This window comes from Anas acuta, chromosome 10 (assembly GCF_963932015.1).
Source record: "Anas acuta chromosome 10, bAnaAcu1.1, whole genome shotgun sequence".
NCBI classification, from domain to species: domain Eukaryota; kingdom Metazoa; phylum Chordata; class Aves; order Anseriformes; family Anatidae; genus Anas; species Anas acuta.
In genome coordinates, this window is record NC_088988.1 from 1,077,020 (window position 1) to 1,178,417 (window position 101,398).

General features: G+C 52.8%; 4 protein-coding genes across 11 annotated transcripts; 2 read left to right on the top strand and 2 right to left on the bottom strand.

The window, feature by feature from the left end:
* Positions 1-375: 375 nt before the first annotated feature.
* On the bottom strand, positions 376-31,846 carry WWP2 (WW domain containing E3 ubiquitin protein ligase 2). 4 transcript variants are annotated; one of them, XM_068693441.1, is made up of 24 exons: positions 31,729-31,846; positions 30,291-30,375; positions 29,596-29,743; positions 29,260-29,378; positions 25,296-25,433; positions 24,249-24,345; positions 20,656-20,807; positions 18,319-18,526; positions 14,002-14,091; positions 12,407-12,581; positions 10,017-10,071; positions 8,171-8,252; positions 7,593-7,721; positions 7,190-7,268; positions 7,005-7,076; positions 6,836-6,924; positions 5,559-5,718; positions 4,536-4,669; positions 4,280-4,420; positions 3,649-3,769; positions 3,213-3,317; positions 2,957-3,053; positions 2,028-2,100; positions 376-1,824 (listed from the first exon to the last, which is right to left on the bottom strand). In XM_068693441.1, exons 2-24 carry the CDS (start codon positions 30,358-30,360, stop codon positions 1,725-1,727), a joined length of 2,634 nt encoding a protein of 877 aa, XP_068549542.1. In that variant the 5' UTR covers positions 30,361-30,375; positions 31,729-31,846; the 3' UTR covers positions 376-1,724. The 4 variants fall into 4 exon arrangements, with proteins under 4 accessions (XP_068549542.1, XP_068549543.1, XP_068549544.1 ...); XM_068693442.1 differs by lacking the exon at positions 31,729-31,846 and having other exon boundaries at positions 30,291-30,394; XM_068693443.1 differs by lacking the exons at positions 14,002-14,091; positions 31,729-31,846.
* A 50-nt stretch (positions 31,847-31,896) lies between these two features.
* On the top strand, positions 31,897-34,680 carry NOB1 (NIN1 (RPN12) binding protein 1 homolog). Its single transcript, XM_068693446.1, has 9 exons — positions 31,897-32,047; positions 32,137-32,269; positions 32,369-32,502; positions 32,606-32,677; positions 32,793-32,930; positions 33,042-33,266; positions 33,487-33,584; positions 33,734-33,878; positions 34,107-34,680. Exons 1-9 carry the CDS (start codon positions 31,970-31,972, stop codon positions 34,374-34,376), a joined length of 1,293 nt encoding a protein of 430 aa, XP_068549547.1. The 5' UTR covers positions 31,897-31,969; the 3' UTR covers positions 34,377-34,680.
* Positions 34,681-35,422: 742 nt separating this feature from the next.
* On the top strand, positions 35,423-37,600 carry NQO1 (NAD(P)H quinone dehydrogenase 1). The gene is made up of 6 exons (XM_068693448.1): positions 35,423-35,584; positions 36,051-36,215; positions 36,290-36,420; positions 36,566-36,679; positions 36,779-36,880; positions 36,978-37,600. The coding sequence occupies exons 1-6, from the start codon at positions 35,578-35,580 to the stop codon at positions 37,278-37,280; spliced, it is 822 nt and encodes a 273-aa protein (XP_068549549.1). The 5' UTR covers positions 35,423-35,577; the 3' UTR covers positions 37,281-37,600.
* Positions 37,601-39,120: 1,520 nt separating this feature from the next.
* Positions 39,121-94,833, bottom strand: NFAT5 (nuclear factor of activated T cells 5). 5 transcript variants are annotated; one of them, XM_068693438.1, is made up of 14 exons: positions 94,429-94,833; positions 79,077-79,202; positions 66,556-67,114; positions 61,859-62,051; positions 60,095-60,285; positions 58,716-58,888; positions 57,286-57,420; positions 57,063-57,115; positions 54,926-55,058; positions 54,237-54,314; positions 51,204-51,352; positions 48,265-50,689; positions 47,021-47,263; positions 39,121-46,170 (listed from the first exon to the last, which is right to left on the bottom strand). In XM_068693438.1, exons 1-13 carry the CDS (start codon positions 94,499-94,501, stop codon positions 47,025-47,027), a joined length of 4,527 nt encoding a protein of 1,508 aa, XP_068549539.1. In that variant the 5' UTR covers positions 94,502-94,833; the 3' UTR covers positions 39,121-46,170; positions 47,021-47,024. The 5 variants fall into 5 exon arrangements, with proteins under 5 accessions (XP_068549539.1, XP_068549538.1, XP_068549537.1 ...); XM_068693437.1 differs by having other exon boundaries at positions 47,026-47,263; positions 54,237-54,317; XM_068693436.1 differs by having other exon boundaries at positions 54,237-54,317.
* Between the last annotated feature and the right edge of the window lie 6,565 nt (positions 94,834-101,398).

A 101,398-nucleotide genomic window follows, 5' to 3' on the forward strand; every position in this document is an offset into this window, starting at 1 on the left:
CTCCCTGGTGGATGCCAGCGCTGCCGTGCCTGGGGCCAGGAGACAGCAAAGTGGCTGGGGCCAGCCCACAGCGAGCAAAGTTCCCTCTGGGGCTGGGCTGTGCCGCACAGAAACGAGCTCCCACTGCGCAACACCAGCACAGACCACTGACAAAACAATAATACCAGCTGCAACAGCTGCTGAAAAGCAGGCACAGCATCATCCCTGGCTGCTGGCTGTCCCCCGGCAGTATGAGTGGCGGGTTTATTTACTGCTGCTGTGGTGGATTTTTTTTGTTTGTTTGTTTCTTTTAACCAAATGCTGCAGTCCCGGGGCTGCTGGCCTCACCTGCCTGATCCCCAGCACTCCCCGCGACGCCAGGCAGGGACACACACCTGGGCAGCTGCTTGTCGTTTATTGCACAAGAAGTCGGCATCACTGAGGCAGGATGGTGCAGTACAAAACTATCCGCTTACCAGTCAAAAGCTATGGCAGAGCTTTGTATCCACAGACTTCAGATATGTACAGATTTACACACCAACGCTCGCAGGGGCCGTGCCCGCGGTGCCAGAGCCGGGACCCTGCTGCCAGGAGCCCCGGGGGCACGGCAGGACGAGGGGCAGGGGCCTGGTGGCAGGGGCCTGGTCCTGCCCTCACCGCAGCTCCTGCCACCGGCCCGGCCGCGGCACAGGGGGGGCAGCAGGGCTGGGTGACCCTCGAGCCAAGCGAGTGCTGTGGTGGCCGTGCCGTCCCCACCGAGCACCAGCTCGGAGCAGCACGCCCCTTCAGGATTCAGTACAAGAGCTCGGAGGCCTCACGCTTGTGAATAAAGCCAAGCAGCAGCCGGGGCCAGGCTGGGGGCAGCCCCGGCCCCAGCAGCACCCGCTGCAGGCTCCCTGTTACCCTTGCTGGGTGCAGGACCGGGCCCCAAACTCGTACATCTTCACAACCCCCTGAGAGTCAGCTCGAGAGCCGTTGCCCATCCTCAGCTGCATCTACTAAAATGCCACAGAAAGGCAGAAAAAACTGGGGGGTGGGAACAGCCCATACCTAAACCAGGTCTCACTTTAACCGCATCTAGGAAAAGCCTCAGGCAGGCTCCAGGACTCAGAGCCTCTGGACAAAGCTGCTGCTCCAGCAGAAGTGCCTTTCCCCATGGGGGGGTCTGGGGGGGTCCATCGGTGTCCCCTCACAGGGACCTGCGGCCACAAGCTGAGTTCAGTGAAGCTACAGGGAGCAGAGAGAAAGAAACTGCAGAGAAACGAGGGGGTTTGGCTCCAGCTCAGTTAAAGATGTTGGTGCCTGTTTCCAGGCGCGCACAGCGCTTCAGTGCGAGGTTTCTCACCCCTCTCCAGGCACAGAGGAGCCCCTTTAACACTGACCAGCCGTGGGACAGGGGAGCACAGCCCCCAGCAGGCAGGAGCTCAGACCCTGGGGTCATTCCCGAGCCACCCCAGTGCCCCCCGGGACTCCCAGCGGGGTGAGGGGGGACGGGGAGCCCAGGCGCACGCTGCGCACCCAGGCTGAGCGGAGACTGGCTTTGGCACCCACCTCCCCATCACACCTCTGATTAATTTTAGGGAGGCATACATGGACCCGTTTCCCCCAGGGCTGTGTTAGTGCAGGTCTCGCACAGGAACAAGAGCAGAGTCCGCAGCCGCCCGCACACCATCCCATGAGGCAGCACCCGGCAGCAGGCAGCACTCGGGCACCTCCGGAGTCGCTGGGAGAGCACCGAGGCTCCATCACTCCTGGCCAAATCCTTCCGTCTCCTCGATGGCGTAAAGCAGCTTCTCCTTCAGCTGTTCGTAGCTCTTGTACGGAGGCAAATCCAGGCGGTTAAAGCTGGTGAGACAACAGAGGCTGTGAACAGTGACCCCAAATCCCCTGCTGCCCTCCTCCCCCTGCAGGGACCCCTCCGGCCTCAGCAGCTCCATCCCATGGGACTGCCAGTGACGGGGACAGGACAGGGGGCACCGGGGCCCCACACAGCCGGGCAGGGACCGCGAGCAGTTGTCCCCATGCAGCGCCGAGGAGAACTGACTTACCATGTATGGCTCCGAGGCAGCCACGTCTCTTTGCCAACTTTATCGATGCAGAATTTCTGGGGCCCGTTGCTGCCTGTTAATTATGAGCAGAGCAAATCTCATTACACGATCGGGAGCTGAAAAAGAAAACCCTGCCGTGCCACTACAGCCAGCAGATCCCATCGGCACACGCCCTGACAGTCCTACAGGCACCCGAGGGCACAAATCCCCTGCAGCACTCCGACAGCCTGCTCTGACCCCTTTGCAGAGAGAATGCACAAAAACACGAAATGAAGAAGCTGAAAACTACATCCACAGCACACGGTGATGGCAGCGCGTCTTGTAAGTGGGGTGGTCAAAGAGCAAGTGTGAAGCACACGATCTGAGCCCGCTGGACGGAGCGGGGCCATCCGAGCATCATCAAGGACCTGGCTCAGGAGGCCTGAGTCACCAAGGTGGCTTTTTGACAAATTGTGACTGCTGGCTGGGCTCCGGGGGCCTGGAAAAAAGCTAACGCGCCAGGCAGAACAAACAAATGGGCTAGGTTAGCTGCTTCGCTTGCATCAGCTCTGGGAGAACAACAGAACACCGGTACGGGCCCCAGCAAAGGACAAGGGCAGAATAATGCCACACGCTGTGGGTCTCTAGAAAAGGGGCTTCATCACACCCAAAAAAATAAAAATTAAGTCAAAAAAAAAATCAAATCTCATTCAGAATGACATTACGACTGCACTGACGAAGCTAACTGTGGTGGCACAGTTCAGCCTAAGGAATTTGTCTGGGCACAGCACGCACCAGACCGAACCGCCGTGCCCAGACATCACCACAGCTACATCACTGCTGCCAAGTGCCCTCAAGTCTGGGGTGGAAGTGTGGAAAACCAGGTCCCAGCCGCCAGCCCTGGGCACTGCCACCACCCCCCCACACGACCCAAGCAGCAGGACACGCACCGATGAGCTCGGCGAAGCCCCCGACCGGCAGGCGGCAGGTCCCCGTCACGAACTGCAGCAGCCGAATCCTCTTCTCATTGTCCATCTCCTTCACCACCTGCGAGGACAGCACACCAGGAGTGGGACCCCCATCACCCCACACCCAGATGGGCCAGGGCACCGTCCTGCAGTGCCGCTCCTGCTGCGTTCACCCCACGCTCCGGGCCATCCCTGCCTGCCCCAGCCCCACGCAGGGGATGGAGGCGCTGGGGCTCACCTGCCAGAACCACTGGATCTGCTTGCTGTTCTTGGTGTAGTGCCGGTAGATGGTGTTCTTCTGCCAGTCGTTCATGTCGATCTCCTGCATGCCGCACAGCATCAGCTAGGGACAGGGCACAGTCAGCAGGGGCACAGAAACAAGCCCCATACCCACACATCACAGCACCGACCACTTCGGTGCAGGGCTGCGCCAGGCACAGGCTCCAGCACAGGGCACGGGAGGAATCCCTCGCCTCTGATGAGAGGTTTCCCACTAATGGGCCCTACAAGCAACCCTGCAAACCCTGCCACCGGGTGGGTGTACAGAGCTGATGGGCAGAGCCCGAGGTTGGAGGGAGCAGAGCCCGTGCACGCCAGCAGCACCGGGCAGCCTGCAGCAGGGTGGGAGCCCCGCTGCCCCTGCGCTCCCCATCCCAGCGCGGGCACCAGCTCACCTCCAGCTCCTTCTCGTCGAAGTACCGCAGCCACTCGAGCGGCACCACCTCGTTGAAGCCGTCCAGGAAGGCCTTGGTCTGCTCCTCCACGCCCCGCGTGAAGCGCCAGTCTGTCAGCAGCCTGGGGAGGCAGGGGGTGGTCAGCCAGTGGCACCGGGGCCGCTGCCATCCCTTCCCCCCAGCGGGGAGGCAGCTGGCATCGGGGGGCCCAGGGAGCCGCAGGGGTGCATGGCGGGGCCCCCCTCAAGCCCTCCCTCTGTCCCCACACCCAGCAGCAGCCCCGAGCACAGAGCAGCAGCCACCGGGGAGCGAGGGGTGCAGACCACGTCCCCTGGCTGCAGCCTGCTGCCCGCAGGACAGAGGCAGCCCCAGCCAGCGCTGGGTGAGCGGCCATGGGACAGGGAGAGCAGTCTCACCCTCTCTCCCCTCTCCTCTTTCCTGAAAGTACTGGCAGCTGCCCAGCAGCAGGCAGCCAGACCGCAGCGCAGCTCAGTGACCGCGCCAGCCCATACTTGTCACAGGCCACGTAGCCAGGGGAAGCAGCCACGTCCCAAGCCCCACGTTCCCACCCCAGAACCGCCCTAAAGCCGTGGGGCCGGGCACCCAGCGGGGGCATCGGGACCAGACTCACATGATGTACTCCTCCTTGTTCTCCTCCGTCACCCGGATGCTCTCGCCGCCCTCCTTCAGCTCATGGGTGGTCACCTTGCCCAGGATCTCCATGTCCTGGATGAAGTACAGCTCCAGGCCGCACTCCTCCAGGCTGTTCTCCCTGCAGGAGGACACCGGGATGTGATTTCTGGCAAGGCACCGCGAGGGGCGGCGGGAGGAACGCTGCCTCCCCCCAGCACAGGCCCGGCCCCGGGCCAGGAGCGTGAGGCACTCACTTGGTCCAGACGATGGAGTTGTAAAACTCGGGGTCGATGGACTCCAGGTCCTTCAGCGTGGGCCGCTTGTTCAGCATGCGCTTGTAGAAGGGCAGCGTGAAGCCGGTATCGATGAACTTCCCGTGATACAGAGCCTGCCGGGGGGGGGGGACACTGGGTTACGGGGGCCCAGGACAGACCCGCAGGGACACACAAATTTCCACCGCAGCCACGGGGGACAGGGAACAGCTCCCCATGGCCAGGAGCCCCCCCACCAAGCCCCCCCGGCTGGGGAAGGCAGCGGGAGGCTCGCCCGGCGCAGCCCCTCTCCCCTCCCCAGCGCGAATTCCACCGCGTCTCCTTCTCCCCTCGCAGCTCTATTAAGAGCACTTGTTTAAACAGAGCTCTGCTGTGGCTTCCCTGAATCCCTGGCTTCCAGGAGCCCCAAGGCAAAGGCAGCCAAAAATAATGCAGACGCTTGTCTAGAACAGCCCAGCGGTGAGTAATAGTCTGGGGTTTTATTGGTATCCTGCGAGGCGCGGGGCAGGGCAGGACAGGCGGGGGACCCGGGCAGGGCGCAGCCACCTCCTGCACACACCTCACAGCCCCGGGACAGACCCTGCCCCGAGCCCGGACCCCCGGCAGCCCCGCGCCCACCCGGGCCGGGCGATCGAAGGCACAAATGGCCCCGAGGAGGGCGAGACGAACGGGAGGAGCCACGGCGGGGCCCGGGCAGCTGGAAAATCTCACACTGCTGGGGCTAAAAATAGTGCGGAGCTGCAGACCCGACAGCACCTGGGGTGGCAGCCAAGGACCTGGAGCCATCCCCGCAGCACAGCCCCCGGCAGCGGGGTCCCCTCGGCCCCACAGCCGTCCCCAGCCCTACAGCACGTCGCCCTGCGCTGGTGCAACCCCTCCACGGCCACTCTGGGGACCAGCACCCGAGCGGGAAGGGGTGTAATGGGGTGCAATGGGGTGTAGTGGGGTGCAGTGGGGTGGCTGCTGGGCACAGCTCGGCTGCGGGACGCCGCGTCGGGCTCTTACCATGGCAATGAAGCGGCCGATGAAGCGGAAATAGGTGAGGTGGTCGGGGTTGATGGAGGAGGCAGGGTTGATCTGCAGGCAGTAGTTGTTTTTGCCAGCGTACTCGAAGAGGCAGTACATGGGGTTGAGCACCTCGTGGGACAGGAGGAAGAACCATTCCCTGGGAGAGAGCGAGAGCGGTGAGCAGCGGCTCCTGCGGCCACCGCAGGCTGGGTCTGCTGGACGAGGCTGCGCCCCTGCACGGGGGACAGGGACAGGACAGCCCCTGGGCCTCTGCAGCTCGCCTGCACGAAGCAAGTACCCAGCTCCTGGGCCCTGCCGGGAGCTGGTGAGGGCATCGGGCACCACAGGCTCCAGCTGCCTTTGCAGAAGTGCTGAAAACGGTTTGTGAAGTGCTTTTGGAGGCATCAGAAAGAAAATCCCTGCTGGGCACGGAGCTCGGCTGGGAGCAGGAGGCATCCCGACGGGCACCGAGCAGCCCAGCCCCTCGCACACACACACAAGTGCACACTCACGTGGCTGTGCACTCACACCCAGTGCCCGTGGGCACCCGCTCTCCTCCCACACCCCCCCCAAAACCCGACCGAAGCAGCGCAGGACGGGCCCCGCTGTCCTTGCTCCGCTCCCCGGCCGCGGTCCTCAGGCGCAGAGGCAGCCCCGGCATCCCGTCCGTGGTTCTACCCTGTGGTAGAACAGCATGACGTAACCTACCATAGGGTAAAACCACTGGCAGGACACGGAGAGACGAGGGAGCAGCAGCCCTGCCCCACAGCCAGCAGCAGCAGCACGAGCGGCAGGGTGGCGGAGGGAAGCCCAGCACCACGCCGGACACCCCAGGGGACACGGGGACAGACACGGGGCTCTGCCCCCTCCACCTGGAGGCGCAGCCCAGCGCCACGCAGCACGCTCCTCGGGGCGGTGGCAGCTACGGGCTGGCAGCAACCACGTCCCACCACGTCCGCCCTGGCACGCGGCGACTGTCCCGAGAAACACCAGCACCTGTGAGCCCCGCACCAGGCTGCGGGGGGAAGAGGCAGCACAACCCATCGCCCCGTGGCGCTGACGTTGGCACTCGGGGGCTATGGAGAGCCCCAGGTGGGCCCCCAGCCCTCCCTGTGCAATGAACAGGCTGGCGCAATGCCGTGGAGGAGTTTCACCCTTCCCAAAGCTCACAGTTTCCAGCACAAAGCCCTCTGGCTCCCCGCAGAGGGGCTGGGGACCCCGAGCCCAGCCGCCTGACGGGCCACCCCGGCAGCCCCTCACACCCCAGCACTCACCTGGCGATGCCGCCGTAGTCCAGGCCCTCCTCTCCCCGCATGATGATGTAGAGGCGGCGCCGCAGGTCGTAGGGCTTCATGTTCATGATCTGCACGGGGACACGGGGAAGCGTCACCGCGGGCTGTGCGCGAGGGCCAGCTCCGCACCCCCGGACCCCGCGCCCCTCACCTGCTGGAAGGAGTCCTCAAAGAGCGTCTGTCGGGAAACGCTGATCTTCACGTGGCTGGGCAGGGCGTTCGACTGCGGGCAGGGCACAGACAGGAGGCTGTGAGCAGGTTGGCACAGCCATTGCCCCATCCCCAGGCTGCCCCCGCGTGCCAGCGGGCCCAGCGGCCTCACGCGGCTCTACTCACGTGGCAGAGGAAGCGGAACTGGTGGTACTTCCAGCGAAAGCTGCGGTCGTACGCCCCCGGCGATCCCCCCTGCTTGCTCCTGAGAAAGCAGCAGGGGCTGGGTCAGGGCTCAGCCCCACAGCCCGACACCTCCAGCACCCGCTGCCCTGCCCCTGCAGCCTCACCACCCACCGGGGGGAGGACAGCCCCTGTGCTGCAGCTCCCCTCTGCACGTTGGAGCCAAACACGGGGCCCTAACCCCACTCTCAACGTGCAGGCAACAAAGCCAACCCTCCTCACCCACTCCACGTTGGGAGCACACCAACGAGCTGTGAGCAAGCTCCTCGAGCACAAGCCCCGAGCGCCGCAGCCCCGCTGCTGTCCTACCAGGCGCAGAGCCGGGGCTTGGCCCAGCACCACTTACCCGGACTCGAATCCAGGGCGCGGGTCCTTGAAGGTGGTGGTGCGAGTGTTGTGGTCCACGAAGTAGCGCACGCCCTCGTTGGTGTACTTCATCTCCCAGCCGGGCGGCAGGGGCGGCTCCTGGATCATCCTGTGGGCAAGGAAGGGGTCACCCAGCTGCCGCCTGGGGGTCTCACCCTGCCCCACATCGCTGCCCTCGGGGACTGCCTTCAATTCACAGCTCCGTGCCAGGCAAAAGGATTTGGGGGCGGAACGAGCAAGCAGCTGCCTGCGCCCCGAGGCAGGAGCCCTGCTGCCCTGAGCTCTCAGGAGCCCAGCAGGGTGAGAGGAGAGCACCTCCTCCTGCCTTACAGCCCCGTTGCCTCTCCTCACCTCGTTCCCAGCTCCCCCCAGCACCTGGGGTCGCAGTTCCCAACCCTCCCCGGCTCCCCCAGTGCCCGGTCACTGCCTGCATCACTCGGAGCCCTTGTGCAGGCTCAGCCCCCCCTCAGCCACCGCTCAGCACCTGGGAGCCCAGCGGTGTTTGAGAAACCCCCAGCAGCCTCCCCAAATCCCCCTGCCCACCCCTCGGGCTCCTACCCCTGCGTGCGAGGGTCTTCCCACTGCGTGGTGCGCGTGTTGTGGTTCACGTAATACACTCGCCCGTTGTCCTGTCTCTTCTCTAGGAGAAAACAGAGGGGAATTGTTAGCTGGTGCCCCGGGAACACACCTTGCAGCTCACAGGAGTCTGTCAGCTCCCTCCTCCCCTCCTGCACTGCCCCAAGTTGCTTGGAGAAGACAAAATAAATAATTTTACGTTTTCCCTGTGCACAGAAGCCGCAGTACCCGGGGGAAGGCCCGCTCTCCCCAGGCCCGTGTGTGGGGGCAGCAGGGCAGAGGCTGGCGCCCAGCCGCGCACCCTCCTACACAGCCGTGCTCCCTGCGGCTTTGGGGGCGCCTCCTCCCCCCGCATAGCCCTGCTGCTGGGCACACACGGGCATAAAATCAAGGCACCACTCACACCGGCATCGCTGCGGGACAGGCTCTGCCTCCCAGCCTCACCGCAGGCTCCCCAGCACCCCCTGTGCCCCCCCCCCCAGGCACTGAACACCAGGGCCCCCCAGCCACAGCCGGGCACCCCGTCCCATCCCGGTGGCAATCCCTGCACCCGCTGCACACCCCCTGAGCCCTCAGGGATGGGGCCCTCCCCATGCACACCCCTCCCTGCACGCAGCCCTGCTCCATGCCGGGAGGGACGCCCTGCACGCGCTCCCCGTCCCCTCCCGGTGTCCCCTCCCACAGCCCCATCCCGCTCCTGCAGGGCTGTGGGAAGCGGCTGCGGTTCCCAGCCCGGGACTGGGAGCCCAGTGGGGGTTGTGCTGCGTCCACGTCCTTCACCCCAGCCCCCCCTCAGAGTGCTGTGCCCCCAAGGGACCGGACTGGGGCTCCGGGGAGCCCAGGGACAGGGCACTCCTGCCACCAGCCCCGCAGAAGCACCAGGCATGGCTATGGGGGACGGGGGCTTTAGCATTTCTGCTCCTGGCTCCTGCTGAGGCACATCCGATGACCAACCCCACATCCACCCCAGAACCCCATCTGCCCGGGGTGCTCGCTCCGAGCGGGCTCCCCCAGCTGACGCAGGAGCTGGTTCACCCAGTCCAGCACCAAAGGCTCCGGCACTGCCCTCGCCGAGCCCCTGCCCTGCCCCTGGAGACCCCCCCTCAGCCGCCCAGCCCCTCGCTGCCCTGCCCCAAGCTCCCTGCAGTTTGTTCCCTCTCCGGGTCCCTGCAGGGGGCCGCTCTCTGCCAGCCCTGGCAGAGCACAGCACTGCCAGCCAGGAGAGGGGCCCTCTCCTCCCTGGGGGTGGCACAGGGGCTTTGCAGAATGTCCCAGCACCCGGTGTCCCCACTGACCCCTTTCCCAGCGCCCAGCAGCTCCCATTAACGTCCCCTCCGCCCCACCAGGCACTCGCCACCCTCACCACCAGCCCTCCCCAGCCCGGACACGGCACAGCAGAGCCCCGGGGGTGGCAGCAGCATTTGGGACACGGGGACAGGGCTGAAGCCCGGGGCAGAGCATCCCGGGAGGCACATGCGTGGCAGCAGGACAGGCCGCCGCTCGGCACAGGGCTCCGGGGACGAGCGAGGAGTTGGATCCCCAGCCTCTCCCCCAGTCCAAAGAACAACCACAAACACTTCTGCATTCAGTAGCTGAGAGAGAGAGAGCTGGGAACTCCTCCAGGAAAAGAGAAAAAAGGAAAGGGAAAAAAAAAAAAAGGGAAAAAAGCTGGATTTCAAATCAGAGACTGAGCTAGTCATGGGCAGCCTCAGCCCCACACGCAGCGCAGCACCGGGAGCGCTGCGACCCCACCGAGGGCACCCCTGGCCCGGGGCAGAGCAGGACGGCTGGCAGGAGGCGCAGGCAGGTGAGGAGGCTCTGTACTTACCCCAGCCGGGAGGAAGGGGGCCGAGAGGATCATTGTCGGACGGGGCGCCGGACGACTAGAGACAAGAGAGGGCAAAAATACAAAATAAAAACCAGGGCACGGGCGAGCGGGAGCAGCAGTGAAGGCGAGAGCCGCACAGCCTCTGCTCTGCGCTCGCCTCCCCTGGGCCCGCAGCTCCCAAAGAACTGAAAAAAACAAAAACAAAACAAAAAACAAACAAAAAAAGCCTTGCACACTCAGGGGGTGTTAAAAAAAAAAAAAAAAAAAAAAAAGGCACAAACCAAACAGAGGCTGGGGCGGCCAAGGGGGCGGCCGGGCAGGGGCCAGGCGCGGCGCAGGGCGAGGAGCGGGACCGTGCCGCAGCCCCCAGATGTGCGCGGCCGCTCGGCTCCCGCTGGCCCGGGCGACCATCCCCATCAGATACACCTCCAGCCTCCTCCAAGAACCACACACAAGAGGGAAAAAATATCGCAGGCCTTTCCAATGAAATCATTCCCACAAGCCCTGTCCACGCCCAGCGCTTCCTGGCGGGGCCCGCGGCCCCCCTCCTCCCCGGGCAGCGAGCGGGCTGCGGGATGCGCCGCACTGAGGGCACATTCATGCCTGCGCAGACGGGCGGCTCCCCGCGCCCCCAGCCCCCCCGGCAGGTTGGGGGCCCCGGCACAAAGCACCTTTCTTCTGCCCCGGGCGGGCAGAGCCGGCGGCCGTCACCCAGGCTGAAGCAGGGGGGGTGCCGGCACAGCCCCCCGACCCCGCTGGAGGTCCCCGGGGATGGAGGCACGGCCCCGACACCTGGGGCTCCAGGGGAGAGGGAGGTGAAATTGTAATGGTTAAATAAGACACGCGTTGTTATGAGAGGCCTTTTCATTGCACCTCCTAAAAACCAGCCACCGGAGAGGGGCCGGGGGTCCCGGCGGGGCCAGCAGTGGAGCCAGGCCTGCAGCCCCCATGGGGACAGGACAGCCCCAGGCCTGGGCACTCGGGGTGCTGGGGACCCCCCAACCCCCCCGGGATGGAAACCAGCCCCTGGGGCCAGCCCTGCACGCTGGGGGATGCCCTGGGGTGTGCTGGGGACGGGGCAGCCCACGCCTCCTGGCTTCTTCTCTCGCCCCCTGCCCCACGCACAAGGAGAGGGGCGCAGGAGGCACTGCCCTGGCACGGCACAGCACACAGCACGGCGTGTCTTGGGCAGCCTCCGCTCCCTCCCTACCCAGCCAGGCTGGCCAGAGACACAGCTGAGGCACGTCCAGAGGTATCACCTCACTGTGACCTAAAAATAACTAATTAAAACAAACAGGGCACAGAGACAAGAGCCCGGGGCAGAGCTCCAGGAGCCAGCCCTCCCGCAGCTCTCCGCAGCCCCCAGGAACGACCCTGGGCCAGAGAGACCCCCGGGCACGAGGGATGCTGCTCCCAGCCTGCTGCCTGCATGCTGCCACAGGGACCCTGCCTGCAGCCAGCCCCAGAGCTGGGCTCCCTGCAGGGGCTGTGCCACGAGGGCTCTGCATCACCCAGGGGTGCGGCACCGCTCAGCGCCTCCTGTCCCTGCACGGAGCGCGGGTGGGTGCTGGAGATGGGAGGGCAACGAGAGGCAGAGAGCCCCTGGGGGAAGGAGGCGCAGCAGAAGCCATCGCTGCTGGCAGGAGAAAGTTTGAACCGAGGAGTACAATCGTTTCATCAGGCTAAATTTGGAGCGCGAGTCCCTCCCTCGGTGCTCTGCAGAACCCAGCCAGGGCGAGTCGCGCGGCGCTGGAGCAGCTCCAGAGGCGGTGCTGGCAGTGAATTGAGCAGCGACAGGCTCAGAGCACGACTCGGCCTCGGTGGAAGCCCCCTCCTGCTGCCCCCACGCACAGCTCCCTCTGAGGGGCAGGAATCCATGAGGGCAGCCTCCCACAGCCCCTGCGGGGGCACAGCCCCAGGCCCAGCTCATGGGACTGACCACAACCTCTGCCTGCTTCCCCCTTGCAGAGACATCCGAGCTCCTCGCTGGGACACTGGCACTGGCAGTGCTTCTGTAGGGTGCTGGGAGACCCCAGAGAGGAGCTCAGCATCAGCAGGGAGCTGGATGCCCAGCGCTGCACACCCAGAGCTCCCCGGCCCTGCCAGGAGCTGGGTTCCACACCGCGGTAAAACCCCACAAGGCACGGGGCTGGCTGACACCAGAGCACGGGGACATCGCCACCCAGGAGGCAGAAAGGCTCCAGAGGGGCTCAGCCTGCAATGCCAGCCATCGGCACAGCCCTGCCTATCAGGGGGTGCTCACCCAAACCACAAACAGGGGGAAAAAAACAAGGGAAGCAGCAGCAGGGAGCTTGCAGAGCCCGGCAGCGCTCGTTCCCTGGGCCCTGGCAGCCCTGGGTGCAGCTCCTGCCGCAGCCCCCAGCCCTCACCTGGTACAGGAATCTTTGGCTGAACTGCTGCATGGCTCCTTGCAGCTGGTTTCGCTGGGACTGCCACTGCTCGTAGTTCCTGACGTACTCGGCCGTGGGGCGCTGCCACGTGGTGGTCCGGGTGTTGTGGTCCACGTAGTAGTACCGGCCCCTGGGGTCCACGCGCTTCTCCCACCTGGAAGCACGATGGGGAGATGTCACAGGCTGTCCTCCCCTGGGACAGGGGCTCGCTGGGACCTTCCAGCCCTGCTTTAGGGCCTGACCCCTTCCACCTCCCAGGGACTCCTCACCGAAGCGGTGTGTACACCTCCCCGCTTCCCCCAGCGCTCCTTCCCCTGCTGCTCGGAGCCCAAACACGGCACCAGGCTGCTCAAAAGCCCCTCAGGAGATCAGTGGCTGCCCCAGAGAGCCCCTCCTGACCACCACAGCACCAAAGGACATGGTGACAGCCAGCCCAAAGAGGTTCCACCCCGCGCTCAGCTCAGGCACCGTCCCAGTACTAACGCGGGTGTGAAGGCACGGGGCCAGCAGAGCCCCAGGAAGGCTGGGAGGAACGGCAGAGGGCACCCAACAGGATCCAGCACTGAATTTCCCAGTGCTCTGGACACGCAGCCATGGCTTGAGCACACCAAGCTGCTGCCCCAGCACGTGCTGAAAGCACAAGCTCGCACCATCCTTCTGCACGAGGGCTCCGCTCCCAACCCCAGGACAACCAATTTCATGGCTGAAGGGTTCCCTGGACAAGGTGAGCTCCACCACCAGGGAACACAAAAACCTGTGAGGACCTGAAGCAGCTCCCCACATGGCTGGGAGGTGCTGAGAGGTAACACCAGGACACCTCAACACAGCCAGCCCCCGACAGCGGCGCTGGAGCTGCACAGCAGGAGAGGAGCACGCCCGGGGTGCTCCCAGAGCCACCTCCCAGGTAGCAGCCTCCCTCCCCCTTAATGCCAGAAGGATTTTAAGCTGCCAGGGGGTCAGAAAGCAGGAGGGGAGGCTGCGGAGATCACAGCCTGGCTGAAGGCATGGGGTGACCACAGGAACTCGGAGGCTCCTGCACAGGAAAACAGGCTGGGCTTGCACTTCACACTCACACGTTACACCAGCTGCTGGAGCACACTGCGCTCACCCCAGCCTTGAGCAAACTCAGCCCAGAGAACACCCACCAGCAGTGTGCCTGCACTGCCTGCTCCTCCTGGAGCACAAAGAGGTGAGAACTCAACAGCCTCCTGCAAAGCACACGGCCCCCCAGGGGCACACGCAGCCTCTGTGAGCTGTTCCTGCTCACCAGGAGTTCAGCCCCCCCCGTGTCATCCCAACTCAAGAGCCATCCGTTCCTCCAGGTGACTCGAGGCCTGTCCCCTCCCTGCTCCTGGTCCTCACGGGGACTTTGCAGGCGCCCATCTCAAAGGCTTCTTTCACCATTCCTGAAAGAAGGGCCTCCAGAGGACACAGGGCGTGCTTTCAGGCCGGTGAACACTCCTGCATCTCAGCTCGTTTCCTTTCAGGACTGAGACCTCCCTCCCACCTCCCCTGCCTCACACAGACTCCCGAGCACGGGCTCCACGAGGCACCGCCTGCCTGCAGCCCCTTACCCTGGCGGGAGTGGTCGTTCCCACGTGGTGGTCTTGTTGTTGTGGTCTACGTAGTACACCCTGCCGTTCGGCAGCTCCCGCTGCTCCCACCTGGAAAAGACAACGATGGGACAGTCGGTAAGGGCTGGCACCGGCACCCAACCCCCGGAGGTGCAGCCCCCAAAGCTGGCTGGCCCCCGGTGTCAGCCCACACCGTGCGTGGCTCCAGCTGGAGGGACGTGGAGCACCTTCTGCTTCTACAACCCAGCCCCAGCAGCACCCCTGGGTGCTGCCCTGCGCCCAGCAGCCTGCCCCACGGAGCAGTGAGCAATTCCCAGACACCTTCTGAGCAAGAACACCCAGAGAGCTGCGGCTGGGGGGTCAGTAACCCCCCGAGCATTGCTCAGCCACAGCATTTAGGCTTTCGTTTAGGCTTTATTTAAAACCAAGCCCGACAGCAGGTAAGGGCAGCAGTTACTGGGCCTGCTGCACAAAGCCTGCGTGCTGAGAACCGGCCGAACTCGGGGCGTAAATTCCCAATCCCTCAGAAAGGAGGGGGGTCGGTGTAAGGTTTCACTCAGGGTCAGCTTCATGCCCCGCGAGTTTCTGATGTAGTTTTTGTTTAGCTTCCCTTAATACCTCTGTAAAGGGGAGCCTTTGAGTTGGGGCTGGGAGTTTTCCTGGCAGCCGTGCTGCTGGCTGCTGACAGACCCCTCTCAGGAGCACCGCATCCACCCGGCGCTGGGCTGGGCAGCAGCCCCTCGGGGGGAGCGGGCGCGATGGGGAGGCCTGGGGGCACACAGCGACACCAAACCCACTCTTTGCCTCCATTCATTCATCCAAGTTTGTGCCCTGGCAAACGCGAAGCCTCCACAGAGCGCCGCGCTTCATCCTCCCCTCCGCGGCACAGGGCGAGCGCGCGGCTGCTGACAGATCAAGGGCTCTGCTGCCACGCTCCCGCTGCCCCGGCTCTCCCTCCCAGGCAGCCTTCAGTCTCAATTAATCATCACAAAAGCCCCAGGAAATTAACGTAGCAGCTTACTAGCTTCTGTTGCAACTCCCTGACGGCAGCTGAAGGAACGCGGCTGGCGCCCGGCGCTCGTGCTGGCGATGCTGCAAGCACCAACACCCAGCACCAGGCCCCACACCGCCCCCGCCCACCCTCGAGCCCCCCAGGGTCGGATTCACACCAAGGGAGCTGTCACCGTGCGCTGCTGCGGCCACCCGGGGTCTCAGCAGCATTTCCAACCCCAGCTGAGGACCTGAAGAGCCCCCAGGTCACCGGGCAGGGACTGCCCCACGTACCCGGACCACTGGCTGCCTCCCTGCGGGCTTCCCCAAAAGAGTGGGCTCTAAGGACTTGGAAGTCCCTCATGACAAGAGGCTCAAGCCCCCAGGTGCTAATTCTGGGCTATGGAGATGAGAAATGGCACCGTGAGGGCTCCTCCAAGGCAGGGGGAGTCTGGAGCCCTCGCAGACCCCCCTCTGGGCACCCCCATGACTGCAGAGCCGTGCAGAATTGCTGCTGGTGGTGGCAGCGACTGGTGGCCACTGTCCCCGTGTCACACTGCTGTGAACAGCCCACAAGCTCACGCACTCCTTGGAGCTCTGGAAGGTAAATCTGCCACGTGCTGCTCTGCCCTGCAACCCGGCGTTTCGCTGCCACCAGCAGTACCGCAGGCAGCACGCTGCGCCCGCTGCCACCACCGCTGACAGAACAGCCCGGGCACGGGGCACTAAGGACAGCCCACGGCTGCCCAGGGCATCTCGCCAGCTCCCCACGAGCTTCAGCCTCTCCGAGCTCCCCACACACCCCCTACCAGGCGGGTTAGCAGAGCCCAGCGGGGCGAGCTCTCACCCCAGCACACGGCCACCACCAGCAGGACGCGCGTGGCGTGCCCGCGGCGCTGCGGGAGAGGCGAGCGGCGCACGCGGGGAGCCACGGCTGGTGCGAAGCAGCAGGGCCGAGGCAACCCTGCAGTCCAAACAAAACGCCCTCCTTATGTAAGAAACCACAGCCCCGTGCCTTCTGCCAGGCAGCATAATGCGCCCCTTTGTGCGCGCGAGACGGGGCTGTGTACACAGCGCGGCAGCGGCCGCCTGTCCCCGCGCAGCATCGTCGCTGATAGGAACCAGATGCAGGAGCCAGCGGCTCTCCCGGCCCCTGTCACTATCGGCCAGCTCGGGCACCCCATGGGACAGCCAGGACCTCGTGCTGGAGGCTTCAGGACACTCTGGCATCACAAATGCTCCCCAGGCCTGCAGGGAAACGCGCGCCGCACCAGCCGGGAGGGGGTGAGGAGGGCTCTGGGCAGCGCTGGGGCTGGAATTATTCAGGACACCATCCAGCATCCTCCGGCCCCCAAAACAGACTCCCAGTTGTATGTGAGATGCCTCTGTGCCCACCACACCTGGTGCAGATGCTCAGAGGCAGCTCTGAGCACAACAAATAGCTCCGAATCCCCGCGTGAACCCAGCCGTGCCGGGCTGCTGGGCACACGGCGACCCCAAAAGCAGGGCTGGGAGCTGCTCCTGCCCCTCCAGCAGCAGAGCATGTGTGCTCCCCCTGCTCCCACAGACAGAAGGAGACGCTCAGAGAACGAGTCTGCAGAAAGCACAGGTTCCTGGAGGCTTCTCAGAGGGGAGAACAACACGACAGCTCCCCCGCAGCGGAGCAGGAGGCGGCTCTGCAGGGGACCCGAGCGGCTGCTCCCAGGGCGCAGGAGCTGGGCCAGCGAGGGGCTGTCCCGCACGGCACTGAAGCAGCCTGGCCGTGTCTGCATCCCTCCTGCCTGAGGCACCGCCGCCTGCCCTCAGCCAGCCCCATCCCCACCTCCCAACACCGGGCCCCAAAGCGCTGCTCACAGCAACACCCTGGTGCTGAGCCAGCCCCAGAGCGGCGTCTCCAGACCCGGCCCCGGGGGATGCCCAGCAGCTCAGCCACACGTCCCCAGCCACTGCCCTGCTCTGTTCAGCTCTGTTCAGCCAGGGCAGACCCCGGCTGCTCTCAGGGGAAGGCTCAGGGCAGGGGAACGCAGCCGGAGCCAGCTCTCAGCCTCCACCCGACGGAGCGGGTCAGCAGCCACCAGGCAGCCCGGTACAAGCACGGAACTGGGACAGCGCATGAGATGCTGCTGCTGCCTTCCCCGATACAGATCCTACGGGCAGGATGGGCAGGGAGGGAAACTCAAGGTGCCACAGGCAGCCTCCATCCACCTCGGGCAGGCAGAGGCAGGGAGAAGGAGCCCTCCCGCCTGTCTGGTAGGCGCAGAGAGGGGCACGAGCTGGAATAAAGACCTTTTCAGAGCACTGGACTTTTCCAGCTGCCTGGAAACAGGAAGCGCCCAGGCCCGAGAACAGTAACCCTCACACACCCCGCATAAAGGCACACTGAGCCGTTAACCCTAATTACCTGTGACTGACACACCAGCGAGGCCCTGACCTTCCAGGCATTGGCTTAGCCAAAGGAAAATAAACAGCTCCCTTCATACGAAACACAAGCCGTCCTCAGCCCCCCTCCACGGCTCTCCCCTTGCAGTGGAAGGTGTCTGAAACGCGGGGCGGGGGGCTCAGCCTCGCCCCCGGCTGCCCGCAGCCCTGCTCAGCCAGCCCAGTTCCTCTCCCGGCTCCTTCCCCGTGCCCAGGAGGACGCAGAGCAGGGGGGAAACTCATCCCAGGCGTCCCCGCAGCACTTGGCTGCACCTTCCACCACGCAGAGGGCTTTGAGGCTCCCGTTTCTCACTGTCACCACCTGGGAACAACTTGGGGCCACACCTAGTGACAATTCTCTCCCTGCTTCCTGGTGACACCAGGAGAGCCCACGACTTTCCTGACGTATTTGGGGCTGTTTGGCCATGCCACCTTGAAACCAGGAGACAGACAGGCTGGGGGGGGATCCTGCCCACCTCCCTGAAACTGCAGCCATTGCCTGCAAGGTGTTCCCGCAGTGCTTCCATCTCTGATGTTCACACCTTTCCCGTGGAGCTCCCTGGAAATCCACGCTCATTCTCACGCATTTTCTCCTCGCTGCCTGGCAGCCAGCAGCTCCTCCTGCACGTGCACTGGATGCTTCTTGCTTCTGCCTCCCCTGGCAGCACGCCCTGCTCCTGCTCTGTGTGGAGATGCCTTCCCCTGCCTGTCCTCCCCCAAGCCCCGTGGTGCAGCACAGCCCCATCCCACACCCTCCTCCTCCAGCAGAGCAGTGCCCCCACTTGCTCGTGCCCCCCAGCCACCCACCCACCATCCTCCAGGGCTGTGCCTCCCTCCTGAGCCCCCCCGAGGCTCTCGGCCAGGAGGAAGGACACCCTCAGGAGCACAGCAGGACGCAGAGCTGCTTACCCCGGGGGCAGAGCATCCAGGGCCAGCACCGCAGCCCGGGCCTGGGGGGTGCTGGAGCCGGGCGCTGCCTCCTCGGGCTCCCCGGAGCTGCTCAGCGCAGGAGCCGCGGGGCCATCCGCCGTGCTCGGTGCCACCGGAGTCGTCGTGGTCGCTCCCGCAGCCGGCCTCTCCTCCTCCACGTCCGCAGCACCCGTCACGTCCCCGTTCACTGGAAGGGCAGAGAGCAGAGAGCTCAGCACCACCAGCAGCTGCCCCACGCAGCCACCACCACAGGGCTCTGATTGCTCAGATCCCCCTGAACCCTTCCCCACCTTTTGTCTCAAGACAAAAGCAGATGCTGCTTCGTGTTTGTGCTCAGCGCCTGCCCTGCTGCGACCTGAGCGCAGGTAGCAAGGAGCTCAGGGGCTGCTGGCAGCGCGCCCCCAGGCACTGCGAGGAGCTGAACGTTGCTGGATTCCACTCAGCGTTTGAGAAGGGAAGGGGAAGAGACAGAACGACAATGAAAACTGATCAGGAGGAAAATGCAGACCCGAAAAACGACAGGTTTTGTTTGATGGTATGTTTAAGCTAGCCAAAAACACAAGACCTGGAAACCATCTGGAAACCAGGCCAGCAGGCTCGCAGCAGCTTCCATCAGTCCCCATGACTTGCTGGTGGGGTCTCTGACCGGTGCTCACTTCCAGCCAGCCTTAGAAGGGGGAATTTTAGAAGCTCCAGACACCTCCTGCCAATTTTATGTTAATCGACCTGCGGGATGACCCCGGTGAAGTTGGACTGATCTCAGGCCTGGTCACAACAGGGGAAAAGCTGCTCCAAAGTCCACCTGATAAGGAAGGACTGCAGGGAGAACGCGGCAGGGGCTGAACAGGGCACAGAAAATGCCACAAAATGATTTCCTTTTACTCTCAGATGGAATTCCAGCCGGGAGCAGCAGATGTGACGGGGAAGCTCTCGCAGTCACTCCCCAGCCGTGCACGGTAACGCCGGCAGAAGGCACGGAGCTGGGAGCAGAGCGAGGCTGCTGGAGCCCCAAGCACCAAATCCTCACTGGCAGCACTCGGGGCAGAGCCAGAGATGGGACACAGCAGCGAGGACAGCACAGCCGTAAGGCCACGGGGCAGGGAGATGCAGCTCGAGGACAGCAAAGCCCAGGAGCAGAGCTGTGCCTGCAGGACAAAACGCTGCCCGCAGCCCCAGGGCAGCAGGGCTGGGACAAGCCACAGCTCGGGGGGGGCAGCACGGGCTGCAAGCGGCGGCTGAGACGTCACACTTCGCTCCAGCCCTCCACTCCTCCACCTCCCTCCCAAAATGGATTTTGGCAAAATTCAAATTACAGTGCTCCAGGTTTTTCCAATGAAGTGGAAAAAAAAAAAAAAATCCTCCTCCCGGGCTGAACAAAACATTTCCTTCTACCCGACACAAAGCACGCTGCTTTTCCTTCCAGGTCTCTGACAAAAGCAAAAGAAAGGACAGTGCTCTTTGGAAAAAAAAACAAAAATAAAAACACCGTGTAGGGGCGTAGGAAAAGCCTGTGTCACTTCTGCTGCCCACCTCCAGCCCTACGGCACCGTCACTGCTGTGCTCGCCCAGCACGTGGGACACCCGGACCTCCTCTGAGCCCACCCCAAGCACGTGCCAGGACAGAGCCCCAGGGCTTCCAGGGGGGCTTCTTCCACCCCCAGCCAGCACTGCTCGAGCAGCTCCAGCAGAACCAGGGAAGAAAAGGCCACGAACTGCTCAGGGCTCATAGCCACACGCTCAGCAGGCCCAGTCCCTGCTTCATGGGGTATTTATAGCTTTGTGGACAAGCCCAAGAAAAGCCAAGAGAAACTCTTCCTGAAATACTCCCTGGTACAACCAGCACGATTTTGAGTGGTGGGTTTCTGCCGCTTGATAGACCCCTGCTCTTCCCCACTTTGCTGGGTAAAGAGCTCAAAATTATTTTCTCTGCAGGCCGATAGGTGAATTCAGCTGAAAGCTCACAACCCAGAGAAAAGCCCAGCCAGCTGTGGGGGCTGCTCTCACCATGACATTAGTGCCACGGCTCTTCCAGGCCCCTCTAAAACTGCTGGATGCGGTCATTTCACATCAGGGAGACTCCAGAGAGGAGCCACGGGAATTATTCCAGGCAGACCAGGTCCCACCAGGGAGCTTGGTGAAGCTGCTCGGTTTCCCAAAATGAAATCGAGAGCTCCTTTGCGGGGAGGAAGCTCCCGGGCACTACGAGACCCTTTATCTCAGCAGAAACCCATTTTCTCCCACTAAGGCAGCCCCCAGCTCTGTGCACCCCCTGCCTGTAACCGCAGGGCTGGAGCAGTGCCCCAAAAACCCACTCACCCGTGCCGTTGGCGGTGCCGTTGGCCGTGCCGTTCATGGTGCTGGCGGGAGCCTGGCTCTTGGCCGGCTGCCGGTGCCGGTTCCTGGTGCTGGGACTTTGCTCCCCGCTCCCTGCGCCTTGCCGGGCTGCTGCAGCCGCGTGCCGGTGTGTCCTGCAGAGAAAAACACAGGGGGTGAGACACCTCCTGAGCCTGCACGCAGCTTCTGCCGTCCCACCCAGCCGTGTCAGGGTCCCCCGGAGGAGAAATTTTGGAGCAGCCCTTGCTGCTGCTCGCCGCAGGTGCCCCACGTGTTAAGGATGAGCCCCAGGCACTGCTGGCAGCACCGTGCAGCCCCCCCAGGCTGCTCCTTCCACACCCACACGGCAGCACCTTCTGCAGCAGGCACCAGGGCAGTGAAACCTGCTCGAGGGCAGCCACAAGGCTCGCAGGTGCTGCGGGTGCTGCCAGGACGGCCGCGGGCTCTGGCCCAGCAGGGAGCAAAGAGCTGAGGAGGGCAGCGGGGGGGAAACATCGCAGCAGGAGCCCGACCCCGACCCCTCTCACAGGGATGCTCAGCAAGGGGAAGGGGAAAATCAACAGCAGGGCATCCCACTGAGCACAGGCACCAGGAAAGGGGTGCCCTGAGGCCAAGCTCCAAGGTGGGTTTCTCAGCACTTGCTCCCCAATTCAGGGTGGCAAAGGGGCGAGCTTCCTTCCCTCCCCCGTGCCGAGGGCAGGGGACAGGAGGCAGCACTGGGGCCACGGCTCCACACAGCCCTTAGAGCTGCAGCACGGAGGGTGAGGACCACAGGGCTCAGGACTCGCTTTGCCCCAGCCAACTTCTTGCCTTAAAAGGGCAAAACCTGCAAAGTGTCCCCAGCCCGGGGCCGCGCCGAGCTGGGAGGGGACGGCAGCTTGGCAGGGGCAGGGCACAGCATCGCTCACGCCACCCGCGCCAGCCCCAGCCAGCCCTCGGTTCCTCCCAGCTGCTCCTCGGGGAGCGGCTCACAATGACAGCGGGCAGAGGAAGGGCTGGGAGCGGGAGGAGACTTGGGAAAGGAGAAGACGACTGTTAAAATAGATCAGATAAGGGCCAGGGACGGAGCGGGCAGCCCAGCAGCCGGAGCTGCCGAGGCCACCCTGATCAGCCGCCTCTCCCAGGAGCTCCTCTCCCATCCCAGCCCCCTCGCTGCCCTCCTGGGGCACTGCTGCCGTGGTGCTCGCAGCCCCAGGGCACAGCACCCAGCCTGGGTTTTGGGACCCAGCTCCCCGCGGGGAGCGGTGCTGAGGCAGGGGACGGTCCCGTCCCTGCCCTTCTGGGTGCAGATGAGCTCAGAGCTGCCCAGGGAGTTTTTAGAAACCCAAACAGGATGTGTCCGTGCTGCCAGCCGGCCGCACGGCGTTACCAGGCCTGAATTAGCCCTCCTGCCGCCCGGCACAGCCCTCCTACGAGCGCTCCCATCTGGGCATTGTCTTTTAATAGACGCGTGGAAACAAACCCAGCGGGGCCACGTGCCAGCGGCCGGACTGGAAACACGCTGCTCTTAAAATAGGAGCGGGGAAAAAAACAAGGCAGGGCACGGATGGGAACGGGCTCCGGCAGCGGTGCCAACGGGGAGGAGGTGGGGGGCAGGGGCAGCCCCCTCCCCAGCGGGGGACACGAGCGCTGCCACCCCCTTCTGTCGGCCACCCCGGGCACTGCCCAGGAGGGCAGCGGTGTCAGCGGGGTGCCAGCAGCCCCTCAGCTTCCCCTTTCTGCCAAAGCAGAGCCCCCTCCGCTAGGCTGGGCTGGGTCGGACCAGCAGCACGGTGCTCAGCTCTGAAACCCCAAATTCGTGTAGTATTTGTCCCCATGGCCCTACACCCTGCTCAGTGCTCGCGGTGGAGATGGGCTGAGTGAGGGAGAGGTGCTCCTGCTGCCCACCCTCGGGGATGCTCGTGCCCGGTGCTGGCTGAGCCAGGAGGTTTGGAGGTGCCCCCCCCGAGGCAGCCAGCCGGCTGGGTTTGCACAGGCTGGTGACAAGTGACAGCCACATTTCTCAGGCCACAACCAGATCACAGCCCCGACACGGCTCAGCAGCCCGAGCCTCCCCAGAGCGCACACCCGACCGCGTCGCTCCGCGCTGTACAAGAGCCCCCTGTGGCCACCAGCGAACAAACGGGGATTGTGGCAGCGAGGGGGGCACCCACGGCACCAGCGCTCAGCCAGGGACCTCGGGGCTGTGTTTGCTCTCTGCGCGGAGGGCTGTGGAATTTCACACCCCGCCACCAAGATTAGCAGCAAATCCCAAGATGACATTTGTTCAGGAGAAGAAAGAGAAGCCCTGATCAAGCAGTTTCCCTCGAGGGGACAGTGTGGAAAGAGCTGAGGAGCGAAGAATGACCCTTTTCTTTCCATCCTGCCTGCGAGCCAGCGTGCCAGCATCCATCACCAGGCCCATGAAAATAAACCCAGCTCTGCATATAAACACAGCAAACATCAAACGGCGCTCCCGAGAGCAAAGGGACCCGCGCGGCGCTCCGGAGAGGGGCAGCTGCCTCCGCACTGGGTACAAACAGCCACGCTTCGCCCCCAGTGCCACAGCCAGCTGGGGGCTGCGTCCAGAACAGCCCCAACCTCAGGTGAGTCCAGGCTGAGTCAAAAACCAGCACGGACGCCTCCTGCACCAGAGCAGCCTCGGGGTTGGTCATGGTTGGGAGCGACCAGAGCTGGGAGGCTGTGAAGGCCAGACCAGGCTGAGCAGCACAACCTGGGGCTTTTAGGGGCTTTCTTTAGGGGCTCTCTAGCCCTCCGGATAGCTGCCACGTGGCTGCAGGACCAGCTCCTGGCAGGACAGCGAGCAGCATCCCGCCTGTGGGAAGGGTCAGAGCCCACAGCAGGGACCAGGGGCGGCTACAGAAGGGCCCAAGCTGCCTTCAGCAACCTGCCCCCACTCAAACCCACGGTACTGAAGGGCCAGGTAACTTCTTAGAGCTAAAAACGCTTCTGTTCACTGCTCTCCTGTCCGTGCCCGGCAGATGCAGGAGGAGCAGCAGGGCTCAAGGCGTGGGGCTGCAGCTGAGGCTGCTCCTGCACCTGGTGTCCGCGGGGCGCACAGAGCCTGCGCTCGGGCAGGCTGCAGCTCCCCTGCTGCAGGCACGCTCCTAACAGAACATCTGTAGGGGCTGCTGGGCCACTGCCACGCTCTGGAAATATAAATAGGTGTTAAATTCAACTCCATGTTGACAGCGTGACACGTCTCTCAATAACCACAGCTCCAAAAGGAGCAGCTCCGAGCCGCTCCAGCCCAGCGAGGAGGCAGCGAAGGGCTGCGTGCCAGGCGCAGGATGGCCCGCTGCCCGAGCGTCTCATTTCCCTTGGAAGCGGCTGCTATTTCCCCGCAGCCCTGCTCGCTTGGCTTCTCCTGCTCTCCATGGACCTTCTGAAGCATCCCCTGTGCCCACCAGCACAGCCTGGCCGTGCTCCAGGCAGAGGTGTGCTGCTCCCCGCCACCCCCGGCAGCCGTCTGGGGGTGCACAGCAGGCTGGGCCCCCCCCGGTTCACCCCGGTGCCCACAGCCCTGCCCACACAGCCCCGCTGTGCCAGTCCTGCTGGCAGCAAAGGGCCCTCACCTCGATCTGCTCCCAAAGCAGTTTGTAGCAGGGGGCTGCTGTCTGCTCTCCGTGGCCGCAGCCATGCTGCTGGGGTCCCGTCCGGGCACCTGGGACCCTGAAAGGTTGAAGGAGAAGAGGTGAAGGAAACAATCACAGTACCCCCTAGTTCTACCCTCTCTTCCCTCCCACCAGAAAGGAGACCCAGAAGCACAATTTACTACAGGACAGAGCAGCCAGCGTGCTACACTGCAGGACACTGCCAGCTCTGCCATGGGGACTCTGCTGCCCTACAGACCCCCACCCAGGGCAGCAGCCCACCACAGGTGCCCGCACAGCACCTTTACACCTCCCAGCACCCAATATCCCAAGTGGTGAGCGAGCAGAGCAGCACCCCTGGGGGCTGGCTGCTCCCCCACAGATCTCTCCACAAGAGCTCTCCTCTGCCACCACCGCACAGGGGCACTGCCCGTCCCACACAGCACCCCCAGCCCCGAGCATGGCGCTGGGGGAGGTCAGCACAGGGCTGAGCTGAGCTGCCAGCACCGCAGGAGCCTCGTGCACGGCTCCCACATTTCACAGCCTGGTCTCCTCCCAGCAAGGAAGGGAAGGAGCAGAGGGAGCGCAGCCCAACAAACGCTGCCCGGAACGGGCCGAACGCTTCCCTGCTCGCTCCCTGGGAAGCCCCAAAAGCAGACAGACGGCTGTCCCTGCACAGGAGCCCTTTTTAGAGCAGTTTGGCAAATCCAGCAGCTGTCTGCCCAGCACAGGGCAAGCTTGGGAAGGGGCTGAGCCACTCGGGTGCCTGGCAGAGGGCCCCCCCTCACGTGGAGGGAGGCAGGCGTGATGCCATTGAGGCCCCTGCTCCTGTCCTGCCACACGTCCACCCCAATGGGAGCGGGGCTGGGCGACACCGGGGCCTTACCTGGGGGAGGAGGAGCTGCTGGCACCCCAGAATTTGCTCGGCGGTGCTGGGGGCCGCGCTCTGGGCCCCGCTCCTGTCCCTCCCGGGGCTCAGCGCCTCGTGCACGGAGCCGCCGCGCGCACGCGGAGCCGGGCGGCACTCACCCTCCGTCACGGCGCTGCCATTAGGCAGGCTGCCCAGATCAACAGCAGGCCCGTCCAGGAAAATCGTCAGCTCTCCGCCGGAGACAACGCTGCCTTTGTTCTCCGTCTGCAGGTTCAGGGTCAGCTGCCTGTTCTCCACTGGGGGAGACGAGGGGACAGAGAAGAGACCCGGCAGTCACCGCCCGGGACAAGGACGGCTCCACCGCCCGGCTGCCCCCCGGGACAGCACCTCTGGTCCCCCCTTTCCTCCTCCTGGAGCTGCCGGTGGCAGAGCCGGGCCCCCAGCCCCCTGCAAGGGGCTGCAGCCTCCCCGGGGCCCTGCTGTGGGGCAGCCCAGGCCACAACGCTCACACCTCCAGAGCTGGGGCTGCAGGGGAGGAAAGCCGAGGATGTGCCTGGTTTGATGCAAAGCACGGGGCAGGAAGGGTCCTGCTGGGCAGCACCAGCGGGCACCTGGGGCACAGAGCAGGCTGGCAGCTACGTGCCGAGGTGCCCGAAACCCCAGCCCAGGCAGCACCCTTCAGAATTACTCTTCTTCCTACCTGGAAAACCACGATAAGCAGCAAAAGAAAACCCCGGGCACATCCCTGTCCACAGCCCCACACATCACCGAACACGCCTGGCACAGGGGGCTGCCCCAAAGCACCCAAAAACCAGCCACAGCGGGGTCTGGGGCTGCAGGGGCTGCTCGCACACCTCCCACAGCCCCCGACCCCAAAGCCACATCCCTGGGGGCAGCAGGAGCACAGCGGGACCCTCAGCGCCGCGGACAGGCAGGGCTCCTGCTCAAGCACGGCCGTGCCCCGCAGGAGCCAGCGGGACCGAAACACCCAGCTCTGCCGCACGGGGCCAGAAAAATTTGGCTGCCCCGAGCCGGGACAGCAGCCCAGACGCTTCCTGACTCATTTGCTCAAATAATATTTTTATTATACACGGCTTGCTCACGACACAACGGCACCATTTTTTAGCAACCTGCTTTGCCCCGGCCCGCCGCGGGGACGGGGTGCGGTGCCTGCCCATGGGGACAGGGGGGGGGAGCAGGCTCCCCACGGACCCCCCCGGCCCGGCCCCAGTCCCTGCCATCCCTCCCTGCCCGCGGCTGCTCCTCCCCTGCTGGCCACACGCAGCTGGGAGGGGACACGAAGGGGACAGGGAAGGGGTCCTGGTGGTGGTGCCACCAGCCGTGCATCCCCAGGCCACCCAGTACCAAGCTGCCGTGCCCCCTGGGGGGAACTGGGGGACTCGGAGGTCCCCAGTGAAGCCAAGTTGGCACGAACTGGTGGCAAAGGGCTGCCCGCAGGCACAGGGACAGCTCCAGGCTGCTTCCAGCCCCGAGGTAGCAGAGCCACTGAAGCCACACACGGGTTGTGGCCGGCTGCTGCCACCTAGAAGTCACCGCTTGGCCCAGCCGGCCACTGCCACCCGCCCTCTGCCACCTCTCCCAGCTCAGCACCACCCTGGGGGCACCACAAACCTCCAGCCTCCCTCCTCCAAGAGGTCTCCGCCACGCTGGGCGTCCAACAGCCCCCCCAAAACCAGCACCTGGGGGCTGTGGTGGAGACAGGGACGAAGGACGATTTGTGCCAGCACCTCGGGGGTCCTGTCCCTAGTGCCCAGAGCAGGATGGGCTCACGGGGGCACAGCACGGGGGGCCGGAGCCCCACGCTGCCCCACACTGCCCCACACTCCCCAGCAGGGGCTTCCTGCCCAAGGCTGCCTGCACAAAGGTGTTATTCTGTGCGCCTCCAGGGGCAGCCGCTCCCACAGACCGCGTTAAGAGCCCGACACAGGAGATGCTACTGAGCGCAGCCAAAAGCCAGAACAAACCCAGGGCCTGTTCCTCCCGGCTGCCCCGCGCCGGAGGAATGTGCCTGCTCCCGGGGCCGCGCGGAAGCGGCGCCCGCACCCGCCGGGGGTCCCCCCGTGAGCGCCCCGCCGGAGCCGCACAAGCCCCCATTGTGCGGGCTCCCAGCCGGGGGGGGCGGCAGCAGGGGAGCGAGGCCGAGGTGGCTCCGAACACGAGCCTCCCCCCTCCCCGCCGGCCTCCTTCTCCCCCTCTCCACCCCCTTCGGCTGTTCTTAAAGAAAATAAACACGGGCAGAACCTTCCATTCACTGTCCCCGTCCGGCGCGCGGGACGCACAAAGGGACATTGCTGCTGCACCAACAGAGGGTCCCCTGACGGGCCGAGCACAAAGGCCGCCTGTGTCCCGCCGGCAGGCAGCGGGGCAGAGGGATTATTAGGATTTTGGGAGGGGGCCGGGGGCGATGTGGTCCTGAATAAGGTCTCAGTTTGGCTGCTCGCAGCGCCCCGCGCAGCCCCGGAGCTCCCAGTCAGTGGCAGCAGCTCCCACCCGGAGGATTTACAGCCCCACATAACCCCAGCAGAAAGCCCCAAACGGCTCCGAGTGGCGCCCGAGGAGCCCCCCAGGAGCTCTGGGAGCTGCACCCCCTGCTGCAGGTCCCAGCACGGGGAGGGGACACCCTGGCCGGGGTGGCTCCCTCTCCTCCTGGGAAGACGGAAAGACTTCCAGCCAGCCGGACGGACAGACAGGCAGACAGCCCTCAGTCCCCACCCTCCTGGCTCCAAACCCCCCCCCATGCAGTCCCTCGGAGCCCCCAGGGCCCAGCAGGCGGGGGGCTCACAAGGGTTTGTTCCTGCAGCCCCAGCAGGGACCCCAGGCTGCGGCCACAGCGCCCTGGGAAGAAACCCGTGGAGAAGAAACCTTCCCCGGCTGTCCTCGGAGCAGGGAGGGCGCAGAGGTTTGGGGAGGGACAATCCCTACGCTCCCAGGATAAATGGCACCCCCCGAGGAACAGGAGCTCCCCAGGGCTCTCCCTGCTGCTGAGCTCCTTTTCCAGGCGCCCCGAGCCGAGGCTCTTCCACCTGAGGTGCCGCCTGCCTGGCAGGGAGCCGCGGCTCCTCCTGGCAGGCAGGGGCCCTGCAGGCACCGCCACGCTCAGCGGGGACGAGGGCAGCACCAGAGCAATTCCTAAAGCTACGGGAACAGGGGGCTGCAGCCATGCTCCCCTATCAGCACCTCACAAAAAACCTCACAGAACCCACAGCCAGGAGAGAAATCGGGTCCCCGAGGGGCTGGGGGCACCCGGGCTGCAGCAGGGCACCGCGTGTGCAGCCCTGCAGGGCGGCTGGTGCCAGCAGTGAGCACAGGAGGAGGAAGAGGAAGGAGAGGAGGAAGAGGAGGAGGAGGAGATGTGGGGCTGGGGTAGCAGCTCCCCGGCAGGGCAGCCCTGCAGCTTTAAGAGTCCTCCCTCCCGGCCCGTGGTGTCAGGGAAAAATGTGACAGTTTTTTTCTGGTGCCCGGCAGGCAGCAGGCAGAGCAGGCAGAGCAGCCAGCTCCTTTTCCACTCGGTTTCCACACAGCCCCCCCGGGACACCCGCTCATGAAAGAGCCGATTGTGCCCGGCCGCGGGCAGGTAGGGCGGGGGCAGCTCCAGCATGGCCGGGGGGGGGGAAAAAAGTGATCAGGAGCACACCCGGGGCTGGGCCCCAGGCAGGATGAGCCCCCCCTGGGAAGGGGACCCCCGCCTCTGCCACCCCCAGGGCAGGACAGGGCCGGGACCCCCCCCCAAGTTGGGCAGGGCAGGGCCCGAGCCAGCCTCATAGAGCACCACGGCTGTGTTTTGGGAGCAGGGAACTCGGTTTGAAGGGGCAGCGCGGGGAGCCTCCAGCCCTGGGGCTGCTTCCAGAGCCTGGCCCTGAATGGCTGCCTTTATCTGGGGGCTGCCACGGCCACCCCCTGGTGTCAGCGGGGAGCAGAGGGGTTGGGGTCCCCCAAAAGCTGTGGGGGGCTGGCTACCAGCACACCCAGCACCCAAGGGTGCTTCGTTCCCTCGTGGGGCTGAGCCCCTCGGGGCAGGGGGGCTGCAGGAAGCACACAGAGCATGGGGGGACCCCACAGGGGGACAGACACCACGCGGAGGCGGTTTGGGGCTGGACGTACGTTTCCCACCGCTCTTGAGCAGGTTCCAGAGGCTGACGGAGGCGGTGCCCAGCAGCTCGTTCCTCAGCGTGTGGCAGCTCCACACCTTCAGGTCCAGGTGGCTCTGCGCCGTGACGTTCCTGGGGGGGGGGACACCAAAACCGGGGCCGTGGCTGCAGCCTCATCCCGCTCAGCGAGGGGCAGCAGGAGGGGGCAGCAGCAATTCCCCCACCCCAAGGGCACGGCAGCCAAGCCCGTGGACACCCAAGCAGCCAGGAGCCGTGGGGGTCCCCACAACGCCTGTGCCAGGGAGCGGGGGGACCCCCGGCCCCGTAGCGGGGGCTGGCAGGGACTTACAGGACGAGGATCTCGTTCCAGAGCAGCTCCGAGCTCCCCATCTGCTTCCCCGTCTTCTTGGTCTCGCTGGGCAGCCCGTCCCCCGCCACCTCCACGTAGCAGCTCAGCCGCGGCTGCCGGCTCTGGGCCTTGGGCTTCACCGACACCACTGCACGAGGACGGCACCGGGCAGGGTCAGCATGGGGCAGGGAGCCCCCCCAACGGCCCCTGCACCCCATCCCTGCCAGGGGGGCTCGGGGGGGCAGCAGGAAGCCGTCCTCCCGCTGGCAGCACCGTGCAGAGCCCGCCCTGGTTGCTGCCTTCCCCCAGCCCCAAATTTCACCTACCCCATAGCAGCCCCCTGCCCCCCATCCCTGCCCGGCTGCTCCCACCCCAGGAGGTGGATGAGAAACCCCCAGGGCTGAGGAAACCTCCCCTCGTCCTGCGGGCACAGCAGGGAAAGGGGCTCCGCAGGCACCCAGGGGCGGCCACACCAGGCTCCGAGGGGCCGCGGGCAGCGCGGGGACCCAGCTCCCGGCGTCTGGAGCCACCTCGCGGCCACGGGAGCACCGACAGGGCCCCGGAGCCACGTCCCGAGGGGAAGCAGAGCCCTGGGCAGGCCCCAGGAGCTCGGCGCTTCCCCACTGCACTCACACAGCCTCCCCCGGGGGTCCCCCACCCGCACGGGCCCAGCCCCCCCCCCCGACAAGACTCACCTTTGACGGAGAGCTGGGACTTCTCGCAGGGCGGCCCTGCCCTGGCCCTGCTGGAGCTGGCAGAGGCCATGGCATCACCCCCAGGCTGCAAGCAGAGGGACACGGGGCTCAGCACCGCTCCCGCCACGCGGACGGGGCCGTGCTGAGGCCCAAACCTGTCCCTGTCGGGCACCCCCACAGCGTGGGGTCAGTGCAGGGCCCCCCCTGGAAAACGTGGGGCTCCCCCCTGCTCCTGCCTGGCCTCAGCCACGCGCTGTGGGTGGCAGCAACACTCACCCTGCGAGACAGAGACCCGAGCAGCACCCCGGGAGCTGCCCTCAGGCACCACATTGGGGCTCCTCCGCCTCACCACAGCCCAGGAGCTGCTGCTGAGCACAGCCACGGGGACAGAGCGGTGGCAGAGCACCCGTAGGGCACGCTGCTGTGAGCCCTGCCACGTGCTGCGGAGCAGGGGCACCCACCCGGAGCACCCCACGTGGCTGCGGCACCACGGGTCCCTCGGGAGGGATGCGGAGCGGGGGCTGCTCGCAGCACGGGGCGGCCTCCCAGGGCTGTGCCAGGCAGCCAAACCCCACAAAATTTGGTCCTGGGCTCCCCAAAACACACCACGGAGCTGCAATGGAGCAGGGGGGAGGAAGGGCAGTGCCCCCAAATGTGGGGCAGGGGGGTCCTGCTCACCGCCCCCAAGCTCTGGAGCTCCGTGGGTGCTGCCCCAGCCAGGGGGGCGCTTCCACAGCCGCCCACGCTGGGGGCCGGGGGGCTGAGGGGCAGCACACGGGGCCGGGGGGCTGAGGGCAAAGCACGAGGCAGCAGCACGAGGCCGGGGGTCACGCAGCAGCACGAGGCCCCGGGGCGGTCACGCAGGGGCACGAGGCAGCCGCTGCCCCGCACCAACTCCGGGGCCGGCTCCTCTCCGCCGCCCCCCGCCGTGCCCGGGCTCTCCGCAGCCTTCCCGGTACCGGGTGAAGCCGCGGCCGGCCCAGCGCCACCCCTCGGGGCACCGACTGCCCCCCGCCACCGCCCGCTCCCTCAGCGCCCTTCCCGAGCCCCCCGGGCAGCGGCCGCGCCGTGACCGAGCCCCGGGGCCGTCCCGGGGCCGCCCCGTCCCGCCGGGGCCGTCCCCAGCGCCCCCCCCGCACGGGGACTTCCCCCCGGGGCCGTCCCGCAGCGCGCAGCGGAGCGGAGCCGCCCCCGGAGCCCCCGGTGCGGGCCCAGCCCCAAGGCTCGGGGGCTCCTCGGGGGCTCCTCGGGGGCTCCCCCCGGGCCGCCCCCCCCCGTACCGGGGCACCGGGGCTCGGCGGGGCCGGGTAAGCCCCAGGCCGCCGCTCTGAGCCCGGCCGCTGCCGGTGCGGCGGGGCCCGGTTCGCCTCGTCCCGGCCCGGCCCTGCCCGGCCCCGCGGGGCCCCCCCCCCCCGCTCCGGGCCCCCCCCTCCGGTACCGGCCACCGCTGCGCTCCCGCTTCCGGCTCCAGCGCCCGCCGTCATGTGACCCTGCCCGTCACCTGACCGCGTCACGCTCCCGGCGTGCCCCGCGCGGGCGGGGAGGGCAGGGAGATGAACTACAACTCCCAGCGTGCCCCGCGGCGGGGAGCACAGCTCTGAGCGGGAGGGAGGGGGGAGGTGGGACTACATCTCCCGGCGTGCCCCGCGGCGGCCGCGCTACGGGTGGCGGCGAGGGCCATGGGGCGCGCGGAGATGGCGCGCGTGCCGCACGTCGTGGCCGACACCGGGGCCTTCGTGTGCGGGGCCGCGCTGCAGGTGGGGGGGGGGCGGGAACGGGAGGGGGGGGGGCACCGGGGATGGGGGGGGGGCTCCGGGCCCTGAGTGACGGCGCCGCCCCCCCTCAGGACGTGGCGCTGAGCGTGTACACCGTGCCCGAGGTGCTGGCCGAGATCCGCGACCGGCCCACCCGGCGCCGCCTGGCAGCGCTGCCCTACGAGCTGCGCCTCCGCAGGCCCCGCGCTGAGTTCGTGAGGCTCGGTGAGAGCGGGGGGGGACCGGGGGGGAGGGGACGGGGCTGGGCCCCCCCCCTGGGCCCCCCCCTCTGAAGCTGACCCGACCCCCCTGACCCCCCCCCAGTGTCCGACTTCGCCAAGCGCACCGGGGATTTCCCCAGCCTGTCGGCCGCCGACCTGCAGGTGCTGGCGCTCACCTGCCAGCTGCACGCTGACTGCTCCGGGCCCGCCGGGCTCCGCCTGCAGCCCCCCGACAAGGTGAGGCACCGGCACCGCCACCGGGACCGGGATATTGGGGGGGGGGGTGTGAGGGGGTGTGGGGGGGGCTGGGGGCTCGCTGAGCCCAGGCGCTGCCCCCCAGGTGCGGCTCAGCTCCAGCCTGAGGCACCCCGAGGCCCCCCTGCACCTCGCCGGCTTCCACCTGCCCAGCAAGGTAAGGCACAAGGAGGGGGAGTGGGGGGGGGACGGGGTTTGGGCCCCCCCAGGGAGGGGGACGCAGCCCCGCAGAGCCCGGGGTCGAGGCACCCCCGCGCCCTGCCCCGCCGCAGCACAAGCGCCCCGGGAAAGGCCGGCGGCAGCACAGCCCCGAGAGGAGCCCGGACCCCGCCGAGAGCAACGAGTTCGGCTCCTTCCTCTACTGGAGGCCGCCTCTGCCCAGCATCGAGGATGAGCTGCAGGAGCTGCTGGTGAGCTGCCGCGTCCCGCTCCTCGCTGTGCCTGCTGCCCTGCCTCCTGGCTGGCTCGGCCCAGCCCCTCTGCGTGGCAGCGCCGTGCCCCAACATCCACCTCCTCCCCAGGAAGCCCACGCCATCTCCGTGAGCCCAGAGACCACCGAGGAGCACCGGAGCCCGGAGGATGGGGACAGCGCCAAGGAAGAGGAGGAGGAGGATGAGGAGGAGAGCGACGACGAGGGCTGGATAACGCCCAGCAACCTCAAGCAGGTCCAGCAGGACCTGGGGCACTGCGACACGGCGCCCGCTGACATCCAGGTCGGCTGCGTCACCACTGACTTCGCCATGCAGGTGGGTGCTGAGGGAGGTGGGAGGTGCGGGCTGGCTTCAGCCTCCTTTAACATGAAGAGCTGTCAGCCTTCTCCACAGCAGTAGCCTCTGCAAAGCCTGTCAGGGTCACTTTCTTCGGCCTTTCTGGCTGCCCGGGCAGGCAGATGCAGGGTGGGGCTTCTGGGGTGCCCCCTGACAGCAGCCCCCTGATGGCAGCCCCCTTTCTCCTCCCTCGCTGCAGAATGTGCTGCTGCAGATGGGCCTCCACGTGCTGGCAGTGAACGGCATGCTGATCCGCCAGGCCAGGAGCCACATCCTGCGCTGCCACGGCTGCTTCAAGTGAGTGCCGCGTGTGCTGCGCTGTGCCGCCACGGCACGGGGTGTGCGATCCCTGGGCCTGGGCGGCTGCTCCGGGTCCTGCTGAACCTGGGTCCTGCGGCCTCGGGAGCAGTAAATGCCCTCTGTCCCTCTGTCCCGCTGTCTCCCAGGACAACCTCAGACATGACCAAGGTTTTCTGTCCTCACTGCGGTAACAAGACCCTGAAGAAGGTTGCGGTGAGCGTCAGCGAGGACGGCAGCCTCCACATGCACTTCTCCCGCAACCCCAAGGTGCTGAACCCCCGAGGGCTCAGGGTGAGTACGGGCTGAGCCGGGCAGCGTGCAGCCAGTGGGTGGAGAGAACTCTTGGCCCCAGAGAGCATCAAAACAGAGCCATGCTCATCTTCCAGCTGTTCTGCTTAACCCAAGGACTTTGGGGTTTCATTTGCTGAGCCCTTCTCTAGAAGCTAGCCATTATTCCGAAGTCTCTCTGAGCCAGAGCTGCTCCTGAAGCAACTTTAAGAGCCTCCCTTCTCTTGGCAGTACCCGCTGCCAGCGCCACAAGGAGGGAAGCACGCCAACAACCCCCACCTGGTGGAAGACCAGCCCTTCCCCCAGCAGCGGCTGTCCCGCAAGGCCAGGCAGAAGACCAACGTCTTCGACCCCGACTACATCGCGGGGGTCTCTCCCTTCGCAGAGAACGACATCTACAGCCGCGCCGCCAACCTGCACATCCGCGACGCGGCCCTGGGTGCGGGCAGGAGGCGCCTGAACCCCAACGCCGTGACAAAGAAGTTTGTGAAGAGGAGGTAAAGGGCAGGACAGGGCCCTCCGCGGGGCGCTGGGAGGGCAGGGCCGTCCGCCAGGGCACTGCGCGGTGCCTGGTGGCACCAGGAGGGCAACCCGCCTGCAGCTCCGGTGCCCGGCCTTTCCTTCTGAGCATCTCTGCGTGCCTGAGGGGCAGAGCAACGGGTGCCAAGTCTCTGCTTTGGGGAGGCTTTGACCCGGAGTGCCCGCAGCCTTGGTGCTGGTGGAGGGCAGGGGTTGTGCTGAGGTTTTTGCTCTCCCCGGACTCCCCAGTAACCCGCAGCGCTGAGAATAAACACACAAAACTGCAGCGTCATGCCTCGTTCATTTCTAGCGGAAGGGAGGCAGGGTTGTTGGGGTGAGTGGCATTGGCAGTGCCCGGGTGTTGTTTGTGCTCGGGGCACTCCCTGAAAATGAGATTTTAAATGCAAACATACACACCCAGCCCAGACCTTGCAGGGGCTCAGCGGCCATCTGCACCACGGCCACGACTGCCCCACGTGCCCCCCACACGTGCTGACGTGGCCACACGTGTCCAAGGGTCCCTCTGCACACACGGCTGTGGTGGCCCCGGTGCGTCAGCACCACGCAGCAGTTTTCCCACCAGTGGGATAGGGGAGAGAATTGGAGGGGGAGTAAAATCAGGGATTGACATAAAGACAGCTTAATAGGGCAAACGAAGGGAAATAATAAGGCCACAGGCTGGGGTGTCCTTCCAGCAGCTGGGGTCAGCGGTCCCAGCTGTGTCCTCCCAGCACCTCGTGCACTCCCGGCTGGCAGGGCAGTGTGAGAAGCTGAGACGGCCTCCATGGGTTACGTAACCAGCATTGTTGTTGTCCTAAATCCAAAGCATGGCACCACACCAGCCGCTATGAGGAAAATTAACCCCATTCCAGCCCAAGCCAGGAGACTGGCCCTGGCCCCAGCACTGGGACACTAACGGGGGGAAGTGAAAGTGGCACAGAGGGGGAGGTTTGGCTGCTCCTGGTGCTGCACCATGCCCCCCGGCACTGGGCATGCCAGGGACACGAGGTGTTACCCCCCCCTTTGGGTGGTGGTGCAGCTGAGTCACGGTGCTGCACACGCTGGCTGCTCACCCAGCCTCCCAGGGACCCATCCAGCCCTGCCCCGAGCAAAGTCCAGTCTGGCATCCCGCAGTGACAAGCAGTGCTCCAGCTCCGCTACCAGCAGACGAGCAGCTCTGGCCATGGCAGGTAGGTCAGCACCAGCACCAGCACCCAGCGGGATCCTCCCCAAGGCTGCAGGAGATGGCTCAGCCTCACCCACAGCTGGCGAGCAGCACCGGGGCTGTGATGCTCCCAGCCCCAGGCGTTTTCCCTTCTCTGCAGCCTGGCTGGCAGCGTTAATTGGGAGCAAGGCTCAATTAAGCGTGCTACTGACTGCTGCCCTTGTGGCCTCAGAGCTTCAACTTCTGTTGGCACGGCACAGCACAACATGGCATGGCACAGCCTGCTTGCTGAGCCCTGCTGCAACGTGCCTGGCAGCGGCTGTGGGGCTGCTGTGGCAGCTGCAGGCATCTGGGGGCTGGGGACATCGGTATGGGGGGACTCCTTGTGGTGTCCATGTGGCACCCCCGGGTGCCTGCAGGACACTGTGGGTGCCCCCATGGGGGGCTCTGTGGGCCCTGCTGCGGGGGTGCTGAGCTGCCCCTCCCCGCAGGACGCAAGGCCCTGATTGTGCTGGCGCACTCTGAGAAGACGTCCTTCAACCACGCCATGGCAGAGGTGGCTGCCAGCACGCTGCGGGCCAAGGGCTGGGATGTCACCATCTCCGACCTCTACGCCATGGGGTTCAATCCTGTGCTCTCACAGCGCGACATCACCGGTAGGACCACAGCCATTGTCCCTGCCAGCCCCGTGCCCCCGCTGGCTCCCCCCTAACCCCCCGGCTCCCCACAGGGCCGCCCAAGAACCCCGAGCACTTCGTCTACGAGACGGAGATGGGAGAGGCGTGGAAGGAGGGACGCCTCAGCAGCGACATCGTCGCCGAGCAGAAGAAGATCGAGGCAGCTGATCTGATCATCTTCCAGGCACGGGCGCAGGGAGCAATGCTCTCCTTGTTGGACGGGCGCTGGGCTGGGTTGGGGAGGGGGATTGGGGTTGGGGGGATCTGCCTTGGGGGCCGGGGGAGGCGGCAGCGCTCGCTGCCAGCCTCAACGCCGCGTGCTCTCCCAGTTCCCACTGCAGTGGTTGGGGATGCCGGCCATCCTCAAGGGCTGGTTCGACCGCGTCATCATCCAGGGCTTCGCCTACTCCGTGGCCACCATCTACGAGCAGGGGCCCTTCCAGGTAGGTGGCCGGGCTGGGGGTTGGGGGGGGACACCAGGTGCTGGCCTTGCCCCCTGCTGTGGGTCCTACACCCTGTGCCTTCCCCCCTGCCGTCTCCAGAAGAAGAAGGCCATGCTGTCGTTCACCACCAGCGGGATGGAGTCCACGTACAGCCCTAAGGGCATCAACGGCGACATGAACGTGTTCCTCTGGCCCATGCAGGTGGGGCCGGGGCCGGGGCCGGGGCTGGGGCCGGGCTGGGGCTGGGGCCGGCGTGGAGCTGAGGGGCCGCACTGACACCTCCCTGCCCCGTTGGCAGCGGGGCATGCTGCAGTTCTGCGGCTTCCAGGTGCTGGCACCTCAGATCTGCTACAGCGTGCGCTACGTGACCCCCGAGGCACGGGCACAGATGCTGAGCGCCTGGCAGAAGCGCCTGGCTACCATCTGGGAGGAGAAGCCCCTCAGCATCGTCCCCAACAGCTGGTTCGAGATGAGCATGGAGCGCGGCTTCGTGCTGAAGCAGGAGGTGCTGGCGCAGCAGGAGGGGAAGAAGCAGGGGCTGACGGTGGGGCAGCACCTGGGCAAGGCCTTTCCCCCCAGCCAGCAGCTCAAGGCCCCGTAGCAGGTGCCGGACACCTCGGGGCACCGCCGAGGCCTGGCCCCGCGGCCAGCACACTGCCAGGGCCAGGGGGGCACGATGGTGGTGGCCCAGCCCTTCCTCTTGGGGGTTTGGACCTGACATCTTTCGAGGTCCCTTCCAGCCCCTCCAATTCCATGATTCAGTTGTGATCTTTCTGTCTCTTTTTTTCACTGTCCCTTTGCTGTCATTTTCTGGCACGAGATCCCTCAAAAGCGAAGTCTCGGGGTGCCGGGGGCTGCGGCATGGCCCTTGGTCGCCACCATCCGTGTGAACACAATCAATAAACTGCAGCCTGGAAATCAGCGGCGGTGTTGGTGTCCTTTGAATTTCCCGTTCCCGTCCTTCCCGGGGAAGCAGGGGGTAGCGGCCCCATGGTGTCCTGGGCTGCGCGGTGTTGGCAGCAGGGCTGGGCCCCACGACCCTGCAGCAGGGGGAACGGGGACGGATCCTTGGCGTGGGCAGAGGACCTGGCACAACGGGGAAGAAACGTGCCGAGGGCAGGGCACGGGCAGCACACGTGGGACCGTGCTGAGGCTCCAGAGCTGGGCTCGGGGGGCCGAGGGGGTGCAGGTCCCACAGGTCCCAGCAGGGACAGAGCCAGCCGAGTAGGGCAGCAGGGCTGGAAGCCGAAGGGTTGGATACACCGTTAAAAATAATAACAGAGAGTAAACTACAGATATAGTACAGATAGTAAACTCCTATCAGCAACGCACCCCTTCCTTCCACGTCAATGTACACGAGCCAGGCTTGTTCCCTCCTACCCAGGGCTGGCAGCACGCAGCTCGGCACTCAGAGCTCCACTGCTTGAGCACGGCTGGCACAAAAACGCATTTTGCCCTTGGGCTAAGTTCAGTGTTTGTTTTTTTTTTTACCCTTGTTGTAACGTTTCTGTCCAGTAAGCACAGGAAGCCCATTTTACCAAGCAAAAAGGCAAACAAGACCCCTCCAGGTTGTTTTTTAGGTGCTTGTGCTCTTGGGGCACACGCGCTCCTTGCTCCAACTCAACGCCCCTTTGCCCTTGAACAACTTTTCTGGAGGGTGCTGCATGCCCAGGCTGCTCCCCGCACAAGCCCCGACTTCTGCCAAATTTTACTTCTCCAGCTTTGCTGAGGAAAATACTGAGAAGGAACTAACTGAAAGCTGGCACTGCCTTCCCCACCGAGTATCCTTATCAAGCTTGTCTCAAAGAACGTAACCACATTTACCCAGGCATATTTTCTCGTGGGGGGACGCAGCTGGGTCTCAGCCTCCCCGGGTCACCTCTGGCACATCCACATGAGCACAGCGAGGATGCAGCTGCAGGGGGATTGTGCCGAGACACACGGGAACTGAGGCCTGGGCACAAACCCTTCTGCCAGAGGCAGCATCCCCAGGCGCCTCTGGAGAGCCCCCGCTGGAGCTGTGGGAAGGCTGAGCACATCCCCATCGGCTCCTCGGTGGGGATCCCACCTCTGGCCGACCATGAAAATAACCTTGAACGCTTTGAAGTTACAAAGCTGGGGCGTGGGTAGTAAGCCACGTAGGCAACCTTGGACTTAAGGCAAAGTCAAGAAGAAACACCGCAAGTTGTTTCGTTTTTGTTTGTTTTTTTTTTTTTTTTCAAAGCGTGTGCATGCCACGCTGCCTTTCCTTATGCAACAGCTCGAGTGGGATACACCAAACCCCAAACCTGCACGCGCTCCTGTCCTCCCCGTGCTTCCTGAGCTGGCAGCCGCAGGGTCACCAGAGGGATTTACTCCGCTCTCAATGGCCACCTTCTCTTGGCAGAGGGAAGATGCCTTTGGGGAAAAAAACTGCACAAACCAAGAAAGCAGAACAAGACTTTACACTGCAAAATGAAAACTTTCATTGTTTTATTCTTGACTGCAGCTGTTTACAGAAATATAGTTGCGAGTATACAAATGTCCCAATAGAAGCAAAATATTTTTTTTAATATTTAACAAGTTATCACAGGATAGCTAAAAACATAGATGCAAATGAAATATCCCCTCAGAGAACAAACTGAAAACACTGGGTATCAGTGCTTTGAAATCCCATCTACGAAAGCCATATACACAGAAATGCACGAAGGAATATCTGGTGCTACTTTCACATTGCAGGACAATGGAAAAGGCAGCTCAGCAGTTGATCAGTGCACTCCAGAAGAACATGGCAGAAAGGCAGGAAAGCCACTCAAGAAAGACGCAGGCATTAACAGAGGTAGAAAGCCCTCACCTTTTTTGGAGCTTACTCATTAGCAACAAGCGTGTATGTTAAAATTTGAAATGGCCTCATCTCAAATAGTGTCTGGAATTAAAAAGCTTCGGGAACACTGGGGTCTTTTAGGCAGGCCACTGGAACTGGTTCCCAGTTTTGCCATCCCTAGAAGTGCCACTCTCCTTCCAGCAGGGACAGCTGTGCTCTCCCAGCCCGCGGAGCCACCACGCTCCTGCACGGGACCTGTCTGGGCAGGGGATGCTCAGGCCAGGCCTCCACCCACCTTACCAAGGGGCAGCTCCAGGGACTAAAAAGAAGTTAAAAAAATGCATGTTATCTGAATATAGGACCCGTTGCTAAAAAATGCACATAATTAGAGTATTTTACAGAGGGCTGTGGCTGGATGTGGGAATGTAGGAGTCTGAACTGAGCACTTGAAAAGAGAATTTCGGTGAGAATCCCATGGCAAGCAGGGAAATCCTCACAGTCCTCACCCTCATCCCAGCACGCCTGCACGTTAGAAGCAATTTCATACACTGCAATAGCAAGAAGTAGAGAAGATCATCTCCAGAAGTGGAGGAGATCAGGCTAAAAAATACACCCATTTGCTTTCGGTTTGGCAGAGATGCTTTGAAAACGCCTGTAACGAGGCTACGGTGCCTATTGATCAACCCAACGCCAAATTGCTGTGCAATACACCTGGGTTGGCACGAAGAATCACGGTGGACTAATGCGTGCTCTTGGTTTCACATTCTGGATTTCCTTCGAGTTCCATTGCTCACACAATCTGTAGGAACTCGGAACAAGTCGGGGCCGGGTTCCTCACGGCTAGCAAGCAGGGAGGGGGCTGTCACACGGTTTCAAGGAGGGAGTGCTTTAGCCATCAGCTACTTCAGTACAAAGCAAAACCAGAATGGAAGATGCTTCCCCTTGCATGCAGGAATCAGGACAAGCAGGAGAGGAATGACCTGCAGATTACATTTCCTCATCCTGATTCAAATGCAACCCAGCTGAGCAAGAACGATGAATGACCCGCACCGGGAAAGAACTGCTCGTGTCAGCCCAGCTCCTACCGAGCAGCACAAACACCACTACTCCGTGTCTGTACGGGCTGCTAGGATACTCAGAAAGGGAACTGCCCTCAGCACCGACATTTGCCAAGTCACTTGGGGAAAGCTGGCAGAGGAGCAGATGGACGCAGAAAGTGAGCGCTGCTGCTGAGCCCATCCAGTGGGCAGAGCCCTAACCAAAGCTGTCAGTTCTACTGCTTGGTTACATCGTGTTTGCAACTATTAATAAAAATATATAAAAATACAAAAGTGTACAGCTGTTTTAAACAGTCACTTTAACCCCACGGACATTAGTGAAGTTCAAGAGCAGGGCAAGTTTCTGAAGCAACACACATCCAGTACTCGAAGGCGTTTAGACAACTATTAATGAGCTACTACAAAAACCTCGGTAGATGAACTCATACGAAGGAAAATTAATATTATTTCAGGTTTATAAAAATGTAAATATTAATAATATTCTATGCATGTCTACCACTACTTGTAATAGATAGGACTCCTCTATATACATATGTACAACCCTAGCATATACAGGCATTGCGTATTTACACACCTAGAGGCGAAAGGAAAAGCCTCTCCTGTGTAAGCCTCTCCTCACAGCCCCGTGCTCAGGGTGATCACATTTCAAACAGGGATCCTCTGCCCTCGACACTCAGCCTGCGAGTGCCCAGAGGGATGGATGCAGCTGGGTGTACCCCCAGGGGACTGCTGCGTTCCTACCTGGCATCCATCAGTCACCAGCCTGCAAGTTCTCCTCTCACTTCTGACCTCCGGTTCAGAGCATGCAAAGCAATTCCTTCTCCTCGCTCCTATCACTCAGAAATGTCCACAATCCTTCACACTCCTCTCCTGTAACTCTGAAAAAGTTACCCAACTGTCAGCAAAAGCCCCTAGCAGCTCTTGGTGAAGGTGCATGTGCATGCCTGCACGCACAGGCGCTTGGCAGCAGCTCCATGCAGCTCCAGCCCAACAGAAACCTTTCGGATTTAAGCTACGTTTTAAGATGAATGCGAGCTTCTCACTTGTTTGGTATTCTTTCTGAAGACTCTGCAGAGATAATAGGAGTGGAAAATCTGTTCAGGCAAGTCTTCTTTTCAGAAACTAGATCCTAAATCAGAACTCACCAGATTTTCCATTTTGATCCCCTTACCTAAATGAGGGGAATGCCCGTGAACACAGCTGCCCAGGTCCTCAGTATTTCCAGTTCTAAAAAAAGCCGAATTTACAAATGTTCAACTGTTGATGTTTTATTCTATCGTAAAATTAAATTGAAAATAATCACCCTGCCAATAATTAGAATGGTTGATGATTAAACATCTACTTTGAAACTGTAAGGCTGAAATTGGTTCTTCAACTATTTTTATGTTAAAAAGCAAAGCATTTGGCTTGAGTAAGTGCTGAAAGAATAAGCAGTGAAGAGGCAATTAATATCAAAATGTGGACTTGCTAATTAAGCAACAAAGCACCAGTAACTTCCTGCCAGAGGAGATGTTTAGCTAAGAATTTTGTGTATTACGTTATTCATGGAATCATAGAATATCCCGAGTTGGAAAGGATCATCGAGTCCAACTCCTGGCACCGCACAACCCAAAATTTTAGACTAAGTGCACAGTCCAAACAGTTCTGAACTTCAGACAGGTGCCGTGACTACTTCCCTGAATACTTCACTACTTCATATGAATATTTTTTAATTATTCTTAACAACTCACAAGCAGACGAGAAGTCACAACTGGTGGTTAGCAGAGAGGTCTCCACAGATTTTAATCTGTGCCAAGAAATCACCGTCCCACAAACCGTCACGTACCGCAGACACCGAGCAGCGAGCAGGTCGTTGGTGCTTTAGGGGCAGACGCAGCTGCAGAGCCCACGTTTAACGTGGAGGGGCAGAGAACGACTCTTACGAGGGAGCTCGAGCAGCAGAGAAGACAACACACAGAAAACCCATCCGAGTTCTAGCTTTTAATTTTCCATCTGGCAGTATCTTTTACACTTAACTGCTGCTTGTGGATATGATAGCAGGTTCTCCTTTATGTCAGGAGCTTAAAATTTAGAGACCAAAAGTCTCAGCATCTCCTCGCTTTCTTAACAAGAATGGGTTAGACCTGAGCACCACTCTCCCTCAGCTCTGCAGGCAAGCACTCCACCTGCTCGCAGCCTAACAGGCACACCAGTGTGAACATGCAGGAGAGTAAACAAAGGGATTAGAAATGCAGAATAAGCTCCAATTATCAATATCAACTAGTTAATCATGAAAGTACATGTTTAGGACTGATAAAATACAGATGTGGCTCACACTGTTCTCATGCCTTTCTGCCATGAAATCCTGCAAGCCGTCCTTGAGTTCTTTACTGGCTTATCAAACCTCTCTCTTTATCCCTCCTAACAGCTGGCTGCAAGCAGCAGTTCAAGCACTAATCAACCACTGAGCAATCTTTTCATTCATAAGACAAATACTTTTTGTAACCAAATCACATGTTCAAAGTGTTGTACATTTAAACATTGACCTAAAATGGAACAAGATAAATTTAAACACAAGAAATGTTATCCAGAAGTGAAAAATATGATAGCACAGCCCTTTTTTTTTTTCTTTTTCTTTTTTTTTTTTTTTTTTAATAAGCAGCCTAAAATACGCACGCAATTCCAACATACCCTTCCCCTGGAGCTGTAGCAGTCTTGGTATAAAGTTCTCTTTTGGACACCCATCTTATTAAACGAAGAATTGGTCCCTGGTGACTTGGCACTGACCAACAGCACTTCAACATGAGGATACACCCCTTCAAAACAATAGAACAAACTAAAGCAGCATACGAGTGGATTTATCATTCCTATTACTTCTGTGTATGAAGGCCCCAGATGACACCCGACAGTTTGTCCTGGGACTGCAATCCTGCGACAGCCACCAGTTCGCTTTTGAGAAACTGGCTACTGACTTCCCCAACCACCTGCAAGTTGTTTCGGTCCATAATTAGTCTTCTACACATCCTCATACAGCATTTAGTCAATTCTGCAAGATTGCCGTTTTCATATCGTGAACCATAACAGGATTTTGTTAACGTTTTCTCTTAGTAGGAAAAAAAATAAAAATCACAGGAAGAAAAAGTATGGTTTGGGGTTATAAAGCAGCTCTGGACAGTAAGAAGCAGGGAATTCTTTTTTTCATGATTAAAATTTTAAACATTTGAGCGTAATCATAAATTAAAAGTTAAAACATAGAGGCACTAATAATAAAATATTAAATAGACAATGATAGTGGATAAAAGCTGAATGGCTCATTCTGAATGAAATCCCATTATTTTACACATGCCTAAATGCCTACAGGTTTCCTTACTAGACTGTATTGCTGAGTGACAGACACACCAAAACACACAGTGAAGCTTCTCATAGCCAGTTGGAACAATAAATTGCCTGATGGAATGGCGAGAGATGAACAAGTTATTTATGTTGCAAAAAGTACTTAAATACTCAATAAAGACATAACAAACCCCACCCCACCCCCACTGTTATCAGACGCCACGTTGTGGTAGAACATCAGACAAACTCACAAATTTACCACAAAAATGTGTGGCAAAAAGAATATTTTATATATATGTATATATATAAATTTTTATATTTATGCCAATGTACTCACTCAGTACAAATAGCAAAATAGTATACCATTTCCTAAATACAAAATATAGCTTTCCAAAAAAATGAAACACACATTAGATATAAACCATCCAAAACTTGAACGATTGAAAACTGTATTCAAAATTAAATGACCCAGAGCAGGTCTCTTTCTGAAAAGTTCCCTTCATATCGGCAAGAAGCCTTACTACTGAAAACGTAATTCAATGCCTCTCAATGAGAGAGAGAAAGAGAGAGACAGAAAGAGAAAAGAAAGTTATGACAGACTGACACACAGGAAACAACATTAAAACAAACAAAAACTCTACACGGCTCAACTAAGCACACGAGTTAGGGAAAAAACACAGTAAACAGACTAGAGTTACTTAAAAACCATTTACAGACTACTCTTTGTTATTTAAAATAACAAAAATGAAAAATGACGTGATACCAGCTACACTATACCGAGGCATAATAGCCATACATGACAGCTGTTCGGCTCTAGCTGCGCTAACAGCTTTCTACGTGCAGAAGGAGAAGGAACAAGTATCGGGACGAGGCTGTAGTGAGATATCACAAAACCTTCTGGACAGTCGGAGCACCCGGGAAATTCACATGCCTCACAACACAACTGCATGGTTTGGAGTGGGTTGTCTTTACATTCTGTAACAAGTAGATTTTTTTCACTGAAATATGACGATCTAGAAGCTATACTTGGGGGACTGTCAGTAGGAAAAAAAAAAAACAAAACACTGAGTTTGCAATGAGCTCAATCTGGTACAAAAACGCAACAGCTCAGGATGACGTGAAATTTTCAAGAACGCATAAAAATTCTGTAATTTGCCCCCTCCTTGGAGTAAAGTCAAACTGGAGATTTACAACAGCAAGAACTGGAAAATGGCTGGTTAAGGGGGTTTCTTGCATTTAGAGGGAAGTGGAAAAATTGTTTCCTCTTTTCTTAATCCTTATTTCTCAGAGCTTCTACTGACTAAGCAATTTAATACCACAAGCGTAGGTGCCGTGGATTCCTAAAAGCTGCTTCTGATCTTTAAAGCCAGTAGATATCTACAACATTTTTAAAAACACAATGTGAAACTGAGGAAGAGAGAGGGAAAAACATGGAAATAACAAAAGGGAGAAGACTGGTTTGAAAATGGATAATGCAGCTTTAACAAGATCTGACCCATACGGTCAGAGCGAGAGACACAAAAGGAGCTGCTTCCTTAGCCAGGCAGAATGTTCCTTTCCAGTGGAAGGTATTTAAGAGGACAAGATTTTTAGAGTATAATTTAATTAAAAGTTCCCCTTCATTTCTTCATTTTGTTAGAGCCACCAAACCCTTACTCTATGTACAGGTACATGTAAGAGACACAGAAAACCGTTATCACATTCTCAGATGGGAAGCACCCACCTCTGTCTGGCTATCTACAGTAGCAAGCAGTTCTCTGCTTGTTTATGAGAAGTATCAATATTTTCATTGCCACCTACTGCAATTAATAAATCACAGTATTAGCTCTCCCTCTTATCTGTAAAACATGCAATCCCTTCACTTACTGATAGCTATGAGTCATGGCTCATGTCACGGGTATTTGATGGTTCTGCTTCACTAGCTTTTCTAACCAAAAGAGGGGATGTGAAGAAGGAAGAGGAGGAAAAAGTAAACATGGTAACATGTATTACCTTCTAACAACAATAATAACTGACCAGATATGCTTCAAATTCAAAGAGCATCCCACTCTTAGAGGGCATTAAGAGTCAGGTAACAGTACGATCCCATGCCCGAGTAAAACAAAGCATAGCTTTTCAGCATTATTGGCACTATGAATCTTGAATCTCAAATACTACAATCACAGCCTTAGGTGCTAGACACTGCAATTGGCCACATATGTGCTCTTTAGAGAAGAGGGCCACTTTTTGACAGGAGCAATCAGTTCCACGCTGCCTAATCCAGAGTCACAAGGTCTGAAAGGATCTACGAAGTCATCACCTCTTTCTTCACTGAATTTCTGCAGGGAAAAAGGCAAGCAAAAAAAGACAATTAACGAAAGTCATCCTCTTACTTCTAAGTAGCTTGAAAGTGTCCTTCACAAGCAGACATGATACTATGAGAACTGTCAGAACGCAGCACTCATTCAAACAGCAGGGTTACTTCCCTTCCACTCACGTTCATAACTTCTCTCAAAACAGTTTCACTTCAGTGAAGCTTCTGGGAGATTTAGGGTGTCAACCAGCTTTTCTAACGCCAAGTTACATACTGTGGACAATACTAGATTCCAGAGTCCCACTGTTCTCAGTACTCGTTCGTAGTCAAAGCCTCTTTCACCTCTCTGAAAAAGGCATCTTCTAAGAGCAGAATGTTTCCTCGAAAGAGCCAATCCTCTCAGCTCGTTTTTAACAGGCTCACCACGGGACACACAATACCCACCATATTCTACAGAAACTTGTTTTCACGTTACATTATTGTAACCCAGAAGGCAACTTCAGAACAGTACAGACCTGAGGTGTGTTACCCAATAAGCCTTAAGTTTTCACCTGCAACCATATTTTATAATGCTTTTATCTGTCAAGCTGTTAGATTCACTCGCTCCTTCCTAATAAAGAACTGGATAGCAGATGACAAAACACACAGAAATCGAACAATAAACCTGTCTCAGCCAACTGTTTCACAGAAATTCTGACCTTTGACTGTTTTAAATCATTCTTCATTGTAACCACTGATACTGTACTCTTAATTCAGCATTGCTGATATTGTAGCTGACCTCCTAAAGCACGGTGATACAGTCATGGGGAAAACTTGCTGAACAAATCGTGCGTGGCAGGAAAGAACCTGTAAACCCAAACACATTACTTACTTACCTAACTAAAACGAGCCAGCCATGTTGTTCCCCTGGTTTTGCAGTGACACAAGCAGATCATCTATTTTCTCAATATTCTGATTGGGTGCCATAGCTGAAGGTAGAGGAGAAGTCTCAGGTAGCTGCTGGGAGAGAAGCGTTGGCACTGCTGCTTGTCCCTCACCCTGTGGCTGACCTGGCTGGCTTATAGCCATCAACTCATCTGGCAGTGCCGCTGGTCCAGAAGGTAGCAACTGGCCACAGTCTGTTAATTAGCAAGTGAAGAACAAAAGGACCATTTAAATTATGTTAACACGTAGTAAATTAGCCGAACTCTTTATACATATCCATATTGACTATAAATTCTATAGAAGGTTACAGGCAGTTTCGTTCACATGATCACTGTTGCTTACCACTCCCTCAAAGTACAAGCTCAAGGTATACAGACTGTCTTATGGACTCTGTGTTATACCTATTAATACCCTATTATATAGCAATATATTAATATATACATATAAGCAATATATATATATATATATATATATAAACAATCTATAGCTAGACAAAAAACAAGATGTGCAGCTCAGAGAAGTATTGGGTATGCCCACGCTTTGTCTTTATAAATTACAGCTGTGTATTTTTCAGGTCAGGAATGCACAGCCCTCTACAGACAGATGAAGTGATCTGTATCCCAAGGAATTTACACTAAAGGCTGGATTCAGAGATGAGATACAGGAAAATGCAGACTTATAAAGTTAAGGGAGTTTCAAATACACTTCAACAGACACTTATCTGAACTATGCAGCTTCAAAAATCTTTCATTTTCTTCAACAACACGTGGAAAAAGTAATTGCAGAAATTTTGAAAACCAAATACGGTAAGAGAAAGATTAGTGGAGCTGTCTTAAGAGAAAATTTGTTTGTTTTTTTTTGCAGTTGTATATGTATTTTATTTGTATATCTATTGTCAGTATTATATTTTATATCTATATTTCTATATAGATATACATAAAATTCTAGGTTGTTTCTGTTGCATACTAATTCTAAGTGTAAGAAACCAACAGGTATTTAAGCTAAGAGTTCTCTTACACTGCTAAGAGCAACATGAGCCACAGGAATACATACATACACCCTCAGCTGTACTGCTACATTACTTATCTCAGGAGTTTTTGAAAAGTAAATACAGAATTGAACAATCATTGTCTCGTGGACTCCAATTAGTAGCTCTTCTAAACATTACACTCTGAATTAGGCATCTACCACTTACTGTTCTGAATGCCAAACAGGAATATTCCTGAAGTTTGCTGAGATGAAGCAGGAGAATTCTGCAGCTGGTTGATAGCACCTCCTGCTGCGTTGTGAAATAAAGAAGCTTGCTGCTGTGGAGGAGAAGCAGTTCCTTGCATTCCTGCCATGCTGTTTTGGGAAGAGAACATAGGAGACTGCTGTAGCTCTTGCTGGCTCATACTGTTCTGCAAGGCAGACATGGAAGCTGAGGAGATGAAGAGGGTGACCTGCTGCTCTTGAGAACTTGGTGACCCTTGGACCAACTGAATTTGGGGCGAGTTATGGAAGATGGCTGGCTGCTGTGCTTCGGCCTGGTTGGACCCAGGATTCTGTAGAGAAGACACTGTGGTTTGACTCTGGAACTGCATGGGCTGCTGCTCCTGGTTCATCGGCGCCATGTTCGTCTGCGGATGAAAAATGGACTGGCCTTGTTGCTCCTGATTAGTAACCGGGTTTTGGTTCGGGTTGAAAATCATGTTTTGTTTTTGAGAAGCAATGGTACTCATTGCACTTTGATTGCTGAACATCATGTTCTGCTGCTGCTGCTGCGGCTGCTCTTGAGACGGAGGACTACTCTGAATTGCAACTATCGAATGCTGGGGCTGGAAGATAGCTCCTTGTTGGTTCTGGGGGATTGAACTGGACTGGATGGAGCCCATTGACACTTGAGGCTGAAACAAACCTTGCTGAGCAGGCTGAGTCTGCGGCTGTTCTTGGGGAAGCATAGAACTCTGGATGTGAGATATCTGTGTCTGCTGCTGGAAGGAAGTTGGTTGCTCAGTGTTTGTTGCTGCCTGAAGAGGAGAAATGGAATTCGGGCTTGTAAAGAACGACATCTGTTCCTCTTGAGATGCTGGGTTGCTTATTGAACTCTGGGAAAGGAACATGTTGGCAGACTGCTGGTCTTGAGGAACTGAAGAGCTCTGTAATACGCCCATGGTGCTCTGTGAGTGGAACATTGGAGGCTGCAATTGGTCGGAGGAATTAGTACTGGTCTGGTTGTGGACAATGGAATTTGGACTGTGAAAAATGGAGCCTTGTGTTTCCTGTGGCATATTCTGAGTATCACCAATAGGGTTCTGAGAATGGAAAAGCTGAGCTTGTGAGTGTGCAGACTGCTGCATAAAGTTTGCTGGCTGAATAGACATGATTTCTCCACCCTGCTGGAACAGACCACCCCCTTGTTGTTGAGCTCCACTTGCCTGAACAGACATCATGTTTTTTGTAGATGAAAAGAGATTAACTTGAGGCTGACTTTCTCCACTGTGCTGCATTTGAACCATGGTCTGAAATACAGAATTTTGTATCTGTTTACTCTGTCCTGAAGCTTCCTCTCCATCTGCAGAACTTGATGCCTGAAACATATTGGGCCCATTGTTAGAGACCTGCTGCTGAGCAGTCGGAGTAGTCTCACTTCCAGAAACACCGGGAGATGAAGAGAATAATTCACACTGCATTTGCATGTCTTCGCTTGTTGACAACCCACTCATTATATGTGAAGCCTGCTGGTAAACAGGTGACTGTTGGAGGGCTCCGTTCCCTGAAGTTGTTGAAGAGAACAAATCAGACTGCATCTGCGTGGCAGCCTGGCAAATATTTTGCTGGATTCCTATCACCATTGCTGCGGAAGTCTCCATCGCCTGCTGCTGCTGCTGTTGCTGCTGCTGCTGATTGGACAATGCATTTTCAGGCTGTGAATGAACATTTTCACCTCTTCCAGGCAAAAGGTTCTCTGGTCTGGAATGGACAGCCGTCTCTGATGAGGAAAATATCCCAGGATTTTGTATCTGACTGACTTGCTGAAAGATATCTGCATTTAGCTGATCTTGAACATCCTCATTGCTCTCTGACCCAGAAAATAGAACAGAAGATAACTGCTGTTGAGCTTCCAGTACCTGCTGCACCAAGTCAACATTTCTATTGCTGCCTGTGGCAGTGTTAGTTGGAAAATTTCCAGCTTGCAGTTGCTGTATTGTGTTCTGTAACTGACTCACACCACTTGCTGATGAGAAAATACTTGATGAAATTTGTTGCTGTAATGCCTGTGCTGGTTCTGATAGCGTAGACTGTTGTGTCTGTGATCCATCAGTTAATTGTGACAGAGTGACAACCGTGCCATCTGATTGCAAAACTTCTCTGGTTTGGGAATCTCTCGTTTGGAACTGTGCAGCTTGCTGCAATAATGTGTCACTGTTCTGCAGCTGACCTGGAGTAGAGACTGCTGAAAAGCTACCAGGCTGGGAAATGTCCTGCGTTTGGATTGTAGTTAGAGTCTCTGGATTATACACCTTCGGCTGTATTTGTTGCTGCTTTTCACTTTCAGAAGGTAAATGGGAAGCAGAAGTTGGTATGCCAGACATGCTGCTTTCCAATGTTTGCTGAGTTGGTCCAACCACCTTCGAAGCCTGAAAAGAGCAGCAATACATTAAGCCATTCACATGCTTATTCAGGTTATGCTCATCAGATTTCCACCAATCCACCATGTTCAGGAAGGACCAGATGGAAGATTTGATGGCTAGGCATCTTTCCATACATAACCAGAGGAGCAAGCAAATGACTGGGAAAACAGTGGAAATTCTACTTCAAGGACAAGTCATAGCACAATTCGATGAAAGCAATACCAAGAAATTATTAAAAAAAAACCCTCACAACAATTTACTCGTTCTGTGTCACAGGACAAAAAGAACATTCATCACAGCATCACTCACTAACCAATCACTGCTGGCATGCAGGGACAAGAAAAGTTACTTTCTAAGGAAATTGTCCATTACTTTAATCGTGCTCTGTGATCATATGTTTTGGCCAGACTGATCTTAGATGTGACATTTCCCGTGTGTTCCTCTTCTCCACTCTTCAGGACACAGGTTAATGAGATTAATACTATTAAAATCAGTATCTTCAGATCACAATCAAATTTACCTTGAAGACGGGGGGAGATCGTTTTTCTGCGCTTACTTCCATTGGAGCCACATCTTCATTCTTAATCATACTGCTTGGTATAAGTGGAGTTATCAAGGCACTAGGAAGAATATTTACGTTCTCCGGGTTACAACTGGTGGCATTCACTGCTGCAGTCACAAATAAAAAGAAAAGAAGGGAAATGAAACGTGAACATCCACCATACAAAGCACGGTTTTCTAGTGGTGGCCTGCTTGCCATTTAACTTTTGAGCCCCGCCATAAGAGCTCGCATTCTCTTGTAAGATGCTAACATGCAAAGAAATCACTGCAACCATTTGGATACTTCAAGTAATCTTGGAGATTTACAGTAATATTAACGTTTTTACTTAATTCTTTATTTTTTTGGGCCAGGACAATCATCCACCGACTGCCTGGAAGTGCAAACAAATGATTAATACATCTTTCCACAAAGTACAAATTTATTTTACTTCACTTTAGCTGCACAACTACTCTATTTTTTTAAATGTCTGTTTTCAGACAAGTGCATGAACAGAACACTCAATGAGTTCAGACAGTATTTTTATTCTGTTAAAGGACTAGCCAAGTGAAAACTTGATATATCTGCGTGCCAGCTCTCTCTCAAGAGCAAGCTGTTGTTTTGCCTTTACAGTGCCTGTATTTTTTTCTTTTTGAAGTAAAAAGGTGTCTCTTCTTGAAATGAATTAGATCTCTTCAGTTTTGATTTTTCCTGATCCAGGTAAAAAAAACACATTACATAACATATCTGAGATCTTTGCTGTAAGTAAAATTAGCTTCCTTGATTTAAAACACTGCTGAAATTGTTTGAGCTTAAAACAAACCAATGGAAAAACCTATAAAAATACATATAGATCTGTGGGTTTTAAGTAAATTAAAGAATTCTCTTCAACATACAGTAAGAAATCTCCATGCCTTAAACAGATTTAAATCTTACGATAACATGGCAGTAAAATTTCTGCAAATTTGTATCAACAGTATGCTATGTCCTTGGTCACAGTCCTTGTGTGCTTATTCTATGTACAACCAACATTCTCTCCTGAAATGTTATTTTTTGTCTTCGGCAATAAATTCTCAGCCATCAGTATGCCAACAGTCGTCAGTACACAAAGAGCCAAATAAACTCTTTCCCTCCTCCTACTAACTCGCATATTTGGAACAGCCCCAAAATCCAGGCCACGTGATGTGACGTGCTGGGCTTGGGCTGTACTTCTGGCAGGGACTGCGAGTTGAGCGAAAAACTCAACTACGCCAACTTCAGGACAGCCAGGCATACACAGCGGTCAGTATTTTTCTATACCTTAGTCACAACTGACAATTTTTTCTCTTTTACATGCTTAATCCTGTCATGTTAAACAGAAATGATAACAATTTACATATAAATAATTAAAAAATCCTGATGCTACACAGATTAGTTGCTAGCAATGGTGTGTTGGTTCACAGTGACACACCTGGTTGGAAGGATGAGAAAAAGAAATGAGATTAAGAATGAAAAAGGAATGAAAGAATGAAAGAAAAAGGTCCTGTGCAGGACCTTGGCAACAGTTCATTCCATTTGTCCAGGGCTGCAGTAAATGATGCCACCTAAACTATGAATTCTATGATGTTGCTCCCAGTGAAGAGAAACTGGAAAAAAGCAGCATCCCAGTGGATCCCACCTGCTCTTTATCATTTCAGAAGAGTGGTGAAGGATAACCTGGGACTTATGCAGAGACAAAGTACATAACGCAGACAAAATTGCCTGACCTGAGGTTCACATTCAGCCTGAAGCAGAATAGGAACAGGAATGAGTCGACCAAAAAGCTAGCTAGCAGAAAATCCACACAAGAAAATTAAGTTTCTACCACAAATTAAATACAAGAACACAAACCAATACGAAGAGCACACTGTTCTTATGAAGAGCAGATGTTCTCCTGAAGCAGTTGGTATCTTGCCTTGGCTAAGCCTCCACACTAGATTAGATACATGTCAGGCTTGCCCTGATACATCAGTTATTATTATCCTTATCTTTTTAATCTTGCTACTAAGAAGTTTTACCAGTACTTTTATCAGCTTGCTTCAATGCCCTACATGTTTTTGCAAATTTCTCCCTGAATATTCTCTGCAGGTTTAAACTCATCGTATCTTGTATTATCCTCCCGAACAAGTTGTAAAGTCAACTTGTAAATATATCCCCTGCCAAGGCCCAATATACAGCTATTAACTTTAAACACGAGCTTCATGATTTTAACCTGAAGCTATGGATTCCTATCAAACTTGTGATCACGTTGTTAATTTGCTTACCTTTCAACCTGCTTTCACCAGAGCAGGCTATGGAAATTTCCATTAACCTCTGTACACCTCCATAGTTTTAACAACCAACTCAGAAACATTTCCTTCCTTTATTTCAGTATAGGAAGGATCAATTCACCTCACTTAAAATCCAGACAAACCAAAAAGCTGCTCCCTTAGAACAAAGTAACAACCCTTCCATGGACAAAATGCAAATCTCAGAATTGCACTGAAAGCAATCCTAAAATCACCGGACAGCTTTTACTCTGTATCTGCTACTACCATAGCTTTATATATTTAAGGAAAAATGACAAGTATGTCAGGGTTTTTCAGTGCTGAGTTTTTATTTTTTCCCTTTCACTTTTTTTTTGGCTTAAATTAACACAACATAGATTTGAAATGCTTTGTATTAACAGCCATACTAAGTTTCTCTCCTCTTCATTTAATATTCTTGCAAAGAAAGAAGACTGAAATGCAGGGCCCAAGGCACAAAAAACCAAACCATTTTTAAAAAATTATTTTTGCAGAGTATTTGCTCTGCACTATCTCACTTTACAATATACTTGAAGGAATATGGTTATGAAGCAAAATATTCTGGATTTGAAATCAAACATTAGTGTAAGAATATGGCCAGATTTTATGAGCACATATTTATCCCCCCAGGACAGCTGATTCATTCCTGCAAAATTTGAGTAGGAATTTATAGTTAAATTATTAACAATAATGATAAGAATCAATTTAGTACCTTTTATAGCCTCTTCAAAAGAACAATGTTGGGCTGGGCTGGAGATTTCCTTCTTCACTTTAACATTCAGGGTACCAGCTGCTGTGGGAAAACACATTGAAAACTTCCTTATGCTAAAATAGCAAACAAGCAAAAAAATCCCAAACTCAAAGCAAACTAAAACAGTTACTTATACCTTGAAGTAACTAAAGCTCTTTGAAAACCACAGAAACAACCTTTTTTGTGAATACACCAGTAATTCTAATGCCCACGATATCATTCATTTTCACTTCCAAAAATGAAAAAGTCAGCCAGCTATTGCACCGTACATTGTCATACAGATAAATAAATACAAATACACGATGCAGTCAAACTGCAGCATTCCTTGGGATAAAGCTTGGTGCTAGTTTTTCTTGTACTTGGTGCACAGTATGTAGCTTATCTACTACTTTTCCTTACTTTCCTAGTAGAAATGCCTAAGAACAGCAGCCGATGTGCAGCTGAAACTTGAGCTACTTGTCACATAAATGAATAATGAAATCTAAGGGCTTGGCTCTCCTTGGCAGAGCAAATCTCAACAAGAGGAGTTCAAAAACATCCGTATTACCTAACATTTATATTATTTACGGTCTAGACACTATGCAATCAGGAACAAAAGGTTTAGCAGGTAAAACTGTCCGTTCCTTCCCCCCGTTTCCTATTTTACATACATGTATCTGGAGTGTATGTAAATGGCTGCACATCGTGTGATCGGCCAGCGTTGGTCACCACATAGATTCCCACAGAAACAGCTGAGGTTATTTGCTGGTCATGATATGGTGGCACCTTCACAATAAGGTGATTCTGCAATGCAAAAATAATAAATAAAATCATATTAGAAAACTTATTTCATTATTATTAATTATATCTACATCCATCAAAACACAGAAACAGCCTACTAAAGCACTAGAAAAATGGGGAAACATGGTCAAGTTACAGGTTCAGCAAAGTCAGTTGGCAGCAGTTCTTGTGCTACAACAGAGATCTGAATATTCTGCCCACATGATGTTCAGGCAACTTACAGCTCAACTGAAATGTGCAGAAAGGAAAAGCATATATATAAAGTCCAGTACTTTCAACAGAAACTTATGCCTAACACGCCTGAATGAACTGCGATCCATCTGCCATAACACTGCTGGAATCAGATACCTCACTGTTCTGCTGAATCAGACCTTTGTATTCGGTGTGGACAGAGGATGCAGTCTCATGTTACACTTAAGCAGATTTAACAGTGAGCAGACACCAAAAATATGCTTGCAATCATCCAGGAGTGATAGCGCTGAGTGAACTATAGGCTGTCTACTCCCCCACTACCTGTCCATCTACTAGAAAAGGCAAACACAAAGCAAAGGAAAATGGAGCACTGCCTTCAGAGGTGGGAGCACATCTGTCAGGCATCGTGTACATTCAATAACTTCTCTAATTTCAGTCTGATAATCCATAAAGACACTCATTTATATGAAAAAGAATGAATAAATATTCTGAAAAACATTTCAAAGTGGACCCAAAATTCAGCTGAGTGTAAAGACTATGGTGTACACACAATATATTCCCACCCAATAGCAATCTCATAGGAAAGATACTAGAAAAAAAACTGTATTAGGCCTTTTCATTAAATTGCACGTAAGGGCAAATGCTCACCCACAAAGTTCATATACCACACTCCTCCTGTGCTATCTACGTTCCCAATTAGAAACTGAACAATTCTACTTGCATAGACCTGACTGACAACAGCGATAGCCTACCAGACTCACTGCAGAACTCATCTGAAGGAGTGTTATTTATAGAAATGCACAGGAAGAGGGGAAGGCTTTAACAATTTTCCTTCGGAAGAGTCAGAACTAGTCAGCCACCGGGTAAATCAGGAAGCCTGTGACACCACCTTTTATTTTCAGTAGAACTGCAGGTTGTATTGTCTAAGTGGCTTTAACGTAGCTTCTGTTTCACAGATGACACTTCTGGACATCAGATTTTAAAATGTGATCTTCACAAAAGTGCTACTTTCATGCTGGAATAGCATGTTGCCTTATTCCAGCTGACACAAGGCTATACAAGAAGTACTTCTGCACACTACCTGGGGATGCTTTACTTCAGACAGGTTTTAATTAGAATCTGTGCATGGCAGCTTCCAAAGTACACATTGATCAGTAATACACACAGAATGTCACTCATCCAAAAAGTTCAGTCGGGCCGGCTGCCAACTGCCTCCTACCTCTTCTTCCACACAGCAGTTCTAGACCAGTTTAGGCACTTAATGAACACATTGCTTTTTTGTTCTATTTTTTAATAAACTGAAAAACAGTATCATGTAAAAAAAAAAAAAAAAAAAAAGTACAGGTCCAACAGAATCTCATCTCTCATCTTTGGAAAGAGTGATGGACTGCAAAATAACAATCCCAAAAGAGAAGCTTGCTACTAGAGCAGAGAGGTTGTCCCTCTAGAGAAGAAGTGTTTATTATCAGTTTAAAACAAAACTAGAAAAGTCTTTTTTCCCTTTTCCTTCCTCAATAGCACTGACTGAAAACAAAAACACTGGGTACATTTTCCATCTCTAATCAACGTGAGCCCCACACATGGTATTTTTAGCACAAGTGAAATCTTTCTGAACTCTTTTTCCTTGCATTTTATGCATACTACTTTGCATTTTATGCATGGTAAGCCATTGCTCCTGGCCCACAGTTGCCAAGACACTGATATAAAACCTAACTATCAGATCTTGATGATATCAAAAAGGAGTATTTTCCGGTATTTATAAAAGAGCAAAATAGTAATTTAGAAAAACAAAATAAAAGTAATAATCAGAAGTACCTGATGAAATAATTCCATGTCTATTTCAGCTTCTGCCTTCCAAGAATTTTCATCTAAATGAAAGTTAAAAAGCATAATTTATTGCATATCCATATAAAGCAATTTATTTTAGTGCCTTTGATTCAGCTTCTCAGTTTGCTCCCTACAGCTAAACTGTATGAAACAACATAAACCCAAACATGCTTTCTTCATCACCCCAAGCTGGTATCACTTTCACACTAACCAGAAACGTTCTCTTGGAAAATCACTTTTGTTCCTTTTAGAAAGTTCTTGCCAATCAGAAAAACTTCCTCTTCACCCTTCACCGAACAACTGTGCAGACTTTTCTTTAGGATCTCTGGAACTCCTGCTGGTTGAGCTGCAATTGAAAAAACACATAGCTTGAAATCCAAGAAAATATTAACATCCAAAACAAAGAGCTTTCACTGACAGGATTACAACTTACTTCTGTCACTTAAAGGAAAGAATAAAATAATTCCTAAATGTCTTCCTTTGCTTTATGATTTGTGACAAAAAAAAAAGTATATATATATGCATATATATCTCACTTCTTTGCTATATGTAACAACATAAATGCATAAAATCAGAGAATACCACCATTAAAAAAAAAAAAAACACTGAAAAGAACAATTTAGCAAAAAATGTCAGAAGAAAGAAAAAAATGAGGGACAGGAACACCTCAAGCTGATCATTCAAGAAGACCACCCCAAAATGTCAAAATAATGCCTAAAGCATAAAACGTGGCCAAAGAGAGCAGGAGAGTGCCTGTGCATCAGCAGTGACATTCCTTTGGTTGGGCAAAGGGATTCTTGGTGAGAGCAGTGCACTGGGAGAGTCAGGCTGCACATGCAGCACAGCTGCTAATCAGCCTGTAGCTGAATATAAATACCTATGAACCATATAAATACCTATGGATACATATACAATCATATAAATGTTATATATATAATTGCCTGCTGCCCACAGCACTGCGGTATCTGATGTGCTTTTAATCATCCCCTTACAATCTGTCCTTTCACTGGCAGCAAAGCTGCAGTTTCTGAGGAGTTGAATAGGAGCCCTGATACAACAGGTATTGACTGTTAAAAAAATATCAAGAAAAGCAGCCTCAGATGTACCATGGCCTCCTCTGATTTCATTTTCCATGGTGTTCATTGCAACCTGAACAGTCAATGCAGCCATCTGTGCTCAGTGCTAAACAGAGCATTTTAATAAATAGCTATAAAAGGTTTCATTCTTCCACTGAACCAGAACAGATCCCCCCTCTGGGCTCAATGCACTCCCACATCTGGGACGAGCCATGCTGAGTAACTTATTACAAGTAATTTCTATCACTGAAAGCTGGCAGATGAAAGTGACAGTACAGAAGGGATTAAAACCTGTATCAAAAAAGTCATTATCAGTTCAAAGCAATCATGACACAAGTTCTCGTCTCTTGAAAGGCAAAAAATCATTTAATAAGAGATTAGGCAATTTGTAACTACTTTTAAATACTAGTCAGCCATTCAACACCCCCCTCCGAATAAAAATAACCCATCTGATTTTAGCCACAGCAACTCAAATAATCACAGACCAACATTGTGGTCCCCCGACACTTCAATCACACTAAAATCCAGAGTCCTCTAATAGCAAACCTTTTATTTTGATACTTACTGCACAGAATTGGGGAAGAAGGCGTCTGGAGAGTCAAAGTTGAACCATCTTTGCGAGTGATGTTAACACGAAATACCAGCCTGGCACGTGTGCTTTTTTTCTTGGAACCAGCAATCCCTATCCTAGCTTCAACATCAGCATTTCTCAGCTTCAGTATTCCCACACAATCAACCCTAATGACACAAAGTAGTTGAGAGTTTAATAGAGTTTAATAAATTCATCCTCTTTTAAAATATTTTGACTAATCGATTAAACAAGCCACAAAAAAGTCAGAACTCTTCAAGTAGAAATATTATTAGATTAGTCACATGAAATCTCTGCATAACCTCTCATTATATAGTCCTGCCCTCGATTCATCCCTACTTAATTTGGATGCTGAATCATAGGAGGAAGGAATGTGAAAGAACTACGAATAAAAAAGAAAATGCAACATAACAAAATTATTCTGGTAAGCATTCAACTTATCACTACAGATCTTTATTCTTCCATTCCTCTGTGTTTGCAGGGTTACTACTACAAAACATTCTGGACAACAGCTAGGGAATGGAGATAAGTGTGATAAGGGAATTAATCACACTTAAGAAGCAGACACTGTAAATTGAAGAAATGCTTCTGTTGACATCAAGACAAGTTTCTTAAGAAGTGACAGCTTTCAAGCACAATCACATATTGCTTTGAAAGAAAAAAAAAAGACATTCTACTGAAAAACATACTTGAGAAGATCACGCCTTTTCTATAACTTAAAATACATGTGGAAAGCTTTTAGGGGAATCACTTCTATCTGAAATTTCTTGTGAGATCTAAACCACACAGACACAAGAGGCCATTTGCTCAAAAATCTGCTACACTTGACAAGGGTCACTGGACTGGGTTTATCCCTTTCGAGCAACAGCCATATACTGTTTAAATGCATCTGAAAACCTGTTGTATCCAAGACGTTGTCTATATTTGACCAGATTGCTCTGTGAAGATAGGAAAGCACTAGGCTTTCATGACAAAGGACTGTCTGATAGAAATGGCAGTAATGGAACAAAGACAGATGAGAAACCTCAGAATTTAGCCTCCAAAATCCCCAACCTTTCTGGGCCCTAAAAGGATCTGAAGATCCTAGTGTTCGCCTTCCCTCTCTTCTGATTAGCCATTTCATACTTGCTAAGAGAGACAACCAATGGAAGCAGTGACATCGTAATTCAGGTAATGCTTGAATATGTTCATTATTCTTTAAACAGTACATGAACATGGATTTAGAAGTTTATTATTCATGCAGCTTCACTAAGAGCCTGACTTGCTGAGATACTAAACAACCCAACTGAAAGAGGAAGGCCAGTTTCTGAAAATAAGCTAATAAAGTAAAATATATAATTGAAATAGCTACTCACGCGAGTGTCATATTGTTGCTAGGGTCCAGTCCAACCTCAATAACAGTAGTCCCCTCGATATCCACTTCTTTACAGGGAGTAGTGTTTCGCCCAGTAACTCTGCAGGCCTGGTAGAACCCGTGTGGTTTCACTCGGCCAGAGTCATTGCCCACGAATACCTGCAGCACCACCGGCTCGTTGTGACCTTCCAGCTGAAACATAGAGGCACAAATCATATTTTGACTGATCAGCAATGCCTTTTAATTAAAATCAGGAATGTTTTATGCAGCTGAACTTGAAGCAAACCTGCTCCTAGTGTTGCTGGAAACAATCCTCAGGGAAGCATTATTTTTTTTAAATCTAGTTTATAAACAAAAGGTAATTGATATTTTTAACCTATTGTCATTTGCTCATCTACTAAAAGACAAATAAGTCATTTAACACATGGTTGAAATTAATATATATACACATATATATACATAGTTAATTTTGGAGTTCTTAGCCGGTTTGCAAAAAAATTAGAACTACTGCTAAGATCACAGTATGCCCCTCACGTCCAAAAGGAGCCACTAAGTTACAGCAGGTAGGTGGGATTCCAGGAAGTATGAAACCAAGCAAACAAAAAACTCTTGGCCTTTGTGTACTTGTTGTGTGTTTGTTTTTTTTTTCCCTACCCTCAGCTCAGATTTCCTGAAGATCCACTGACTCATTTTGACTGTCCAACTCAATTAGACTTATGTATGCAGGGTAGGAACTCGTCTGCCTACTGGTAAAGCAAGCTTGGGCTTCCAGGCATTCAGTAACATGAAACTCTTCCAAACAGAAAATTTTCTCTGACGGGTGCTAAAAAGAACTGGAAAAGGAATTAAAAGGAAGTTCAGATGAACAAAGGCCCATTAAGAAAATCCACATAAATGAGCACTAAATCACCATAGCAACAGGAGAGCATGAATGGATTCTTTTCTTAGGAAACTTTACTGGACTTCTGCATTACTGAAGGGGACTGAGTAAAGTGTTGGAGATGCTTGCAGTGCTGTTGAACTGGACTTCAGAGATAAGTATATTTCTATACTCTGCATAAATTATTAAGGCTTGCATTGAAAACAAGTGGTCCTTTGTCGACCTGAAAAATCAGCCTGATCTGAACTGCTTTGCTGCTTTCTCAAAGTAGAGTAACTAAGATAAAGTATTAGAGGCAATGTTTTTGTTTGTTTGTTTGTTTTTTGGTATGGTAACAAAAACGTGGTTGTCTGCTTGCTTTGCCTGCTGGCCAGAATCCTCGCAGTACAGCCAGGATGCTATTTGCCTTATTTCCAAGGAGCAGCAATGCTGGCCTGTATTCATTTTGGTGCCCACTGTCACAATCATACTGCCATCAGTGCAACTTCTGTGATACCTGACATCAGTTCTTCTGCTTCTCTCCAAGTACAGCATTACAGCAGGACCCTGCAAATCCACATTCTGTACATCAGCAGACAGACTGTGAATGTTCTCCCTCTTGAGCAGGAATACGAAAGACCTGTGACCTCATCACAGATGAGGTATCATTGCCTTGACATAACATTTCCTGCCTCCTGTAATTGTGTGATGCAGACAGATGTCTTGGTATCCGCAAGAAGAGAGACCGTACAGTTCTACAGCCTTTGCAGTAAAGAGATTGCAGGGTCTCCTCCCCTTCCTCTAAAAGTAGAAATTCGAGGTCTTATCAGAACTGAACCAGTTCCCATTCTGCTAAAGTATGGCTTGGAAAGGAATCCCCGTATCACCCGAAACTAAACAGCCTACCTTTACAGTTGGAAAACCTTGCTGTGTCCGGTCTTTCACCGAGCCTCGGCTGCCTTCAGTCAGGTAACGAGCCCTGTGCTGGGTTTCCGGCTGTACCACTATCTTCAGCTCCTTCCCCTCACTTTTAGTTGGATACTGACCACACAACATTGGGGTCTTCTTCCCTCCAGCTCCTTTCTGGCTCTCTGGTGCTCTGAGAAGTCAAAGCAGACCATTAAAGATGTTATAAGCAGCTCCTCAATGAAAACAAATGAAATCACAGCAAAGCTACAAAAGTAAGGAGTGTGTATTAATGTACAGAAGATGCACGGTTGAGAGCAAACATGGGAATTCTCTTTCTGACAGAGAAGGAAACCTGCAGGATGAAGAGGAATGGTGCTTCCCTGCCTCTTCCATCCAGTGCAACTGCTTTTCATAGAGTAAATATAAAGGAAGGGAAAAGCAATTAGCATTAAACTGAATTAACAAATTGAAGGCTTATAACCTGCTGTTCTCAAAGTACACGATATGGCTTGGCATTATTGGAACAAACTGCTTCACTTCTGTTAAAAATATATGTATGTACACACACATGCCGAATGGATTTAAGGTTAAATGATGCTTCTTTAACAGGAAAACAGCCTCATGCCTGTCTCCTCTTGAACATGTACATCCATGCAAACTCAAATACCAGTTTCTGTCAAAATTCATAAATTTATGTTAAAAACAGATTTGTTCTTGTAAAAGGCTCTGACAAAATTGCACAAATTTTAGAGCTGCAGTATATGCAAGAAGACTCTTTCCTTCCAGGTGCACACCTCAAGATGTACCGTACTTGTGATCAGTTCCATAATTAAAAGCTGAATAAAGAAGCCCTCCAAAGTATAGCGTTACGTGGTCAATTCTTTAAAGCACAAGGGAAGGTAACGCTTGATGCTGTACAGAGCAGGTTTCTGTAATTATCCTGAGGTCCATCAAACCCATCTAACATTAACAAATGTAAACATGTCACAGCAAACGGGACAGGCAGAAAGAGCTCAATGTGCTTATGCAAATGTAAATTCATTATTTTTCTTTTTGAACTACCAGAAAGTAGCTTTTAACCGTTAAAGACTGAAAAAAAAGCAGTTCTAAATCACAGTTGTGATCTGCTAAAAAACAAAACAAAACAAAACAAGAATCCTGTTTCAATGTGCAACATGCAGAACCTATCCAGGTCCCAGCTGCCATGCTCTGACTTCCACTAAACCTTCCGAAGTTTTAACCCAAGTAACACAGAGCTGTGGCGTATGTTGGTGAGCTGTTATGAGGTTCGTGCTGTGCTTGAATTTCATTTTTCTCCCTGTTCCTGAGGGCTACCCGTGTCAGCACCCAGTGAGCCTACTGCTCACACTGCTCGAGGCCTCAGGCTCATCTCACAGCCACGTAGCGGCGCTGGGGCAGTCTGAGGTTATAAAACCTGCACTAACCATGTCACGATGTCCTGAATCCTCAGCCATAGTCAAAGTTAACAGGCTGGTTGAGAAAAAAAAAGCCACGTAAAAACATGCCGTATTTTAGGAAAATAGAAGGGAGATGTCTTCTTCAACTAGCACATACAAACCTGCGATACACTCAAACTGCAATTACCACCACTGCAATTACCACCTCGATGCTCTTTGCTTCTGTACAAGTCAAGCAAAAGCAGTGCTTGAACTTAGGCCTGTTAGGTTATCGCTTTCCCTGTTCTTCCTGTCAGGACATGACTCCAACGGCCCAGTAATTACGAGGAATACATTTACGAACTTTCAGTCCATGCCTTCTCTTTGTTCTTACTCAGAATTTCAAATGACTTGACTGAAGTCTATCAGCATCCCACAGGGGATCTGAAAAGGAATTGCAAGGAGCAACTTCAGCCACAACCACACAGCCCCGTACTCAGCCCTGTGCTTCCTTCACCTCAACCAGGCAGGCTGAGACTGCAATTTCACTGAATTAACGCAGCAGGTGGGTTGCATATTCTGACCTCCTCATACTTGGGAATTGCAGTTAAATAAATTAATACGGAGGACTAAAGTACGAAATTTTGAAGGGTAAAGTCAGAGAGGCATCCATTAAAATGAAATTCCCTTTTAACACTCAAAATACAGTTTTACCAGAGGGACATTGACGCTTTGGCCTCTCCAGCACATCCTTCTGCTTTCCTGAAAGTACTTCACTCTTAAAACCCAAGTCCATTGTCAACACACTGACATTTTACACATATTTATCTAAAGAGATGACACCTAGAAATTATTTGGAAAATCTTCCCTTCAGAAACTTGAGGTAATTGTTATTTTCAGTCAGATTAGATGAACATTAAAGTAATTTTAAAGACTTCACCCGAATTTCTCAGTGCTTCCTTCTCAAGTTATGAGGATTTCTCATTTACACATCCTTCTAATTTAGTCAAAATATAATCCTAGTAGCCATGCCCATACAAATAGTAAAAATATTTCTCTCACACACACCCCTTTATTTATTAGCTTAATTGTTACCAGACAATGTCTCCTCAAAGCCAGCACTTCCTTTCTAGAACAGAAACTCAAATGGCAAAACCCATGATTCTATTAAAAGAGATTTCATGAGTTAACTTTTGTCTGGTCCTGCAATGCATCGCGGCTGTTCCAAGTGGAGGCTTGAAAGTGAAAGCGAGACCAAGCATGACTGAAAGCTGAGAATCTTTGCTCTAAATCAATTCATCTGTTTTTAAAAGGCTTTCAGAAATGCTAAGGGTTTCCACACGAATAAATTCTTTTTTCTATCTCTGAAAGCCAACTACAAGTCTCTTTTAAGACAAACTATTTCCGCTTCACAAATTACCAAGTGTTCTTTCCTTGCTTTTTTCTTAAAGCCAGAAGTGAATGACCTTGCTTGGCTGAACTCCATCAGGCTGCAAAATTTAACAAAAATTTAAGTGACGCTACCATAACTTGGAGTGGTCTGTAATCTAGAGTTGTAACACTGAAATTTCTATATTCTAACTACAGAACTAGCTTTTCTAATACCTTAGATATTTCTTATTGCAAAGCTCATATTTAAAAGGACAATTCTATTACATAGGATTTTGCTGTCGTTCAATCTAGCCTGTATATGAGACATTACACAAACGCTTATCTAACCCTGCGTTCATCGAATCCTAACGCCAGCGTTGCACTGTTCATTGTTCACTGTGCCCCTGATATTTTGGGGAGTATTATAATCTTGTGATGTTTTAGATTGAGACCACATTTACTGTTCCCAAGTTTACTAGATCTCCCATTTATGTCCAGAATCACAGAATTCTTGCCTCCCAATAGTTTCCTCCCTTTGTAACTGAGGGACTGAACTCCTTTGTGCTTGCTGGAAGCAGCTTCCTCGTTCCAAGCAAACATATTAGTTTGCTTCCTAGGTTTTACCCAGAACAAATGCTTTACATCATTAAAATTTTCAGCTGCCAAAATAAGAGATGCTGGGCAACTTCAGTCAAGCTTAGAGCATTTGCTGTAAAGACAATTAAAACAAAAGATGAAGAAATAAAAACCCACCCAATTGTTGCTGTACAGGTTTGAGGGGAGGAGCAGGGATAGTACCAACTCTTTGTTACCAGCTAGCTCCATCTTTCCAAATGAGGTCCCTAATCGAGCAGGAAGCAGCAGCACACTCTGGAGAGTTTCTCAGAATCACCTCACAGTGAAATTTTAAGTATGGAACTGCAATGACCCTGGGAATACAGACTCCAGGCTCTTTCCCTTTGGAATATGAGACATTCATACATCTCATTAGGCAAATTTTAATATTCACCATTACTGTGATTAATATCTGAACATACTACAAGCACATACATAAAAAGTGAAACAAAATAGCCCCCCCAAAAGAAAATAACCAAATCTATCCATTTGACCACCTTAAGAGTACTAAAAAAGCCAGAAGTTAAAAAATAAAATACAAAAATACATATAACCACGCTACTATAAACTGATGGGTATTTTCTCTTCAAGCAGCTACTGAAATGCATTTAGTGAACAGTGTGAAGTGGGAGAGATGAGAGACCACCACCCAGGCGTGCCCACACACAGACACACGCATGCACACAACCCAGAAGCACAGAGAGAAACAGGATTAGAGATTTATTTCTGAAAAAATCAAATACAGATGTGAATTCACAAGAAAAAACAAAATTTGGTTCACCATATAGTCTTAACATTTTTATAAAAAAGTAAAGGATGCGTTAAATGATGAGAAATCTTAACAAGCCATTAACTTCTACTCCCATCGCTCTCTCTATTTGACAAATAGAGAAAGAGACAAACAAGCAGGAAAAGTGCCTAGACTGAAATCCTCACATAAAATACTGCACAAACAGCAAGATTTAGGGTGCGTCCAGTCCACTTCTGCCTTTTTTTTTTTTTTTTTTTAGTACAATAACGTTTCCATTGTCTTTTTATACGGGGGATTGCACAATCTTTCAGGAATCTCACTTAATAATACAGCCAAGCTCATCGATTCTGCGTCCAATTGTTACGGCAAAGTTTAGCTTTATCTTTAAAGATTAGCAAGTCTAGTGAGAACTTCTCATGGGCTAGAACACAAAACGGAATGGCAGAGAAGGGGAGAGATTTATGTGAGAACCTGAGTAGAACACTTGGCGGGAAGGGAGTTTTATTAGTTTGGTTTTACATATGGCGATAGAAATTTATTAAAAAAATGCAGATACCAACCCATTTCCTGCTTTTGAGTTGCCTTTGCTGTCCGTGCTGAGCTGAGAAAGGACATAGTGAGGCGCTTTGGCACTGTCGGCATCAAATATATCCATGTTGGACTCTTCACAATCTCGGCGTTTGATCCCTGGCCTCTGCTTTGGGTTTCGTTTGCGTGATTTACGTGGCACCTCAGTGTTATCATTGTAGGAACTGGTACTCATGTTACTGAAGTTGGAGGGTGAATCCTCCATCCACATACTGCAGCTCTGTTCTGATTCCAATCCACACCCCTCATCCTGGCAGGACATCCGACTGTTGTCCAGCAAGTCCTCAGGTGGTGGCGAGATGTACAGGACTGTGTGTCTCTTCGGCGTTGACTGCTGCTGCTGGACTGTGTTACTGGTTAACTGCTTTTCACTTACCCCTCGGTTACTTACCCCCACGGCTGAGGAGCAGCTCTCCACTTGCATAGCCTTGCTGTCGGTGACTGAGGTAGAGTAAATGGTAGGACTGGAAGAGGTGGTAAAGGAGCTGCAAGCACCGCCCATGGAGGAAGAGGAAGGAGCTGAAGAAGCATCTGCGGTGTACAATTTAGAAGTAAATACAAGACACGTGGTTCTGTGTGTGCTGGCTATAGCAGTCCCATTGAAGTGAAGTGATTAATGAACCGATTTCTTTCCCCCAACGAATATTTGGAATTTGGTACGTTTTGGAATGTAAATGCTTAAAGCAGTATAGCCTAGCCAATACGGTACTTTGGAAATGTCCAAATATGACTGAATGCATTGTGCTGTAATCAACTTTTTTAAAACTTTAAGTTAATTCATAAAAATGGCTGCAAGTAAACAGAATTTTCATTGCCTCAGCTGGACTACTTATTTGTGTATAAGCCATTTCATCTAAAATAATGGAAGCCCCAATCAAAACGTTTATAATCCACATTCAATGCCAATTAAACCATTTATTATTGGATTTTTTTGTTTTGTTTTGAAAAGACGGGACTGTGCTTAGCCACGAAATATTAAAATAAGTTTCTAACCTATGAAGCAGAGAACTACAGGTCATTTTTAATGCAGACACTCCCTGCTTCAGAGGCAAATCCTGGAATAAAAATATGAGAAAATAAATGAGAAAAGAGCTGCTGATTATTCCATCATAAATGAGAAATAAAATATAAAATCAACTGAGTTGGTAGGCAAAATGGAACTGGTATCAGTCACTACGATAGAGCTATTTATTTTGCAGGTTCAGAACAGGGTTGAAATAGCTGTATTGGTGACATACTGACCCAAAATGACATGAAGTTTCTGTAATTTGATTCAGTCTCTGAGACTCTACATCAGCCTTCTCTCAGTCTTCATTAGCTGAGTCCCCTAAGCATACAGGGGCAGCTTGGGAGAGACCTCTGAAATAATTCATATTAAGCAGGGTGTATTAAACAACGTGACTGTGACCTCTCCAGAAGCCCCACAGATCAATCTGGTTTAAAATATGAAAGGCAGCTAATTGATTAAAACAAAACCCTGAAGATTTCTGAAAAGCAGCATAATCATTTCCACTGGAGAATTTTAATGGACAAATAGTTGAAAACGGAGGCTGAAATGTTAGAGAGGAAGTGGTAAGAAGGACAAACAGAAGTCTTAAATTTAAATCAGCTGTAGTTCACTAAGGAATAATTAAGTTTCATATACAGATTTTAACTTCCTAGGGGAGAGGCCACTTTACTACTGCACTGCTAACCACACCTTATGCAATCAACAAGAACTGTAGAAAGAATCTAATTTTGCAAACAATAGGCAATAATAGGTATGTTTGCTCAGCTAGTTACTGCTGTAGTAGAGGTAATACCTGCTATGATAAGAAACAAGATCCTTTCTTTTTTGTTGATTTTTTTAAATCCAAGTTATTATATAGAACTGTCACCTCTAAAAAGGTTTAGACATAGTTGAACTACTTTATCAAGTTTAAGCTACTTAAAAGTAACATAATAAAGTATATTCAGTATGATATAAATATTTAACTAGCAGCGAAATTCAGCAAACCTTCCTATCAACCAGTCTGCTTGTTATTAACAGGGGTTACCCATGGCTGATGACAAAGACTGCTTATAAAGGTATTGGTTTCTTACAGCTTTGCTGTGCTAAATGAAATTAAAAGTAAACCTAAACTGTTTCAGAAAGGAGTCAAGTGAAATACAGCAGTCATTGCAGTTTATCAAAAATCTATTCTGCTTTCACCTGCATAAGAAGTCCCTTCCTCAAACCTCCCGGAGAGCCAGGAGCAGATGAATGATACCAGTTCCATTTTCCAGTTTGGTTTTTGGCAAATATAGTGGCTGAAATTGGAGAATTCAGTCACTTTGAACTGCATTCCAATTTAAAGGCAAATTTATCCTTTTTATATCATGCATTAATGCAATGCTTTTTTCAAAAACACTTACAGGATTGGCAAAAACTATTAAATCTAGATATTAATTTCAGTGACAATAGGAGCTGATTTGCAGCCACTTTGAGTTGAGATAGATCGTTGCTATTTGTGATGTTTACTTTTTTTTTTTTTAATAGAATTAGTTTACATTCATTAGAAAGAAATGCAAATATGCAACATGCATACAGCATATATGCTGCACGCAAATGGTTGTGACCTGAATACACGGAGCCCACAGCAGCGACGCTGCAGAGCTGGATTGCTGACTAGCAGCATTTCCCCTAGTTAAAAAAAAAAATCAATTCTATTTTTTTTAAACAGATGAAACTGAGCATCATGTACATGATGATGCAGTGTATGTGGATCTCATGTTTTCCTGTCTGTGACAAAGACTGACAAATAAATAATTACGTACGTTGAACCAGGTAGCAGGGCTCTAGAATTGGAAGACATTTCCTCCTCTACAGAGAGCTTAGTATCAAGGATTCTCTTTTTGCAGCAAATACTGGAAAAGTTTTAGAAAGGTTTTTTTCGGAAGACCGATAAGAAAAAGTTAGTCACGTTCATACGCAGGTCTGCCTTGGGACAGGTCTGCCAAACACTGAGCACAGCCTGCGTATCAAGTGGCTCCATGCATATCCTCTCCAGAAATGCAACAGCTGCACTTTTCCTTCACTTTCCTAGAAAAAAAATAATCACTAAACAAAATACTTTCAGTATAAATATTAGGGTCCAGCATTTAGCAACGCTGCTATCGTTATAGCTACCAGGTTCTCAAAACAATTTCTCCCCCAGCTTTTTACCTATAAGTTTAAAAAAAAAAAGACCGTGTATGAACATCCATGGTTTTCCTTTCTGAAGATAAGGAGGAAACAATTACTGCCCTTTATGCACTGGTTACACTCTCCTCCGCTTGTCAGACACATCCCAGTGTATCAACAAAATTAAATTATGGAGACATTAGTATCAAGCTGGACAATTATGGCAAGAAACCCCCTCTTCAGCCATACATCTTTTCAAATGAATGTCACTGCCATCCACAAGCATGCACGTGTTAAAGCATGTGCAGACCAGCGCCTTCTCCCTCCTAACTAACGACGTGTGAGAACGTATGGCAAATATTAAAGGCAATGAAAGGAGCTGGCTGTATCAGAACAGCCAAATACAAAACGTAAAATATACTTGGGGGGACAAATTAATAATTGCTTTATGAATAGTTTAAGTCACACAAATACTGAAAAAATGTAATAAAATTTGTGGTTTTTTTTCAGAGTCTGCAGTTCTTTATCTGACTCATTTTCCTTTGAGCTACTAAATAAATAAATGGGATCAACCAAGTAAGAATTCAGAAAGGTTACTATAATGAAAAAAAAATCCATCTTCTACACGGCTCCCATGTTGTTCTATCAGTTTATTCAAAGCCTGTGGCTACACATGCGTACCTGACACCCCACGGAGATCTCTTGGTTGAATGTGCTACAGTCCAAAGAAGTTTATTCTACACTTTTCAGTAGTTCACTTTGACTGGCATTGCTTTAAAAGGTGAAAGCATTTTGCTTTTCCTGTTTTTGAGGAAGGAATTTTTCCCCAACACACAGAAAATAACCCAAATGTAACCCGCAGGCACTGGGGCTGCAGGGAGGCAAGCACCTCGCACACTGCCCTTCGCTGAGGTTTGCTTTGAGACACCTCAGGGACTGTCACGGGTGGCTCTTTCACTTGCACTTTAACAGCGCTTGCAGTAACAGAGCTTGAATGAGCACACACATTTTGAAAATGAAGATTGGTATCATGTTTTAACACAATTTCAAAATAAAAATCGCTTTCAGAGCAGCAGCACTGAATGTAAGCCAAGTGCACGTTATGGCCAGGACGCAGCCCGGTACTGTAAATGAAATACACAGCAGCTCACAAGGCTGTAGGTTTATTTATTTTTATTTATTCTTTAATAGAAAGCGAGAGAGAAAAAAGAAAACTGCTGCCCTGTTAAATCAACCTAATCACTGTGGAAACCAAACCTCCCGAATCCACTGCTTGCCACCTCCAAGCCATGTAAGACAGCTGAAATAACTGTTTCAGAGTTTGTTGCTTGTCTTACGAGTTTTTCTTATCTCAGCTAGGTAGAATGACATCAAATAGCTCAATATAAGGAATTTCTCATTCTGTTTTGGATATCATAATTTGCACATCATTGACAAGTAATTCTGCAATATGGAAATTAAAGACAAAATAACCAAGAGCTAACAAACTAACTGGCCAGTGTGGGAGTTGAGCATGCAAACAAAGAGCTCATCACTCCGCACTACTCCTAGGAAGGCCAAGTTGCAAAGAAGTTTCAGTTGTTCACCATACCAGTCATTTGTACGTTCACTTCCCAGAAAGCCTAAAAAGGGGCCTTCTGCTCCCATACATTTCCTTTGTTTTAAGGCAGTGAACAAAATTACATTCACAACCAAGAGATTGAATAATTCAAGTTTCTTTCTGAAAACAAAAAGCAGGCAGTGGCAGAAGGGATGCAACACGCATGTGGCACGAATGCATGCTGCCAAGAATCACAGGCTAGTTAAGCATGAGACTCAGGGAACACATAGCAGAGCATCCCCATCAGCAAATCAGCGCATTCTTTTTCTTTCCAATAACAAGCTATTGTATAAAGAAAATTTATTACCTCCTGAATTGCCAGCTAAGGCAGTGACATATATTTCTACATCTTATTATCTTGTGAAGTCAAACAAGGCATTCAGCCTTTTAAAAAATGTCTGAAACGGAGAAAAAAAAACACTACTTGGCATTGAGGGAGTCTTGTCTTTGGCTAAAACTCACGCGGAGCCAATCTTGAAATCCTTGCTCAGTCTTTCCAAAGAGATCCTTCCATACAACAGGGATTACCCAATCTTCCCAAAGAAGCAGTGTCCTCATGACGTCTGTTTTTGATTGCAGCTAGAGTGCAAAGCAAGTCATTTCCCAGACTGGAAAGCTCAAGATTGCAAATTAATGCAAATAAACTGGAGATATTCTGGGCTTTACAAGTCTTCCTGCCACCTGTGCACAAACAGCCAGGACTAGCAAAGGGCCATTAAAGGACTTGCCTTTTTCTAGCCTGCATCCTATGTGATCCACTATGGTATTTCAAGGAACAATTAAGCATCAAAAACCTCACCACACATGGTGTGGTCCGAGTCATTTATAAGCCTACTGTGTGGAATATACCTCTTTATTGAATTTGTTAATTTATGTAACGTGTCGTGTTTTTTATAAGAATTTTCTGTGTTAATTTGTTTATTCACAGAACCACTGGACACAGGAGAACAATTTCAGAACAAAACCAGAAGGATAAAGGATACTATGTGCAAAATTTCCAGCATCAACCCTTGCATTGCCAAAGGCTTTACAGGTAAAAACCAGAACTTACAAAGTGGCTGCAAACCTGCTTTCAACACCTCACATGCCAAACTTGGGGTTCTACATTTCTTCTTCTTGTATTACTGATGTAAAGTCAAAAACTTTCCAAAAAGAGTTTAGTTTCAAATCAGTATCAATCCACTATTTAGAAACAAAACAAAAAAAGAAGGAAAAAAAAAAGGAAAAAAAGGAAAAAAGAAAGAAAGAAAAGAGACTTATGAAGAAGTCTGAAAACAAGACCGACCTATACCCTGGGTGAGATTGGATGGGTTAAGTGTCTCTGGCACTATTTGTCTTCACTATTGACAGACACTGTCACACAACCCACCACACGATGCCTGTCTCTGAATGGCGAAGCTAGAATGCAAGTTAAGTGTATTAATAGAGAAAAAAAACTAGCATCCCAGCAAATATAATAAAGCAATCCAATTCACCAGTTATTAAAAAACACTCAGATTCAAGATAGGTAGGTTAATTTAATTTACATTAAGCCCAACAGTGTAAATTCCCCTTACATTCACATGCTGAACCAAGCAGTGCATTGTAATTTGGGTGAATACATCAATCTGTTTTTATTACCAATGACATCCATTGTTAAATTAGCACCAAGTTCAGGTATCTCAGCAGAACCTCTGGGAGCAGCTCGGACCCAGCAGTCCCGTTTAGCTCGGAGCCAGGCAAGGCAGAACTCTAGGCCCCCTCAGCTGCTCTCTGCAAGCTCTCACCTGTCTGTCCCTCAGCTCCCTCCACAGCCCACTGCCCTAAAAGAGTGACTGTACAATGATATCACGACTGATGGGTCCAACAAAGAACACTTCTGGTTAGGAAATGGCCTCTCTTGTTCTTTAGGTCCATGGCTGGTTTTTTCTAACTTAAGAACTCCTCTTGGCCTTCAGGAACTCTTCGATGCCGGTACTGCAAGTGCCCAAACAGGAGCACATTGGGGTTGTTCTCCTTTTACCCTTTTTCTTACTTTTTTTTTTTTTCATTATTTATTAAGGAACAAGAAATTCTCCTGTCACAAGCATTTCTCGAGCCTTTTTGGCGTAAGAATAGGAGCCACTCAGTGTAAGAATTTGCCATCCAAAATCTCTCAGAACAATAGAACAGCTTGTGTCTGAGTCAGTATTCTGGAAAAATGGGGCTTGCAGGCTCTGTAAGACTCAGGAAGACTGAAAACAAACTTTAATTAGAAAAAAAAAGAAGATCTGGGATACATCCATGCAGTCCTCACGTGCAGTTAGCAGCAGGCTGTGCTCCACGCAGAGCAGCAGACGCGCTCAGTGCGCGCACAGCCCCACAGGACTGCAGGGCTTTAACTGAAGTTACAGGGAACACACCTAAAAGGTTTCCATGAAACGGAAACGATCAGAGAAACCTCCTTCCTCGGCATTCCCCAGGGATGAACGCTCACCCATGGTGATGAAGGAGCCTCCCCCAGCCCCTGTGGCAGCCCCTTGGGGCCCGCGGGCTGCTGAAAACAAACTGGTTGGGAGGCAGCAGTGCCGACAACCAGAGCGGCCGGGGCACTGCAGCAGGACAGGGCACTATTAGAGCATTATGGTCTGGCTCAGACTCATTCCCCAAGAAAGAAGCGTTTGGCACGAGCGAGACAAGCGCGCGGCGGCCGGCCGGCCCTGGAAGACGTCCTCCAGGAGGTGACAGGAAGGCGCTTCCAGCCGCGACGGGGTGGGAAGGGGAAGGGAACGGCCTACAAAGAAATGGAAGTTTTTACAGTCATTGGAGATCGACTACAAAGAGGAATCTTTCTTTTCCTGATCATTTGTTTACATGGTGTAATTATAAGCCCAGGAAAACAGAATTCGTAGTGGCACTCGTAGCCCCTTTGAAATTTCTGGTAATTATTTCTGTATCAACAGGAAAAACTGACTAATGACACTAGGAAGGATGACAAACCAAGAAAATATTTTCATTAAAAATAAAAATTAAGAAGCCTAACTGTTCAAAAACAAAACATCTTCATTTTGAAGCTGTATTAGAATATTTAGCTTGGAAATGATGTAAAAAGCTTTATCTTCGCAGGGGAAAATGAGCCATATCCTTAGCACTTGGTCTCGACCCTGCAGGTAATCCAAATATTTTTGATCCATTTTGCTACAGTAGCAATCTAGAAGCAAAGCTTTATTTTCATAATTAAAATGAACAGAAACACTCATAACAAGTATTTCAATTACAGATCTTTGACCCAAAAAGCAAATTCCATTTGGGACAAGCAGTTTGTCCCTTCACTTTAAAAAGGTACAAAATTGGAAAAAAAAATAAAAAAAGGTAAAATTTCATTATTTAGTATTTTCCTAGGGTACAAACCTAAGACAGAAAAATTCAGTTCGTAACAGATTAACTGTATCTAAATGTGAAGAATGCAAAAAGTGTTCAGTAAACACATTTCAACAGCAAAAAATCTTTTCCCCTTTTGTTACACCGCCACCACTCTTTGTGAATTCAATTTCAGATAAGAATTGGAAAATGTCAGAATGGAAACGACACAGGAAATAATATCCTGAAGAGCAGTACAAAAATATGGAAGGATATATTTGCCTCTGGTAAATGGAGAGCAGCATAAGAGATCATCAACAAGCTGAAGCAGCTCATTCCAAAACTCTGCTACAGAAAGAAGGAGCAGATGATAAGAAGATGCGACAGTTTTCTTCACTGAGGCTCTGAAGGTTTGAGCATTCTTGTCACTGGAAATAAAAGATGAATATGCAACACTTTTTTTAAAGTACATGACTGAAAATGCTTTGGAATCATCCCCAAAAGACAAGAACAAGGTGTTGACCTACTAACTAGAAAGACACCTTTGAGGAAGGACTTGAATTAGCAGTTTGAATTTTAAGCATTTGAAGCACTTGTTCAGTGTGTCCTGATCAACAGGGGGGAAAAAAATAATAAAAATCAGTCAGCCTTTACAAGCAACTGAGAAGAATCAGGCATCCCTCCTTACAACTGGAGCTTAAAATACGGTGCAGAAGGCATTATTAAAGCCTCAGCCATGCTTATTTCATGTAAGAAGTCTCCAGCCACAGCTTACAATGGTATTTCTCAACAGGACACCTTCATGTAGTTCAGGAGTCTGTAAGATGATTCATATTTAATGTGTTCATGGAACTGCACCAGGCAAAGTCCTCTTTTTCCTGTCCCCTGAACAAAGACATTTGTAATGTAAACAGCAAGCAGAGAGAACAGTTTCTAGGAGTAAAACCAAATCCTTTCCCTCCTCTCCACTTTCCAGAAGTATAACAGAATTAAAGCTTGAGATAGCAGCTTAGGTTGCGAACATCACAGCTCAAAATCCTAGAGTTCTATTAAATTATACTTGCCTGGTTGTTATTCAGAGGGTGGGTAATAGCCCCTTTGTCTGGATTAATGAATATGAGATACACATTTATTAACAAGTTAATGAATCCAATCAGCAACATTCCATTTTAATACTTGTAAAGATGTTCCGTAAATTGCAAGACATTTCAAAATGTAAGAACTAGAAGTCTGCCCCTGCAAGGCCATCACAGCTTAAAAACAGCCCATCCTGGTCCTCCAAAAAAACTAAGAAGTTAACTGCAGCAATATATTTATCTCTCAACCATGATGGTATTTTTATGGAAGAAAACCCCACAGCAAAGCACCTGACAGAAAAGCCTCAAGTATGTTGAATTTCAGCCAGACACTACCTTATTCTGTGTCCTGGGAAGCAGAGAACAAACTGTGTTAACTCTTATAGGAGTAGTTAAAAAAAAAAAAAAAAAGCAAGTGCTTCATTACTTAATATCACTCCCTCTAAGGTAATCCTCTCATTATGAAGAGTAAGCATATGTGTTATTGACTTCTAGATACACTGTGCCAGCAGCATTTCAAATTAGCCCTTCCTTTAAAAGTGAGAGTAAGTGAGATTACCTACAATGCTACGGAGGCTGAACTAGCATTTCCAACAAAAAAGTGAAGTTCCGGAGCAAGTAAAAGCTGACAAAACCCACCAACAAATAACAGATTAAACAAGGGGGAGATTTCAGAACAAACTGGTTTACACCATAGGAGCATTGCTTACCGAAGCCATTTTTCTTCCTCACCCTCTCAATCTGTGCAGTGTCAACTACCTGAAAACATTAAGGACTTGAAACAGACAAACGAATTGTCTAATCTCAGTCTTAAACATTAAATTTAAAGTATATGTTGTCCTGTACAGACATAAATATACACAGGCTGATTTTCCTCTTGCTCGCTGTGCCCTGTTTTGGAGCACACCCTGCAGTCCTGCTTTCCAGGTAAACGCTTCTCTAAATGCACTATTTTCTTTCAAGTGCGTGGTGGAGGAGAGGAAAACAAACCACTAAGACACTACACCAAAACTATCTGCTATCACTCCCTGGCAGAGTCTGCCTAGAGCCACGGGGAGCCAGGCAGCCGCTTCCCTCTCCAAGCAGCAGCCACGCTGCTTTGGGCCGGGGCTTATCTCTGCCTCCATGTGTACACAGCGCAACTGGCTGTGGAATTATCCTGGTCATCACAATTATATGTTTAGAAAAGACCAAGATTCAATTGTTCTTGCCCTCACTGTAGTGGAAAGTGACATAACCAATGAAAACAAACTAGGCTTTGCTCTGTTTTCATACCTTTTTTTTTTTTTAACAACTTGGAGAACCGTCGTTTCTTGCACACCTAATACTTCCAATCCAAGTTTTCGTGGCACCCAGACCCTTAACTGTCTCCTCACAACGCTCGTGGAAGGCCTCCACAGCCCCAGCTCTGCAAACAGAACCCCTCACGAACTGACAGGCGCTGGGAGAAGCTCTGAGGCCCCACTTCGTCTGGCTGCTCCTTCCTCCCCCTGCAGCACTCCCTGCCCCAGGGCACCACGAGCATTCCTGCAGGCTGGCCGTGAGCCAAGCAGCCTGCACCTGGAGCAGGTCCTTCGCTGCGCAGCACTCAAAGCCCTCTTCTCTGGCAGGACTGCCAGCCTGAAGTCTTTGTGAACCCACAATCTGTGACGTTGAGAAGTGTTCTTGATTGAGTGAGTGTCTCCCCATTCCAGTGTTTGCAAAGAAATCTCTACGCTATTTTTTGGTACTTTTTCATTAAAGAAAATCTTGCTGCAGCTTAGCCCAAACACAGCTAACACATTCTTAGTTTTTTAGAAGGAACCGGACTGGCTGTTAGCAGACACTAAATACCTGCAGGAAACAGACATTTAGTTCCATTCATCTCGAGTGTTTAATTTCCTCTGTTAGATACAGAATTAATTAGCAGTTTGCGTCCATCTGTGGATTTAGAGTGTAACAGGGTTTGTGGTTTTTTTGTTTCTTTGTTTTTGTTTGTTTTGTTTTTATGATCTACAGGATTTGGTCACTGCTGTATCTTTGAACAAAACCAATCATTAAATACGTTGATTTTAGAAATACATGCCCCAAATATTTTTGAATAAGTGATACAAACGTATCAAATCCTTTCAACATTATTAATAAAAACATAAAAACATCATTTTTTCCCCAATGTAGCAACTGAAGTTCCACTGCACACAGTTAAATCCACAGGTTCTCTCAGAAGAGGTCTGGCAAAACATGAATGGTGAGCAGTGCTGTAAAGTTTCTCCAACAAGTCTAATAATATCGTTTTAGTTCTGACCGGGATTCCTGTGCCATGCAAATCTGGGAAACATTCTTACACAAATATTTAATGCACATGAGCTCAGAGGAAAAGAAACAATGCAGCTATTAGAATCCTCTCCTTAAATATATACATTTTAATCAAGCAACAACTTAAGACCAAATCAGGAAGTGGAACATGACCTTGTAAGAAACACGGGGATCCAATTATGCAAAACAAACAAACAAAAAAAAAACCCTCATCCAATGAAGAAAGATGCATCGATCAGTTTTCCTTTTTTCCTCATCGCATAGATGTTTAGTAATCTATAGAGGTTACTGACAAGAATTCCAGATGCAAACCAGCACTAAGACTAACCTCACAAATGAGAGCTTTGCCCTTAAATCCAGACTTTATTTTCAATGAAGACCAATGACAGAGTCTTTAGACTAAAGTCTAGAACATGACTAGGAGTAAGCTGGAGCAGAAAACAAAGACAAAAAGGTCATGTCTCATTTTTATACGCTCTCAGAAAGATAACCAATTTCTGTTTTACAAATGTGCCACCCTGACTAATGTATTACATTCTCACGCACATGTAAATTTTGTAATACATTACAGCAGAGCTGTGCTGGAACAGAGTTTAAATACTAAGCTTTCTCAGGCCTCTGAAAAGAAAGCATGACCTCTCTTCCTCCCTACAGCTCGAAAACCTTCACGGCCCAAGATGTAATCTCCCATTTTTTATGCTTGTTAGAATTGTTACACAGTCGGTCAGCATTCTGACTCAGTTCCAAACAGGTATGTATACCCCTGAAGCCAGAATGCACTCTAGGAATTAACAGGCCTGTGCTGAGAGTAATAACAGAACAGCAAAACAGATAACTTGTTTCTTATAGATACATCCTCCCTGAAATACAGTAACCAGTAATTTAGAAGAGCTGGTAGTTTAGATCACCTAGTTTAGCTTGATTTATACTACCTAAATTCTCCTAGAATGAACTTGGCTACTTCTCCACCAACTTTTTACAATCAAAACTTTGCCAGCACTGTTCATGTTGGCCAGAACGTTACAAACCTTAACAAAGCACTGAATAAATGAGAATGCTTACCAGCAGCGACTACAGCTGGAGGAGGCGAACCTGCCTCGCCACCGCTTGTTTGGCTCATGGATGCTACAGATGTTTCTCTGGAAGGTGGTAACTGCAGCTCCTTTGGGAGAAGGTCATAGACAGATTCTGTTGAACAAATGGAAAACAAAAAGGAAAAGGGTTTATTAAGAAAAAATCATGCTCTGTAAGAGAGAAGAAATACTGGTTTTGTCTAAAAAGATATGACCTATGACGTGACGTTCTCAGAAGCTTCCTAAAAAGTTACATTAGGTACTCAGAGACCCTAACGTTATGGAATAAAGTTATTTCAGAAGACAAACCACGGAAATACGAAGATACATGTTCTCAAGAGTGAAACAAAAACACCAATTTGTTCAAACAAAGAAATAATTCATGACCTTCCACAGAAGCTGTACTCATTTCGAATGACAGAGCTGACGGCATATACCAAGAACCACGTGAGAACCAAAGACAAACCCGCTGCCAGAGCCCAACCTGTGCAACTGCCTTTCAAAGAGACTCCCCTAGCACCATCACCTGCACAACAGTTACAAAGCCCTCCCAGGAAAGCATCAGCTCCTTACCTAAGACCCCTTATTTCCACTTTTCTTGCCTTACGCTTTTTGATGAAGTGCCACAGGCACCCCTAGGCAAGCAGCCTGCTCAGAAGCTGCTGGCCCCACCCGGCATTCACAGCAGCTCTCTGACCCCTGCGAGGGGATTTGTGACTCGGGTCGCAGAGCCGCACGGTGCAGCAGCCCAGGCACACGGGCTGGCAGCAGGTCACCTGGGCAGGGCTCTGCACGAACACCTCCCAGCGCATCGTTAGGTTACCTGAGATAATTACAGCCACGGGCACACAGCTCTGAGCACACCTCTTCAAGTGGACCCATGGAAGATGCACAGTTGCTTTAAATGCCCAAGGCGGGGATGCAAACAACCCAGCTGAACAGACAGCTCTGCACCACGGAACTCTAGGAAAATCCCTTATAAATATTATTTGCGTGCCTGAGACAGGTATGGAAAGCTCAAGGCAGATTTTTAATGTCACTGTCGCTCAGCTTCCCAGCTGGGCAGTAAAACTTAGCAGCAAGTGTCATTCCCACCAACCTGCTTCCGTCCAAAAAGCATCAGTGACACAGCCTGGCTGCATACTTTGTGAACCACAAAATCCCAGCAGCTTTCAGAGACAACGTCTACTTATTTCCACGCTGAAAGGCCCCTATAAGCTCGGCCACTGGCACTGCTGTCAATGCGTCAAAAACGTCTCCAAATAGAACGTGGCATTTGGAAACCACAAGGTGTGTGCTGCTCTATTTCCTGCTGAATTACAAGTTTTCTTCAAGACGAGCATCTTGATTCAGGAGGCTGATGAAGTAATGAGGTAGGACTGAGCCTTAGGGTTTGGCTTTGTGTTTTTTGTGTGTGTTTTACATATTTACTTCTCAAAAGTGACAAAGGTTCGGTCAAATCTGCCTCTTTAAAGGGATGCTCAGATCCAAACTTCCTAAAATGCGTTGTTTCTCAGGGAACTGGTAATTTTACCTACCATAAGCACAAGTACGATCTCTGTGAATAACCCTATCGACACGATAAGGAGAGGGAGGGCAGGAGGAGCAAGCATTAGAACTGAAGCACATTCCCCCAAGCCAAACCCTGCTGTGCCTGCATCGTGCGGCCAGCCCCATCCTGAGGCACTGGGGGATGGCACCCAGCGCCGGGCGAGCAGCCGCCCTAAGCCCTGCCCGTGGAAAACGTCCCAGGTTGTCTCCAGAGGGCACGGGCTAACACACACCCCCAGTGACCCGGGCTATAGGGACTGCCGTTCCCAAACCTTCCTCAGGGATCCGAGTTGTGCCGGTGCCTTTAAGAAAGCTTGCCACATCAAACCTGCTCTGAGCTGATCAGACTTCAAATGAAACTTTGTGTTTTCACCTAAACACAGGCCAATGTTTATATACGCTGCGCTATAAATAGCATTAAAGCAAAAACTGACAAATTCCAGAAAGATTAGAGTTGCTGCAAGGAAACCGACTCTTCCCAGAGGATACAGCTTCTCTCCGTGCCTGTGTCGCTCCCAAATAGCTGAGTCCCTTCCCCGTCGCTCAGCTCACCTCCATCACCGCTTTGGGGTTTCTGTTAGGGTTTTTGTTTGGTTTTATACACACACACACACTCTCCTGCTAGAACTTTGCATTTATTCACATGGAAAACATCCACAAAAAGAAAAAGCTGTTGTTATCTAAACCCCGTATTGCTTTTGAAGGAAAGAAAAAAATAAATTAGCATCATTACATATTTCTATCTAATTAGCAGGAAAAATATGTAAAAAAAATTCCTGTCCTCAGCAGCCACTGTGGTGAATAAAGGAGTCAGGATTCAGGCAGCTGACAGCACAAGTGCCTTGTAATGCATCGCTTCTTTTGAATCCCCTTGAAGAACATATCTGTTGATGCTGAGCTCCATTTACACCCAACATTCTCCTTAAATACACTTTCTTTCTCCATATAGGAAAAAAGGAATCTCTTTTTCAGGATTATTGTTATCATGAGGTATAAACAGGATCCACACACGCGCAGAATAAAGCTAACAAATGCTCGGCAGCAGCCAAGAGGCTCATGCTCAGCCCCCCACACAAACCCTCACCAGTTTCTGTGCCACGCATCCACACCATCGGCTATCGCACGCCCTCCTCGCAGGGAGCTTCCAAATCTCGCACCATCCCTCCAAATGCCTGGCTGGACTAGCTGGGTGAGCCCAGGCCTCGCAAATCCCGGTACTGAAATCAAGGACACCCGGGGAAGGGCAGATTTACAAAAAAGACCTCTAAGTGTCAAGTTTCTTCAACTGCCCTTTATCCGATTATGCTGCCAGCGTAATCTCTCCGATCAGCTGCCTGTAACTTTGATGTGCCTGCCAGTTACGCTGCCAGGTCAGAAAACTGCATTTCACGTGGCTGTACCAACCAGCACAGCCCCACACACCGAGCCAGCACCCCATGCAGCAAAGTTTGACACCTGGGGAGCACAAGGTCCTGCCAGCGTGCTGCTTGAAACTGCACAAAGCACTCAGAGCCGAAATATTAATGAGAACCAATTAAAGCAATACGGTAGCAGAGATGCTCAGCACCAGCACGGCAGGGCCAGGAGCAGCAGCAGCAGCCCGGACACGATGCAGGGCCGCCAGCAGCACTCACCCAGTGCCATGCACTGCTGGACCTGCAGCACCTGGGGAGCTGCACACCACTGAGACCGGGTCGCTCCGTGCTCAGCTTCGCACTGGAATGGAGACAGATGCTAGCACTTCAACTGGATGGGAGGTGAGGAGAGGAAAGCAAAGGAGTTTCCCCAGGACAGCCAATGGAAGCAGCTGCAAACCATCAGCTCGGCACTAAGGCAGCAAACCCAAGGCGCAGCGCCCGCACTCCCTCGCTCGCGGTGCTCGCAGGACTTCCCTGCAGCTCCCCACGCTGAGCGGCCCCGGTGATTCCCAGCTGCAGCCAGGCAGGAATCTCAGCTGTCCAGCCTCAGAACTGAGAGCTCCAGCAACTTGGTGCCCCGTTAGCTCTCCCTGTGCCGGGACTGGTTCACGAAGCTGCCGCAGGGGGCACAGAGCCGGGGTGTTTTCCATGGGTTGTGGTGGTGCTTGGCCCTTAGGCGCACATCCTGGAAATCTCTCCCCGCTCCTCTGGCCTCCTGAACAACAGCAAAGATAATCCCTGTGTTTTAATAAGCTCTCCGCACCGAGCGGCCGCCCACTTGATCCCTAGCGCTGTTAGTCTCCTCAGCATGCTCTAATACCCACACAGCCTTGGCTGCTTCTTCCCAGGCCATTTCCTTGCCGCAGCACATGACGGTCACACCAGAGATTAGCCAAAACCTTGGTGCACCCTCCTCATCAGCTGGCAGCGTGCTAGCAGAAACCCCTTCTCTGGACGTGCTCCAAGCTGATCAGACAGCAAATAGGCAAAGAGAGCTGCTTATAAGGAACTACATTTATTAAAAAAGCAATTAGAAGCACACGAACCTGCAATAGCTTCAGCTACGCGGGCTGTGAGAAAAGTACAACAGAGCACATGTACTCTGCTAATGAAAGAGACCCTAGAAAGAAAAAGTGGTGTCCATACTCTACCACATTCCCAGGTAGGCATAAAAAAATCAGGTTCACAGTGCCTACGTGTGCATACAGATTCTGCAACTCCAACAGTTCATGTTAAAGTGAGAGCTTTAGAGCCGTGGGCCTGGCACTCCTCGCTCGGAAGGCTGCTGTGATTTCATACAGCTACACGTGCAAGTCAGGGGCTTCTGCATCCTTTTGGAAAAGGCACTGAACCCCAAATCTATGCTACACCTGAAAAACCAAGGGCTCTGATTCTGTCCGAGGACGCTACGCATTTTCTTTTATTTTTGAACAGGGAGTTTGGCTCTACCCAGCAGCCCAGAGCCTAGGCCCAACAATACGGTGCGGTGGCTGAGCGCGCTGGATGCCAACAGCTCCGCCACAATAGCTCCGCTCACAAAGGGTTTCAAAGAATGACGGAGGGGTGGGAGAGGTCCAGCAGCCCGAAACGCTCAGCGCACAAGCACAGCCTTGCTTTGTTGCCAAACGTTGGCGTCCTGTGACCCTCACGGACTCGCTGTGCACAAAGCCTGGGTGTGGGAGCACTTCCAAGGCAGCGCGCGGGCTGTCAGGAAGAACCCGCAGGAGCCATCCGATTGCCACGTTCTCTGCCCACCCTCAGCCCCCTCCAGACACCCACCAAGGGCACGAGGAGAGGAGCTCTGAGCGAGTTCGTTACGGCAGTGCGGGACGATGGCTGGATGGCAGGAGCACCCCGGAGCTCCATGGAGGCACTGGGGGTCTGCAGAGGGCAGTGAGAGGGGACAGTGCTGCCACACCAAGGCAGGACAGAGGCAGAATCAGGATCACAGGATCAGCCTGTGACCACAAAGGACTGGTGTGTTCCTATTTTTTTTGTTGTTTCTCCTAACATCCTACCAACTGGCCTTGATGCACACCCCTTGGAGCACCCTATAAGCCATCGGTCTGACCCTCCCGCTCCGGCACTCCCCACAGTGGGATGCAAGCAGTGACCTGGCCCCGTGTTCAGCCCACGAGCACCACCCCGTCACACCTCGCAGCACCGGGATGAGCCAGGATGAGCCGCAGGCCCCCGCTCACGCTGCGGAGAGCAGCCAGGCCGCCCGCCAGCGCTCCTCTCGCTGGCAGAACTGGATTGCTACAGCAACAGTGGCAGGTTTTCAAAGAAACGGCAGTGTATACAAGGATGTTTTACACAGTCAAACATAAAATCTTCCTTCCAGTCCCCTCTGGCTTCAGACAAAAGAAGCGAACCCTAAATCAACATGATTCATGAGCACGCAGGGAAAGGCAGATGCCATCACTCTGCCTGCCCTAGAAAACTTGGATTACAAAGTTTGTGCTGCTGCAACCCCACTCCCAAGTCGCAGCCGAGGCTCTGTGCTGATGATGCAGCACCGGACGCTGTGAAGTCCAAACCCTGCCTGCAAACATCGCTGCTCCGACACAGAAATGCACCACGAGTGTTAGCAACGAGGAGAGAAGAGCTTGCTGAGGGACACACACTTCTATTTTAAACAACAATGATCAGTAATACATTATTAACCTGCAAAGTCATTAACTTTTTATCACAACAGCAGGATCATTGCCTCTCGTATTTAAAAATAAAAGAAATCTGAAAAGTTTTTCCTTCCTTTTTTTTTTTTTTTATTTTTAAAGAAGCAAGAATTCGTACCAAAATGCTGCTATTAGAAGGGTAATCTTGCAACCAACCCATAACCGAGCACAACTCGGTTACTGCAGAACGCCACCAACCTCCAGAAAAGCTGTTAATATTCACGATTCTGCACAGCAGGGTAGGGTTGAGAAATTAATCCCTTTAAAGTTGAATTTCAGCAACTGACAAAGGCATGTGTTAGCTGAACTCTATTTATGGCATACATCCAAATATCAAATAAAGCTTTCCTGGCTGTGTTTCAGTCATCCCCATTCACAGCTCAAAGAGGACTTTATAAATGCAGACAGACAGCATAAATCCTGGGTCTTGTTTGCATCCAATTTTACAAATCTCAGAGAGAGAACGACTTTATTTACTGAGCGTCACTTCAAGAAACGGACCAGTAATGACTTACTGAAGCATCTGCCCCATGCAGTTGTAAATTCCAGAGCAAACCCCAAGAACTCCAAGAAACCAATAAAGCACCACGAGGGACAAGGCAGAGAACCGAGGAACGACAGAACCCCAAGTCCTCGAACGCCACGGGGCACCACTCCACAAACCCCTTAAACCTCTCAGCCACGGCTGAAAGACTTGGTTACACACGAGGAGTGCTTAAAGGTACACATCTTGCATAGCCCAGAATGGGAAGAAAGAAAAAAAAACACCTGTTGGCAATACCTTAAGAGTTAGAAGAAAGCAGTCCAGCGCTGCCATGGTTTGATCCTCCAGCACACTGGAAGCTGAGCTGCGCTTACCCTTAGGAAAGGCCCCGAACATGCCAGGTGTGACAATTCAATGAGCAATTCAAACAACTCCATTTTGCCATGTAACAACTATAGAAAATGCTATAACAAGGACATTTCTTTATTTGGGATTCTACACTAAACTGAATTTTAAGGCTAATTGGTTTTCTCCCGTCTTCACACTCTGTCACCACCCTGACATTCTCAAATGCTCAAACCCACCAACACACGATGTCCAAAGAACAAAGATCAGCCCTATCTATCTATCACCCACTTTAAAACACTGCTATTGTTTCAAAATCAAAATTCCCTGGAAACAAGGAGGTGCTCCCGCCAGCGATGCCAGTCCTGTAGGTGCCACACGGCACCTGAACCAGAATCACAGAGCAGCAGAATACCCTGAGCTGGAGGGGACCCACCAGGATCACCGAGTCCCACTCCAGGCTCCCCTCAGGAGCACCCAAATCCCAGCCCGTGTCTGAGAGCAGTGTCCAAACGCCCCAAACTCCAGCAGCTCAGTGCCGTGCCCCCTGCCCTGGGGAGCAGACAGCCTTTCACTGCACTGCAGCCACCTCTCAGATTCAATATTTTATAATAAACACGGGGATAGGAACTGTGTTCCTGAGCCTCGACATGCTCCCTAGCACACCGACCACCTGGAGCCCACAAACCACACGCGAGGTTCCTGTATCTCACCAGCTTCCCCTGCCTATTACAAGATCCCGTGTGAGGGGGTCAAACTGCCCCAGTGCTGAAGGACACAAAGCAAAGGGAGGCCACCTGGATGCTGCCTCGGTGCCCAAGGCGCCTCGAACACGGCACAGCTGGGCCACCCGCTCAGCGCACCGACAGCGCGCCGCTGTGGGCTGCCCTGAACGTGCTCGGGCTGGAACAGGAAAACAGGAAAAGTTAAAAAAAAGATTGGGCACAAAATCCTTCCTAGTGAGCTGGAATGCTGCAGCAGACTCACGTGTTGAAGAGGATCCGTACGAAGCACGCCCTGCAGAGCACGAGGTCCCAAGGCTCCCTCCTGGCCCTGCACTGTCCGAGGAGCAGCGCTGCTGATGTGCACCAGCGAGAGGCACACCAACCCCCCAGGCTGTGTTTGTGACCAACACAGCACCTGAAAGGAGCTCCTCACGGAAACCCAGATGCCAGTTGTTTGTAAAATCAGGTATGGAAAGCGTTAAGCAAGTTCTTCTCCAAACATGTTCGCAGATCACTCTCAGGAGACCAGTAGGAACCGAAGCCAAATATTTAATGGCAAAACGTGGATAAAAAGTTATTTTCTGTACTGCAGAGCTAAAAATCCCAATGGAATCAGAGGGAGAACAGCAGTGAAAGAATGAGTGGAGAAACTGGTCTGGAATTGCCAAGTCACATAAAACACAAGGATGGAGATACCAAATCACACTGAGTATTGATCAGGCCATCTCTCTTCTCTGACAGCAGCAAGCTGCAAAGTAAAGCTCACAAGAAAGCTTTTTTTTTTTTTTTCCACCAGGAAGTTTAGAACAGAATAGCTTCCAGGTTCTAACAACCAGCTACAGACTGGTCCCTGGCTTATGGGCTGCCCTGAGCGGCTGCATCCCCTACAAACCTAACAGCTCCCGACTCATTCATACTTTTTCTACCCAGAGCATTTATCAGCTGTTTCTATAATCAAACAGCATACCAAAATATAGGCCTATCTTGTTTTAAACTGCTGCCGGGTCATTGCACTGGATGTCTTTTATCTCTGAAGCCATGAAAAATAACAAATAGGCACTGCCTGTCTGTCTGCAGTGTCCCGTCCGTGGCTTTCAGGCTCTTCTCCCACCCGCCCCGCTCAATTCTCCTTCAGTTCTGTACGCGCAGCACTGGGGACGCTCAGGCTTGACGTGGATTGAAGGCAAGGCCCCGTAACAGAGGGTAAGCCCGCTGAGGGTTAGAGGTCATGGGGATAATCAGCCAGCACGCTGATAATGATCCTGTCCGGACCGATATAGCATCCCTGTCAAAAGCTGCTGGGGACTCCTCATGTCTGTGCCCCAGCACGCTTACAGCACGGTGTGACAGCGCTCAGCAAGCACAGCACACCCGCGTTATACCTCACATCTCCCCCATCAGTTAACGGGCCTCTCCCTCCCCAAATTCCACGAGGGGAACCTCGCTCTCAGAGCTTCTTCAACAGGTAATTAGTAGCCCACTACACTAAGCGGCTGCTTCAAACTCCCAGTGCTTCAACTTGCTTTCATCCATGCCTGAAAGCTTAATTCAGTAAAAATAAAGCCCCACAGATTCCCTGGCTCAGGGGCAGAGAGGTAATCTTACCAAATGAATTCTTTTGCTATTGTACTAATGTGCTGGCATACCTGCACGACGAGCAGTTCTGCATTTTACCCTGAACAATCTAATCCCTTCCCTGCTACCACACCTCTAAAAGCACTTTTTTTTTTTCCTCCTTAAGTGAGAGCACAGAACTTAAAGTACCGAAGCTTGAGCTGAATCCTTTCAGGCCACAAAATAATAAATAAATAAATAAAAAGATCTCCCCACCCAATTAAAAAGCAATTCCACTCCAGGCACGGCTCAAGTTTCAAGGAGCGGCAGGTGGCTCTGGCTGCAACTCAGATGCCCTAGAAGAAAAACAAAAGTTTGATACCCGGATGAAATCTGCGCACAGGCAAAGGAAGGGCCCTGACCACGCTCACTCACATATACTTACAGACCAGATCTATTGATTTATTTTTAACCCGTGAGGCTGGTCAGACACTGCCACAGGTTGCCCAGAGCGGTGGCAGAGTCTCCACCCGCAGAGACGCTCAGACCCAGGCACAGACAGGTCCTGCTGCTGCTGCTGCACCCCGACCCAACTGCACACACCAAGGCAGGGGCTGCTCGGTGCAATCTCTGCCACCGCCGCCAGCAGCACGCGGACGGGAGCGGAGCAGAACCTCAATGGGACGGGTTGGCACGCACAACTCGCGTCTCCCTGCCCCGTTTTACAAAGCAGCCTGCACAGCCACCATCAGTTAACAGCCGTGCGAGTGATGGTGTTCCCCCACGCGCAAGGTAACACAAACAGCCAGCAGTTACTGCAGACCACTGCTCCCCGGCTTATTCTTTTCCCATCACTCCGGAGTGCTGCTATCAAAACTTACAGATTCTGCTGCTCAGCAAATCCGTACAAAGAAGTCAGGCCTGCAAAGCATGAGGCTGAAGCAGCTGGCCTGGAGGTGTCCGTGTGCCTGAACTGGAGCGAAGCTCCCCCACACAGAAACTTTTCATTCCTGTCTTTAAGCCTCTTTCTTCTCTGTGGGCTTCCCCTTGCTGGGCGTTAGCATCTTTGTTTGCTCACCAAACAGCCTGAACTTTACCACAACTCAAATCTGCTTCTAACAACAGAACTTTGTGTTACTTTGGCATTTTGCATTTGCTTTACAAGCTCTGTAAGATGATCGGAAATCCCTCCCAACTGTTTACAAAACAACCGTAAAGCCTTTCCAACTGCTGCAGGGACAACAGATCGACAGGGCTGGGAGAGCGATTCTTCAGCGCGTTTCTGTAACCAGAGAAACCTCTCCTCCTCCCAGCCTCACCGCGATGCTCAGCACCCAGCTCACCAAGAAGCACCCAGGTGAGCCCCGTAGCAGAAGGGACGTGAGGCTCTTGCATTTCAAACACTGCTGGAGCGCTGCGCCTTCTGCAAAGAGCAGTCACTGCGGGATTTATGCGCCCAGCACAACCCCGCTGCTAAACACAGCTCAGCTCGACCCGAGCTCATGGCAGTCGGTGCCGAGACAATCACTGCACTTCGTGATGGGAAAGCCCCAACCGGGCTCAGGATTTTCAACCTCATCGGCTTACTCTTTACATAAACACAGGGAAGATAACACAGGTGATAACTGCACGGAGATGAGCACATACCTTACTTCACCTGCACTTTGGCCACTCATCAATTTCTGCAAGGCTTACCAGCGTATCTGAACTGCAAAGCCAGGCCAGGCTGCTGTCTTGTTTGTAAAAGAAATCATTTCTATTCCCTCGTTTTCTCCAACTCAAAGTAATTACTTAAATTTAGGTGGAAATCTGTGTATCAATGTGATCAATCAGACCAAGACTCCATATGACTATGTGAAGTCTGGTAATTGTTTTTATTAATCAACAGACCCCAAGAGTCATCAAATATTCTGTTGAAAGCTTATAAATAAGCCAAGAAAGATCAGGTGCCTTATAAAAATCGGATGGTCTTAACCTACGATCTGGGAAACAAAGGACAAAATAAAAGATTCTTGACTATGCTGAGGAGCAACATGCTATAGATTCCCCTCATGAGCAGCTTCGATGGATTTCAAATATGCAGGTCCTGGACTGACTGAAGCCCAGAGCTGTTGGAGTAAGCCTGGAGAACGCAGACAGAACTTCCCAGAGCGAAACAAAGCACAAGGGATGCAGGTGGCACATCGACACACTGTGTGCAGCCCCCAGAGCCAGCAGCACCCACCACAAGGAGCAGCTCAGGGGGCAGGGGGAGCCCCACACGGCCCCTGGGCTGGCAGCCTTTGGGCAGCAGGAGGCACACCTCGAGGAGCATCCCCTCCTGCGCAGAGCCGGTTTGGCAGTTCCACCTCGTCTGCTACTTCCCCGGCCGCTAATCCCAGCCCTCGAGATGCCCGGTCTTGTCTCGACACCGCCGCTTGTGCAGCTGCACAGTAAATTAGAGCAGGGGGCAGGACGACGTCAGAAAACCCGATCAAAAGCACAACGCACTCGTTCTAGGTTGGTTTCCCAATCCCATTCAGCTCGCAGACACGAGAAAACAATCGTGCTGGCACAATTTGGAGAACAGCCCATGGGTGGGAACAGGCAGCAGCACGGGGCTGCTCACACAGCACCGTCCCCGCACTCTTCGAGTTACGGCACGAGAGATGGGGACTCCACATCCTCCCCGGCCCCAAATCCTGACGTGATCATCCTGCAGCAACACACTCCAGAGCTATGACTTTAAAGCCAAGTAGCTAGAAAGTTTCAAAAGCAAAGCAGAGATCTGCAAGGCTGACAGAGCTTCAGGAACTCTGGCAGAACCCACGTCCAGCTGCCTTACGCCCCAACCCTGGCCGCGTGCAGGCCGTCCCCATCAGCACCACTCGGCACGGTTTGTCTGCCCTGGCACCTTCTGGGAAGTACAAAAAGAAGCTAAAATCCACGTGTTATTTCTATTACCAAACTGCTGGAATTAGCTATGAACTTCAAAACTAAAAGCAGAGCCTTAAGATTTGTGTAAAGCATCTGTTCCACCTCCTGAGATAATTCACTCACTGTCTTGCCGGAGTTACCTCTCGGTTCTAGTAGAAAAAACCTCGCCAAGCAGCACGTGGCCTGCATCGGCGGCTCGGCGAGCACAAGTAGGCTACAGTCACTGAAGCAGGGAAGGAAACGGAGTTGTGACTGTGTGACGTTTCCAGGGCAAGGGAGCTATTTAGGACACTGTGAACATTTTTCTTGTTGCTTCCAGTTCCAGAAAGTCTCGCAGCTTCACAGTTGCTCAGATATGTGAGGCAAAAACAGAGGGAGGGAGTAGGGGGGCTAAAAACTTCTGATTTCACTTGCTCCAGTGAAAAAAAACGCACCTTTCAGCACACACGTTACTTTTTAGTTGCTTACAATGAGCGCGTTAGTTAAAGCAGCACATTTCATCGGCTCACATTCAGTACCTGACGCTGGCTGAACTGCTTTCATCACATTTTTTCCCTCTGCCCGTTCGTCATGAATAGCTAACTTTGTTGGGCTTGAATGCTGCGTGTGATGCTCGACCACAGAACAACTGGCCTCAAGGTTTTCGGTTTTACGCTCCAGTGATTTTTCTACTCCATTACTAATTTGTATGCACATTTTGGTTGTTTTATTTCAAGAAGGACAGCGCGTTACGTAAAGATGGGAAGGCTGCGATTTCTGGTCATCTCAGGCATCTCACCAGCAGCTCCCATCCTTCTGCAAGGGCTACCAACAATTCACGTTTTAGAAACACCGATAATATTTAGGAAGCTGGATTTTTAGTCCTCAGCACAAGCCAGTTCTTCAGATGCCGCGGGGATGAGCCCCGGCAGCAGGCCTGGGCACCAACACTCCGCGTTTATTTTATTTTTAACAGCCGTAACCGGTCAGGTTGCAGAGCCCTGCAATTTGGGCTGTTTCACTATCATTTTCAGCCAACACAAGCTGGCACGGCCGCTGGAGGAGTGGTCCCACCCATCCCCACGGCCAGTTCTCACATGTCCCGTCCTTGAGTCAGCCTAAGTCATTCATGAGGGCCCACAGCAAACAGGGGCAGGAGACTCATCTAGGTCAAAGCACAGCTTCTCTTCCCCCTCTTTTCTGGGGGCGGGGGACGGTGAGAAGGAAGAAGGGCAGAGCAGAGTTAATTTTGATAGCATTGGTTCCCCGGCCCAGCTCACTGCATGGCTACAGAAACGTTGGCACGAGCAGAGCAGCGAGGGAAAAGGGGACGAGAGTGTCTGAGCTCGGCAAGCGTGGATTCGTGCTGGCTGGAACGGCTCACGGAACTACGCAACAGCATAAACCGGGAGAGAAAGTACTTGGATACTCAGAGGAAAATATTCTCTTTCCCAAGGTAAATATAACAGGAAAAAAAATCAGATGAATAATCGGATCAAATTTTAAGTTACTGATGCTCGCTTTGTATCGTCGTTTCACTTCAGTCTATGTGTTTTCTGAAGTTTTGCTGAACATTTTGACAGGAATACAAAAACAAAAATCTGATCTGAAAGGACCACACAAGCGAAAACATTAATGCGTAGCGACAGCACGCCCTGGTGACATAACTCAGCCCCTCCAGGGAACGGGCCAAACGATACCACAAAAATTGCGCTACCATGAGCCACATCTCGAGTCACTGGAGCTGCAAATCTACCTGCAGGTTTTCTCTTTTCTTAAAGAGCAGACAAGCACATTTCAACCTGCACACTGATGTTCTTCTACCTGAGCTCCAACAAACTCAAGTACAAACACCAGAAAGCCTTGGGGCTGCCACAAAGACCCCAACCTCATGGCTTGGCCCACATCCATGCTCTCATCTCCAACACATGCCAGCGAGCAGCCCCGAGCACACCGGGACAAGAACATCGCTCCGTCACCCCGCTCACACAGCTAGGACCCAGCCAAGAAGTTACTGGCCCCAGTTCAGCTGCAGCTCTGGGAGCACGCTGCCGAGGAGCTCCTCGCACGCCCTCATCACAGATGCATAGTTGTGGCTCCCTCGCGGCGTTCAGGCCTCTCCCTTATCTCATCAGGTGCACCTATGCTCTGATCCAAAGGATAAGTTGACGGGGTAAGTTTATCCAGAGTGTAAGTCCACAGGATAAGTTTATCTGTCTCTATCTATAAAACTAAATAAAAAAGCAACCGAGCGTGTTCTGATTAATCAGATAACCGCTAATACCTTTTCCTAAATCCAGCTAAAGTCGTACAAACATACCTTGCAGCAACGAGAACAGATTAATTATTGCTGTAAAAGCGCATTCATTCATTCTAAATTTCAATTTAAATTAAAATGCATTTCAAATTACCATCTCCTTGATCTCTTGTTATGACAAAACATAAAGAGCAATCCTTGCCTCGGCCTCTTTATGGCCACTCACTGCGCTGTACGCCCCTATCCCGCGCCCTCTCGCTCACACCAGGAGGCTCCTTACGGCCACTCGAAGCCTGGGACGTCCTTCTGCAGACCCCTGCTAGCTCGGACCCCACATCAGCGCTGCCAGAGGGAAAATGCGCTCTTAATCGACTCTTCTGAGCAGCTCTTCCTACCTGACCCAGCCACTCAGCCATCCTGTTAACTAGAAACAAATTACGATTTTTGAGCATTCACAGTAGGAGCGGTGAGCTCACAAGTTCTGCTCAATTAAGCGTGAGTCCTCGAAGAAGTTCCGTGCCTTACATGGAAGGCTTTTATTTCAGACGTTTTCCTCCTTATTTAATAACTTACATTTTTTATTGATTGAATTGGGAATTTGAAAGACCAATTTGATGGGTTTTTAACACCTGTATTTTTGGTTTATTTTACTAGATCCGCCCTGGCTCAAAACGCTTCTCCCTTCCATTGTCCTCACCAGAACCGAAGCCAACTGGAGCACATCACACAGGAGGAGGCCGCAGCCCCCGGCCGCCCCATGCCCCCAGTTACCCCAGGAGCCCCCCTGCAGCCCCAGGCCCCCAGTGACCCCCCCAGACCCCCCCCCACCCCCTGACAGCCGCAGGCCCCGCAGCGAGGCGCTGGCCGCGGGCAGCCCGCGAGCTCCGGACTTGCACTTTCATTCGTGGCCGCGCTTTTCTTTCTTTTCAGCTTTGGCACTAATGACACATGACTCACAGTTAATAAGCGCCTTGCTTCATAAAAAAAAAAAAAAACTATATAAAAAAAAAAAACTTTAATCTTTGCTCCGGCGTTACCCACGGCCCCCTCCCCCCATCCCCCCCCCCCCCCCCCCCGCTCCGCACCCTCCGGGCGCTGCTCCCCAGCCCCGGGGACCCCCCAAGGCCCCGCCAGGCCGAGCCCCGAGGCTGGGGGGGTGCGGGTGGGGGGGGCCGGGCCGCGGCCTCCCGGGGTGAACGGGGCCGCATCCGCGTTCCCGGCCGCGGCCCGGTCGGGAGGCGGCAGCCGCGAGCCCCCCGCCGCCGCCGGAACCCGTCGGGACACATTCCTGCGGGAAACGGCCTGGAATGCGCCCGGGGGAGCCCGGCCCGAGCCCGGGGGGGGGAGGTTGTGAGGAGAGAGGGGGGGGATTGAGGGGAGGTGGGGGGGGGGGGGGGGGTCGGCCCCGCGGCCCGGTCCCGGGGCCCCGCTCACCCTTGGAGTACAGCGACTTGGGGGACTCGAGGTCGAGGTCGGCGCTGAGCAGAGAGATGAAGTCCGAGGGCATCGCAGCTCCGCGGCCCGGCGGGGCGAGGGGCGGCGGCAGCGGGGCCGGGCCGGGCCTGAGGGGAAGGGGGGGGGGGGGGGGGGAGAGCGGCGGGCGGGCGAGGGGGGGGGGCGGCGGCGGCGGTGGGACGGGGCCGGGGCCGGGGCCGCGCGTCAGCTCGGGTCGGGTCGGGTGCGCTCGGGTCGGGTCCGCTCGGCTGGGCTGGGGCCGGGCCGGGCCGGGGGCTCCGCTCGCCGTGGGGACCGGGCGCCGCCACCCGCCGCTGACAGGAGCCGGCCGCTGCCAACGGAACGCGCCCGCCCGCCCCCTCCGCTGCCGCTCTGCGCATGCGCGGCCCGCGGGGAGGGGGCGCGCGCCAGGAACCCCGGCGCCGCCGGCCCGCGCATGCGCGCAGGGAGAGGGGGGGGAGGCGCGGCGGAGGAACGGCCCCCCCCCGGTTGGGTCCTGCGCGCATGCGCCGTGTGGTTCGCGGCGCTGTTCTCGCTCTCTGGCCGGCGGAGGCGCAGTGCGCGTGCGCGGGGCCGCGTGGGGAGGGGCGGGGCGTGGAGGGAGGGAGAGGAGGGGGGGGGCCGCGCGCGGGCGGGGGGCGAGGAAACGTCTAGAAAGGGGGGGGGGGGGGGGGGAGAGTGAGGGGCCCTGCGCGGGGCCGTGAGGGGAGAGAAGGGGAGGGGAGGCTGCGGAGGGCTCACGGCGGCCTCGTCCCGGGAAACGTCGGCATCGTCCTCAGAAATCGTGCGCCTTGTCACCAAAAACGTCTGCGTTGTCCCCAAAATAATCTGTATTGTCCCCCAGTCTGCATTGTTTCCAAAAAACGTCTGCCTTGTCCCTAAAAATAGTCTGCTTTGTCTCCAAAAAATGTTCATCTTGTCCCCAAAACATTTACATCTTGTCCCCAAAAAATATCTACATTGTCCCCAAGAAATCTGTGTTGTCCCCAAAAAAGCCCACCTTGTCCCCCAAAAACATCCATCTTGTCCCCAAAAAACATCAGCATTGTCCCCAAAACTGCATTGTCCCCAAAGAAGTCTGCCTTGTCCTCACAAATAGTCTGCCTTGTCCCCAAAAAACATCCATCTCGTCCCCAAGAAATGTCTACGGTGTCCCCCCAAAAATCTGCATTGTCCCCAAAAAACCTGCATTGTCCTCAAAAAATGTCCACCTTGTCTCAAAAAATAGCCCACTTTGTCCCCCAAAACATCCATCTTGTCCCCAAAAACGTCTGCCTCATCACCAAAATATGATAAAAAATCTGATACAAAGGGGCCGTGGGCCCAGCTGTGGTGCTTGTGCCCAGAGGGGTTGTGGTGGGGGCAGCCCCCCAGACCCCGGCCCAGCCGCCCCGGGCAGCGCTGCCAGCCCCGAGCCTCGGCCCCAGAAGCCGCCAGGAGCCGGGGGCCGGGGCCGGACACGCACAGCGCCACACAAATTTGTGGCTGTGGATTTACAAGGATTAGCTGATGAATTTACGGAGCACCTGGCGATTCCTTTTACCATGAGAGGTTTAGAGGGAGGGAGGAAAGCTGCAGAGTGGTCGTGTTTGGGAGAGGAGAAGGGAGAGGCCGAGCTTGTCCCCACTTGGGCCTGGGGTGGCCAGAGAGGGGTGAGAGTGCTGCCCTGGGGAGGGCACTGAGACATTAAAACCAAATGCAGCATCCCAGGAAAAATGCCAGGCTGCCATCTAACCGCCTCCTGCAGAGGCAGGGAGGGGAAGGGAAGGTTTTTTGGGGAGGTGCTGCCGGGAGGTGGTCGCAGGTCCTGCTGCTGGAGGGGGAGGCAGCGAAGGACGGAGCACTGAAGGGCAGCAGAGCAAGACAGAGCGACCGGGCATGGGGAGGCACGGCGAGAGGCTTCCTGGGCGCTGCTGCCAACCCCAAGCGGAGCCGGGACCTTTGCCCCCAGCCTCCAGCCGTGCCCCAGACCTGGCTGAGCTTTAAGCACGAGGGCAGCTGCAGCGCGTAACCAAATCTTCCTGCTGCCTGTGCCCCCAGCACGGGCTGTGCTGCTGGGCTGTGTGGGCAGCCGGGGAAACCCAGCGCGTGTTCCTGCCCAGAAAAATATGATTTTTATGATTTTTGAACATTTTGTATCTCTGGCTGTGGTTGAGTATCCAGCCTCAGGTTCGCTATGGGTGCCAGGTGCTTCGTGGGACCTTCCCAAAGTCGGCTTGGCTGATGGACAAAGATCTTTCACGTCCCAAAAGGGCGAGCTGCAAATGGTGACTGTAGTGGAAACTGTGAGCAGGGTCATAACTGTGCAAACTACACAAACAAGGGAAGTTCAAACAACAAGGGAAAGGAAACCTGGCCCTGTTTGGGGCCGGAGGGCCCGCAGCTGGGAGAACACGCTGATCCATTTTTTCCCAGTCAGTGCAGCAGAGATTGACAGAAGGATGGGCTCGGTTTGGGGATGCTGCCCTCAGCACGTGGAGATGCTCAGCCCTGTCCTTCCCTGATCCACACCCGCTCGGAGCGAGCCCTGCCAGCAGCCCATGGCACTGGGACGGGCAGCTCCATCCTGGTGCCAGCATCGCAGCCGTGCCCGTGAGCAGCACGCGGTGCTGCCCGCTCCTCCTGCACCCTGGGTCTCGCCATTAAAGTGTATGGAATCAGCTACGTTGATTCCACACAAAAACCCCGGCCAACTAACTCCAGGCACCGAAGCGGGAGACTTCCCATGAAAAGTTACGTGCTCTGGGGAATTAAAGTATTTTCTTGTTCCGTGATTGAGCCCTTCCCTGGTGCGAGGTCAGATATTGGCAGGTGGGAGCGGGCGGCAGGCTGAGCCACACGCGTGTGCACGCTGCAGGTGTGTGCGGTGCTGCTGGCCCCGCTGCAAGCCCTGAAGCCACGTAGGTGTTGTATTTTCTAGCTGCGCTAGAAGGCTGTCAGAAAATAATTAGGCTCTGTCAACAGCTCCCCTATTCCCAGATTACTGCTTCCTGACTCATTAGCGCTGCTGAGCTTGGCAGGAAACTTGTTTTATAGTAATTTCTGCTAGCAGCGTCCCTGGAGATGGGGCAGCGCTGCGCCCGTGACACCGGTGGCCACTTCGGCCTCGTGATGGAGGCGCGGGGCCGCGGGAGGCCGTCGGGATGCTATCGGGATGCCTGGCCTCTCATTGTGCCATGAGTGCTGGTGCTGCCCTGAGCAGCGGTTTGCAGCTTCCCACCCCAGTGCTGGCCACGGCTCCTGGGCTGCTGGCTGGGCGCTAGCCTGGTGCGCACGATTCACTGATTTTCTGACCACTTGGTGTGCATTTAGGGTGGCGCTTTGGCCATTAGAAGAGTGCTCAGATACATCGGGCTTTTTCCCCACGCTTAGTGCAATATTTCCCCAGGGAAATATTCTTCTCAGAGGCCACGGTCGGTCATTTCATGTCCTGCACCACTCAAAGCAGGGAATGCCGGCACCCCGGGGCCCCGAGTGCTGCAGGAGGATACCACAACGGGAAGGGCAGCACTCGTGAGCAGAAGCAGCCCAGCACAGCGGCTGTGCAGGGCAGGCAGGGCAGCATTCAAAAATAATGTTATGATCCCAAAGAGCAGGGTAGTGGAAGTGACATGCAGCTGAGCAGCAAAAGGTCACAAAGCGAAGAACCGGAGAGGTTTCTGCTATAAATTATTGCCCTGGTAGCTGGGAGCAGCGACAGAGGAAACTGCTCCAGGCAGTCACGAGGAGGCTTGGCCGGTGGTGCAGCATCTTTGTTAAAGGCCTGTGTGGGATGCGACAGGCAACGTAACTCATGTGGCTGGAGAAATTGGTACTTTGGGGTAGGAGGCTGGGGGCCAGCTTTGTCAGGAGCGTTTTATACATTGTCATGGCCACGAAGGATTAATTCCTTCAGTGCTTGTTGTGTCACTTGAGCTGTCTCAGCAAAACAAGCTCATTTTGTTGCAGTCAAAAGCTTTAATAATTGACTCTGGCTATTAGGGACGCCTCTCAATTTTCAGAGGCCCCTGGCTCTGGAAGCACGTGGTGCAGGAAGGCAGCACTGGGGCCAACAGCCCTCGGGATGGCTCAGCTGCTGCTGAGGACTCATCTGTGCGCAGGACACCCCATGGATTCCCCCAGTGCCCAGTGCTGTTAACCCTGCAGACATGGCAGCAGGTCTAAGCATCGTTCCGAAACCTCTGTATTTCTGTGGATTTTGGATCCAATTCCTCTCAATCAAAGATGAAGTTTACAGCAGAGTGCTTGCCAAGAAAATAATTCACAACTTTCCTCTGTGTTGTGAATCCATTTTTCCTTTACCAAGCGCGCTCTGAGGATGTCCTGTCCTGTGACCACAGGCTCTGCTTCCTGGACCGCTGAATGTTTTAGTACCAGGACCTCACGAGGGATGCGCAGTTGGCTTCATGAATTATCCAGCGCTGGTTACGAAGTGCCCCCTGCTTCCCCCAGCCACAACCCCCCACTTCCAGCCCAATTAATGTCTTTTTTTTCCCCAGGCATTTCATCCACACTCACGTTTTGATGCCTTGCTTTGCCCACATGCTGTCCATAAAGTTTCAGAGCCACACGGCAGCTTCATCTCGCAGCTGACTGTTGCTACCACTTCCACGGGTCCCTGATTTATGTCAGCTAAATCCCAGGACCCAAGCAGGCATTTCCCCCTGGCTTTCCCACCCAGTTACCCCATCAGCAGCTGCTGGTTCGTGCCCCTGCCAAAGTTCTCCTTGCTCCCGGGATGCCCCAACCGGCTGCTGCCTCCTTGAAGCTGCTGCAGCTCCCGTGAAAGCTACAATTAGGCAAATTTGTTAGAGCTCGATTCTGCTGACAGCTGTGGGAGGGGAAGGTATACTCCTTCAGAAGGATGCGTGTCGATGAAAGCCGTATTTCACAGCTGCTGTTTCATCTTTCCACTGAAAACCACCCTCCCATGCAGGTGGTGACGATGGTCTGGGCTGCTGGAGCACTGCCAAGGGTCTGGTGGCACCAGGAGATTTCTGCTGCCCAGGCCGTGGCCCAGAGCACGGGAGGCTGCTCTCCTGCACAGGAACAGACTTCAGGTTCTTATCTGGCACAATTTGCTTCCATAGCTTCTTTGCTGCTCGCTTATCACACTTCCTGAGCAGGTGACTGGAACTTATCAGGATTACAGATGGGGCTCTCCCTGCGCCCCTGCTGCGATTATAAAAAGTGCCATTATTAACGTGACAGCATTAAACATTGTGCCGAATCAGCAGCTGCTGACCGGAGAGCAGGCGCTCACAAAACTGGGAAAGCCAGAGAGCGCTCAGCCACGTCAACGTGCCGTGGCTCCCCGAGATCTTCGGGATAAATGAGCAAGTTCAGAGCAGAAGGAGAACGACTGCACGATGTTTGTCAGCTGCGAGGTTGAAAATGATCCGTGCTTAGATCACTACGGAATGGATTCTGCAGAAAATCCATTTTACCCCTCAAAATCTGGGCTGCACAGCCGGCTCGCTGCTCCCTGACACACCATGAGAACCAGCGCCTTGCGCCGTGCCCGTGCTCTGAGCGAGCCCTTTGGCAGCGGCTGCTCAGCTGCTGCCATCCGAGGGATCCTTCCTCCGACAGGAAGACAAATCCCACCTCTGCGATAGCTCAACGTTTTCTCAGCTTTAACTCGTTATTAGTTATAAGCAGAAAAACTGGCACAACCAAATGCTCCTTTCCCTGGGCTGGGTAGGGCTGCAGCTCCCTCCCTCCGACGCGGTGCTGCTGCCACTGGGGTCCCCATCCCCACAGCCTGCAGCGGCTGCAGAGCACCGGAGAACTCTGTGCATTATTCTCCCCAGGTCCTGCCCTTTATCAGCTAATTCCAGCAAAACCAGGCTGTATTTGGAGCTCCCAGCTCTGCCCTGAGTGCCCTCGAGCTGGTGAGCAGCGACGCTCCGTACTGTGCAGGAATTGGGGTTTGGGAAGGGGCAGAACCCCCAGCGCTGAGCTCCGCAGGTGTTCCTGCAGTGGCTGACCACAAACGCTGCCTCCGTACTCGTGTCTGCACTTCTCCACCTCTCTACCTCTCCTCCGAGACACCTGAAGGAGCTCTCACCACCCGCCCAGCTCCCATCCCAGCAACTTTCCTGGCAGGGCCGGAGCCAAGGCAGCGCCAGCTGTGCAGGAGCTCCGTGCCAGGACAAAGCCTTGGAAGCCTCCTTCTTTAATCCTCAGATGAAACGGGTAAACAACTTTGGTAATGCCTCCTTTGTGCCCGGAGTGCTTTCACACCCACTGGACCCATCGCTTGGAGGAAAGTGGGGAGGATGGGGCAGCCCCCGGACAGCATGTGGGGCCAGCGGGTCCCATGTTCCTGCATCCTTCAGCCCAGCCCCACTCCGTCCCCAGAGCCCAGGAGGGAGCCGCAGAGCAGTAATGCTGACACCAGGCCACTGCTCCGAGCCTGGACATTTCACAGAAGGCCTCAACGCAGCTCCTGCAAACAGTTAAATGATGTCCATGGAGAATCCAAACTCGTGAGTACCATCCCAGGGGCTCCTTTCCTCAGGCCAGCCTTGGGTTCCTAAAAGCAACCCATCCGACTGCTGCAGAGGGCTCTGGGCTCCCCTGACCTCACCCCTCCAGAACAAAGAAACATTTGAAAAGCAGCCCTTCCGGATCAAAAGCCCCACGACAAAGTTTCTATTCCACATGCAAGCACTTCCATGATTTTGTAACCTTTTCTTCGATAAGCTACACCGAGCCCAACTCCCCCACCATAATGCTTTCCAGACTTTTAACCATTTACGTGGCTTTTCCAGGGATTTGTAAAAGCCAAAGGCATTTGGTGTACGGCACAGCCACAGCGTTAATTCACTGCAACAGCACCAAACGCACACGAGAGCTCCCATAGGAGCATGCTCCACCTTCACCCCGTGGCACCACGCTCTGCCACCCCCCCGATGCGATGCTGTGTGCACACTCCCCAGGACAC

Coding starts and splice junctions, on each gene's coding strand:
- WWP2 (XM_068693441.1), bottom strand. CDS start 30,360: ATGGCCTCTGCCAGCTCCAGCAGGGCCAGGGCAGGGCCGCCCTGCGAG. Junction 6,925..7,004: donor TTGAGGACTCCTTCCAGCAG/GTGAGGGGCGCG, acceptor GTCCCCGTGCAG/ATCATGAACATGAAGCCCTA. Junction 3,770..4,279: donor AACAAGGAGGAGTACATCAT/GTGAGTCTGGTC, acceptor CTGCCTCCCCAG/GCTGCTGACAGACTGGCGCT.
- NOB1 (XM_068693446.1), top strand. CDS start 31,970: ATGGGGCGCGCGGAGATGGCGCGCGTGCCGCACGTCGTGGCCGACACC. Junction 32,503..32,605: donor GCCTGCAGCCCCCCGACAAG/GTGAGGCACCGG, acceptor GCTGCCCCCCAG/GTGCGGCTCAGCTCCAGCCT. Junction 33,267..33,486: donor CCACTGACTTCGCCATGCAG/GTGGGTGCTGAG, acceptor CCCTCGCTGCAG/AATGTGCTGCTGCAGATGGG.
- NQO1 (XM_068693448.1), top strand. Junction 36,421..36,565: donor CTGATCTGATCATCTTCCAG/GCACGGGCGCAG, acceptor GTGCTCTCCCAG/TTCCCACTGCAGTGGTTGGG. Junction 36,680..36,778: donor ACGAGCAGGGGCCCTTCCAG/GTAGGTGGCCGG, acceptor TGCCGTCTCCAG/AAGAAGAAGGCCATGCTGTC.
- NFAT5 (XM_068693437.1), bottom strand. CDS start 94,501: ATGCCCTCGGACTTCATCTCTCTGCTCAGCGCCGACCTCGACCTCGAG. Junction 79,203..94,428: donor CAAGTCGCTGTACTCCAAGG/GTGAGCGGGGCC, acceptor TTTGTTCAACAG/AATCTGTCTATGACCTTCTC. Junction 67,115..79,076: donor TCCAGCTGTAGTCGCTGCTG/GTAAGCATTCTC, acceptor TGTACACCGCAG/ATGCTTCTTCAGCTCCTTCC.